The sequence below is a fragment of the Hibiscus syriacus genome, unplaced genomic scaffold, assembly GCF_006381635.1.
Source record: "Hibiscus syriacus cultivar Baekdansim isolate YM2019G1 unplaced genomic scaffold, ASM638163v2 tig00111799_pilon, whole genome shotgun sequence".
Taxonomy (NCBI): Eukaryota; Viridiplantae; Streptophyta; class Magnoliopsida; order Malvales; family Malvaceae; genus Hibiscus; species Hibiscus syriacus.
Genome location: NW_024063183.1, coordinates 220,771 through 364,949, shown reverse-complemented (window position 1 = coordinate 364,949; position 144,179 = coordinate 220,771). Strand labels below are relative to the sequence as shown.

Genomic DNA, 144,179 nt, shown 5'->3' with positions numbered 1-144,179 from the left:
TTATTTTTCTCTATCATGCATTAAAGATTTTAGAAAAATTTTTGCAAATAAAGATTAATCCTGATGGACGGGATGAAATCTGAAGATAATCTCTTCTGTTTAGAAATTCATGTATGATTAGAAGGGACTTTTAAGGCACATAATGTAGGCCATGGTTCATGGTTATGAAAGAAAGGATAAGTAGGCTCAAACAAGTGTTTCAGGGTATTGAACCAAGGATCAATTCATTCTGATGCCTTCAATCCCGTCTTGCTTAATTTGAATCTGCTCGTATGTGTTTCTCTCTTGATGCTCTATGATCTTCGAGTGCAGTGATTCTGGAGTAATTATGCTTGATCAATCTCATAGTTTGAAGCTTGATGCGCCATTTGACTTGAGGGAATCTTTATGTGTGTTTCTTGTCTTTATTTTTTTCTTTACTTTTTTTTTGCTTTGTTTTTGTTCCCCTTTTTTGTTCTGATTGGATCTTCGTATTTGGCATTGGTTCACCTTTCAGTATCTCCTTTGGATTGATATCTTCACTCATGTGAATAGATTTTATTCCACCTTGCCCCCAATGTGGGGGTGATCCTTGGTTAGGATTGAATCATAAGAAAAATATTATAGGCTCAAAAGGGGACAACAAAAGATATATATACATATATGGATAAATGAAACAAAGCTGTTCATCATCTCATACACAAAAGTCTTCGCAGAAGAGGTATCTCCAGGGGGATAGATTTTCAGGATTAAGTTTTATTCACATGAAAACAATGTAATTAATGCATGATAGAATCATTTCGAAGTAATTCTCCTTTCTGCTTCTTGGTCCCGGCATGCCTCAATTGCTCAGGCTCGTCCTCAGAAGATTGCTTTGAGATGCCCCACATTGTTTATTCTGGTATGAAGGTTCATGTCAAGTGAACATTCAACGTATGAGGTTTTATTGGTAAAAAATGTTGGTTTTGCGTTTAAGAAGACAATGGTGTGACTTTATTGACTCAAAGGTATCGGTATGTCTCTCCATGGATTATTCTGGGTAAAGAATTGATGGATTTTTGTTTGTTTTTTGTTTGTTTTTTTAACATGATAAGAAATGTTTGATCTTGCCATATGTCAAAAATCTATAATTCTTGAAGAATTAAAATAATCCTTAATTCATTTAGTATTCGAAGAACTAAAGATTAAAATTTGATTAATTATTCAACCTTATAAGGTAGCATAAATTCAGTCATTTAAAAGATTAAGCAAACATGAAAGATCAAAAACATGTTCAAACAAAACAATGCTCTCAGTGCAAATGGTAAATGCAATGCCCCCTTCTTCGATTGTATATGCCCCTGAATCCATCATGTTTTGGATGTTGCACTTCAGTGCCTCACAATTATCAGAGGAACTTCCTATGTGGTAACTATACACCGCTTCAACATCGTAGCCCTTAGGATATAAGGACTCTTTTCTGAGATCCTCCTGGTAGGCTTAACCCTACAATCAGCTTATCAGACTCCCAATGTACTGATTTTAATTTTCTTAATTGTTAAAATCTTTCTTCCATGGGTGTCACGTGATTAAGAACACTGCATCGAATCATCCATGAAGAAATTTCATGTTTATGAAAATGCTTAAAAATGAAATGTAGATGCAAAAATGAAAAAAAGGCATTGATCCGAAAACATGATTGTTATTATAAATAATCCCTATTGGGGACAAAAGTGTTTTATCTTTTAAGAGACAAAAATATCATGACAGCTTCTGACAGGTTGACTAGTCTTCTGCCTTCGTTTGTCACCAGTTGAATAACCTGTCGAACCTCTCCAGCTTCTCTGATTAAACCATGTAAGTGATGAACTACTTTTTGTACTTGTTTCCAGAAGTATCGAATGACTGTATCTCTGGTTTTCACCTTTTTCTTAACCTGATCCCTAATGGAAACATCATTGGAGCCCTCAATTAATGGGAACTATGTGAAGTTCATTTGTTTGTTTCTTGAATTCGTCAGCAGTGGTATTCAATTTCAGCTATCTCTTTGTTATCTTGTTCTTGTTGTCTTTAAAGGGACTCTCCAGATCAGCAACCTTTATCTTGCCCCTGCAACCTCTGCCAGTCAGTTCTTGAAAGGTTGACTTTCGATGTCCTTGATGTAGACCCGATCCATTTTGATTCCCTCGCAATGCATCAATATAGTATTCTCTTCGATTGTAGGCACCATGTCATATTGGTCAAAGTTGAAACAACAATACCTCTGATTCCAGAATTGTACTAGGGCTTTGATTAGGAGAATCACGTCTTCTTTATTGGATGTGACATATAGTCGGCTTATAGACTGTCCTCTGCATTTTCATCTCTTGTATTACAACTCCTTTGTCCATTAATGCAAATTATTTTTGTTTAACGAAAAAATTTTTGTGGATCAACACCTCTTGCATTATGTTATGACAATGCAAATGCAATGCAGAGAATAATGAAAATGACACAAACAAAAGAAGGGAGATAAGTTAGTGTACATAAAAAAAATTAGTTATACAGGTAAGACAAACGGTACATATAAATGTTATTCAAAGATGAATATAACACCTACCCAGTCATGATATCTACCCGAACATGCTTTTATTAGATAGTAGTCCTACCCAAACATGCTTTCTACCCACACATGCTTTCTACCCACAAAGATGTATTTACAAGAAATTAATCCTAACCGCATGGTATCTAGTTCGCATGTTGTTATTCAACAAAATTTAAAGCGAAAAGAAATGTTCATAAACGCACGTCCTTTGTGTACACTTAATTTGGATACCTACTAACGGACTGAGGTTCGGTATGACTATACATATGGTGACCGTTCTACGGTTCACTATATGCATGGTTTCGGCTCTATGAGAAAAAAGGTACTCGAATTTTCCTTGATGTCGGTGCCCCATTGGGCTGCCAAACCCTCAATCCTCACCAATTATAGGCTTAAATGGATAGAGTTCAATTCAAGAGGATACATTCACTTATGCCCGCACGGTGAATAAATTCACACGAAGACATAAGGTATGTGAATCCCGAAGGTTACTTGCTAGGCCCGCACGGAGAATAAATTCTCACGAAGGCGTCCCTTTCGCCCCTACTTAAAAAGGGTTCTGAGCTCGGGTATAGAGCTTATGTTATGCAAATGCCCATGATGTGTGTGAGGAGGAACATTCAACCCTTTGACTCAAAAGGTAAATGAAACCACTCGATAAAAACTTGGACATATCTGAAAGTAAAAAATCAAAATGTTAGTATAACAAAAAATGAAGCAATTACAAACTTCAATAAATGAATCATAAATTAACTAAAAACTTGAACTCATAATTTCCATCACAACAACAACATGGAAGCGACTCTCAGTCTGACTCTCTAAAAAATAGTCCCCAGCAGAGTCGTCAAGCTGTCATAACTGTTTTTAAGTGGGATAATTATTTATTGTTTTAAAAACAGTTACGACTTTTAATTCAGAAAATTTGAGTGATTTTGAATTAAATTGGATAGAGTCACCATCGACCTTTGGGTTAGGTAGGTCGAATACCTAAAAATGTCTTTTAAAAAACAATTTTAAGAAAAATCATTTTTTAAAGACAAAAGTTAGTCTGCGTTTACCAAAGATTCGATTAAAACGGGTTCGGGAGTCGATTACACTTGGGGAAGGATTACCACCCCCACAGCGTCCAAAATTGGTACTGTTTCGCTTACACGTTGTCGTAATGGTGGAAATCCTGAGTCAAATATCAAGTTAAAATATGATCCATTTATTAAATATTAATACCTTGCTTTAAATTAATTAATTAATTAAAGAAACTATTTATTTGAATAATAGATCTAGCAAAAACATGAACTTAAAGGATTAAATGGTAAAAACATAAACTCAAAAGGCTAAGATAGCTAAAACAGAAATTTAAATGACATAAATAGCAAAAACAAAAACTTAAATGACTAAAATAAAATAACAGAAACTAAAGTGTCAAAATCAAGAAAACATATATATTCATATGCTGGAATGAAAAACACACATAAAAGTTTAGGGATTAAACATAAATTATACCAAAAATACATAATATGTGTCATAAATGATTCACCAACCATCGTGTTGTTGCGCTGCCGTGCCACCGTCCGATCGTCCTGAAATTTCAGTATGTTGTTCGTGTTGACCTTACGCAACTTTTGACCGTTCGGAATATTGATCGGAGGTCTCGATCGCCAGCGAGAGGCCAAAAACCGTCCGAATTTATTTTCTCCGATATGTTGTCGTCCACCGTCCGATCGTCCTGAATTTTTAGTATGTTGTTTGTGATGGTCTTGTGCAACTTTTGACTATTCGGAATATTGATCGGAGATTCCGATCACCGATGAGAATCCGGCAGAATCACTAAAGCTTTTTTTTCCTTTTCTCTCTCCCGTATCTCATTTTCTCCCGTTTTTTCTTCCTTCTTCTATATAGCCTATTACCTATATGAGTGGAGAAATAAAATATGGAATAGTGGAGGTTAATGGAATAAGTGGGGACTTTATTTAATGTTTGGTGGGTTTTAGTGGTGGGGTAGTGAACATATGATGGTGGAGGTTTTTGTGGAATAATGAAGATTGTGGGGGGACAAAAATTGGTGTTGACACCCATCATGAACTAGCTTTATTTAGTGGGAGTTCACTATAGATGTTTAAGTTATTTTCTTTAATGGATGGTTGTTCTTTTTCTATGTTTTTATTTATTTTGTTTATGGTGCTTAATGACTTAAGGTTGTATGAGCAACTAGAGTAGTCATTCCTTAGGAAAATACTTAGTGTTCGAGAGAAACTAAGTAGCTCATCTTTAGTGTTCGAGAGAAACTAAGGAGGATCATTATAAACAAAGGGAATTAGATAGTAACTAGACCTAATCCACCCTTAGACATAAGTCTAAGATTTCAATTGACTAAAAGGAGTAGTGCTCGATCGAGAGGTTAGATGTTAGTGTTGACGCTGAGTGGTATTGCCATGACATATTCTGTTGATCTGAACCAATAGGATCCCTGCACCTGCTAATGCCGAGAGATATTGTTGTGGCATTCTCAACCTGTTGAGTCCATCTACTTGAGATAGCATAATGAATTTTTGTGAACTCTTTTGGACAAGTAAGACATAGAATAAAAATCATCTTGAGAATATAGACTTAAGTTTCCTAAGTGACTCCTATCTTTCATTCCCATAGCATCTTGTTGTGTGAGGATTTTCAAGTCATTCTATTCAAATCCAGTGTTTACATTTTGTTTTGCCTTTATATTCTCATTTGATTACACTACACACAATCTATTTTGCCACGACATCTCCATTTACGTCCATATCACACTATCATTCTATCCCCACCAACATACATTTCATTTTGCTTCAACATTCTCATTAGTACATATCATCACACTAACTATACTTAGATTAAGTAGTTATTTTCTTTGATTGAACTTATAAATTTCCTCTAATCCCTTTGGATACGACACCCACTCATCATTGTATTACTTATTCGATTGTGTATACTTGCTGATAAGTGCTTAATTTAGTTAATATTTTACTTTTAAATTACTCTTTAATCATTTATTTTTGTGGCTTATTTGTTCATTTTAATTCATTTTCTGTACAGGACGTAAGATTATGGAAATTGCACAAAAAAGACACAATTCTGCAGATTTTTTATTTTCGAAATCAAAGCTGGCTGGAATTCGGATTTGGATTAAACTCAAATTTAGGATAATATTTTAAACATTATATTTTATCTTTGTATTTTAGTTTAAATAGGTTTTTAGTATTTTAATTAAGTTTTAGGATATTATTTTTATATTTTATCTTTATCTTCAGTTTAAATAGGTTTTAGTATTTTAATTAGGATTTAGAATATTATATTATTTTTTTAGGTATTTTAGTTTAGATAGTTTTAAGTGTTTTAATTAGGATTTAAGATGTTTTAGCTTGCGTTTAGGATTTTGAAGGCTATAAATACCCTTTAAGGGTGAGCCTAGAAACATATATCTCTCATTTGAAAATAAAATCTTCTTTTTCTCTCTAGCTTTCTCTCTATTTTTTGCGTACTTTTCTATTATGCTAAGTATGACTTTGGTTATGCTTAGCTAATTTTCTTTCAAGCCGAAGACTAAAGCGAAGGCTCAATTCCAAACGTGAGAATTGTAAGGTACTTAAATCGCTTCGGATTTCTCTCTGTTTTCTGAAGGTTACTTTTCAAAATCAAAACTATTTCGACATTGGTCCGGATATTGTTATGGTTAATGTTTGAAGAAGGATTTGCTTATTGAAGCATATTCAACTTCCCGAGAACACAGTTAGCAAAATTGTTTGCTAAGAGGAAACTGAGATCGGAATCAGTTGTTGTTGAAACGACACAATCCGAGTTGACAACGAAGAATTGTTCTTGTAAGCTTACGTGAATCTTGAAGTAAAAATTTGTTTCGATGATCCGAGGAATTTGAGACTAAGCTGAAGTCTGAGGCTGCTTTCACAATAAGTTTCTCTTTATCTTAATCTCTTTAATTTGTTTATTTAATTATTTTTTTATTTAATTCTTATTTTTTATTTTAACCACAACTTTTAAAAAAAATCCTCCTTTTATATTTATTACAATTAATATTTATTATTATATTATTTTTCTTTTTTATTTATTTTATTTTAATATATCTTTTCAACTTTATCTGGAATTCTATCTTTTTCTAAAATCAAGAAAGAGTTTTATTAAATCAGAAACACTACAGTCCCTGTGGATCGACCATGCTTCTCTATACTATATTTTCATTTTTATTTATTAAGAAGCCAGAAATTATTTTGATAGCAAAACGACGGTTATCAAATTGGTGTCGTTGCCGGGGACTAACGGCAAGTACTGATTTATTTTTCTAGTTTTTGATTTATGACTAGAAGTAACCCAGGTGAATTAGTAGATCTAGATCCAGAGATCGAAGCACGAGCACGAAGAATCCACGCACAAATGCTTCGAGAAAAGAGAAAAAGACAAGAAGAACAAGAGCAAAGTTCAGAAGCAGAATCAATTCTAGAGATAGACTCTAAAGCAGACGCATACGACATCCCAATGGCAAAAAAAGAACAAACGATCCGAGAGCTAGCCACAACTTCTGTCACTCAGACGCCATTATGCATTAATTTTCCTAGTGGCGGGACTCCGTTTCAATTAAAGACAGGACTCATCCATCTTCTTCCCACTTTCCACGACTTTCCCACTGAAGATCCGTACAAACACTTGTTGGAATTCCACATGGTTTGCACTAGCATGAAACCACAGGGAGTTACTGAGGATCAAATTAAATTGAGAGCTTTCCCTTTCTCTTTATCTGACTTGGCTAAAGATTGGTTATTTTATTTACCTCCAAATTTTGTTAATTTGTGGGCTGACATGAATCAAATTTTTCTTGACAGGTTCTTTCCAGCAGCTAAAGCAAGCGAGTTGCGAAGGAGCATTATTTCCATTCAGCAAAAGAGCGAAGAAAGTCTTTATGACTATTGGGAGCGATTTAAAAAGGTTTGCGCAAGTTGTCCGCAACACGGATTAAGTGAGCAAACATTACTTCAATACTTTTATGAAGGTCTTTTACCAATGGAGATGAAAATGTTGGATGCCACCAGTGGAGGTGCATTAGTTAACATGACCCCAATAACAGCAAGGGAATTTATTTCAACCATGTCAGCCAACTCTCAACAGTTTTCGAGTGAACCCAGCCGATAGGTTCACGAGATAAGTATATTTTCCCTTGAAAATAAGTTAGATAAATTAACTGAAGTAGTTAATTCACTTGTTGCAGAAATATCTGGAGCAACAAGAGCATGTGGGATATGCACAAAGCTAGACCTTCCGAAGGATTGCTGCCCGCTGATACAAGAAAGAGACAATGCAGAAATCAATGCAGTAGGGAACTTTTCAGGTCCTCCACAAAGACAATACAACCCATACATCAATACTTACAATCCAGGATGGCGAGACCACCCAAACTTCAGCTATGCGGCAAATCATAGATCAACTTATCAACAAAGGCCTCCTCCTCAACAACAAACGCAAAACTCATCATTGGAGGAACTCATAGGAAAGTTAGCAATTTCACAAGAAAAGTTCATTGCATCCCAAGAAAAATTCCAAAATCGAACCGAAACACATCTTCAAGAGTTAGATAATCAAATAAGCCGACTAGCTCAAACTATGGGAAAATTAGAATCACAAGGAAAACTAGCTTCTCAAACGGAGTTAAATCCGAGAGATAATGTTAGTGCCATCACACTCAGAAGTGGAAAAGTTATCTCACCTGAAGTTCCAGCAGAAAAAGACGCACATTAGGAAGAACAAGAGGAAAACCACCTCCATAAATACAAGGTACGTCTGACTTACATCCTTCTTTTTCTTCTCATGAAATCACGCCACCACCCTTCCCATCAAGGTTGATGAAGCGTGATAAAAGAGCTGAAGAAAGGGAGATCTTAGAGGTTTTCCAAAAAGTTCAAGTCAACATACCTCTTCTTGAAGTAATTCGACAAGTACCAAGGTATGCTCGATTTTTAAAAGAACTTTGCATTATAAAGAGGAAATTAATGGGACACGAAAAGGTAAATTTTGAAGAACATGTTTCTGCAATTTTTCAATGAAAACTCCCACCAAAGATGAATGATCAAGGTATGTTCGCTATACCTTGCAAAATAGGTAATTTCAAAATTAAACGTGCAATGTGTGACATAGGAGCTTAAATTAATGTTATGCCATTTTCTATATATAAAATGATTACTAACAAGCCTTTGAAGGAAACAGGAATAACCATACAGTTGGCTGATCGATCTGTGATCTATCCAGTGGGAGTAATAGAAAACGTCTTGGTAAAGGTCGATGTATTATTTTTCCTGCATATTTCTATGTCATTGACATGGAACATGATAGGTCAGATTCTTATTCCGAGGTACTCTTAGGCCGACCCTTCCTAAGCACAGCACATACAAAGATCGATGTTAGAAGTGATATACTAACAATGGAATTTCTTTTGGTGCATAATTCTTCATGTTCGCCTTCTCCAAAAGCTCCAAAATGAATTTCTTTTGGCTGAGCAACAATGAGCCATTAAATCGTTTTACTTCAATCCCTAAGAAGTAACTGAGAGATCCCAAATACTTAAGGGAAAACATCTCACATAACATGTGCACAACACCAGCAATTGCATGAGATGATGAACCTGTAATAACAATATCATCGATTTATGCCATGAGATAAACATGCTCGGCACTGACATTGGTGAAAACAGAGAGACATCAACTCGAGAAACTTTAAACCCCATTTAAATCAAAGTATCTTTGAATTTGGCATGCCAATTACATGGAGATTGCTTGAACCCGTACAACACTTTCTGCAGCTTACACACAAGAGATGTATCATTAGCTGCCATCTGTTCAAAACCTAGAGGTTGCTACATAAAAATTGCTTCATTCAAATCTCCATTAAGGAAATCCTTGTTGATATTAACATGCCTTAATTCCCAGTTATTAGACACGGAAAGAGAAAGAACAACATTAAGGGTTGAAAACTTCACAAAAGGGCTAAAAATGTCAAGATAATCATGTCTAAGAACCTGAAAGAAACCCTTTACAACTAGTTATGCCTTATATCGATGAATTAAGTCATCTGGATTACATTTCAACTTGAACAACCACTTACAACCCATTACAGCTCGTCCTGGTGGCAACTTAACAAGCGTCTAAGTTCCATTATTCTTCAGAGCATTAAATTCGTCCTGAACTGCAGTAGCCCAGTTTGGAGACTGTAACACTTCACTGACTGTTGAAGGAAATTCTTTATCAAAAGAACTCGAGTAAGCTTTTGGCTTAAAAATACCACATTTGCTCATTGTGAGCATCAGGTGACAGTTTGTGCGAGATGCACCAACCTCGGGTAAAACTTCAGTAAAGCACTAGATTTAGCAACAACGTTGGTATGAACGGGTAAACTAGAATGCCCAATACAACTTCCTTGAATGAACTCACATCATCATTTATTATAGGTGTAATAGTGTTATCAGTAGCCATACAAGGAACAACAGTATGAGTAGACTGCGCCAATGAACCTGACACAGGAATCGGGATACCGGTTGCACCACACGATAAACGTGCCCTATGACTACATTGTACACTAAGATCAGGCAGTTGTTGAATATTGATCACAATATCAATTACTTGTGACCGCTAGTACTTAATTACAGATTTCTTAACTGAAGCAGATTTCCCTACAAAAGGAAATATAGCTTCATTAAAAATAATGTGTCTAGAAATATACTCTCTTATCAGCTGCTAAACATTGAAAACCCTTGTGTTGGGGACTAACATCCAGATATATGCATGGCTGAGATCGAAATGCAAGTTTGTGAGTTTGAAAAGGTCGCAATTGAGGAAAACACTGGCAACCAAAGACCTTTAGTTCACTATAATCCAATTTTTCCCAATAATTTCTCAACCGGAGAGACCCCCTGCAGCACCTTGTGGGCATCTTATTAATCAACTGAACTACAACAACAATGGAATAGGACCATAACTCAATTGGTAGAGATGCATTTGCCAACAATAGAAGGGTCAATTCAACTAAGTGTCGATATTTCCGCTCAACAATATCGTTCTGCTCGGAAGTGTGAGGGCACGACACCATGTGAATAATATCTGCCTTAGCTAATATTGTGATGAGAGGCTACGAAATTCACCACCCCAGTCACTTTAAACTGCTTTAACCATAGCACTAAACTGATTAGCCATAATTTTCTGAAACAACTCAAATGTTGCAGTGGCTTGAGACTTATTTTCTAAGAGATAGATCCATATATGTCGAGTACACACATCAACAAAAGAAACATAAAATCAAAACCCATTAGAGGAGATATGTCGAGGTCCTTAAAAATTAGTATAAATAAACTAGAAAGGAGTATCATAAACTATATTTGATTGCACAAAAGGTAATTTGGACTTTTTGCCCATATGACAAGCAGTACAAGTTATATTAACATCTGTAGTAATCTTTACATCAAGTTCTCTAGCAATCTGAACTAAAGTATCACTAGAGGGATGACCAAGCCGTCGATGCCATAGTTCATCCATTTCACTAGGTAAAGAGTTGGAGGTAATGTTAACATCAACACGCTAACCTTCATTGCTAGCTTTATTTTTCACAAAGGAGTAAAGTTCACCAGCTTTCTCACCTGTCAACAACACTTGTCCAATAATCTCATCACGAACATATTAGTTATTGGAATGGAACTCAAAGAATATATTGTTGTCCCTAGAAAGCTTAGAGACCGAAAGCAAGTTCTTCGTTATGTGAGGAACATACAATAAATCATGTAACAACAAAACTCTAGAGCAAGCAGGTAGAATCGAATCACCAAACATTCTAATATCAAGAGAAACACTATTACCAATCATAAGTTTACATGGACCATGATAATCAGAAAGATTCACTAGGTTTGTTCTATCTAGAGTTACGTGATGAGTAGCACTCGAGTCCACCACCCAACGCTCAGGAAATGCAGCAACAACATTCACTTGAGACTGTGTGGTCCCTTGAGAGTCCAACCTCCCACTAGAGAAACACTCGTAACCTTGACTGCCACCAATAGAGGCAGAGTCAGACAAGGAGTAATACATACTGGTTGAATTATCCTTGGAAGCAGTACAATTGTTGGCCTAAACACAAGAGAAATCTTCATCAAATCGATGCCAACAAAAATCAACCAAGTGGCCAAACTTCTCACAAAGGTGTCACTGCACACGCGTCTGTCCTCGCCCTCTACTAGAATTTCTTGCACCAGATCCGAAAGATGCACGTCCAGATCTGTGATCTTGACATGTTAGATGAACCACGACCAACATCACTCAGAGCAAGATTAGCGACCATGGGTAAAGTCTCATGTTGTTCATCAAATTCGACCAACTACATCTCAGCATCCATTAACATAGTATAGATGTTATCTAACGAGAAAGCCTCTTTTATGGTAGAGATAACAGCCATGAATGGCTGATATTCATGAGGAAGACCCTTCAAAAATGCTCACAATCTGTTCGACTGGATGGACAACGCTTTCACACGTCTGTTCAACTGGATGGACAACGCTTTCACACGAAGTGAGAACATCACATACCTCCTTAATACGCGTAAGATAAACGTGCACACTATAAGAAAATATACCTTTAATGACACACAAACGATGACACACACTAATTTATGACTTGCAAAATATGCGTGTCATTAAAAAATGTCATGTTTTTTTAAAATCTGAACGATTTATGACTTACAATAATGTGTCATATTTAATAGTCATAATCCAAAATATTTACTAAAACACAGAGTATAGTTTTAATTGTGTGTCATCTTTAGGAGTCGTATTTTAGTTTCCCCCCCATTATTTTCATCCTTCCTGTTTTTCCCCCCCTCGATAATCAGTTTGAACCTTGAAATTGTTTTAGGTTCTAAAAATGACTCAATATGTGGAGATAAAAGAACAACCAGCTCCTTCCAATTCCATTACTTCCGCTTCTCCATCCACTTTGCACCGTATGCTTACTTCATTTATGTATATATAACACCCATATTCCCCCTCTCGTACGCATATTTTTTACGCTTGGTGGTAGAACTTTGATTTTCTACTTTCTAATGTTTCTGAATTGGGAACTTATGGGATTTCTTGGATTTGCCAATCAAGATGGTTTCAATCCTGGAGCCATTTAAGGCTATAAGTTTCCTTTTGTTTTTTAAGTTAATCTGTTTAGGGTTTTTGATTTTCTAGGGAATCTGATCGGATCCTGGTATATTTGAAAATTGATTCATTCGTATTCTTTACAGAGTTTTTTCCCGGCAATGACCAAGATAGTGGAAACTTTAGGTCCAAGGTCTCGATCTGTTGATGTTATTTCTGGTTGTCTTAAAGCTGGAATGTCTGGTACTGTATTTTCAGACTCACTTCTTTTTAGTTACTATTGTGTTATTAGAAGCAATATTTATTTATTCGTTTGTTTTTGTTTTTCTTCAGTGGCTAGGTTCGATTTCTCGTGGCATGATCCGAAGTGTCATTAGAAAACTTTAGAAAATTTAAAGGTAGCCGTTAAGCTAACTAAAAAGCTTTGTGTCGTAGGTTATTTATATCTTGATTGATTTTTGTTCGTTTTTGAACTTATGTTTGTTTCCTTGAAAATTTGATCTGTCTGAATGTTTCCTTGAACCAATGTCCCCTGCCCCTACCTCTCTTTGTTCTGAACCTTTAACGGTTCGATCCCCCGGTCCATTTTCTGGTCTGGTTATTTGCGTCACTGGCTTATCTAATGGTTGGTTATTTCTGGTTTGATTATTTTGTGGTACTTCTTACAGTGTACTGATGTCTGAGTTTGATAAAAACTTGTATGATTTCGAGTCTGGGTACTTTGAATTTTGATTGAACTCATCATGTTTTGCCATTACATGTTGATGTTTCTCTTTTGCTTGCAGAAGCAAGGAGACAAGTCGTGGAGGCAACAGAGAGATTAGGTGGTCAATACAATACTAGTTTACATCCTCAATGCACCTATTTGGTGGTCCATATATCCTTTCTCGTATTTTTTGGTTTTAAATCACTTAGATTTTAGCTTAACGTGAGACTTGGTTGGCTTGGGATAAAGAGAATGCAAATGGATATTATGTGTATTGTGATGATAATAAGGTTTCCTATTGTCTTGTCTTTATATTATCTCTGCTGTTGCAAGTGCAACTGTTATGATGAGCCTTAATATTAGTTATAGCGTTAGTGGACACCCCAACAAAATCACGAATGCAGTGGACACCAGAACTTCATGAAGCCTTTGTTGAAGCTGTCAACCAATTGGGAGGTAGTGAAAGTGCGTTCTTTCATTTCTCATGAAACTTTTCCAAAATATGTTATGTTTTAATTTGTTTGGTATTTTCAACTTACATGAGCTACTCCAAAGGGCGTGTTGAAGCTTATGAAAGTTGAAGGCTTGACAATTTATCATGTTAAAAGTCATTTGCAGGTGCATAGACTTTTCTATTAGTTATATATATATATATATATATATATATTAAATGTGTGCACAAAGGCTTGGATTTGATTACCTTTAACCGATCTCTTCACTGCAGAAATACATAATAGCTAGATACAGACCAGAGCCATCCGAAGTTATATGTTAATCTCCCTTTAAGTTTCTTCCTTTTCCTTAGTTGTGTTACTTCTCTGCAAGCATGCATCTATTGCCTTTGTTTCTTTATTGGAACATATATATTTTTAAAAGGGTGTTCATTCCTTGATATTTGTTCAATGTTTTCTCTTTGTGACTTATATTGGGGTTGAGATGGATAGTTTGGAGCTACATAGTCCAACTTGGCCTCATCAATGAAGTGGATATCAAATTTAAAAAATAGTTAATTGGTTCCAGAATCTTTAGCTGTCCAGTGAAGATTTATGATGCATGTCTAGCTTGCACTCAACAATCTCCCATCCCATACTGATATAATGAAAGTTATTGCAGTCTATGTGAATGTTGATATTTAAAAAAAGTTGATTTTTGGATTTTTGCTGGATCGTACATGGATGCTTAAGTTATCAAGATATGTGCATTATTTGTTAGAGATGGGATTTATCTAAATTCACTTAGACCAGGAAAGTTTAGTTGAATGCCCTCCTTTGTTTGATTGATTAAAGATGTTCAGAGTTCAGACCCAATATGTTACTCCTTATAATCATTGGAATCTATAACTAATTTTGGTAAATGGATATCAATCACCTTTTCCTCTGAGCGAAATAGAATTTAGTAGCACGTTTATTGCAAGTTTGAATGAAAATCATCATTATAACTGAGAAGGATGGGTGAATTACCCATATGTAAATAAAAGTATCCCCTTAAATAACAGTGTAACTGTTAGAAATGAAAAGTAAAGCTTTTAAAGGTTAAGATACCTTTACCTCAAATTTACTTGATTTTTCATTCTTTTCATTTTACTTAGTGATGAGTGATGACTTGATAACCATAAATGAAAATGTTTGTTGTAACACCCATAACCTGTATAATTATACATAAACAGATTATAGATGTTATCCGAATTTCTAAAAACCATTTCTCAATTTATGCGCGATTTAAAATTTATTTTCTTAAAATGGTAAATGATATTATAAAAATATCATATCATATAAATCATGTTTCGTTGTAACCAATTTAATTCGAAAGATTTTTTATGAATAGTGAACATTGGGGGAATCGGTACCCCATTTACATACTGGAAAATTTTGCTTAAAATGGGTTACTGTTCATGCTACATTACTGCTACAGTAACTTTCGAAAATTTCATAAAAATTAACCTTTCATCACAATAACAATTTCCAAAATTTATTCAACAAAATAAATTTAACATTATCAAATTACATGTCACTATCTAAATCAAATTCCATTATAGGATGTCTTACTGATGTTGAAATATACCTCTCGATGCTTGATGTCGTTCTAAACTCTTTATTCTTATTCTTTGCTTTATACCTACGCGTGAAAATCATCACACGCTAAGTATATACTTAGTGAGGCAATTAAAACATTTAACAGTGCAATACAATTAATGCATGATTTTCAATGTCAAAAATCAATTTCCATAAAATCATTTACTAACATATCCAATATTTTACAATGATCAAAATAATATAAAATCTCTTACCATTTATCCCATAAGCTTGTAAGCTTATTTTACCAAAATACTTACCATTTAAATTTCATAAGCTCGTAAGCTTATTTATCAATATACTTGCCATTATTCATAAGCTCGTAAGCTTATTTCATACTTACCATTTATTAACCATTAAATCATAACTCATAGCCCATAATATAACTGTATGAGGAACCCGATATAGGAGTCAAATATTGCACCGAAGTGCTGAGGTAGAGCTTTGCTCACCTAATAATGCACCGTAGTGCTTATACCGTGTCTTCGCTAGACACTTTGAGGCCTGCACTATGTGTCTTCTCTAGACACTCTAGTACTACCTAATATTGCAGCTGCTAGACTCTATGGCATGACATTAATACCACTGATCCTCAATAACATACTTGGGCATATAGTCAATTTTATTTGATCATCCATGGCAATGTATATTATCAAAATTTAACAATGGGGCAGTTCATACCCAAAAACATTCATGGTAAAATATCACATTTTCCATAATCAATGCATTATAATTTCATACAGTAACATCTCAATGTCATGTCAATTTATAAAAATGACATAATATCATGTTGATATAAACAAGGTCGACTTATCGCAAGTCTTCCTTATGATGTATAAAACATCTATGTATAATTTCATGCATGTATTGCACTCACCTTGACACTTTATATCTTACAAAATATTTGTGCCACACTATTGTCCACAATATACCCTTTTTATACTTGACTTGCTTCAATTGCAAATCAACCATGATCTGTATAAATCAAAAATTTATAACAATACATATGTTAGTATTGTGCTAACATAAACATATCTCAAAATAATTCCATAGTATATTTGATACTCATTAACTATCAAAATACTTAATACTTAATAATTTCCTTTTAACATTGGAACCAACTTTTCCAACTTACACAAAATGGTCCTTCACCATTTTATCACTTAGAATTTCAATACAAAAATTCCAGTATTAAAATTATTATCAACCAAGTACACAAAGGCATAATTACAATAACATTCCCAACAATTCGAAATTTGTATTACAATCACCAACCTTTCTAAAATTTTCATATTCTGACAACTTGCACTACCTTTAAAGAATTAGTATTCTGTACTGATATACACACTTTAATTCAATTCCGTTTATTTCGTTGAAAACTAGACTCAAATATGAATCTATCCATATAAATAAATCCTTCTAATTCATTCTGTACAATTTATGATGGATTTTGAAAGTTGACCAACAGAATCTGTTTTGCAGAATCTGCTGTCCGATTTTTCTGACCTTGCCTTGGTTAAAAATTCATATCTTTTTATATTCACCTTGAAATTGATCACCGTTTATTTTAAACAAAACTAGATCGATATATAAACACAAATATATAAAAATAATCTCCAAATTATTTTTATATACTTTCTGGTGAATTTTCGAACCTACTGCCAAATTCAGAATCTAACTGTTTCTTTCAACTCCATCCCTAGGTTCTTCATCAATTTTCCAAAATTTACATATTTATCCCCAACTTTTCAAAACTTAAGAAATGATCCCAAAATTTTTCTGAGGCCTATAGAATACTTCCTTCATCATTTCCAACCCATCTATAATTTTTCCATAATTTTCCTCACTCAAACCATTCATGGTCGAAATTTAAAGAACAAGTTCTAGAAAGATTAAACATGTTCTAATCATCATACATGCTTGAATATGAATCTACTACCTCACAAACATCAAAATCCATCTTCAATTTCAAGATCTCTTTATATGAACACAAACCCTTAAATTTGGAATCTTTGAACACCAACAAGATTACCATGCAATATTGGTACCAAAAGATAGAGTTTTTCACGTATAACAATTTTCTATTTACAACTTACTCAATATCCTAAGTAAATTGCTTAGAAATTAAGTTGAAATTTTTCTCTTACCTTGAGAGAGAACCCATGGCTGATTTGGAGAAGAAGATAGCAAATTTGGGTGCATTCATCTTATTTTACTCTGTATTCCACTATAAATGAATATTATATTCGTTTAATTGGGATATGACCAAATTACTCTTAATGAATCTTCTTATTTACCATAAAACCATGACAACTCATCCTTATCATATTTGAAAGTCAAAGCTAAATTATTTTGACTTTTAATTCCGAAATTCCCCTTGAATTTTCAAAAATTACGTTTTAGTAACTAAATTTTACTGTTTCGGTTAAATCTGGAAATTTGCACAATTCCAAACCAAATTTCTCTGATCCAAAATATTAAAATAACATTTCCAACCATTTTATAACATCCTTAAATTTTTGTAAAAATCCAATTCGATCTGAAATACCGATTTCCTTACCGACTTTAACCATTTCTAGTTTTTCTTTACTAAAATTCCAAATCCAAAAAAAATATGATTTCTATAACTCCACTATCAAGAGAAAACCATCTATTTATGGAATACAAATTCTTTTTAGGAAATTATCACTTAATTCCCTAAAATTTTTCCCAAATTTCTACTTTGACCATCAAACTTTCAAAATTTGCATTTTGGTCATTATATAAATTTTTGGGGTATTACATTTTCTCTTTACAAATGTTTGGACTACTTTATGTTCTCACCTGAATATAGTTGATGCTTGATTAATATATGCAAAGTATTAATTCCTATATGTCATCAGCAGTTGGTTCAAATAAGGAGTGGAAACCAAAGGTGATCAGCTCTAATTTTGGGAAGGGTTCGGGAACAACTGGTACATCTGATGTTCCTACTAGTTCAGTTGAAGCCAATGCTCATTCGCAGCCTGTTTCAAGAGTTCTCGACTCTGAAGAAGCAACTTCAAAATTGCAGAAGAAGCTAGAGGAGTTGCATCTCCCACAACGTCGACATGTTTGATATTCACAAAGAATGGGTATCTTATGTGGAAAACTTTATTATTCCGTGATATTTTGTATCGACATATGATTACAATATTTTTGATAAATTAATGTTAATATATTGTATGCAAATGGATTGCTTATATATAATATGATATATATATTTAGTATTATGAGGCATTAAATGTGATTTAGTTTGATTATTTGTCAATCTACAATATATATATATATATATATATATATATGATTTATGACATACAATCACGACACACGAATATGTGTCATCTTTTCTAATGACGTGTGCTTCAATGACATGCAATGTAAGTTACAAATGCGTGTCATAAATTTATGAAATTTATGACGCACAGTTGCATCATCTTAAATTCATGTCGGTGGCTTCAACGACAGGCAAATGTGTGTTATCCACACCCATAGATGACGCGCAATGCGCGTCATTAAAGGGATTTTTTCTACTAGTGGCATGTTTTCATTTCTCTTCCTCATGGACTGCAACTTTTAGTGAAAACTCATAACGGCCATAGTAGAGTGGTTTGCAAAAAACTTAAACATCGTCTCCTAAACTGCATCAGCGGTTTCGACTCTAACAAACTGAGACCGAAGATGTGGACTAACCATAGATAGTAATCATGACACACGCACACTATCTTGTGCAATGAAGTCTTCATGTGCCTCATTTGTTTGGATCTCACTATTTGCATCAAGAACAATCATCGGTGGAGGAGAAACAACACTGGTCAGCAGCTGCTCCAGACGATGACTCCGAATCATGAGAAAGATACGTTGTTTCCAAAGCAAGAAGTTAAATTCATCAAGAATCACATTTACTTTCTTGTTGGCCAAACCCTCGAGAAGCACCAGAAGAGAAATTCATGAGCAAAGAGCCAAACTGAAAAATTGTTTTTAAGCGAGAACAAAGAACCCCAAGACCAATAGTGAAAGATACCATGTTAAACTACCATAAATAAGAAGAATATAGCAATGTTAATTAAGGAAAATTATGCATGTGTTGTGTACACAGTGCTAGCTCTTTATATACAACTCATAGAGATTGTTATAACCCTAACAGACTGCCTAATCACTCTAACAACCTCAATCATCATTAACAACCTCAACCGTCATACACTAACATGTGTACCTACTAATATTGATAATACAGTGCTATCATTTGTAACCAAAAAAAGCAACAAGCAATGGTGATAATACCTTGACCGCATGAAAGGGAGACCATTGTATCTTGTATTTGTGAACTTTCCAAGTGTTTATTGCATCTCAAGAATCTTGATAAGTTTCTATTTTTTTTTTACTTGATTTTAGAAAAAGTGATAAGAACAGGTAGAATTGAAAAAAAATATTAAATTTGAAGTAAAATATAACATTTTGAAAGGAGAATAAAATCAAATTGAAAAAACCCAAAGTATGTGATGTAGGGGGAAATGAATTTTAAAGTTTGGACAGTTTTGTCTATGCATTTAAGGAAGTATTTGATGTATAGTTTTATCTATCATTAATGAATTAAATATGAATATATCTTTCTAAAAATTTAATTTTTTTAATACTAATATATAATCATTAAAAGAGGACGTGTTGTTTTGGTTAAATCATGTAAGTAACGATAAATTTCGATTAAATATTAGTCAAACGCGAAGTATGGAGGTTTATCCATTTTTTTGGTGCTACTCTACAACCGTCAGAATATTTTGATTGATGAGGGTGGTCGCCTTCCCGGATGGCACATTATCTGGGATAGCACCGCGTTGCAGACAGCTTTGGGCACTCATTATTCTGTTGTATGAATCTCCTACGCGATGGACAAAGCCACTGATTCAGACTTTGAAAATCAACGTATACTGCTTCTGCGTAGCCTAGTGGTTGCTGGACATGCCATTCCCGTCGTTGGCATTGGCCACCACTTCCGTTGAACTGCATGCTGAAAATGTTATTGTGGAGATTGATGCACCTCAACTGTTGACCTCTCCGTGCCTGCTGGGTTTCATTTGGTTGGATCGTCATGCCCACATTCGCCTGCATGCCCGTGTGGCCATTATCTGCTACCCTGCCTTTCTATTCCTATGTATACATTCGAACCAAGTGTTTGTAGATGCCCTTTCGGGTTGATATTATAAATGCATGCTATTGCTTTTTAGAAGGAAAAAAACACATTGCATTCTCATTAGGGTTTCATTTCACTTCAGCGGTCCAGACCTCTCTTTCTCCTTACTTCAACAAGTCTTTAGAATTGATTTCTTGCTTATTTGAAATAATTGTTTTAAGCACACAAAACAACACATCATCTTCATCATTTGTTCCACTTGTAAAAAACACACAAACGAAAAGAAAAAAGAAATGAAGTAGTCGACTAGTTCATGGCCTTTTATAAGTTAAAAGAGGCCTTTGTTCAAGAACACTGGCGTTGGCTCTTTGTCTCTTAACACTACCTGAAGAAAACTCATCCCCACAAGTCTTCTCCATCACCGACTTCAATGCTTCTTGTATTGAACTAATACAATATCGCTGCTGCTGAACACCACTGTCTTCCTCTCCGGTAACGAAGAGTACATTTTTGACACGCCCACCCAACGTTGTGATCTCAGCTTGTAGTGTTTTTAGACGTAAATCTTTCAATGTCTTTATTAGGTCAGGCAAAAGATCCGACCTATCTTCACAGCAGAATGAAACTTTTATCATAATCTTACCGTCTTGGTCCGATGTATCCACTGTTAGTTCATCCGTTTCGGTCGGGACGGCACTCGTTTCTGCTATCAAACAAGTTTTCCGTTTTTGCTCCTTCAGATGTTGGATTACTTCTGCAAGCAGTGAAGCCTTGTCCGTCTATGTTACAAAGTGTTAACCAAAACAACACACAATTAATTAAGGGAGCAGCATTTATGTAACTTCGTACCAAAGTACTCTACAAAAACATCCACGGCATCATAGTTTGTCTATCTTAATTTGATTGATGATCCGACCAAGAATATTCCGTGCATGGAAGCTTTTCAAGTTCTCTTTGGTTTCTCTTTATCGTAACAACACTCAGCCCTTTTCGTTATTTACCTCTCTTTGGAATAAACCAAAAGCAAAGTATCTCTTTCTTTCTTTTAAGGAAAAGATGGAAAACAGAAGGGAAAAGATGGGCCAAAAAGAAAATTTGACATCTTTCGCTTCTAAATGTGTAGGTTTTGATCAGACCAACCATCTAAATAGAATCTTAGGAAGATGTACAGATATCTTTGAAGTGGAAAAAAACTCGTTATAAGACAAAACAAAAAGGGTGCCCAAAAGGTGCATGACACGCCCATTTCTATATAATATTCTAGGGTACGCGTGATGATTTATAATGGTTTCTTTTTGACAATTTTATAAGGGTTTTTTCTGTGACTTGTTTTTCATGACTATACACGTTAATGAATAATGACTACAACTTACTTTGGTGGTGCTTGGGAGTAAGCTGCGTAGCTTTGCGAGATGGTTGTTGATTCGTTCTCTTCTTCTCCTTTCAGCTTCACTGTGATTTTTAGAAGCAGCGAGAGCCTTAGCATCCATGATTTCTTGAGCGGTCATCTTACCCAATTCAGCTTGTAGCCCCAAAGGCGCTGAGCCAACAGCTCCAAAACTGTCGGTTAAGATCCTAGCTCTTGTGTTGAATAAACCCCCGTATGATGATAGCGGCGGAGGGAGTAGAAAAGGGTCGAGGGCATTGTCCAGAACCGAGTTTCCATTGAAGTGGACTGGTACTGGATTGTGAGCCTGAATAGGAGGGAGTGACCATGGTAGGGTGGACGATACCAAGCCCCTCGTACTTACTCCCAATGGATGTCCATTGTTGTGTAGTTGGGAAGCTTGTATGCCATGGATAGGTTGATATTCCTCTTTCTTTGCACACATAATGATAATCTCAGCTTGCCCTTGCTTAACTCTTTTGCTTCTCTGATGGAGCCTAGAGGGAAAAAAAGTTATGAAGACGAAGACTAAGAGAGAGAGAGACCTTCCTCTGATAGATGGAGTTTTCAAACTTCTCCATGATTTCTGAGTGGTGGTGGTGGTAAAAGGAATAAGGTAGAAAAGGATAGGACGACTTTGCATAAATGATGACTCAATCACTTTCACTGGGTTGGGTAGCTTAATTTTATGCCACGCCTTGGTGGGTAGATCTGACCTAATCTGAACTCAGGGACCCTTTGCAAATTTAAAACAAGCTTTCTTTTTCATATATGTGCTTGGATGGAAGGAATGTTGTGTTTTGGGTTCCTTTTGAATTTTTGTTTTGCTGCCTGCACTATTCTAAATTTATAGTCTGCTCTGCAAGTACTGCTACTCTCCTACTTCCGTTCTTCTTACGGCATTCTCCACCCATGTTCCTGTACCTATCTGCTTGGGGTAGGATAGTTAATTTCCTTTAATTTTTTATTTTATACACTTTAGTGGTATACACAAAAGAATTAAAATAACAATAGTGTGGATAGAGTGAGGATGGGAAACACAAAAGCAGCACCATGCCGACCAAATTCCGAATAGGCTAAGGTCAACTTCTGAAAACATCTTCTGGAAAAAAAATTTAGAAAATATTTTATGGTATTTGGAAGATGTTGTGTAAACCATTTTCATTAATTTAAATTTTTTAGAAATTATTTATTACAAATATAAAATATAATAAATAATAATATTTATTATAAAAACTTAATATTATTATTTTTAAAATATTAGAATAATTTATTTAATACTATTTATACCAATATTATTATTAAAATATTATTTCTATTATTTTATAAATAAAAATATTAACTCTAGTATATTCTATTAAAATAAAATTATGATAAGTTATACTGAATATCTATAAAAAAAAAAAAAATTATATTAAATTAAATTTTAAAATTATTAATAAATATATTTTAAGGAATTTTTATAATATTATTAGACTATTATATTAATATTAAATACATAAATAAAAGTATTCACTATTAATAATTTAATAATATTATTTTTAAGAAATTAATAAATAATATAAATTTTATTATATATTATTAAAATAATAATATAATAGTATCATATATTTTTATAATATAATTGAGTATATTATAGAAATATTATTATTATTATTATTATATTATTAAAAATATTAATAAATATATTTTAAATATGTTAATAATTAATATTTTTATTAAAATGATTCTAAAATATTATATTAAATTTAAATTTATAAAATAATATTATTTATGGTTTGAAGAGAAAAGTTTGAAAAATGACTTACGTAAAATTAAACCGTAAGTCATTTTCTATAAAATGCAAAAGAAATTCTATTGACCAGTGAAATATTTTTACATTGATCAATTTGTTTTTCTCCAACCAAACACTAAAAAGTGAGAAAAACATTTTTCGGAAAATATTTTACGTGAAACAAACGGACCCTTAGCTAATTTTTTTTTTCATTTCTTTCTTTCTTTAATTTTATTATAGAATCCCCCACATTCTTCTTACCCAACACCATACAATCATTGTGTCTTGGAACACACACTCCACTTGTCTTCCTTGTCCTATGATGTTATAGGAATTTCCCTATGGTTAAACTCAAAATAACTTGTATGGTTAATTGGATACCAATGTATCGGCATGCATGAGGTTGGAGGGATAATTCCTTCATTGTAAAATGTATGTTATCGGGACAAGACAAAGATTTTAAGCTAATTGGAGCGACTGTTTGTGCTTTTGGGATTGTTGGTTTGTATTTTGTGAGGACCTTTTTTGTGGTCACACGCATGGCTGCCCTACCTACATTGGTCCTCCTTTTTTATATATTTTTCTTATGATAGCGGCAGCGCCACTACCCAAAATTGTCGCAAGGGTCTATGATGACATCAGTCCACTCTGTAATGACGTTAAGTTAATTTGTTCCCTCTGGCTATTATAAAGTGGTCATTAACCCCCAACTTTTGCTTAATTTCGTCTAAGAAATAGCAACTTGGTTATGGATGAATACCTTTTTTGTAGCAAAACAGATTGCTTTGAAGCCAGGGGGAGGGGAATTACATGGTTAAGAAGCTTGCAGTAGTGTATTACTGTATTATTTACATAAACGCTAGGAGATATTACGTCTCAATTAATAAAACTCAATCATCTCTCTTCCTTTGGAATTGTTTCTAATTTTCCTCTTCTTTTGACCCTGATAGTGTTAAAGCAGTGAGTAAAACCTGGAAGCAACTCTGTAACTATATGTATTCAACTGAATTAATCTGTGAAAATGGATCCCCAAGCTTGCCTCTTTCTTTCTGAAGATCAACAAATTTAACTGTTAAAACCCATAAAATAGCAACCCTGAGTAAGCAGGTCTACAGAATTATGATCAAATTGAAATTCGCCTAACCAAGCCTTTTAACTGTAACTTGTATAAGTATTCACGCTTTGTGAAATAGCCTAGTCCCCGGCGACTGCTGCAAATTGTTCCATATGGTACAAGTAGTTACCATATAAGAATTCATGTCACATACCTTCATCAGCAGGGAGTTGTAATGTTTCTGCATCCTCAACATGTTTTTATCTGAGCCCACTAATGATCACACGCTTACAATCATATCTCATGTTTGCGGCATGCAAACTTTATATCTGAAGGGGGGAGGGGTATTTGTTGGGAAAACTATATGAGTGATTAGATTAATTAAATACATATCTAAAAGCAATTATAGAGAGAAGCATATGCAATCAGTAAGAAGAAAATACCTTTGTAGAATAACAATTAGGCTAAATGCTCAAACAAGCCTAACCTTTTATAGGTTATTCATATAAGGGTCTAACCTCTCAGTTTATTTTTTTTTTTTAATTTTTCAAATAAAAATTTAACTTTTCAAAATAGTTGGATGAGGTCTATCGTTTTCAGATCTGCTAAAATGTTAAACCCTTATTCTATCGTTCTAAAAGGTTATACCTTTATTTGAACATATTCAAAAACGTTTAGCTCTAATTTGATAATTTGAAAATGTTAGACCCTTATGTGAACAATCCTAAAAGATTTGATCCTCTCTGTTCCCCTGTGGTTTTCTTCCATGCACGCTTCCCCTTGTAACCCTGATCGATTCTCCATTTGCTCGTCTTCGCCATTCTTTGGCTCTCTCTTCTCTTATTATTGCTTCATGAATTCCACCTTCTCAACTTCAATATCAATGGCAAACAAGCCAGTGATCATAATTTGAACGGTAGAAAAGCTGTTGCTACCAAATTTGACAAGCATCATGGTCATCAAGAACAAGACCAGATGAGGAAACAATCCAAGTCTGCTGATAACGAGGTAGATCCACGTTATGGTGTCGAAAAGCGTCTTGTACCAACTCATTGCATCATTGATGAATGCTGATGATTATACATCATCAACAAATAACCCCAACAACAGGTTGATATAAGGATTTTCTTTTCTTTTCTTTTTCTTGTGATTATATTCGGTAATCCTTTAGTTCAATATTATTTAGAGAAAATAACCTCACTGACCAAAAATGTCTTATAATATACGAATTTAACCAACTTTTTTTGGATTTGCCAAAATGACCAACAAATTCGCAACGCGATCTCAAATTCGCAACGCGAATTCCAATTTCGTAACCCAGTTTCCAATTTCGCAACGCGAATATGTAATTCGCGTTGCGCTTTTCCAAATTCGCAATGCGAAAGTCAAATTCGTAACGCGAATTTGTAAATCGCAACACAGAAGTCAAATTCGCAAAGCGATAGTCAAATTCGCAACGCGAATTTGTAAATCGTAACACAGAAGTCAAATTCGCAACGCGACAGTCAAATGTTTTTACACGAAACACAATATTAATTTCGCAACACAAATGTAAACAGTATTATCGTAAATCATCTCTAACCTAAAACCCTAAAGCACAACTCAGTCCCATCTCCATCTCTCACTCTCTACGGCTACATCCGTCCCCATCTCCGACGAAATTCGTCCCCATTTCCGACGAAATCCGTCTATCTCCATCTCTCAGATCAACCCTCACAACCATTCACGGTCAGAAATGAAAAATCAACCACCGAGGGTTAGTTTTTTTAATCTCTTATTTTTATTTTAAAATTTTTGTATTATTATTAGATTAACCATTTCACTGAGATTGCTAAATTCATTCGGTTGCTGTCAATACTGCTAAATTGTTTAGTCTTTAACCCTGTGAAGTTAGTATTTGTCTTTGTTTGTCTTTTTGTTTTGTTTTATTTTTGTTGAAGAAACCCTAAATCACAACACCAAATTCGCAACGCGAAAATGAAAATCGCAAAGCGATTTTAGTTTCGCGTTGCGATTTTTATTTTCGCGTTGTGAATTTAAGTTTCAGAAACTTCTTTTATTCTGCAAATTGAAACTTGAATGAATTGCATTACTTCAACCAAAAAACAAAGACAAATACCAACTTCACAGTGTTGCTATTTTAAGTTTCAAGAATAAACTACTATTCTTTATGTTGTCCTTGAACCTGCACTAAACCTATATGTTTTCGTTTTAAATGTTTATATAAGTGCTTACTTCTGGAATGTTATCTGATACATTTCGTGAACTATGATGGAATAATAACTTGGGTGAATACCGTGCTAGTTTGAAACATATTTGGCTTTGTTTTCACTGTTTAATATCATGTCTGTTTGTAGTGTATAATTTGTAGTTTTTGGTATATCTAACTTGGTATGTTTATTGTTTTTGTAGAAATTTTTTCCGGCTCAATTGACCTTAAGGAATAAATTAAGCATAGCCACTAAAATTGCGTCGACGCTTACATCTCTACAAAGAAAATTATTTGAGGATACTTACTTCGGGCCATGGCTGAAAGTACAACATCCGGGTGGAGATGCTATGTTGACACATTTGTTTCTTCAGACCATGACTAACGATCTACCCGAGGGGGTACAACGTGGTGATGAGGAGATATGGTTTCATTTTCCTCCGGCACCGGTGAATACTTGTTTTGGGCGGGAGGAGTTTTGCTTAATCACCGGTCTACGCTTTGGACACAATGATGTAGGTCGGTACACTAGTCATATCGCCCGCCCATCATGGTTATATCGGGTTTTTCCTGAGCTGGCAAAGTCGAAGCCGAGTATACACGTCGACGACTTGAAGAGATTATTTGATAAATATGGTTTTACTCGGATGGATGACCTTGATGTTGTCCGAGTATGCCATTTACTACTTTTGCATGCCCGTTTTTAGGCAAAGAGGGCAGACAACCAATCTTCGATGACCTAATATTATTGGTAGAGGACATAAATGCATGGAACTTGTTTCCGTGGGGTTCATATATATGGAAAGCTACCTGGAAGAAGTTGTCGTCTGCCTTCGAGGATCGAAAAAGTTTGCGGGGCGATGGTTCTAAATACACTTTGACAGGCTTTACTTGGGCCTTTAAGGTAAGAATTTCTATATAATGTTTCAAAAATTATAATTAATTATTTAACAATTACTAATGTTTGTGTATTATATTGTTTGTATATTTGGATATTTGAGGCTTTCCCCAGCATGTGAACATATGCGATAAAAAGATCAAATGAAATATCTATGGCTATTACCTGGAAGAGGAAACGCATGTTGGATTGGGAAGACTTACTCCCATATACGACGATTAATGATGTAAGTTAACACACAAATACTACCATATATAAACAAGTTATTACAAGTACACGTTTAACTTTGTTTGAGCTTTTATATTGTTAGGAGGCCAACTACCTATTACAGAGGCTGACACCCTCAGATGCTGAGCTTGCCACTGATTGAGCACCCCCCACTTCGAGAGCCATTACCCATCGGGCCGATTTATAGCTCGACACCCGGAGCCATCACCTGGTCGAGCCTCTTCTCTACCTCCACCATCACCTATTCCATCACATCATCGAGCCTCTTCTCCACCATCACCTCATGATAGGCGACCGGCAAAGAGGCTCCATCTATCTCCATCTCCCTGTTCTCCACCTCCACGGGATAAGTTAGGGGAGTTACATGATGAGGTCGGTGCTTTGCGTCATGAGGTCGATACTTTACGTGAAGACAATAGTGCATGGCATGACGAGGTTCGTTCTTTACGTGGTGAGGTGGATTTTTTACACGATGACAATGGTGCGCTTCGTGGTGAGGTATCTACTTTACGTGACGAGGTGACCGCTCTACGCGAGATTGTTTCATCGTTGCAGAATGAGGTTCATACTCTATGCAATGAGGTAAATTTGTTTAATACAATGCAAATAACCTTTTTTGACATTATTTATTTATTTATTTATTTATTTACTGATTTATGTATTAATTTATTTTTAGCGGCCCGATAAGGTAGATGTTTTACGTCGAGTTTATCTTGCACGACAGGGTTCACGCATCAGACGTCGTGCACGTGCCATTACGTCTCCGTTCACCCCACTTGTGCCAAGACTCTGTAAGAATAATCCTGATGCACCTATCATCATTCAAGAGGCCCCTCCTATCGTTCAAAAGGCCCCTCTCATCATCGAAGAAGCCCCTCTCACCATTCAAGAGGCCCCTGTCATCGTTCAAGTGGTCCCGCCCGCAGTTCAAGAGCCCGATTCATTTGGCGTCATATGTTGACATATTGATAAACCCCCTCCCGTACCTGATATGATGGATACGTGTTATCTTTCGTATGAGTTACCGGCCAGTACTATTCCTCAGCAGGAGATGGAAACACTATCGGACACAATTACGGATAATACCCTTTGGGCTAAGACCGCAGTTGATTTTTATCTACATGAGCGGAGCAAGGGGTGTTATTCTGACCTATGCCAAATCAATGATGCTATTCATTTATTTCTTGATCGGTCTTGGTGGGGTACATTATTAGGGGTTGAAGATAATGGCTACCTCGAAGGGGGGTAAGTATTATATTCTTCTTATATTGTATTTTGATTAATTTTTTTTAAAATTATTAATAAATTCACTAATATATTTATTTTTTTATACAGCAGCACATTGATGCATGGGTGTCACGTCTTCTAATAATAAGAAAATTGAAGAAAAGATGTACTCGATGGACTATTATGCTGATGTCTTTTCACGCAGCTCACTTGAAGGATCAGAGAGATGCTTCATATAAGTTGGCTAATGAAAAAGCTAAACTTTATCATACGTGGTGGGAGGTCGATAAAGTTAATATTTATTTTTTGAATATTTTAAAGGTTTTCATAAATTTTATTTGATGTGTGCAATTATTTATGATTGTAGGTGTTTATCCCTGTTTTGGAAAAGCGTCATTGGATTATCGTCGAGCATCAGCTCCCATCCATGAAGACAATGGTATATGACAGCATGTTGAATTACATACCATTGTCTGATTTGAGAGATATTATTACAAAGAGATGGAGAGATCATTTGGCTAAATACTTGAATGCGATTAATTATTGGACAAAATCTGGAAACAAGAAGCCAAAGAAGTTCAAAATTACAATGATCAGAGACGAGACTGCGCCACAACAAACGGAGGGAGCCAGTGGGGATTGTGGTCCTCTCGTATGCTTGTGCTTGGAACGTTTGACGATAAGAAGTATACAATATCTACCTCCCACAGATAGAGATAGAGCTGCAGTAGGCTTGTGGTTTCGGCATTATATGGCCAGATCGATATATACGAGACGCTGCCTACCTGCATCCGCGTGCTGAAAGTTGTACATAAACAATTGGTAAGTTTGAGCAAGTGTTGTTAACATATATACTCTTTAATTGGTTTGAAAATATTTGGTTAAGTACCTAGAATTCAGTAATTTGCTGTTTGTGGGTTTTAGATGTGTAGAAAGTGTTGTTTGAGCAAATGTTTGGTTTCTGCAGGTTAATCCTGAAGTGAGCTGCGTGAAATGTATTTGTGCATAAACAACAGTCTGGGGTACACTTTTTTTTCTTTGTTTAATTGAATTTTACATTGAAAGTTGATCTGTTTAATTGATGAGGAAATTAGATTGATTTGTAAAAGTTGATTTGTTTAATTTGATTTGTAAATAAGAATTATTTTTTTGCTTGTTTAATTGATTTGTAAAAGTTGATTTGTTGTTTCTAAAAAATTCAATATGCATTATGTTTGAAGGCAAAAAAGACCTGTTGAAGGTACAAATTCGCAACGCGATTTTTGGTTTGTGAATTTGACTTTCGCGTTGATCGCAACATACAACATCAAGGTTAAATTGATATTGAAATTCAAACTCAAATTGAAATTTAAATTCAAACTCCAATTACATATGAAATGAATTTGAAATGCAGTGTTAAATTAAACATGGAAATTGCATCATTGATTCATAGTGTTCAAGTAACATGCTTTATGAACCATCAAGCTAAAAGAAAATATTATTGAGTTCAAACTTGAGTTGTGAGTTGATGGGGTTGTCACACTTGTCACATGGTTGGAATAAAGTACTCACATGGAAGAGATAGATTATTTTGTTATACACAGCCCATCTCATCTGAATGAAAATATACATACAATATAATCAACCCAAAACATACATACACAACAAATTTATACATAACAATGTTCAAATAATGTACCCACAAAAATGAAATTAATCTGATGAAAAAGGGTTATTTCTAACGAAGTCTGGAACATTATTTTTCCAAATAATGTACCCATAACAATGTTCAAATAATGTACCCACAATAATGTTTAATTGATTTGTTGTTTAATTTTCAATCTGCATTATGTTGAAGGTAAAAAAGACCTGTTGAAGGTAAATTTGCAACGCGAAAGTCAAATTCGCAACGCTTTCACGTTGCGAATTTGACTTTTGCGTTGCAAATTTGACTTTCGCGTTGATCGTAACATACAACATCAAGGTATATACAACATCAAACACATTCCAAGCTATAAATACAAGCTAAGGACACTTGAAGAAGCAAGAGAACAACTATCCAAGCAATCAAACACAAGAGAAAATCCCAACATGATAAAAACTGAACAGATCATAGCAATGTTCAAACTCAAGTTACTAATTAATGTCTAACTGAAAATATATGCATTCACACATAAAATACACATAATACAACGTTTGCATTTAAAAATCACCTAAGTTAATAAGACCAAAAGGTGAAGCCGGTTGTGATTGGGATTTTGATTTTGATTGCGATTTTGATTTCCTTTTGCTTGGCACCATATGAGCTTTGGATTTTGATGATGATCCATTTTTTGGTAGAGGAAAAGATGATTGTGATGGCACTCGTGATCCACAGGTCAACCTTGTATGACCACTTTCCTTGCATCGACTAAATGTCGATATCTCTTCTTTTCACCCTTAGACGGTATACGATCGTGATTTTTTGGTCGGCCAGGTAGCATGTTGTCCATGACTGGTGGCAAAACTGTTTGTAAGTCATCTGGTATGTCCCACTCAGAAGGATGTGGACATGGGTAGACAATCTCGGCATAAGTCTATTGATATACTTCTGTAGCGTAGCAATCCATAGCGTATGCGCTTGAATCATCTTAGTTTAGATGAAGAGCAACTTTTATAACATGGCCACACGGATAACCATATCTTTGCCATTTCTTACAACTACACATCTTTGCATTTAGATCGACAAGCCCATTTAAGTTATTATCAAATACTTCAAATAAAGTGTTTGAACATGGCTCAACTCTCCAGGACGTTGACTTCACAACATGTTTCGTTATCTTTTTTTCAGTCCATGGTGTAACACAACGTTCCAATGTTCCTGTAAATTTAAATAAATAAATAATACTTAGTAAAATATATGATAAGTTACGAATTTAAAGAAATAATACCTGCATGGTTTCTTTTCTTGTAGTACCACTGTTGAATAGAGGCTCGAAAAAACTCCATTAACATAGTAATGGGTAATTTTCGGGAATGACGACTTAGAGCGTTGATTGATTCTGCACTATTAGACGTCATAAAACCATATCTTGCTCCAAGTTGATGTACTCTTGCCCATCTTTCAAACCCGACATCTTCTAGTGTTTGAGCACATTGAGGCAAAACACGTCTTAAACAATTTATATGCTTATTAAAATCCACTTCCCGATAAGCTTTTACAGCCTTCCAGTATGTCAATTTGTGATTTTTTATACCAGCAAACCTTGATTTTAGATTTTTGTATAAATAAACACCACAAAGTCCGTGACAAGCATCTGGGAAACACCTTCTAACAGCATTATCAATTGAGTTTGCCTTATCGGATATGATTGTCAGATTGCTAATAGGACCTATGCAATCCCTAAGATGCCCCATAAACCATGTCCATGAATCAGAGGTTTCAGATTTGCCAACCCCGTAAGTTATTGGCAGTATCACATTGTTAGCATTCATGGCTACTGCTAATAAGTTTACTCCAAGGTATCGACCTTTCAAATGGGCTCCATCAACTATAATAACTGGGTACATGCAAGTAATAAACGAATGAATCTACAAAATCATATACACAAGAAATATAATCATTTAAATGTGAAATGCTTGCAACTAACAAGAATGAGTCAACAAAATTATAATTATTTACTAACCGCAGCACCAATGGCGATAAACAGCAACTCCAAGCGTCCATCTCCATCTGTTTTGATATGAGTTACCGACCCAGTATTTTTCAGCTTTAAATTGTGAAAATAAGCCGGCAGTTGGACAAACGATGCTTCTGGCGACCCCCTCAACACCTTTTTGTTTGCCTGTCTATGGTGAGAAAAAGCTTGGGTTCTTGAACATGTATGTTTATCAATAAAAGTCCTAACTTGAAACATTTCGCAATCTTTTATCCTCTTTGCAATCATACGCCACGTACAGTTTTTGTCAATCATACACCTTGTTTCGAAACGATCTTTGCTTGATTTGTTAACTCTTAGTTGATAGTCATCTTCCACACATTTCATATACAAAGCTATCTTCAAGTCTTCCTTTGTATCAAAACAATCATCTTTCTTGATACGAATAACTTTTGTGTAACAATCAACTGATATCTTTACCAACTATTCTTCCGGTATCTGAAGTAATTATGGCATATTCCAGTTATACTCCCGTGGCATTTTCTTCTTTTTTCTTTCTTCGGGGACTTCTTCTTTTTCTTCTTCAGGGTTATATGAATTACATAATGGATGTTCAACATGTTCATTCACAGTCGTAACTTCCTCCTCATTATCATCAACAACATCTTCCTCGGCAACGGCTGTTTCATCATCAAAATTCGGGTATTGACCAATATCAAAATCATTACATGCAGGGTTTGTTTCTTCTTCCATCACATCATCAAAATCCGAGTATTGACCAAGATCAAAGTTCGGGTATTGACCAAGATCAAATTTCGAATACTGACTAGTACTCACAATTTTTTCTGTTGGCTCATAATCGTCTAACTGGTCAATACGAAAACCGAAATTTGGTGCTGAAAGTTGATTGGGATTTGGATTAGGAAAAGGTTGTGGGTTTTGAGATTGTGTTTGATATTGTGTTTGGTATTGGAAATGTGGTGAAACAAAATTTGCTTGGTGATGAAATTGTGGTGGAACCATTAAATTTTGGGTTGAAAAACTTAGTTGATTACTACCCGCTACTGACCTAACTTCACTACTTCTAGGTTAAACAACATACAATGTAACAGCATCTTCTTGCGAAACACTAATGTAAGCAATGAATCGTTCAACATCTTCATTGTCAGTTAACAAATAAACTTTATCTTTTCTCTGATAAGATAGCCTAAATCCACTTAGAGGCTCTAAATTCAATTTCTTTGCAACACGTAACATTAGAGTTTCATAAGTTAACTTTTTTAATGACAGTTTTAGTTGAAGATTCATGGGTAAAAGCACATATTGTAAAACACCATGAACATTCTCCAATGACCCTCCAAAACACAAATCTATCCAAACATGATCAACATTAGATGATTTCATTCTACAAATTGTAAATTAATTTACTAAACAAACGAGCTATAAACTAGATATCATCACTAACTTAGAGAAAAACATACCTTTGTTAAGTTGATAGTTGATAATTTGGGAGAGAAATCATTGAAAAATTATATAGAAATAAAATTATGTAAAAAAAATAGAGATGGGAAAGGATGTCATTGGATATAGGAACGGATGTCGCCGGAGAGAGTGATAGATGAAGATGAAATGAGTTGCGATTTAGGGATTTAGGTTATGAGTTGTTGTTGTTGCGTTATTATATACCCAAAACATTTGTGTTGTGAAACTAAAACCTGTTGCGAAATTAAATTCGCGTTGCAAATTTGAAATTCAGTTGCGATTTACAAAGTCGCGTTGCGAATTTGACTTCTGTGTTGCGATTTACATATTCACGTTGCGAAATTGGAAACTGGGTTGCGAAATTGGAAACTGGGTTGCGAAATTGGAATTCGCATTGCGAATTTGAGATAGCGTTGTGAATTTGTTGGTCATTTTGGCAAATCCAAAAAAAAGTTGGTTAAATTCGTATATTATAAGGCATTTTTTGTTACTGAGGTTATTTTCTCTATTATTTATTAGCACTCCTTTTCATACGTAGCAAGAGCGAGCAATGCAAAGAAGCTAGCAACCAATATTTATCTATTTTACTTGTTCATCTTGAATTGGTCTTATTCATATCTCTTTCTATTAATTTTTCAATTTAATAGTTACACAAATGAAATAATATTCTCTGTTATGCCACAGAAATTCAAACAAAATGTATGACAAGCAATTGCAAAGTAATGATATCCACCCCTCATTTTATAAATTCCTAGAAACCATAGCATGTAACAGCGATCAAAATGGCAATGGTCAATCCTGTCCTTGCCCACCAAAACATTGCTCATGCCACAACCAACGAATCTCCTCCATTCGGTATTTCAGAGAATAATAATAATAAAATTAGTGTCATGCGTTGTAAGACATTCTCAACTCATCTATTAATTTTATTTATAGATAGAATCAGTTACCAAATTGAGACTTGGTGAAGGTGCTGGTGTTGTGTCATGTGTAGTTGGCACTGTATGAGGTGCTGGAGGGCTTGGAACCATTGGTGCAGGGTGCTTCCTGTGTCTGCGCCTGTGCCTGTGCTTGTGCTTGTAGGGAGCCGGTGCAGGAGCCGGTGGCAAAATAAATGCAGGTACTGGTGCTGAGGGCAGCTTTGCCGGGGCAGGTGCTGGTGGTTTTTGGGCTGGTGCAGGAGATGATATTGGTTGGGGTGGGATTTCTGGTGGTTGAGTTGGATCTGTGGTTGGAGGATTTTGTGGCGGTTGTGGGGGTGGTGTTTGAGGAGGTGGGACGGTTGGGCTTGTAGCTGGTGCAACTTGGGGAAGGGGGTTGGTTACAGGTGGTTGTGCTGGTGCGGTTGGTGTGGTGGTAGGCGGAGGCGTTGCTGTTGAAGGGGGTGGTGAAGTTGAGGGTGGAGGTGCTGCTGTTGAAGTAGGTGGTGAAGTTGAGGGAGGAGGTGCTGCCGTTGGCGGGGGTGGTGAAGTTGAGGGAGGAGGGGTTGCTGTTGAGGGTGGAGGAGCAGTGGTGGTTGGAGTAGTGGAAGGTGAGGCAACCGGTGATTGTGATTTTGTAATGGCTAGTTGAAAGGTGAGACTAGTTACAATGAGAGCCCAAAACATAGAAGCCATTTTTGTTTGATATGGGAATTGCATTTGCAGGGGAGAATATATACAAACAATAAACAGAGGAATAGTTGTAGTGTTTTGGAAGTAATAGGGAAAACTGATTGGTAAAAGGTCGGAGGGAGAGAAGTTCATTTGAAACTAACGTCCCTTCTACCAATGATTCGGGTTTGGCTGCATAATCCATCTCAGCAAAGCAATGGAGCGCAATGAAAGCCGAAGGACGCAAAGGCCAATCTCAACAAACTTGAGCACCGCTAAGCAGTCCCCAATTAAGTTTTAAAGCCCTGCCCCTTTCAAACTAAATATACTAACCCCTTTTAGCGTCGGTACAAAAGCGCGGTTCATAAATCCCCTCCTTCCTATAACTGCAAAAACCATTTTTTAAAACTATTTTGAATGGAGAAAACTTTATTCTGCATTGTATTTTTTATTATTCAAATGGAAATGGACCATCTCACACACATGATATGCAAATGAATAATTAGCATTATTATTCAAATCAACCATTTGGTCAGAATATCTCAAAATGACTTTTGCAGCTGACATTGTACTTCCTCTATTTCCAAACATGCTAATGAAATCACTTTGCATTTTTACAACAAATTAAAAGCTCTCTGATAAACTTAACACAAGCACATATTACCAGCCAAGTTATGCTTGCCTTTCCACCTCCAGGTTCCCAAGCCTTGGTTAGCATGCTGTGTATCCTGATGAAGCAAGTTTGGGCTATGGATACTATATTCTATACTAATCCATTTTGTCAATTTGAACGTTTTGTCTTGTCTGTCAATAGTGATTTTCTCCTTGAATTTATCTCTTTGGCCCAACTTTTGCCAATCTCTGAATTTTCCTGAAAAAATCACAGGGAAGCATAAGTGCGTGCATAAGAACTGAAAGTAAGATCAAAAAACATATCCATGGTTTCCCTTATTATATCCTACTTCTACCTTCTGTTGAAAGGAAAATTTCATCCAGCACCTTTCCAAGCTCTGCAATAGTATCATAATATCAAATAATAAATTTAGATAATTATATAGAAAATTTTCTCAAGACCTTTCACATTTTTAACCATAAATAAACAAAACCCCTTACCCATTTCATATTCCAGTGCTTGCAGAATCAATTCAACCTGGTTGTGAACACATAAATTCAATAAAATAGAGGAAAGGGTAATAGTTATATATTTATATATGCGGGTGAGGGATAGACAACACATAAATAAGCACAGTTCCACATCATTAACACAATCACAATCAGTGATCATGTTGCGTTTGCATCAGAGAAAAAATACAAGGTAATAATCTATGAGAATTTCTAGGTTCATGTATTGACTATTTTGCCCCCAACCTCCATTTGCTTTCTTCTACCACCCTCATCCAGAAGAAGGTTGTTAAAAACCAAACTTGTGAACATATAGTCAGCCGGACTTTACAGCCCGAAGAATGATCATCCCAAATGCATCTTATAAATATAGCATATAGCATTATCAAAAATCAAGTTCCAAGAGAGAGAGATTCATAGAAATGTCATATCCAATTAACACTTAAAACAATTAATAACTAGCAAACTACGAAATTGATAAAACAATTAACAACTAGCAAACTACGAAATTGAACTTTCAACAAAAATTATCACTGCAATTGTGTGAGAGCATGCACAAACAAATGAATTCCATCACATAACACCTTGTCGAAATCTTTCACAAGGTTAGCTTCCAGAGAAGCATTATTTTCATATTCTGCCCACAGTTCTTGGATCTCCTCAGCTGCAGATAAAAAAATACCAAATTAACATGAACAGATGCAACAAATAAACAGTTTAGCAACTCAAAATTCCCAAATATAATATTGGCTACGAAGTACCTCCCATTCCTCCACCCAGAATTTTGCACATTTCAGTTATCGCTGCTTCTGCTTTTTTCTTCTTTAGGCACACCACAAGATGGTGTTATATCTCCAACAATAGCTGTCAAAAGTGAAAATCTGAACTCAAAACTCAAACTGTAAGTTGCATAGTGTGTGTATGAGCAGGCAACATGTGCATCGAAATATGGCATCAGATATGTGGTTGCTCAACATGCGCTCCAATCCACCCATATAAAAAAAAACATTGACTTAAGAAAATTAACAAGATGGTTCTAAAAGTTCAACATTGTCAACTATCTAGATTATCAAAGTAAAAACTTCTATGGTACCTATTACCTAACTCATAGACTTCCATTCCTTTGAGGTAAACAACTTCTGTACCATTGCTGATTTTAAATCATAAATATTTGTATAGAACGGCTATTCCAAATTTCATGTACACTAATGATTATGATGAAAGATACAGACATAGGAGAGTACCTTCTGCAATATCATGAACAATTGCTATCTTGATACACCTGCAAAAGTCACAAGGAAAAAGACAGAGCTTACCTAAACAACATTCGACAAAAACAGAAAGCAAATAAAAGTTCCAAAAAAGAAATAAGTAAGGATAGAAAATCACATATGATATGATATGATATGATATGAGAGTGAACCTTTCTCTATTCACACCAGGAAGGTCACTGGCGATCAAAGCCATCAACGCCATGCGAAACATATGGTCAGCAACTGATTCAGGACCCTTTATCCCATGATTGATCCAGCCCTTCCTTTTCGTGGTCTATGGGATAAAAAGTAATCAGTAACTATAATCTTTTATTCCCTGCACGATTAAACTGGAAAGTGGAAACTACGGGATAGAAAGGTGGGTTTAAGCAAAGATAACACAGTTATTAGAAGATTTTTCTAATTTTTGGCTCATCAGCCATATTTGTTCACTCTTAGTTGGTATCTAAACAGCTAATAGTGCAATTAAATTATTGAGTAGCTTTAAATCTTTACTCAAAACGCCTTTAATTACACTAGTAAAGTTGATGGAAATTAGAGACTACAAGGAAATAGAAAGGAACGGTACAAATTTCCGTTATCATTTATACCTTGAGCCTGTGGCACAAAGTGAGAAAATCAATGGATGAAGTCGTCGGCGAATCGGTCTCAGTCGTAATGACGGATTTGCCAGAACAAGGTTTGTTAGAATGGACAGAGACGATCCTCAGTGTCGGAGGTCTGGAAGAGTAAAGGGGTCGAAAGGAGTATGCGCGGGACATGAAAACGACAGGCGAGCGGTGGTGTGCGACGCTAAATAACGGAGGCGCGCAGTGCGTACAAGTATTAGAAGCCATTGCGTAAGTTGGGGGGGGGGGCGCAGGGCAGGTCGTGCGCCGGAAATTTAAAGCTTTGGACTTAGTTGGGTTTGCGGGTATTGATGGGGACCGATAAACGAGGTCCGATTTGGTTGGGCTACCGATCAACTTTGGTCTTAATGCGAAAACTCAGGCTTTCTTCACACTTTCTCACTTTACTACGTTTAACGGATCCCATCTATTGACCCTTCTAGAAGGAAAAAATTAATAAAGGCCGTAGAAACCGAGACCTTTAATATTATATATATTTTTATTCTGAATCATTTTAATATGGATAAATTACACCATTCCCCACTAAACTTTACTCTCTTCTATTGTACTCATCATATTTTCAATTTTTCTAATCTGCTCACCAAACTTTACATATTGAATCATTTTGCTCACTCTATCGTTAACTTTTTAACGGTGTTATGATATGGTACAAGCATAAAAAAGAGTCATTTTGAAAAACTCAAATATACACCAAAACAACATCGTTTAAAATCCTCTTCTTTCCCTCATTTTCACTCTACTTTGCAAATAAGGTGACCAGTTATCGTGGCTAGTCACCACATCATTTTTCATTCCAGCCACCGTCTATCATCATTGATGATGGTCGTTCGATCTCAAAATTCATAGGTCAATTCGTCTCGACCCCCTAAGTCTGAATCTGGTATTTGTTTAACAAAAAATGTCCCAAAATTCATGATTATCGAATGAAACGTTTCGATTTCCTCAATTTCAATCTCCAATTCATGGACTTCAGAGCAAGTTTCGACAAAATGGAGGTCGCATTTGGACTCAAGGTGTCCAGGCGAAGCGACCCATGAAATTTGGGACCAAACGGCCACCCTCTACAGCGGTCGACGATGGCATCCGATCACCTTTTATTTTATAGTTGGATGAGTAAAATAGGAAAGAGAGTAAACTTTACTGAGAAACGATGTAATTTACCTTTTATATTTTTAATTATTTTATATTTAATAAAAAAATTGCACGTTATCACAACGTTAGAGAGATAATATATGAGTGAGCAAAATGATCCATTCTGTAAAGTTTAGTGAGCAAATTAGGAAAAAATGAAAGTACGGTGAGTAAAATAGGGGAGAAAGAGAGAGTAAAGTTGAGTGAGGAACGATATAATTTACCCTTTTAATATTTAAATTTAAATTATTATTCTCGAATCAAGATGATTTGAAATTCATATTTCGGGACAAGTTTATGGTGGATGAAAAATCACAATTTTTTAGTTGAGAGTCAAATAAATCTTTATTTTTCAAGTAGGGATCCAAGCAACCAAAAATCAAACTCATCCCATTTTACTTTGCTGTCATCCCTAAACCATATTCTAATGAATAATATAGATAGAGAAGATCAGGGAGGTACGCATGATTTTATATTTGAAGATGAATTTGAACTTATAAAATTTCAGGGGACGAACTTGAACTTATAAAATTTTATGGCGCAAAAACATATTTTCTATAAAAAATACATAATTTTTAAAAAAAAAATATATGATAATTTTGAATTTTCAAAGAGTTGCGATCATCCCACCTAGGTCCGAGAAGATCAAGCATGGGTTTCACTCCATTGTCTTTGGCCTCTCCTTATCCTATATGTATTCATAAAAGTTGGCACCAAAAATAAAATATTCCAACATGGATCATTAGTAGAGGGTGTTAGCCAAATTGGTAGTAGTCATACATATACCAAAACCAAAATCTGGCCAAACAATTGAGTTGCAATTCTTTAGGTTTAGGGTGAATGCATGCACAGATGTTTAAATTACACTCAAACCAATCACGTTGAATTCAAAAGCATACTTAGTTTGTATGCGCGGCTGAAATGAAGATTTCCTAACACACATACACACTTCACATCGGATGAAAGCTTGAAGAAATTAAGACATATTCATGATAACAAAATGTTGTGTCTTAATCCAGCTAACCTTATATATCACTGTCCAAAACAACAAAGCTTATCTCATTTGGGTAAACGCCTTTGTTGTTGGGAAAGCTTATACCATAAGAATTTCAAACTTGTGCAAGATATGGATTCTTTTAATCTGTTTCAAAACAATATTAATACGTGTGCATGTGAAAAGTACAAAGAGGAACCAGACTTAAAACCTACCCTCCTACATTTTATCGGAAGGAAAGAGTATGTATTAAGTTAAGGACTCGATAAGATTCAGTCATATTTGGCTGCTCTTTTTTGTCTAACATAGATCTCAACTTGTGTACTGCACAGTTTGATTCTTTCAAGAAAAACTCCGTTCCTGTTGCAATGTTCATAGTTCCCTACATATTATTTACCAAGATTTTAAATTTCAAATAATTATTTAATGCACTAATAATAATAACGAAGCTTTCTAATTACATATAAAATTAAAAAAAAAATCGTAATATGTTTCTTATTAAAAATACTACAATTTTAACCAGTCTCTAGAGTTAACAAACTCTTACCCCTTTAATATATTCTGTATTATCCTAGAAAGAGAAAAACAATCTATCCTGATTCACAACATCTTCAAAGATTTTGTTAATAGACAAAAGAGTCAAAAATAGCAGGCTTGTTTAAATTCACGTGACTTAAGTGATTACAATGGTCATTAGACTTTAAAACTTGGAATTATTTTCTTTCGTTTTCTTTTGAAAAAAATGAAGTTTTAAAATGTTATCAATTTAGTTACCATCACATCCAAATAAAACATATTAGTATATCATTACAAATAAACATTCTTTTAAGTTAAATGAGTACTGAAATTAATTATATTAATTATAAATAAATTATAATTGATATATTAGTATCATATTCTAAATTTAAACATATTTATAATATTAATTAAATAAATTGATAAGTAATTAGATCATGATCAATTAATTAATTTTTTAACCCATCTTTTAAGAATGGATGGACTCATCAAGTGACTTCAGTGGTCAAAGGGAGTATTATTCTCTCTAAATGTCTTGAGTTCGAACAGCTGCATCTACAAGGTACATGTGTTGTTAATAGTCAACTTAATAATAACTTGAACATTAAGTGACTCAATTACATATTTTTTATTTAATTGATTAAATTGATAACACCCCCAAAAATTAAGTGACCATTTGGGTAGTTTACCCAAGAAGCAAATGGAACCCTGTTTCAAGGCCCCCAAGATACCTTCATACCATCTTATTGGTGGAGAAAAAGAGAATAATATCATGGCCATGGAATATAGTAGATAATAATAATATTGTATATTTTCATTGCTTTTACATTTTTTCCACGAATAAACTCAAGAATTTAAGAACTTAAAATATAGGTACCAGATCCAGTAACTGAAGAATTTGAAGTTCTCCTTTTTCATCCATTACTTGTGGCATTATTGCAGTTATTAGGCATAGGGACACTGCAAATCAACAAAACTGAAAAAGTACACGAGGAATCATAGAAAACAAGGTCGAAGTAAATAAGTGGACTTAATATGTTTATTATTTTTTTTCAATTATATTTTCGTTAGTTTAAAGATGAAAATAATATTTTTAAAAGTAAACTATAAAAGAATACATTAATGAACTTTAGTGATTAAAAAAATATTATTTTCTTTGGAGCTCTCGAGACGTCTACAGGATACTTACATTGTTAATAACCAATAAAAATTATAAACAAATACTACTTTATAATAATTCTAAACTATTAGAAAAATTAATAATAAAAATATCATAAACATCAGAGTATTGTTAATTTTTTTGGAGTGTTGAAAATTATGCTGCGAAAATAATGGGCCACTTTTTTCACTTAAATTTCAATGTCAGATTATTAGTAAGCAAATTGAGTACGAAGTAAACAGTAGTAATCTTAATAGATATATATATTTAAGTCAATGTTTGGACCGTTGCTTACGTAGACACTCGTTTTTTACCCAAGTTTTAATTTATTATTAATTTATTATTAACTTATTATTATTATTGTAACCCCTAGACCCGGCCTATGCGTTTCGACTAAGTCTAGTGGATCACATTATGATTATTAAAGACATTTTCCGAAACCGTTATTCCATCAATATAAAATCACATTATAAATAACATGAAATTATAAACAAATTATACTATCAAAATCCAACTCGTAAATATAGTACCAATAAATAATAATTTAATTTAAAACATGTCATCAAATTCAAAATCACAATAAACCGAGCAATAATAACGAAAGAGTCATCATTATAAAATCTGATATTTTAAAATAAGGTCCATGTCACCAAAATAAAGTCAATTTGCAAGATAAAAACATTACAATCTGATTTACTTCAAGATATATGTTGATCCTCCAAGTGCTCGAACCGAGGTATCTAACCAACAGTATCTGAAAGGGGAAAACATTTTCAAAAGGTGAGCTAGGCTCAGTGTGTTCCAACATTTCCATAAAATCACAATAGGTACAAATCATAGTCCAGTAATCTCACAAATTCGTAAAAGAGTTTAACTTTTGAAAATCATAGTTTAAACCCTTTTCTGGTACACCATCAATAGTTCCCAAAATTATTTTCCATATAGCTTACTTTATGCACATAGCAAAAAGAAAGCCGACTTAAGGATAGGCTCTGAAGCTTGTATCCTTAAGCCCTAGTCAATAAGCCCATATAGCTTACCCTAAGCACACAGCTAAGGAAAGCCGACCTAATGAAACATCTTGGGGCCCTCAAGAGTCACATTAGGCCCAGTTAGCTTGATCAGAGCTATTCCATCGTAATTCAATTCCAAAATTCAATTGCACCATGACATAAATTCCATAAATCCAAAAACATGGTAATCATATACCATTTCAAAACAAAAATTAGATAGCAGCCATATTCCATAAATTGTCACATTAAATTGGTGCATCCATAAAACAATAACCAATGAATTCGGTTTACCACATATTAAAACCAATAAAACAGTTCAATAATAAGTAGGGAACACACCTCGACAATAGGTTCAAATAGCAAATCTACTGATTGCTGGTTTCACCACGCTCTGCTACAGTTTTTGAACGGGTGAATACTGGCACACGTGGTTTAACTGATCTAGAAGAGCTGGGTCGAGCTGTCGAATAATCCGGAGAGTCTCTTGTACCTTCAAACAATAATATTTATCAGTCTCAAATCCTATTTAATTGTTCAAAGCTAAACTTCTTAAGTACATAAGCATTTTTCGGGTTTGACTATTAATTTGGGATATTTTGAGTCTGAATTTGGCCAAACGGATTGCGGAATCGGAATCAGGGCGTCGAAAAACATAAAGTATGACTTTCCAAAAATTCAAATTCTTGGTCAAAGTCAAAGTCAACCATTTTGACCATCGATTTGGAGACCTTCGGGTTTGAATTTGATGAAACAGACCACGGAAACGGATTCGGCACGTCGAAAACTATCAGGATAGGTATACTCGGAAAAGATTAATGATCGTTTAATAGCCGGTCAAAGTAGGTCAAAGTTATGGTCAAATGAAGTCAACAAACTGTTGAACATTTTACACAAATAGCACCCTTTTTAAAATAATCACCAAAATAGCACCCATTTCGAATTAATTACCAGAATAACACCAAAATTGAATTATTTACCAGAAGAGCACCGGTCAACGGTCAACGATCGGGTCGGGTCAACGGGTCCGGTCGTGACCGGTCAAACCCTTAAGAAAACCGGTTGAACCGGTCACTCACTCGCCCAACGGCGGCGCGTGTGGCGCGTGAGGTGTCCTCCGGGGCTCTAAAAATTACGAAAAAATTTCTAAAAATTATTTTGAGCGTTTTCGAGATACTTACAAAGCTCGGTTCAAATTTTTGAACGTCGGAGAGCTCGTATTCATCAAATCGGGAAGTTTGACCGGTTCACCTCCCCACGTGCCGCCTCCGCCGAAGAAAAAGGGGAACACCGGTGGACTCGGAACCGCACAAGGAACACGATGGTGCGGGAGGTGTCGTAAATGGAGCAACGATCAGCGGTGAATTTAAGATTTTCTCGGCGATAGAGCTAACAAAAACGTCGCTACTTTGATTGGAAATTCCTGACGTTTGGCCGCGTTTCGCTTCAATTAATTTGAAGGGTTTTTTCCTCGCTCGATGATGAGCACAACGGTGGTTTCAAAACAACGATCGGAATTCGGACGGCGTCGAAATCGGAGTTGGAAACTGCGTATGGGAAAGGAAAATTGGGAGCATTTTGGTTCTGAAAATCAGAACCAAATGCACGCTTATAATCAAAGCTGCCGACAGTTTTAGGGTAAATTCAAGGCTTGGTCCTTGGATTTCCTTCACTTCTAAAATGGCCTATAAACTCTCAAAAATTTTGATATAGTCACCAACAATTTACCAATTTTCACAATTAACCTCCAATTTCAATTAATTATTATTTTATAAATATTCGGGTTGTTACAATTCTCCCCCTCTACAAGAAATTTCGTCCTCGAAATTTACCTTATGAGAACAATTGAGGAAACTGAGCCTCCATTGACTCCAATATCTCCCAAGTAGCTTCTGAGGGGCCTCGATTACTCCATTGAACTTTGACCATTGGAATGCGCCTATTCCGAAGAACTCTCTCATATCTGTCTAAGATATGAATGGGCTCTTCCTCATATGAAAAATCAGGTCTGAGCTCTATTTCCTCAACCTGAATGATGTGACTTGGATCTGGACGGTATTGCCTTAACATAGACACATGAAAAACATCATGAATACGACTAAGATGGGAAGGCAACTCGATCTGATAAGCAACAGGTCCAACTTTCTTTAAAATACGATACGACCCAATAAATCGCGGACTCAGTTTACCCTTACGTCCAAATCTCAATACTTTCTTCCAGGGTGAAACTTTTAAAAAGACCTGATCTCCAACCTCAAACTGTATATCCTTCCTCCTTTGATCTGCATAAGATTTCTGCCTATCAAATGCCTCTTTCAGATGGTCACGGATTAATCTGACTGTGTCCTCCGTCTCACGCACTAACTCAGGTCACAACGTTTTCCTATCATGTAACTCAGTCCAACAGATCGGAGTGCGACATTTACACCCATAGAGTGCTTCATAAGGTGCCATACGAATGCTGGTCTGATAACTGTTATTGTAAGCAAATTCAGCCAACGGCAAAAAGTTCTCCCAACTACCATGAAAATCGATTACGCAACCCCGCAACATATCCTCCAGAATCTGAATCACTCTCTCAGATTAACCATCAGTTTGTGGATGAAAGGATGTACTATAATCCAATCTTGTTCCCAAAGCCGTATGTAGCGCCTTCCAAAATCTCGAAGTAAATCTTGGATCTCGATCAGAAATAATAGACAATGGAACACCATGTAATCGTACAATCTCTGAAATATACAATCTCGCCAGCTTGTCCAAAGTATAATTTACCCGCACAGGAATGAAGTGAGCTGACTTTGTAAGTCTGTCAACAATCACCCAAACTGAATCTTTTTTCGAATGAGTCATAGGTAAGCCGGTAACAAAATCCATAGTAATACGCTCTCATTTCCATTCCGAAATCTTGATAGGTTGTAACAAACCTGATGGATGTTGATGTTCTGCCTTAACTTGTTGACAAGTCAAACACCTAGCCACAAAATTCGAAATGTCCTTCTTTATACCGACCCAATGATACCTCTCTCTCAAATTCCGGTACATCTTATCTCCACCGGGGTGTATAGCATATGGACTACTATGAGCCTCAGTAAGGATAGTCTGCCTCAACTTAGCATCATTAGGCACACAATACCGACCTTTGAAGCATAAAACTTCATCCTGATCAAGGGTGTAATCTGAGTTTGTCCCTTGCTCTACTTGCTCTAAAATGGAAAGCAAGGAGCTATCAAGGGGCTGCTTAGCCTTGATCTCATCAACCAAGGTCTGCTTAACTTGCAATTCTGCTAACAAGGTGCCATCGTCATATAAATTCATCTTGGCCATTAAAGACCTCAACTCTGATACCGTCTTTCGACTCAAAGCATTCGCTACAATGTTAGCTTTACCAGGGTGATAATCAATCACGCAATCATAATCCTTTAGAAGCTCTAACCAGCGATGCTATCTCAAATTAAGCTCCTTCTGGGTCAGAAGATACTTTAAGCTCTTATGATCCGTGAAAATGTAACACTTCTCTCCATAAAGATAGTGTCTCCAAATCTTCAAGGCAAAAATTATTGCTGCCAACTCTGGTTGAATCAACACCGGTGCTTGAGTCAAAACCGCCTTTAATTTCTCAAAGCTCTCATGTTATGCCTTGCCCCAGTCAAACGACACATTCTTCCTTAACAACTTTGTCAAAGGAGAAGCAATGATCGAGAAGCCCTCAACAAAACGTCGATAATAACCAGCCAAGCCCAAGAAACTGCGGATCTCAAATACGTTCTTAGATCGTTTCCAATTCATAATAGCCTCTATCTTGCTGGGATCGACCTGAACACCTCGCGCAGAAATAATATGCCCCAGAAACGACACTTCTTGAAGCCAAAACTCACACTTGCTTAGTTTGGCATATAGACGATGCTCTCTCAAAGTCCGCAGAACGATCTTCAAATGCTCGTCATGCTCTGCCTCAGTACGAGAATAGATCAGAATATTGTCAATGAAGACCACCACAAATTGATCCAAATATGGACGGAGCACCCGATTCATCAAATCCATGAAAGCTGCAGGAGCGTTCGTCAAACCAAAAGGCATCACTAAAAATTCATAATGACCATATCTAGTGCGAATGGCCGTTTTTGCAACATCAGATCCTTTAACTTTCAATTGATGATACCCCGAACGAAGATCAATCTTAGAGAATACAGTAGCTCCTTGTAATTGATCAAATAAGTCATCAATCCTGGGTAGTGGGTATTTATTCTTGACTGTCATCTTGTTCAATTTCCGATAGTCAATACATAATCTTAGCGACCCATCCTTCTTTTTCACGAACAGAACTGGAGCTCCCCATGGTGAAGTACTATGTCGGATAAATCCTCGATCGAATAATTCTTGCAATTGGATTTTCAACTCCTTAAGTTCCTTTGGAGCCATACGATAAGGTGCCATAGAAATAGGTGAAGATCCCGGATAAGTCTCAATCTCGAACTCTACATCTCTATCAGGAGGTAACCCATGCAAATCCTCCGGAAAAACATCAGGAAACTCGCTAACTGTACGAATCTCCTCGATCGTGGACAATGCACCTTTTGTGTTCAAAATACAAGCAATGAATGTCTCATATCCCTTCCGGATCATACGATCAATTTCCATCGCTGAAACTATATTGGAGAGATAACCACGCCGTTCACCAATTAACACAACAGTCCGACCATCTGAAGTCTTCAGAGTAGCCCGCTTGTATTCGCAATCTAGATTTACCTTGTGTTTATTCAACCAATCCATCCCAAGAATTAGATCGAACTCCTCTAAATGAAGCTCCATAAGATTAGCGAGAAAAATTTCTCCCTGAACCTCAAGAGGACAACGCCGAAATACTTTATTCACTAATACCGCTTGTCCTACTGGACTCGTAACTGTAACAGTATTTTCAGTGTTCTCAATCGAAATCTGAAGGTTTCGAGATACCGAGCTCGATATATAGGAGTGAGTGGAGCTATTGTCTAATAATGCAAAGTATGGGGTATAATAAATAGTAAATGTACCTGCAATAACCTCAGGCTCATCTCTGTCATCACGACGTCTAGTTGCATAAACCAAAGTTGGTTGTCTAGCCTCAGAAGCTGTTGGCCCTCTATTTTGCTGAGGTCGGGCTCTACTGTCTGTCCTGGACGCTGATCCTCGAGTCTTTCCTTAACTACGATCTCTAATTGGGATATGTACTGTAATCTACGAACGCACAGGAGTTTGGGTAGTGGTCTGCTCAAACGAAACTAGCTGAGGATAATCCCTCCGATAATGACCACTAGATCCACAATGATAGCAAATACCCATCTTCTTACGACACTCTCCTGAGTGCTGTTTACCACAATACTCACAAAGGGCCCCATTATAATACGACGAGGAACCGCCTCGACTGCCAACTAACGGTGAGGATGATGCAGGCCTGAAACATGTATTACTTCTCTGAGGGGCTGAAGTACGAGTCCTCTTCCCGGACTGTGCTGATGACTCCATCGGGCCTGAAAATTTTTTAGATTGTTCCTGATCAACACGCTCTCTACCAGAATCTAAAACCTCCACCTCTTCAGCATCTTTGGCTCTGCCCACCAGAACATCAAATATTTCATCCTAATGGGTTACAACTTACCTACGCAGCTCGTATCTGAGTCCAAGGGCAAATTTACGACATCGATCTCTCTCAGTAGGTACCATACTGAATCCATACTTCAGCAACTTCAAGAACTCGATCTCATACTCAGAAACAGTCATGTCTCCCTGAACCAAGTCTTGAAACTGTTATCGTCTCTGAGCTAAGTAGCGCACTCCCAGAAAACGACTCCGAAAGCGATCCTTAAAGAAATTCCAGGTCAAACGATCGGTAGGAACACTACAGGTCACTGAATCCCACCAAGTGTAGGCATTACCATCTAACATTGCTACAGCACCCAGATATCTCTTAGTTGAGTCCAAACCCAACTGATCCATGCGTCTCTCTGTATCCTGGAGCCAATCCTCAGCTTCAGTAGGAGCTCCACCAATCTGTCCCCTAAAAGTTCTAACTCCATTGGCAATCAACGTCTGTGAAATAGGAACCTCAGATACAACACCAGTAGCTCTGACTGCTCCCTGTATTAACTGCAGAAATTGTCTACCAAAATTCTAATCCAAAGCAACTCCGGTAGACTCTGACTCAATATCGGTCGCTCCTATGATCGGTGTAGTCATGCCAATACCAGCGGTTGGAGGCAGATTCATTGGGGTCATAGGAGCAGGATCACCTATCGGAGGTGGGGGATCTACTCGTATCTCATCAATCGGATCTGCAAATCTAGCCACTCGACCTCGTCCACGGCTAGTTCGACGACCACGTCTAGCACTCATTTTGGTGGATCTCGAGATTACTACAGAAGATAAACTTAAGGTTAGATAAGCACTTGGAGTCTCGAACATAGTTAAAATCTTAATATCTTTGTGACATGGCCTTAGTAACTCGTTTTGTAAAATATTTCAAAACCGTATTTTCAATGTGGACTCATACACAGTCCGAGGGTTAAAAATCAAAAGCTCTGATACCAAAAAATGTAACCCCCTAGACCCGGCCTATGCGTTTCGACTAAGTCTAGTGGATCACATTATGATTATTAAAGACATTTTCCGAAACCGTTATTCCATCAATATAAAATCACATTATAAATAACATGAAATTATAAACAAATTATACTATCAAAATCCAACTCGTAAATATAGTACCAATAAATAATAATTTAATTTAAAACATGTCTTCAAATTCAAAATCACAATAAACCGAGCAATAATAGCAAAAGAGTCATCATTATAAAATCCGATATTTTAAAATAAGGTCCATGTCACCAAAATAAAGTCAATTTGCAAGATAAAAACATTACAATCTGATTTACTTCAAGAGATATGTTGATCCTCCAAGTGCTCGAACCGAGGTATCTAACCAACAGTATCTGAAAGGGGGAAAACATTTTCAAAAGGTGAGCTAGGCTCAGTGTGTCCCAACATTTCCATAAAATCACAATAGGTACAAATCATAGTCCAGTAATCTCACAAATTCGTAAATGTAACACCCTCAACCCATATCCGACCCGGATACAAGTCTGAGGTGTCACATTGACTTTTCAAACTTTAGTCTTTTAACGAAAACCAATGAAATTTAAAACTTTGATTGAAATAACATTGTCACTGCACACGAGTTAACCAAAATAAGACAAAACTAATCAGAGCATTTGAACTAACACTGTTCTTACATGCCAACACACTACATACAACAAAATACCTACTGTGACTTTACTTCTGATCTGATCGCTGAGTAGAGATAGGTTGATCTGCAAATTCCTATTCTTGATTCTCCTGCTCTTCGAAACCTACGTGTAAAAACACTTACACGCTAAGTCATAGACTTAGTGAGGCATAATTACATAATAAAGAATTATTAAAATATAAACATGCCGTCTACTATCCAAACACAATTATACTATCATACCATCATTTATTATACCACATATGAGCCAATATAAATCGTAATAATACCATATTAAGATACAACTATATACATCCTCGTTATGTCTTATTTAAGCCCATATACACTATTGAGAACCCAAGGTATACGAGTATTATGAGATTGTGCACACGTATGTTGTCCCCACAGCTCCATGAATTTTCCGAAGGACCTATCCAGAGGTCATAAAGATCCTCGTTAACTGTCCAGAGGTCATAAAGATCCTCGGTAACTATCCAGAGGTCATAAAGATCCTCGGTAACTATCCAGAGGTCATAAAGATCCTCGGTAACTATCCAGAGGTCATAAAGATCCTCGGTAACTATCCAGAGGTCATAAAGATCCTCGGTAACTATCCAGAGGTCATAAAGATCCTCGGTAACTATCCAGAGGTCATAAAGATCCTCGGTAACTGTCCATAGGTCCCGAAGAACCTAGGTAAACTATCCATATGTTCCTTAGAACATAGGTATACTGTCCATATGTCTCGAAAGACATAGGTAGTTCTTTGACTCTTGACATACCAACTATACTTACAGTTCTCATAACTCATATCATGGCATTGTCTTTTACCTTATTACATATTCATACATCATATCACATTTTTCTTTTTCTATAGCTCTTTATCACATGTTCATATGATCATCTTATTACCTATACCTTTTCATATAACCATTACATACATACATGCATACATACATGTCATCCCTCATATGATTTTATATTCATATTCTGTATATTTCATATTCTTTCTTATGTCCTTTTCATACTTCTTATTTCATATTCTTATGAAATCATATTGATCATTTTAACTATTTCACATATTTAACACATTTATCTACATATTTACACAACTCATATAATATATATATATAATATATATATATATATATTGTAACATGTCAATACACATGCTCATTCATACATATAAACCATAACAAACACAGCACACACACTTCATATACCTAATATAGATATCTCGTAACTCATTCATATATAAGCTCTAATCTGGAACATAGACTTACCACAATCTGCATAGTATATCCCATAATGTATATGGTATAAATTCATATCATATTTAATAATATTGAATGAATCATGTATCAAGATATTAAATCTAGACTTATCGCAGTTCTAAAACTGAATATACTAACATAATCATGTTATGCACATGCACTCACCTTAGCCTTGTTTGAATTGAATCAATTCTAATCCTTCGTTTACTTTGAAGCAAAGTCACGTTCAATATCTACATAAGCATAATTTTCAAGATGATTATCAGATGCCCAAGTCTTGAAATTAACCTCTAATATCCTACCAATTTAAGGGATTAATAGTATAGTCTCTCTTCTTTCTTCTTATTTTTTTCATTATGGGGGAATCGGTTCCCCCCCTTGGGGTATCGATTCCCCTCTAGCATTCTGGAATTCATACTCGTTTGAGGGGGAATCGATTCCCCTTGAATGGGTACCGATTCCTCTAGCCCAGAAATCTCATTTTGAGCTCGAAAATCACCTTATTTCAGCTCAAACCTTCCTATTTCACTTCCTTTAATACTCCTAACTTTAATACACATACTTAAACTTATTCCTATTCCCTAATCACTTCTTTAACTTCAAATCTAGTCATTCCTATGTAATTGCAAAAATTATACTAGTTTTGCAACATGTTCAAATTCCTATTCTAACACTTCCTATCCCTTAATTGACTTGATGACAAGTCAAATTCAACTTCCAATTCTCAATATAAACTTTATTTCGATATTTCATTCAAAAACTTCAAATCTTTAAATCCTCATAAACTCTTCATTTTGTTGTTTTAAAGCAAATTAATCTTTCCTTAATCTTACTTAGCATCTAATAATCAAAACTAAACTTAAATTTCAGCACATAATCAGCTCAAGAGAAAACTCACCTTTGCTTGGCTTCACACGTGAAGAAGAAGAAGAAAAAGAAGGGAACTCTGGAAACCTCTCAACTTTCTTTCCTTCCTTCCACGTGCATCTATATATACCATATATTATTATTATATTTTTTTTTATTTTCTTTACAAATGACCATACTATCCTTTCATTCCTCATTCTTTTCAATTTGATCTTACCCCTCATTTCTCATATAAGTCTTTAAACCACTCAATTATTCTAATTTAAATCACCAAATTTTGAAACCTTACAATTTAGTCACTAACCCGGTATTAAGGATGTTACAGTAAAAGAGTTTAACTTCTGAAAATCATAGTTTAAACCCTTTTCTGGTACACCATCAGTAGTTCCCAAAATTATTTTCCATATAGCTTACTTTATGCACATAGCAAAAAGAAAGCCGACTTAAGGATAGGCTCTGAAGCTTGTATCCTTAAGCCCTAGTCAATAAGTCCATATAGCTTACCCTAAGCACACAGCAAAGGAAAGCCGACCTAATGAAACATCTTGGGGCCCTTAAGAGTCACATTAGGCCCAGTTAGCTTGATCAGAGCTATTCCATCGTAATTCAATTCCAAAATTCAATTGCACCTTGACATAAATTCCATAAATCCAAAAAACATGGTAATCATATACCATTTCAAAACAAAAATTAGATAGCAGCCATATTCCATAAATTGTCACATTAAATTGGTGCATCCATAAAATAATAACCAATGAATTCGGTGTACCACATATTAAAACCAATAAAATTGTTCAATAATAAGTAGGGAACACACCTCGACAATAGGTTCAAATAGCAAATCTACTGATTGCTGGTTTCACCACGCTCTGCTACAGTTTTCGAACGGGTGAATACTGGCACACGTGGTTTAACTGATCTAGAAGAGCTGGGTCAAGCTGTCGAACGATCCGGAGAGTCTCTTGTACCTTCAAACAATAATATTTATCAGTCCCAAATCCTATTTAATTGTTCAAAGCTAAACTTCTTAAGTATATAAGCATTTTTCGGGTTTGGCTATCAATTTGGGGTATTTCGAGTCTGAATTTGGCCAAACGGATTGCGGAATCGGAATCAGGGCGTCAAAAAACATAAAGTATGACTTTCCGAAAATTCAAATTCTTGGTCAAAGTCAAATTCAACCACTTTGACCGTCGATTTGGAGACCTTCGGGTTTGAATTTGATGAAACGGACCACGAAAACGGATTCGGCACGTCGAAAACTATCAGATAGGTATACTCGGAAAAGATTAACGATCGTTTAATAGCCGGTCAAAGTTATGGTCAAAGGAGGTCAACAAACTGTTGAACATTTTACACAAATAGCACCCTTTTTAAAATAATCACCAAAATAGCACCCATTTCGAACTAATTACCAGAATAGCACCAAAATCGAATTATTTACCAGAATAGCACCGGTCAACGGTCAACGATCGGGTCGGGTCAACGGGTCGGGTCGTGACCGGTCAAATTTTTGAACGACAGAGAGCTCGAATTCATCAAATCGGGAAGTTTGACCAGTTCACCTCCCCACGCGCCGCTGCCGCCGGAGAAAAAGGGGAACACCGGTGGACTCGGAACGGCACAAGGAACACGATGGTGCGGGAGGTGTCGTAAACGGAGCAACGATCAGTGGTGAATTTAAGATTTTCTCGGCGATAGAGCTAACAAAAACGTCGCTACTTTGACTGGAAATTCCCGACGTTTGGCCGCGTTTCGCTTCAATTAATTTGAAGGGTTTGTTCCTCGCTCGATGATGAACACAACGGTGGTTTCAAAACAACGATCGGAATTCGGACGGCGTCAGAATCGGAGTTGGAAACTGCATATGGGAAAGAAAAATTGGGAGCATTTTGGTTCTAAAAATCAGAACCAAATGCACGCTTATAATCAAAGCTGCCGATAGTTTTAGGGTAAATTCAAGGCTTGGTCCTTGGATTTCCTTCACTTCTAAAATGGCCTATAAACTCTCATAAATTTTGATTTAGTCACCAACAATTTACCAATTTTCACAATTAACCTCCAATTTCAATTAATTATTATTTTGTAAATATTCGGGTTGTTACAATTATATTTTATTAATAATATTCTAATTTACATTTTGTAGACCCAAAATCAAGGCCCAAATTTCACATCCTAAAACGTCCAGCCCTGACCGGTTACAACCAACCCGACCGACCCGTTCAACTAGGGTTTCAAAACCCTAGCTCCTAACTTGTTACCAGCTGCCGCCAAGGAAAAGAAGAGTTGCGCCGTCGGAGCACGCCACTGTTTGAAGCTCCACACCGCCACCGTCATCATGCTAGATTCAAGCCGATCCTATTCTAGAAAATCCACCAAAATCCAAAATTATTTTAAATCCAAACATACCCCAAAAAATTCGAAAACCATACCCGGAAAATCCATGATCCCTACAGTGAACCCATCACCTACCATCATCACCTCTATGCCATAGCTTCACCAAACACATAATCATGGTTTAAAAAAACAACATGCAACAACCATTTTTGGGGGAGATTTCGGGAGAGAGAAAAAGGAGTTCGAAGAGAGAGTGAGATATGGCAACAGTGGAGAATCGAACGAAGGGAGGGAAAATTAGAGAAAAAAACAAAAACAAAAAAAGAAAAAAAGAAAAAACTCAAGTGAAAAAAGGGAAATGACTCGTCTTTTCTTCGGTAGTCACCACGCACTATCACCTGAATAGAAAGAGTCACCCTGCAGGAGGTAAATTCCTCTCTTCTTCAAGTTGTGGCAAAAAGGGGGTTAAAAAGAAGTCATTTTTGGGCTTCGGGGTCAAAGGAAGGGATTTTAATTTTGTTTCCCTCGTCAGAGCCACCGATTTACGGTGGCATGAGGGTGGTTGTTCATCTCCCTCGGTGGGTAGAAAAGAGTGTTGAGAGAGTATTCGCTCTCTCTAAAAAAAAAAAACAATGAATGAGATAAATGAGTGAGATGGTCGGTTTTTGGCTTAGGTCTTAGCCATATATACCATGCATGAAACGATGTCGTTTTGGGGAGGAGGTAGGCGTGCATGGAGCGCTTGGGTAAATTAGTTGAATAGTCCTTTAGGTTTTGTAATATTTATTTTCGGTCATTGAATGAAATGTTGAATTTTCTAACTTTTGGCATCAAATTTTATTTATTTTAATTTTAGTCATTAATTGTGCTCTGATATATGCATGGTTTAATATCAGTTTTTTACTAATAGTGTAAGGTGATATCATTTTGGTCCTTCAATTCATGTAACTGCTAATTTTATAGATTTATACCTATGAAATGAAGTTTAAGCAATGCTCATCTTAGTCCTTACTCTGTCTTGGTATGTACAGGAGATAAATCTTTGATTTTGGGCTAATGATTCTTACCTCTGTTCATTTTGATCCTTATATTATCGATGTATGTTAATATGTGTCTTATTTCTTGTTTGGACCCATTAGTCTTTTAGGAATTTATTTTTGTCACTGTTTTTGTTTCTAAATATAAAGTTTCATAGAATTATCATATTATTTTTGTCTCTTTTCTGATACAATCCTTTGTCATATTACTAATCGATTAAACAATTTAACTAATGCGTACTTTTAGCTTTGGTTGCTTTTCATTTGTTACGATGTATGTAAATATTAAATGTTTTATTATGTATATTTATTTAACATTCCTTAACCTGTGTATGTTATATATTGCTCACTTATGTTATTTTATTTTATAATATTAATGTATTTTGATTTATGGAATATTCTTTATCAATAATATGCACGTCCCTTATATTTAATATTAACTTTTTAGTGAATTACTCGAACACTTTCAAAAACTCATGTCGTAGAATATGTGTGAAAAGCACCATCTTATAGAGATAGTGTGATTCAATACAGTATTCAAACGAAATGTGAATTTGGAATAAATCGAGTTTATTTTTATAAATAATGATTAATTTGTTTTTATTTTAATTCATGTGATGCAATGCGTGTTTCTTTAAATATTAATTTATTTTATGCAATTTCCAATAGTCAATTTATATTCGATTTGTTCTTTTTGATAACGTTGGGGAGGGGGACATTTCTCGTATAAAAGATAAATAAATGGGATAGCCTTCTCATTGGAGGATGTGCAAATCTCGTGATTTCTTTTCAAATTAAGGAATGTTCCCTAATAATTAATTCAAAACAAATTATTCAACGTTAAATAAAAAGATCATACTTTAAATGTTGATTCAAATTTACAATTTCCACCATTTACGACAATGTGTAAGCGATTAGGTACCAGATTTGGGCCAGTGGGGTGTTAATCATTCCTCACGCGTAATCGACTCTCGAATCCAAAAAAATGAAACTTTGATAACGCAGATAATTTTTTGTCTAAAAACAATTTTAAAAATTGTTTTAAAAGATATTTTTAGACATTCGACCTACCTAATTCAAAAGTCTTTGGTGATTCTTATTCAATTTAATTCAAATTAATTCAAATTAATTCAAAATCCAATTTTTTTCTCAAATAAAGTTATAATTATTTTTTAGAAATAAAAATGGTTATGACAGGTTACATTATCAAAGTTTCTGGCAATCACTGTAAAATAACCCTTGCACGTCTATATTATTTATACAATTCCCAAAAGAACCATATCATGTATAATAAAATTCTACTCTCTTCAAACTTAATCCAACAAAATTTTACTAATTAATAGAGTTTACTTCTTGCACAACGATGCCTTTGAATTAATTAACATTAATTATTGAGATTGGAATCCTTTTCTTCTTCCATTAAAATAATATCCGAATTTAAATTGAAATAAATTATTCCTTGAAAAAACTCTTACTATTTAAAAATAAATAAAATATAGCTTTAAATTAATATTTTTTTTATTAATCTAGAATAATTACAAGTGTTAATATCTGTTTTAAAAGTCGTTCGAACTTAAGACCACTAAAAATAATAATAATTTATTTAACTAAGAATTAGATACGAATATATGGTTGGTGTGAAATAAATAAAGGAATTGACGTGAGTTGTGTTGTGTACAATGTAACGTGCATTATGGGGAAATTAGTCACGAGCCTGGACCTGTTTTTCGTGGTTTTGGTCGTCGTTTTCTTCGATGTTCAAAGCACACCGTTCCATTTGTTTTCTGTGCAGATTTGAAGAGAAGAAACCCTAATATAATTACACCTCTAGTCACTTGTGTAGTTTTGAAGCTTATCATGGGTCCCCCTCGTAGCTTTTGTCTATTTGTGACGAAATATCTTACGCATACCATTAATGAAAATTTATGGAAAACGAGGGTAACCATAATATTTGTCAACGAACAAGTTCCTGCTCGTGTTACAAATAGCAGCCTATAGAACAGCTTTAACGAAAGCATCTTGCTATGATTCTAGCTGCTAAGTGCTATTGTATGAGTATTCACTTTGAGAAAAAGAACTCCAATCGGAAGATTGGAATGCTATATGAGATTTTATCTCATCTCGTCTACGACCCTATTGCTAACAAAGGGTTCCTCCAAGGGATCAAAGTCATTTTCTAAAGTGTATAGACCATTATCTCCCTCCAAGTTGACTAAAATGCCCCTTCCTTTCGCCCACTCTTTAATACCCCCTCGGTGCTTTTATCATCAAGGTTCACTTTTCTCACCTGATATACAGCTTACCCAACTTGTAATAAAGTGTTGGGAAACAGCAATGGTGGGTTCCCTTTTTTCTCTTTTATTTTCCCCCCTTCTTCCTTTGCTTTTTGTTTCATTCAAACAGACAGGAAAGAAGAAACATGTATTTTATTTGGTACTAACTCCTTATTTGTTGATGAGTTTTTCCTATAGGAAGGAGGGTATCCAGATACCAGATGGGAAGGCTATGTGGATTGGAGAAATAGACCTGCTTTAAGGGGCAAACATGGTGGCATGCTTGCTGCTTCCTTTGCCTTGGGTTAGTAACTTTACCCAAATGCTATTTATTTGTATTTTATAAGTCTATTATATGGTTTAATGATGGTATCTTTTGGTCTTTATGTGTGTAGTTGCGGAAGTGTTGGAGAACTTGGCGTACTTGGCAAATGCCAGCAACCTGGTGTTGTATCTGTCAAAGTACATGGACTTTTCTCCATCCAAAGCCGCAAACAATGTCACCAATTTCATGGGAACCGCCTTCCTTTTGGCTCTCCTCGGAGGCTTCTTATCCGACGTTTTCTTCACTACTTATCACATCTACCTCGTAAGCGCGCTCATCCAGTTTCTGGTAAACATTTTCTCAACCCATCCAACTAATTTTTACATAGTTGCATGTCATCCTGCACTATGATTTTGCTTGAAAAGAAAAAGTATACCGAGTGTTGAAGCATTAAAGGCTGATTCGGCCACAGGTGCAAGCTCTTTGGTGTATATATCCAAGGAACACCGTTTGTTTAGGGCATAAATAACGAGGTCTTGTGAATTGTGATAAATGTCCATAAATATCTCTCAGATCCACAAACAAAACAACAAGAGATAAAAGGGCATCTATCATCATATGATCAAACTTACAAGCCTTGAAAGAGCATCAAATTTTATTTGTTGACCAATTAGATTTTGTAAGCAACATAAAAGTCGTACATGATAAGTATAAATTCTGGCGTGGGGAGAGGTAGACCAGTGTTGTGTTGGGCCCCCCTGGGGAAGAAATATGTCATGGAACGTGGCCAATAGAAGCCAACGCCTTGGGATTTAGGGGGAGTTTAAATATTAGTGTCTCGTGTGCAACAGAAAAAATTGTCCTTTCACAGTTCCAGCACAGATGGTAACATCAATCTTGTCTTGTTGATTTCGAGCCTAGTCTATAATAAAGCATACTCGACAGGTGGAAACATTTTTAGCTAGACAGGTGCCATCTGAATGCAAAATCGTCCAAAGCGAAAAAATTAGATGAAGAAATCGAATCCATTTATTGTTTCTTCAAATGGGATCTTGTTCTTATCCCGAAGCTGAAAAATGACAAAAAGATCTGAAGGAATAGTCTGATGTTAGGCAGGTTCATGAACCACGTGCTTAATCTGAGATCCGGTGGAACCACGATGAATTCCTGAAGCTGGACGATATAGAATGATGACCCCAATCTCTCTAGGCTTTTACTGACGTACCAAATTAAAACCTTGTAATATAGAAGTTAACAAACAAAATAATGAATAATTCCGGTCACTAAATTATATATGCCTAACCAATTGGTGCCATTGGAACAGGGCTTGATCATTCTTACCATCCAAGCTCGGACACCATCACTAAAGCCTCCACAATGCAATTCATCTATTCCATGCGAGGAAGTTGATGGCGGGAAAGCAGCTATGCTGTTCATAGGTCTCTATCTGGTGGCACTTGGTGTTGGAGGTATAAAGGGGTCCTTGCCAACTCACGGTGCTGAGCAGTTTGATGAAAACACCCCACGAGGAAGGAAGCAAAGATCCACCTTCTTCAATTACTTTGTCTTTTGTCTCTCCTGTGGTGCGCTTATTGCCGTCACATTTGTTGTGTGGGTTGAAGATAATGAAGGATGGGAGTGGGGTTTTGCCATCTCCACAATTGCAATACTGCTGTCAGTCCCAATCTTCCTCTTTGGCTCAACGTTTTATAGGAACAAAATACCCTCTGGAAGCCCACTTACAACTATTTGCAAGGTAAATTCCGATTTCATTTCATTACTCTGCCCTGATTGTTTTCCTAAGCATGTGTTTTACTTGAACAGGTTTTGATTGCTGCTATGCTCAACAGTTGCATGAGCAGAAATCCAAGCAATGCCATTGCTAACCTTTCCGCAAGCCCTTGTTACCAGACTGAAACCAGCAATGAAGTAGGAGGCAATGCCGAACAAAGCAAGGAGGCAGAGCAAAACCGTCAATTCCTAAACAGAGCAGTGTCCAACTCCAACAAGCCAGCTCACCCAGCACTCGAATGCTCAGTGACACAAGTAGAACAAGTCAAGATTGTGCTAAAAATACTTCCCATATTTGCTTGCACCATTGTTCTCAACTGCTGCCTAGCTCAGCTCTCCACATTTTCAGTCGAACAAGCCGCGACCATGGACACTAAACTTGGTTCTATGAAAATTCCACCAGCTTCACTACCAGTTTTCCCAGTGGTGTTCATCATGATCCTGGCCCCAGTTTACGACCACTTGATTATCCCATTTGCTCGGAGAGTTACTAAAACCGAGATGGGCATCAATCATCTGCAACGAATTGGGATTGGTTTATTTCTCTCCATAATATCCATGGCGGTAGCAGCACTTGTTGAAATTAAGAGAAAAAAAGTGGCAACTGACTCAGGGCTACTTGACTCAACCGCTCCATTACCCATTACATTTTTCTGGATTGCTTTGCAGTATTTGTTCCTGGGGTCAGCTGATCTTTTCACCTTGGCAGGGTTACTAGAATTTTTCTTCACCGAGGCGCCCTCAAGCATGAGATCGTTGGCTACATCACTCTCCTGGGCTTCCTTGGCAATGGGGTATTATTTAAGCTCCGTGATTGTATCGATAGTAAATAATGTGACTGATAACTCAGGCAATTCGCCATGGCTCTCTGGTCATACAATAAACCGCTATCATCTGGACAGATTCTACTGGCTTATGTGCGCGCTTAGCGCATTGAATTTCTTGCACTACCTTTTCTGGGCCATGCGCTACAAATACAGATCAGCAGGAGCTAGCAAGTAGTTGAGTATGATCAAATTAAAATCTCACATTTTGGGAGAGAGAATTCTGACCAATGCAAACAGCCAGACTCAGTGCCTATCGGATACTGGTAATATGGCAGTGAAACTGGGGCTCAAAACCTTGGTTACTGTATCTGTGTATTGTTAGGTTGTGTTAATGTGATGAATGCTAGAGGTTTAATCTCTGTTAAAAAAAACCTATGGAACATGGTTTTCCTCTTATTAGATGGAAAATTATTGGAAAAATACACTGAATTAAAAGGAAATACTGAAGTAGAATTTTTAAATGGATTTTTTTTTAACTTTTATGAGAAAAAGGTTCAAGCTTGAGTTGGCCTATAATAGCCCGGGGGTGCCAGGTTGGCATTGGTGGGTCCATACACCAGCAGCTTTGTACTCGAACATCATCAACTGAACAACGCTCGCCGTTTTCAAAACCACCATCCTTTGGTTCATCCCGAACGAGTGAGTCGTAAACGGCCACGAACGCCGCCCCCTGCTTGTAAAGCAACAGTGGAAAGCAATCCCGAATCTCTGCCCGTACACCACTGACACAATGGACGGCCATATCGAGTTGGACTTCGGATCCAAGTAGTAGGGGCTCGATGGGGTATAATCGGCTAAATTCACGAGATAATGTTCTCGAATTTTTTTTTTTCACGATATGGTGCACATCCTAGATTAATTGCTGGAATGGGGTGAATTACAGTGATCGCCATAGGACGCCATGCAATCCAGGCGACCTTGGAGGTCGCCATGCAATCCAGGCGACCTTGGAGGTCGCCATGCAATCCGGGCGACCTCCAAGGTGGATTACATGGCACCCTGTGCGTATTTTGTAAAAATCATGGGCCGTGGGAATGCATGGGGGAGGGGATGCATGCTGTGCATGGTCATGCAGATGCATGCTGTGCATGGGACGTGGGAACTGTGCATGGCCATGCACGTCGAACGGTGTAGGTCACGGCGGCGTGGTCGGTAGGTCGCCATGGAGTCTCGGCGACCAAGGTCTGGTCCGTAGCTGCTGCATGCATGCGTTGCATCATAGCTGAGATTCCTGCACCCGTAGCTGTATGTGTTGTTGCGTTATTGCAGCGTTAATTTAGCTGTCAGCCTTTCAATGCTCAATAGTTAGACGACAATGCTAATATTATTTGCTTCAACAATCAAATTTAATGACTCTGTCCAACGCTCAGTTGCTTTATATATAAAGGATATGGTGTTTAGGGTAGAAGCACAAGCAGAACCGGCAAATATAAACTTTGCCGAGAGAAAGAAAAGGAAGAAGAAAAGAAGATAAAGGCTCAAACATAGTTCGTGAGGTAATTTTTTATTGTTTAATTTAGTTTAATATATGAAATTATTAGTTTGTTAGTTTCGGGTTTAGGGTAAAATTAAAATCTAGTTAATTAGTTTGTTAGTATAAATTATTAGTTTGTTAGTTTAAGTTATATTATATTAGTTTATTAGTTTAAGTTATATATATTATATAAAAAATTAGTTAATTAGTTTCTTAGTTTAAGTTATTAAATAAAAAAATATTTATTAATTTGTATGTGTCTTTAAACGTATTAGGTTGTTCGTTGAAGTTGAAGTTATATTATAAAAAATTAATTAGTGCTTAATTAGTTTGTTATTTTAACTAAGTTATATTATAATAAAGAAATAGTTTATTAGTTTAAGGTATATTATAATATATTAGATTATATAAAATTAATTTGTGGGAGCTATTGTTGTTTAAATAAATATTTTGTTTACACATACATGACATTATTTCACAATATTTGCCCACGTACAGATTGATTCGAAGAAAGAAACAAGGCAGGAAAAAAAGTAAAGGAAGAAGGCATAAAGACGTGAGTAATTTATTATTTTTGTTGTCCATTTTTTGTTGTTGTGTATGTGTAAATTAGTTAGTTAGTAAGTTTATATTAGATTATATAAACTAATTTGTGCGAGATAATTTCCGTTTTAAAAAATATTGTGTTTAAAAATATTTAGTGTTGTTTTAAAAATAAATTGTTTAATTTACATTGTATGTGTATATTAGTAAGAAGTAAAATTAATTGAATGAAATAATCCGGACAACGCATTATCTCGCGAAATAATTATTTCGAGAACAGTATATCGACAGTTTTGCCTAACAAATTTGTTTGATATTTTTAAAAATAAAAATATTATCAAACTAATCATTATATTAGTAATAATTACTAAATGATTAGTATCAAATCAAAATCATTAAATATTTATAATAAATAATTATTATTGATTATGACTAAATCATATTATTATTAAATCATTAAATATCAAATCATTAGATTAATAGTAATTATCAAATCATTATTAGGTTTATTAGTAAGCAATCAATCAAGTTAAATAATAAATTTATTTGATCATTAATATAATAGTATATTATATTATATTTAATAATTTATGAAATTATCTTATCTAATTTTTTAATCTAAATTAATTTTTTTTTTTATTTGTAGAGAAAATGAGCAGCAACTTTTTCACGATTGTCCATTATAATGGACAGATTATGGAAAATGAGGTCGGAGTAGTTTTTCAGTCTGAAAAACCAATAAATATGATGTTCAAAAAAGACATCACATTTATAGAAATGAAGCATAAGATAGAAAGAAAAATTCGAGCTGCAGTTGATGGTTTGAGGTATAGGTTTATGATATGCTCTAACCCAGTCAGATGTGCTGCAGTTCCACTTGAAGAAGATGATGATATTGGAACCATGGTTGGATTACATGAGTCAACCAATATAGCAGTTATTGAATTATTTGTTGATGTGCGTAACATATGTGATGTTCCTGGGTCATCAAGAGGTGTGGCTCAAAATCCATCTGAAATGGCTTTATATAGTCAGTTTGAGGAGCCGACATACAGGTTCCCGAACAGTTTTATGGCACTATTGGAAAGTGTAAATGAAGTCGGGGGGACATCTACAGCAGCAGAGTATGAGACGAGAAACATTCCGGAATTGGTTGTTGATAATGACGCTGAAAATCGATGGGGAGAAATTCATGATGATTCAAGCGAAGATGAAGAAACTGAAGAACCCGTTTTAGGCGGCGACGAAAATATTTTTGGTGGAGGTGCAATTGATGAAGTTCCGACACCGTATGAAGCTACTCCTCACATGTACGAGATAGATTATGATGCAATGAGGGCACCTGAATTCCCAGACATGCCACATTTACCTCCGTACCAAATGACTGAATCATTCGATAATTCTGGTGAATTTTCAGTTGGGGTACAATTCAGAGGAAAAAATGAAGCTACGCTGGCGATTAAAGAGTACTGCATCAAATGCCATGTTGATGTCCATGTTGCAGAGTCCAACCAGAAAACCCTATACGCAAAGTGTGTAAAATATGGCCCAGAGTGCAAGTGGAAGATCAGAGTGTCGAAAAATCAAAGGCACGATGTTTGGGTCATCACGAGGTACAATGGTTCGCACACATGTTTGCGAAACTCCATCGAACAAGACCACCGACTATTGGACTCCGATGTAATATGTGAATACGTGAAGGCGATGGTTGAAAATGATCCAAGGATATCTTGTTCAGTGTTAGCTGCATCTATTCGAAGCCAATTTGGATATCAAGTAAAATATGGCAAGGTGTGGAATGCGAAAATGAAGGCAATGAAGTTGACGTATGGAGATTGGGATACATCGTACAATGAGCTACCACATTTGCTACAAGCAATGAAGCGATTTATCCCAGGAACTATAGTGAAGTCTCAAACCATGCCCGCATATGACGAAGAAGGTCAACTTCTGCCAGGGAAGAAAATATTTCATAGACTATTTGGGCATTCAAGGCATGTATTGAAGGATTTACATTTTGCAAACGTATGATCCAAGTAGATGGTACGTGGTTGTATGGTCAATATAGGCATGTACTTTTGATGGCAGTTGCTCAAGATGGTGAGCGAAATATCTTCCCAATTGCATTCGCCATTGTTGAGGGAGAGACAACAGAGGCTTGGGATTTCTTTCTGACCAATCTACGTCAATATGTCGTTCGTGAAGATGGAGTTTGCTTGATATCCGATAGAGGAACGGGTATTTTGGCGGCAATTGAACGACCAGGAAGTCGTTGGATACCTCTGTATGCATATCCGACATTTTGTATCCGTCATATTGGCAAGAATAGTATCGACCAGTTTCATAACGCACATATTCGTAGCGAGATAGTCAGCATGGGTAAGTTTTATTTTCAATATTTGTGTATTTTTTACGTGGTTTTTAAGTGCGGTTTAACACAATATATTATGGAACAGGATACGAACTACGTCGACCAAATTTTGACAAGAGATTGGAGAATTTGAAGGTATTTTACGATGATCAGCGTGTTTGGAAGTGGGCTTCAAAAATACCGCGGGAAAAATGGTCGCAAGCATACGATGAAGGTCGGAGATACGGACATATGACCACAAACCTTGTTGAGGCCATTAATTCGGTACTAAAAGGTACACGCCATCTCCCAATAGCGAGTGTGGTGAAAGAGACGTACTTTAGACTGGGTAAAGTTTGGTCGGACAAAGGCAAGGAAATTGAGAGTCTCATAAATAGAGGTAAAACTTGGGCTCCTACAGTGGTGGAATCAATGGAAGCAAATGAGCGATTGGCAACATCAATGGTTGTTCATAATTTCGACCGAGTTGGTCATACTTTTGTCGTGTCGTGCATACGTCGTAACGTCGGAGGAGAAGACCAAACATTTAGAGTTGATTTACGACACAAATGGTGTGATTGTGGTCGTTTTCAGGCATGGAAATATCCATGTGCTCATGCAGTCGCTGCATGTATGTATGCTGGTGTAAGCGCATACACTTATGTTGATGAATGTTTCCACCTACGTAGGATATTAAATGTCTACAGCTATGTGTTCAGACAGATCCCGAATGAATCATATTGGCCCAAAAGGATCATGATGAATGGCTACCAAATCCAATGCTTCGCAGAAGTCCAAAGGGTCGACCTGAGTCCACTCGAATTCATACCAGTATGGATTTTCATGCTATAGAGAGGTCAAGCAAAGAGATGCGGATTATGTAGGGGTGAAGGCCATTCAAAAAACAATTGTCCTAATTTACCAAAATATAGGCCTCATCATTAGTAATCATATATGTATTTCTATGTATTTATTAATCATTATAAAAATGATTTAATAATTATTTAAATATTTAATGATTTGATGATTTAGTAATGATTTGATAATAATCATTATAGTAATGATTTGATAATAATCATTATAATAATGATTTAGTAATAATCATTATAAAAATGATTTAATAATGATTTAAATATTTAATGATTTGATGATTTAGTAATGATTTGATAATAATCATTATAGTAATGATTTGATAATAATCATTATAATAATAATTTAGTAATAATCATTATAAAAATGATTTAATAATGATTTAAATATTTAATGATTTGATGATTTAGTAATGATTTGATAATAATCATTATAATAATGATTTATAATAATGATTTAATACTAACAAATGAGTGTACAAGTGTGGATTACTGAGTTTAAATTTATACATAGTCGAATTTATTAATGATTTAAAATAGTTGATTTACTAAATATTTAATTATTTGATACTAGTAATGATTTGATACTAAAAATCATTGTTAAGGTTAAAAAAAGTAGTCTAATTTCAATAAATAATTTGTAATAAATAGCAAACGAGTTTACAATTGTTGTCGATGTCGGGGTGTTGTTGAATGATAATGTCGGGGCGGACGTCTGATACGTTGTGGCCGTTGTGGCTCAGGAGTATTGTACCCATCCCCCTCATTCATTGGGGGTATTTGAACTGTCATGTGTTCAAAGTCATACGTCGACGAAAACGTAGGAGAATAGATGGGTGCCTCAGGTTGCACAAACTCTGGTATGTATGCCGGGCCAGTAGAATCATCAACTGCGTGATGCAACGATTGTGGTGCGCTATTATCCACATCGGTCATTTCCGCTTCAGTTTGTAGAGATGAACTCCCACTCCCACTCGGTAGAGATAATTCAGCTTTACCAAATCTTTTCTTAAACCTCAAAAATTGCCGCCTCTCTACTATTGTTGTGAGGAACGGCTTTCCATTATCCAAAAAATAAGCAAGGTAAGCCGAAGTCTCAAAATTAAAGTCGTCGTCTTGAATGGCGTCAAGAGTTGGCATGAATGAAGCCCTATTGTTTCAAGCATTAATGTAGGTTACATGCTTCTCAACCCAATTAACACTTTCTTTACGACGACCATCAAATCTGTGCAGGTCGTCATGCGTCTCAACCCAATTCACTGGACGACGACCATCTAAGTTTTGGAGGAGGTCATGAGCCCATGGACTCCGCGGAATAGGTTGGTGGAAGTGGAATTGCCTCAGCACTCTATCCCCAAATTGGATCTCAACAAAAGCAAAATTGATCAATGGTGTAACAGCACACCAATATTGAAACCCATCTAAAATATCGTGCGGTATCAACGCAAATAATTCTTCATTCATGTATGGTCTCCAATTAAACTGTAAAATTACAAAACAATAAAATTTATTTAAATCAAATAATATAGTTAATTTAAATAATAATTAAAAAAAATACAAATTATGCATACCTCCTTTTTGGCCTTAATGTCGATCTTCAACCTGAACTCTTTAATGTTGTTGTGCACCAACCCTGTGCCTTCAATTTTATGCCTCCATCTGTATATCAATCAAAACAAAAATAGAGACATTTTGTTCAATAATTTTAATCAAAATAAATATTTTTTAATTAATATTTTATATTAAAATAGAGGATTCATATTACCTTCCGGCAAGTGGAAAGTCAACCGCAGTCCGACTAATCGGTGTCAAAAACGGAAGTCTATGCCAAGCCATGATTGTAGCAGCAACAGACATCCACCGATTTCTACTGTATTATTATCATTCACGACTAATGACGCCTTGCACATCTCACGATACAAGAACGCCAATATCGCCGAACCCCAGCTATATTGCCTACAATTCTCAAAATTTGTTAAAAAAGAAGATACTGAGTGTGAACATAACTACCGGATTTATCAGGCATCAAAATTCCCCCAATCAATTGTAATATATGCTCGTGTTGCATATAATTTCGTGCTCCGTACTATTTGATTGAAGTTGAAATTCATTCTTCAACCATGACAACCTCACCCGCCACCCTTTACACTCTGGTGGTACGGGCGCTTTCCCAAGAAACAAGTTGCAAAGTTGTTCCACCTTATTAAACTCATGTGACATTACCACCGGCATCCCATTAGTTTGGACCCCGAGTTGCATTGCTACATCCTCCAAAGTTATCGTGCATTCGCCACACGGCAAATGAAACGTGTGCGTTTCTGGTCTCCAACGTTCAATCAACGCACTGATCAAACCTGGGACCAACTTGTAATCTCGCACAAATGTTATATACCAAAATCCAGCCTCTTGCAAATTTTCTTCTATTAGTGGGTGTGGCTTGGGCACTTTATGTAGTCGAAGACGAAGGACTCGCTGCTCGTCCTCCTACAATTAAATATTTCAAAAAAATTATCACAATCATAAAATAATATTCAAATATTTATTAATTATAATTCATTAAACAAATATTTTATTCACCATTATTCCCAAATGACTTGAAATATGTTCATTGTCAAGCCTCAACAGTGGAATTTGGTCAGCCATTAGAATGAATCTGTAAAAAAAATTAAACAACAATATTTAAAAATCATTTAATATAATCTAATATAAACTAACTAACTAATTTACAACACTAAACTTTAATATAATAACTTATAATATAATAAACTAATAAACTAACAACTAAACTTTTTAAAATATAAGTTAAACGTAAACGCTAAACCCTTAAACAACTAATAAAATATTCTTTTATATAACTAAACTAACTAATAAACTATTTTTCATTATAATATACTATTAATAACTTACTAACTAATTTTTTATATAATATAAATTCAACAAACAAATATAACTTAACTATTTAACTAACACAAACTAATTAAATAATTTTTTTTATATAACTAACTATTAACAATACAAACTAATTAATTATTTTTTAACTATATAACTATCAAACATATACTAATTAAATAATTTTTAATTTATGTATACTATAACTTAAAAACAATCATATAACCCTAAACTAACAAACTAATTAACTGCTTTTTGTTTAACCCTAAACCCTAAACTAACAAATTAAACATTTATAATAATAAACTAATTTAAATATAAAAAAATTTACCTTATCTCCCTTTCTTCTTCTTACTTTCCTTTCTCCCTTTCTTTTTCCTTTCTCCCTTCTTTCTTTCTTTCTCGGCTGCAATCTCTTCTCCCTTTCTTCTGCAATCTCTTCTCCCTTTCTTTCTTTCTTTATAACCGGCTGAGGCCTCAATTATTTCACCAATTGTACAATTGCAGCTATGATATCATCAGCTGATTTCACGCGTTCAATATTGTACCAATAATCAAATGGTTCACATGCCTCAAATGGTTCACATGCATGCATTGGGAGGTGTAGGCATGCAGCGGGGAGCACGTGAATTGGGAGGTGTAGGCAATGCAGCGGGGAGCACGTGAAGGAATCTATGTGGCTATGTGGCTGTGCATGTGCATGGATGATGGGAATGGCGCCGGGACTACATGGCGACCTACAAGGTCGCCGGGACTACATGGCGACCTACAAGGTCGCCGGGACTACATGGCGACCTACAAGGTCACCGGGACTGCATGGCGACCTCTCTATTCCTGCATGGCTCGTATATGGCTCGTTGCATGCTCCCCATTGGCTCTCTATTCCTGCATGCTCCCATTGGCTCGTATATGGCTCGTTGCATGCTCCCCATTGGCTCTCTATTCCTGCATGCTCCCCGTGGGCTCGTATATGGCTCGTTGCATGCTCCCCATGGCTCGTATATGGCTCGTTGCATGCTCCCCATTGGCTCTCTATTCCTGCATGCTCCCCATTGCCTCGTATGGCTCGTTGCATCCTCCCCATTGGCTCGTATGACTCGTATATGGCTCGTATGTCACCCTCGTATGTCACCCCCGTATGTCGCCTGGATTGCATGGCGTCCTCCAAGGTCGCCTGGATTGCATGGCGTCCTATGGCAATCACTGTTGAATTCACCCCATTCCAGCAATTAATCTAGGATGTGCACCATATCGTGAAAAAAAAAATTCGAGAACATTATCTCGTGAATTTACCCGGTATAATCCTGTGAATACTGAATACGTAGCTAGTATGCGGATTGCTACCCCCTTCTAATATCCTCCCTTCTGAGAGAAGCATTGCTGCTGAGTGGTACAATCTTAGTATCTTTGACGGGGATAAAACCTTAAATCTCCGATCAGCCTCCGAGTAAAGAACCGGGCCACATGTCTTTGTTTACTCTCAGCCTGCCACATGTCATCAACATAACTTTGTTGTTTGGTAGGAATTGAACGTGCATGGCAAAGTACCTATGCTCAATAGTGTGGACTTCAGATTTAGAAAGATAGGCTGCTGTTATTCATATATTAGGCTTAATTTAGTAGAATAATTATATTCAGGTCCCCAACACAAAATTATTAAATATTTAAGTATAATGTTTATTTTTTTATACTTTAAAACTTAAAAACAAAAATAACCATAATGTTTAAAATGGAAAACAAAATCTTAATATTATTAGCGATTATCCTTAAATTTTGTTTAACAAAGATTGGGATTAACATGTTAAAAAAAAGATTGAAATTAAGGCAATTGTTTGAGTGGGATGGGCTATAAGGCTAAGTGGAATGGGCAAAATGCTGAGGGCCTATCCGGATACGGATCTAACTCGGGCCGAAGTAACTCAGATTGAACTGCCCGAAAAAAACAATTAGACGGCGTAGAACCAGATCAAACAACCCGATCAGATTAATAATTCCGTTAGCAAATTGGATCTCCCATTTCCCCAGGCACCAGAGACGAAAATTAAAATTAAAAGAAGGGGAGAAACCCTCCACAGCCTTTGATCTCGGATCAGGTAAAGCTATTTTGTCATTCCTTTCCTATGTCTGATCGAACGCAAAATTTTCGTTCACATTTTTGTTTGTGGTTTCATCTGCGTTTTTTTATTGAAAATTTTGTCTTGCTCTGGAATTGCCTGCTTATAAATTTTCGTGATTGGTTTATTAGTAAATAAGGATTTTTAGATTGTTCACTGCTTAATCCAGTATAACCGATTCATTTTAGTGATTTTACTTTGTCAGAATTATTTATTTTCTTTTCGTTTACTTCAACTTTATTGTAAACAAAAGTTAATTCATAGACTTAAGGGCAACATTCTCTTAGAGAAAACAATGTTGTAGTTAAAGGTTATTGTTGGAAAGGGGAATGTTTGCCGAGTGTTTTGTTCCTGCAGCTTTCTTACATTTACCCTTCAGTTTTGTTTGAGAGAAATCGAGCTGAGTTTGAAAATTCAGAATAAGAAACCAGCCTGAGAAGTACATGTTTTTGTAATGATCTCATTCTCTGTTACAATTTATACTTCCAGTATTCGAGTTGTAAAGTATCTTTCGAATTTGATTTTGCAGAAGCTGATTTTGGTGGAAACTGAAAACAATGAACTTTCTGCTGTCGCGATCTAATCAACAGGCAACGCCAGAACTGCCTCCTCCAGTACCAGAAGAGGTGGCGGAGCCTAGTTCTGTTTCTAATTCCGTGACATCATTGGAAGGGCTTATAGCTGAAGATCAATTTCCAAAGTACCCTACAGTTGCAAACCATGATGCACAAGCCATTGGATATTTAGGTGAGAATGCTGGTGTTGGGAATGATAAGAAATCTTCTGTCCCTGGGGATCACATATGTTTCTGAAGAAGATGGATGGATCACTATTCCATATAGTAAGTGCATTCTAATCACTAAAGCTAGTTAATCTAAATAATACTAGTTACTCAAATATAGAAGTTAAATGACCAGTTTTGCTGGAATTATGTTAGACATACTTCAACTTGATTAGAATTTCCTGACATGGCTTGTTTACAAATTATATTTTCCTGTAGTTTGTATTTTGGTTTTGTTGCCTACTTATTGAATTAATACACAGTTTATCTGATATTTCTTTCTTGCATGCCTAATCTTGATACGCATTTGTAGAGGATCTCCCTGATGATTGGAATTGTGCACCGGACATACGTTCATTACGTTCCCTGGATCGTTCTTTTGTTTTTCCTGGTATCTTTGTCTCTTCTATCGTCTTGCTTCTTTCAGATTAAGCATACTGTTGATTTGTATTCATTACCAGATATGTGCTTGTAAATTTAAACTTAAACCTATTTTCTTCTTCAGGTGAGCAAGTTCATGTTCTAGCATGCTTATCAGCATGTAATCAGGAAACAGAAATTATCACCCCATTTAAAGTTGCTGCAGTGATGAGTAAAAATGGCAGGAGAAAGGGTGCTCGGAAACAAAATGGAAACATGGAGGGTGTGACAAATCCAGTGCCTCAAGGAGGGGATGTGAGTCCTCATGGTGCAGTTATGGATCAGAATGGTGACAATTTGGGGAAAGATAAGATTGATCCTGCCAAGGATGTCTCTGCTAGTGAATCATTTCTTAGGATGGAAGATTACAGAAGACAGAATGAAACAAAGTTGAAAAGGTTTAAGAACTCCCATTTCTTTGTCAGGATTGCAGAGTCTGGTGAGCCTCTCTGGTCAAAAAAAGGTTCTTCTGGGACAGCTTCTGAGATCTGAGATGGATAGCCAACAATCTATTGCAAATGAAACCAAAAACAATGCCGAGAAAATATCCACACAAAATGCAGTAATTGACAGAGGGGATTTTGATGCCAGTGTTTCTGGAGGAGTGGCTAGAGATGCTATTAAGTGTTTCTCTCTTTCCAATGGAGACATGGTGGTAAGCATCACATAAATGATGGAGACATTTTTTGCTTAATTTTTTTAGCTGACGAGGTGGGGGCACCATTTCTTAGTATCTTGAGTTCATGTAGAACTCTTTGCCTTCTTCCATGGATTAACTTGTTAAGGCAGGATAAAGAACTTCTATGACATAACTGATGGGAGTTTAAGATTGACATTTGTTAGTTCAGTTTAGGACTATATTTTTCAACATTCAAAATCTGGTTAGAGATTTGGGGCATTCAACGAGTAAATACCTATTGTTTCATTTTGATGCTTGCATATAAGGGTCCTGCTGGCCAACCTAAAAGACACTGCCACTCTTGTAGACTAAATGTGATGAGATTGTGTTTTCATTAGGCTATATATTGCAACCTGGGCATTGTCTTGTTCATGTTTGTAGGATTTTTCAAAAAGCCAATCCAAATTTTAAACAGCTTTCAGCAAACTCATATTCTGCAATGGCTTGCAGAAGCTCTATATGCCCCCTCCCCGCCCCCCCTTTTCCTTTGTAATTTTCAATTCATTTGTTTTAATTGGCATATTAGCTTGCTACTTACTGATTCTCATTCTATTTCTCTGTTTGGAAGGATGCAGGTACTTTTAAAAGTGAATGTTGGTGTTGATTTTCTTAGAGATCCTGTCATTGAAATTCTTCAGTTTGAGAAATATCAAGACAGAAACCCTTCTTCTGAGAACCGGCACAACTTAGTGTACGCAAATCAGGACCCGTGCAGAGAACTGTTGAAATGGTTGCTTCCTCTGGATAACGCTCTTCCCACACCTCCCATTTTATCCCCCCCGCCTTTAGGATCTGCTTCCGGAATCAGTAGCACTTCTCACAGGTCCTCTCAGCTCTTTCTTTTAGTAATTTGAGAAGTTACTCCATGTCAGCACTTCCTCAAAGTGTTACACCTCCTCCCGGACCTGTTAAAGCCCAAAGTTCTAAACCATCATTTGACCTTAATGAGCTGGATCATTCCTCTCATCAGAATAATTTAAGAGGTAAAAACTCAGGGATTGAAGAGCTTTTATCTTTTCGGGGTTTGTCACTAGAGCGAGAAAGATATTCTGTCCATTGTGGATTAGAAGGGATCCATATCCCAGGAAGAAGATGGAGAAGGAAACTTCAAATAATTCAACCCATTGAGATCCTTTCTTATGCTACTGACTGCAATACAGATGACCTTCTTTGTGTTCAGATAAAGGTAAGCTTTAGTGTTCACTATTCTTGATATAAGTTGTAAACACTTCATCTCCACTCTTATGGACTTGGTCACAGGGTTCATTTATTCACTATTGAATTTATTTTGCAGAATGTCTCTCCAGAAAATATACCAGATATTGTAATATACATAGATGCTATATCAGTTGTTTTGGAAGAGACTTCTAAAGGTGGACCACCTCCTTCCCTACCGATTTCATGTATTGAAGCTGGAGATGACCATAGTTTGCCAAATCTAGCTCTGAGGTTGTTTTCACTCTTGGTCCCTTAATGATATTCTTCTGATGGCTCTTTGATGTTTAGCATTTTAGCATGATGGTTAAGATATCTACCCCAGAAAAGAAAAATATAATCATTGTTTGCTGCTATCCAGAGTTCCAGACATGCTTTGTTAGTTCTCTCTTATTTTCTTTCTACTCTGAATAATAAAGAAGAGAGGTAATTCATTCATAAGACACAATACAACTTATAAAGCATAAAAGCCCACACACTAGCTGCCAGCTGTAAAGTAGCTGAATAACAAATTGTAAAACAAACTCCTAGCAAATTGCACACGTCATATCACGCAGGTAACATGCACTTAACATCCATGCAAGCAGCCGATGCATTCAACATGCATAAATCATCATATGATAACATGCTTACTTAGAATATGTGTCACAATGTCGCTAGTACTTTTTTGATGAGCTAGAAAGCCTAATTGTTATGGAATATTGAACTGTAAATTAACAATGAACCTTTGCTTAATGAGGACAACCATTGGTGTATCCATATGTTTATCTTATATCTTGAATTGTGTTTGGAATTATTGTTTAGTGTGTTGTATCTGCCATCTCATGGTGCTGGGGAATGGGAAGGGTTGTCTATCCTCATGTCTTTATTGATGGTTTTGTTGCAGGAGGGGTGAAGAGCACTCTTTTATTTTAAAACCAGTGTCTTCCATCTGGAAGGATGTCAAAACTTATGGAGAAACATATAAATCGTCTGGTTTGCAACCCCCTTCCCAGACTTCCAATAGGAAGTGGAATGTTTCAATTGTTAACCACTATGCAGTTATGGTATCTTGTCGTTGCAACTACACAGGTATGTACATTTCTCTTGGTTTACAGTGTGATTTCGTAAATTGTGTTCACTACATGTACTATCTATTAAGATAAATTTTTTGATTTTACATGTAGAATCAAGATTGTTTTCAAGCAGCCAACAAGTTGGAGACCACGTATTCCTAGGGATTATGATCTCAGTTGCATCAGAGATGCCAGGACAACATTCTGGACCCGATGAAGGAGTCACTGAACTTCCAGTTCAGGTTTTATACAATTTGATTCTCCCTCTCCCTCTCTTCTTGCTTGCACACTCTATTCATCTAACTATGACTGTACTCATTCAACTGGTATGATTGTCAGGTTTTAACTCTTCAGGCTTCAAATTTGTCTCCTGAAGATCTAACTATGACAGTTCTTGCTCCAACGTCATTTACCTCACCTCCATCTGTGGTATCCTTGAATTCTCCGACAACTGCAGTACAAAAACCTGACTTAATGGCCACTATATCTGATAATCAGAAAGGGAATGGTGATGCTGGGGCTAGGTTTACTTCTTCCTATGATCAGTTGACTCCGATTGCTGATTTCATTCCAACTTCTGGTTTGGGATGTAGTCATCTCTGGCTGCAGAGTCGAGTACCACTAGGGTAATTTATCAACTTCTGTAATGTTGTTTCGAATTCTGATTATACAAATGGTAACACTGACATCAATTGCTTCAGACGTGTTCCTGCGCAATCTACAGCAACCATTAAGCTTGAGCTACTTCCCTTGACTGATGGCATAATCACTCTCGACACTTTACAGATCTACGTTATGGAGAAAGGTATCCATTTGTTCAATTTTCTTGTTCTCTTATTTGCTTTGCCCATATAATTGGATTATGTTAGAAGAAGTTCAGGCTAATGCTTCTTTTATGGGATCTATTTATGATCGGATTGCCAGTCATGTATCAACATCATTTCATGTATCTGTGTTTGACATTGAAAGGAAACCTCTGCTGAGAGGGACAAAAATGCATGCCTTTTATGTATCTGGTTCTTTATTTGGTAGAGCATGAGACTTATCTTCCGGATATGTAATGCCTAAGGCCTATCCAAATACTGAGATTTTGTTGATGAATCCATTTTTTGTGCAACAGGTCTTGCATACATACCTGAGCAGTCATTGATGATAAACACGACTTCTAGTGTCTCCACAGGGATTATCTAGGGATGGGTTGCAACCTGTATTTCTTTCTTCATCTTGTTATTTATAGCCGTCACCGTCAACAAGGGTTTCAAAGCGGTCATTCCAATTTTGCAGAATCTTTGGTACACAGGCATGTGAGCATAGTAGTGAAAAGGTTTTCTCGTAAACTTCAATCTTGAGAATGACATCACCCATTGATGGTGGGGAAACAAATGTTGTTTGTAATGTAGATGAAGCTAAAGGTGTGAAAACTGTATTTATTGCAAAGAAATGTGATCAGGCCACAGGGAAGTCGTTAGACAACCACGTTGTTACACTTCGAAAATTGTGAATTTGTAATCCTCTTGAGTGCTATAACTTCTCCAGTTTCGTGATGCTGCTGCTATTTATATTTATCTACGCCTACACTTTTGCCAAAGCTTTGCGGATAAATGTCATAATCATTCAACAACCCTCGAATTCGTATTAGCAGCTCTATATTTTTTTAAAATAATAGAATTCATATTTCTGAAGATAAAAATACCTGGATTGCTACCACTTTTTTTAAAAAAAAAAATATTATAATCGGAAAATGATCAGTGAAATTTAATAGTGGCCTTGGTCTTGATTTAGTTTTTTTTTTCTTTTTCTTCAAGAGAAGCAAGAATTTTCAATGTACGCCTGAGGTAGGCGGACAGGTCACCATCGGCGTAGGACCCATTCTTTTCCTTTTCTATGACCTCACCGCACTGCTCACGTTATTTAGCCCTTCCCGCTGCCCGGGCAACCCCACCCCTTGCTTATCCCCCAAAATAAACAAGTTAGTTTATGTATACCTTTAAATTGAAATTAATAATTTAAAAAAATTGGTTGTCCTCTAGTTTTTGAGTTTCTGATTAATTTGGATCGATCTATTTTATATATTTGATTTTATTAAATGAATCTGGAGATTTTTTTATATACATAAGGATTTGAACTTAAGATATAATTAATGATTTAAATTATTTACCATTTAAATTAAATTTCGTTAGTGAAATTAAAAAATATTAGTATAATTATATAAAATAAAAAATTATATATTAAACTATCATTAAAACAAAACTAATATATACATTTAATATTCTTTTCTTAAAACAATGACATAGAAAATTAATTAATTATAAGTTAATTTATATCCAAATCACCATTTTCAATCATTAATAAATGACATAATATCTTAATTAGAAATTGAAAATAAAAGTTGAGGTGAATGATATTTTTTTATCGAGGCAGCTCCCATTTTGCTTTTTCTAGTCTTCGATTCGATTTAAAATAGTAAAGGGAAAATAATAAATAAAATTGAAAACTGTGGAGGAATATATCTAGAAATGGAACTAACTACAAGAAAGGAGATTGAAGTGAGATTTATTAATTTCATCTCCTAAAATAAGGAAGCAAAAATGGAAAAATAAAGTAACAAGCTTCGGCATTTCCAGATTCCATGAACATTCCACTTTTTCCTGCTTAAGAGTTAACTCTGGTTAATCTTGTTTTAGCTTTTTAAAGTGGGGGCTTTTGGGTATTAATCTTTAACATTGTTAAATTTGGGTTCCTTCAGCTTTGCTGAGTTCTTTTTTTTATTATGGTATGACAAATTGTTAGGGTTAGAAGAAATTATTGGTAAAGGACAAATACATACTAGAGACAGGATATGCAACCATTGATGATTTTCTTTTCTCCAGGTGTTCTCGTTATCAGTTACAGAAATTGGAACTCTGATTAGCCTCGGCACAAAGGAATCATGTGAATTTTTCCATGATCCTTTTAAAGGGAAAAGGTACTATCCTCCCACCCCCACCCCCATATGCAAACACTCCTCTCTATATCGAATGCTAAAGTTGGTAATTGAACTATTCCTCGCAACTGCTTAAATATTTTGTATCCCCAGTCCCATATTGGCTTTGTGGTTTCTCATATGTTCATGTGCTACATGAAAAGTAGATGCTTATTGAGGATCAATGATTCCATAAGACAAGCCATAGATTTATTTTTTCATAAGAAAATTTTTCTTCAGTAGGGGAAGGAATGTTTTCTATATGAAGGATACCATGTTTGTCTGTGGAACATTGCCTTAAGTAAGTTGAAGCCGAGAAATGCTTCTGATTCGTTATTGGTGGAGGAAGCTACAACCATACTTATTGGTAACTGTTAATATTATGCTTGTAGAGATTGAGTTACTTCCTGTACTTATCGACGGCAAGTTTAGTTTGCAGTGGGCTTTCATGTGTAAATGTTGCAGAAAAGGCACGTTTGCTCGTAGTTAAGATGTATTCTAATAACATTGTCTTTTTTTCAGTGATGAAGGGAAGGTTAGGAAGGTCTTGAAGGTGGAGCCACTCCCTGATGGGTCTGGTCAATTTTTTATCCTTGGTAATGCTCATTTCCCTTGAATCCTTTCCAAGAACTAAAGTTCATTAATACATCACTGGTAGATCCTTTTCAGTAGTAGGTTTGATGCGTTTATCACTCTAGCCTTAGGATATGTCTCATTGTTTGGTATAGAGTTTTCTCATTGTCAAATGTCAATAATGTGCTAGAGGAATCTGTGCCCATGCTGCTGTTGGTAGATCAAACCTCGTTTGATATATCTTCTAATCAGAACTAATGGAATGGGAAAGATTAACTTATATTTGTGCACCCCAACACCCATTTTTCTCTTTTTTCATGTCATGCTCTTTGTGATTATAATCTATTTGTGACAGATTGAGGCCTAACATTTCTAATGGCTTTTGTTGAAGGTGTTCAAAACAAACTTGTAAACATGGACGAAAGCATTTATATTCCTATCACCTGAGCAGAGTTCACCGTCCTCAAATCAGCATTCAGCGTATGATACATCTCTCTCTATTTTCACCTTTATAGACTTTTTATCTGTGGTGTTAGGATGTATCATGACATACTTTCAAGTCATAAGATGTATAGCTGAGTGTCAATGTCAACTTGGATCAAATCTTATTTATCTTGAGCAAATTTGTTCAACAAATACTACTTGCATGGCAGCATACATAAATTCCAAAGTTTGGATTGTTTGAATGAGAAGCGTTTGGAAATGGCATCGCACACCCCAAACTTGGCTTTCCCTTAATATTTCTTTTACAAGTGAAAGACCTTTGGACACGAGTCCATATGTTGTTATTGTCATGACTGTTTTCTAACTTGCTTTGAACAACCTTTTTCTTTTATCTGCAGTTTATTTTGCCGTATCTTTTAGGATTGCATGCCTTTGCGAATTCAACCAAACCGGATGAGGCAACCCATGTGAATAATTCCAACCCTAGATATGGGGGAGATTACGAATGGAGCAGATAGTTTGAAATTTTGTCATAGGATGACCTTTCTAGTTTACCTAGTGTTTTCTAAATATGTTAGAAAATTGTTGTTGGATTGTGCTTTAGACTGTTGCTAGCCATTCAAGTTAGTTTCGCTTAAATTTCGTTGCATTGCAAGGTTAAAGTTCATGGTGATGGTTGGATATCACCCGCATATCACAATCAAAGGAATGAATATCGGATATGTTCATCCCAAACAAGTATTTATGATGGTGACGAACAATTTGAAGAAGAAATAGTCGCTGCTAATTACATTTTATATTCTAAAGATCATCAAGCTAGCTACAGAAATCAATAAAAAATACTGAGTAGCCGCAAACTGAAATGTAGGCTTTCCCCCACCAAAATTAATATTCTCATATAAGTTATTTGCCCATAGCAGACTACCAATTTTTCACAGCCTGCAGAAAGAAGTTGATTATAGGCATATGTAATTTCCCTCAATTGCCACCACGCTGCAAAATGATGACTATGAACAGGATGCCATCAACTCCAAGCCGAAATGCTTCTGGAAAATATCAAATCACAATAATCAGAACACATCAAATGTCCATAGGTTCTTGAGATCATGTATCACTTTCCTTATTGAAGCTTATACATAGAAAACAAACGAAAAGTGCCGTAATGACAGGATCGGATTTACATAAAAACAGTCCCACAAACAAGTTCTGGACTTGGCACGCCAAGTTAAACTTAGATGAGCTGATTATGCAAAACTTAACACTATGTTCGAATAAACAATTATAACAAAGACCAGGGAAAAGATATATTTGTATTTTGTTTCGATAATTGAATTAGTTTTCCCAATTATTTTCTTTTTATAAAATAATTATATTAAAATATATATTTTACATCTGAAATTTTCTTTTTTCTTTTACTAGTTTTCCTCCAAACCGGGGTAAATAAGAAATAGTGTGTTTCAAGGGAAAACAAGGGATATTGAACTCCTTTGGCCTTCCCTTGCTTAAATAATAAAAATGTTATTCAAACAAGGGGAAGATGCTCACTTCTCCTTTCCCATATTTATTCGAGCATAGGGTAAAGGATTCAAAAGATTATGAATCAAACCTCTGCAGGCTTCTCGGCTCTTCATCCAAATTATCAATACCATCTCTTCCTGAATACTTCTTACTTACGGATAAAATATCTGCAACGTCTTTCAAACCTTGAAATAAACAAGTCAAGATTAAGATTAGGCATTACAATCAATAAAAAAAGGAAAAAAAGGAAAATTTACAGCTCAATGAACACATGATTTGTGGACCCTTGGAACTTTAGGCTGCCACGTACAAATAATATTGATACCTCGGTCAATGCACACTTTATTTTACCAAAACAGATCTTTTTTAAGCCTTTTACCAAAACAGATTGAAGTACAATGCCCCGATGCATGTATTTTGGCCTGGAGAAACCACAATTTTAAACTCTATAAATACAGAAAGATACCTTTGGAGTTGGAGTTCCTGATGTAAGCAAAGCACGAGATCTACCGGAAAGTTTAAGTTGCTCCTACAAGAAAATGTAAAATCAGCAATAAGATTATACTCATAAAATTATCGTTCCCTTCTAGTGCAGAAATACAGATTGCACTATAAGAAAATATTTGACTCGAGGTACCCAAAACTTTAGTAATTCTTCATATAATACTATAAGTGAGAATGTTAATGTTATTTTCAAACGTAGAAACAAGTTAAAGTTAGGAAAAATAAAACTAGCCTTGTTTGAATGCTAAAGAAAACGAACAAGACACTCTAGTTCCTTAAGAAAAGCTAGCAAAGTCGACAGTATAGATTTAATCCGAATATCCTTAGGTATGACTGAGGCCCTTCTGACTAACTATGTTTGCCGAGGTCTTAACACTCTTTAGAAAAAAGGATGAGTTAGTTAGTGGTATGGTTTTCGATATAGAGAATTTCGGGGACCATATCCAGTGTAGACTAGAGAGATGTGTGAGCTCCGAGATGCAAAACTCTCAGTCGCACCATGATGTCTACCATAGCTTAGAGAGTGAGTATTTGAGAATACTCACTAAAACATTTTTAAAACAAACTAATTTGGGCGCAAGGTCCAACACTCAAAGAGTGGGCTAGTAGAACACAACAAATAGTAGAACAGATAACAGTAGACCTGATAGCTTGAGATTTTCAATGATGTTTTTAGTATGTTTTAGTTGTTAGTATGTAGCTCAACCTTCGAATGTTTCCGTGGACAGATTAGTAGATCCAACAGTTGAGAAATTTTAGAGAGATCGAGATCCAGATTCAGTGCAGAGCATGTCACACGTTTCTTAAAACGACATGTATATTCATGTATTCAGTTATATTTGTAAAGTCAATTAAGAGTCAATATATAGGTATCTATATATATTGAGGGCTCTCACAGGTAAAGAGTCGTTTTAAAGTATAAGAAAATAAGAATAAGTTGATTAGCCACTTCGGCAGGTTCCGATTGACTGTGTGTAGTATCAGTGTAGAGTGTTACACCAATTCCCCAGTGTAGCAGCTGGTATAACAAAAGGGGTTAGCTTACCTGCCGAATCAACAAAAAGCAAAAAACCAAACCGCATCCACTTAGAAAATGCTTCATCTAAGATCGTTAATACAACTATAAACTGGTTACACATTTATGGCTCTAAGAGAGCAACTACTTAGACAAATATAAATAAGAAATCACCGCCAGAATCCCCATTCAGAACAGTTATCTGCCGTGCCGAGGCCAATTGCCTAATCTCCGTTGACAGACGACGCACCTATAAATTAATACAAAAAAATCAATATTACAACAAAGATATTTAAACTTTAAGCTCTATTTTATCATATACCTGAGCCGGAAGGGCATCTGAATCATCAGCTTGCTCCCCAGAGCTTTCCAACACCCTCAACAGTGACCACAAAACCACCACCAAAATAAAATTTAAAAGTCAGAATTTAAAAAAAGAAAAAAAAATGGAAACGTAGTCGATCAAAACAAATCACAAAGGACCCAAACATCAATGACGGGTCATCGGGAGCAGCAAAAGATCTTCGCTTTAGCCGCTATCGCCTTATATGAGGTCGAGGAGAAACGGCGTCGTTTGAACTAGATAATGCAGAGTTAGGCCTTATTGTCTGGGCTTTTTAAAGCTTAGACTAAAACAAATCCAACAAACTATCCATGACCATGAGCTCCAAATAATATTATTATATTTTAGACTCATTCCAATAGATCAAAACCTATATACTCATAAAGTCTGATCTATTAACTACGAGATGATTTAAAAGGACGAATCGTTAATCTCTTAGAAAATAACGTTTAATATTTAAATTTGGGTGTTAGAAACGAAATAGACTGGGTTGATTATAAAACAGTAATCCGTCATTGTCCACCATACTTTTGAACAAGACATGCGTGGCCTAAAAAGTAAACACCAACACTTTGATTATTCTAAAATTCCATTCAAATTTGCCTTCTTTCGACCAAGTGCTCGCTGTGGCCCTACTACACATGTGACACTTGAACAATGACCCGAGCTTTAGATTTTTTATGCCAAAAGTGACATCGACGTTAATTATTGGATTTATATAACAATTGTTTATCCATCCTATAAGCTGTACTCTCATTTCAATTCTGTACCGCACTTCTCTTAACCTCAGAGAAAATGCAATCCTTGACTGTTATTTCTTGCTTGTTTCTGGTTTCCAGGGTTTATGCGGAGCTGATAACAAGACTGCCGGCTCAACCTGCCAATGTTTCTTTCAAGCAATACTCTGGTTACATTGTTACTGATGCCAAGCATGGTCGAGCTTTGTTCTACTACTTTGTGGAAGTGGATGCTGCAGACCCACTGTTGCATCCCTTAACTTTATGGTTCAATGGAGGTCTGGATTGAAGTATCTTTTATAAGTTTCATCATCACCGCTGTTTTAGACATAAATTGCAGTTTTTTTGTTTAATATGTTTCTTGGGGTAGGGCCTGGATGTTCATCTCTTGGCTTTGGTGCATTTATGGAACATGGTCCTTTCCAGCCAGGAGAAGATGGAAACTTGGTCAAGAATCAATATTCATGGAATTTGGGTAAAAGCTTTTAGTATACTCTTAAGTTTTGGAGTACTTGAAATTACTGTCAAGGCTTTGGTTTTCATTTTCCTTTTCAACAGAATCAAATATCTTGTATGTTGAGAGTCCAATCGGAGTTGGATTTTCCTACTCCAATACTAGCTTGGATTATATCGGCGTCAATGATACTTTTACAGGTAAATTCACCAGGAATTGAGGCATGTTGGTTAATAGTTTAACTCAGACCACTGATTTTGAGCCCTTTTCAGCTGAGGAGAATCTGAAATTTCTTGTTAACTGGTTCAAAGAATTCCCGCAATATAGGAACTCTGATTTGTTCCTGACTGGGGAAAGCTATGCAGGTAAACTTTTTTTTCTCTGTTTTGGTTAATTTTTGTAAAGCATGATAGTTTTCTGTTAAATGCAAATAAAATTGCAGGCCACTATGTACCACAGCTTGCTGCTTTAGTGCTGGACTACAATAAACGTTCCAATTGCAGACCAATCAAGCTCAAAGCTCTTGCAGTTAATCTCGAATTGCTTACAAAATGTTCTCAGCTTCATGTTACTTTGATATCCAACATTTTTTTGCTTTTTCCCCTATTGCTGCAGTTGGGAAATCCTCTTTTGGACTGGGAAATCAGTATTGACAACACTGAGTTCCTTTGGTCACATGGAATCATTTCGGATGAACTACTCATGCTGAGAAAGACAGTATGTAGTCGCCCTAGGTACGCAAAAGAGATGATTCATCAGAACATATCCAAAGAATGCAATGATGTGATACACAAAGAAGCTGAAGAAATAAGCGAGTATACCGACTCTGGGGATCTGATTTTGCCCCTTTGCACATCAACAAGCTCATTAGGGCAGTCTCTTTATCTAAGGAAATTCGATACACAACATGCAGAGGTAAGTGTTGCATTTATCTCCAAGGAATCTGAATTAATTTCAGTAAAACTATATGTTGCAAATGTTGATCTTTGACAGTTCTCGGCTCTGGCAGCTTGGGATGAAATCAGTCATCCCTGGTGATCCATGTATCGGAGATAGGATACATCGATACCTTAACAAGCCCCCAGTTCAAGAAGCACTCCATGCAAACACAACTCGTCTTCCGGACGCTTGGGAATTTTGTGGAGGGTCTCTCTTTACTTTCCTTAACAAATTCATATTTGCTCTAATGTGTGAATATTGGTAACATATACGGTTACTGCTGCAGGCCTGATTATCAAAGAGATAACTTAGGAATCAATATCATACCTATTCTATTGAAACTTCTGAGAAGCCGTGTTCCAATTCTGTTATTCAAGTAAGTCAAATCTTTGATGATCACATTCAAGTTCCATTAGCCTAATACTGTGCACCTCTTTAGATTTAACCCATAGCACAACACGTATGAGTGCACCTGAGGGGCATGTAGGTGTTTAAAAAAGAAGGATTATAGACTGAAAAGTTGAGGTATTTCAATGCAGTGGGGATCAAGATTCAAAAATCCCATTAACACAAACAAGGATAATTGGCAACATGCTAGCCAAAGAAATGAAATTTGTGGCATTGGGAAACTATGCTCCCTGGTTTGACACCATCCAGGTATGCAAAATATGCATAGTGGACTTCAGTTATGCTATCTTCATAGTATTTCTAATTGTTTATTGCCGCAGAATCAGATTGGTGGGAGGAGTCAATCATTTGGCCAAGCAAGGAATGGAAAGAAGGTGACGCTTTTGACGTTTGCTACGGTTAGAGGGGCAGCACATGAAGTTCCCTACACTTCTCCTTCACAAGCTCTCACTCTATTCCGGGCATTCATTAAGGGATCCCCTTTACCTACAACAATCAAAATCCCAAGTTGATTTTCACTCTCATGTTTTGCTGCTTCAGTTTGTGCAATAAAATACTTTTGTTATTTTATATAAAGAAAAAGTAAACTTTTGGAAAGTATGTGCATCAAGAATTAGCTAAAGTGTTGTATTATATGAAAATATAGCTATTGATGACAGCGAAAATGTTCCAATATGTTTATCAACTTGGTGTGTGTTTATATATATTAAGACCAGTAATTAATTTATATAATTAAGGTAGGGAAGAAAAAGTCATTATTAATTTCCAACCACTTAAATCAGCATGCATTGACTTCATTCTTATGATAATAACAACTTAGTTTAGATTATTAAGAATCAAGTCCAAAAGCAAAGTCTTGTGACTTGTGAGAGATAGCTCGAGTTTCTCTTTTTACAAGGGAGTGAGAATCTTCTTACGTGTTCTATATTTTTTGGCGTCACATGATGATCTTTTTGCTCTTTTGATAAAAAAAATATCAAAATCATCATAGATATATCTTAATAATTTATCAATTGTTTAGTGATGAAATGATTAAACTTGTTTGTTGGTGGTTGGAGATGAGTTAAATGGCCCATTTCAAAATAATTAGATGATAGAATATGATTTTTGAACGGATGTGAATATGTGATGTATATCATACAACATGTATGACTATGACTTGACGTGAAAAAAATATTTATATTTAATCAAGCCAACGGCTGCTATAATATAAAAGATTGTGAGATCAAAATTTTCATCAATTTGCTAGCAGAGTTAAATCAATTAAGGGGGGTTTTCATTAAGGGAAAGTACTGCTTAAGTCCTCATTGACTAAAACAAGCCAATGTTATCCTCTTTGAAAGAATCAAAAGAACAACAATAATTTTCAACTTATTTGATTTTACAAATTTGTCTATTTCGATACTTAATCCAATTAGTCGTATCAATAACAATGTATTTAATAAATGGTCCAAAGGGTTCCACGTGAAACAAAAACGAAACGGTCCATCTTGCCATGCAAAATTAACTATTTTTTTAAAATAATTTAAGTCAACGTTTTGCTGATTCTAATATTGAAATTAAATATTACATACCCATACATATGGTTTTAATTATTAATGCTTCGCCTTATATAAATGCCATGTTCCTTACATATTTTAAGGTTGAAAATTAGAGAAAACCATCAGTTCAACAATGGAGAACTATTCAGAGAAGTTGGTTCTTGGAGATGAAGAGATGACAATCAAACCTAGTAGCAGCGCTAGAGAAGAGAATCATGATTTTATAGTAATCAATAAGGTGAGCTTGCATTTATATATATGTTCATGATTTTATAGTGATCACAAGGTGATTAGGCGAGCTTGTGTTTAGCTTATCTTGTACTTGTAGTGCTTTGAAGGTGTTTACAGTACAAATCTAACATGTTTTGACTGAACCAAGGAGAATTCATTTATGGGGATATTAATTCAATTTCGTTTCTTGTTTTTATCTCTCTTATTTTTGGTTTGAACCTAATCACAAACACAAATGAATGATAAACTAAGAGTTGAAACTCAGATTTTCCTCTGGATTTTCGTTTTTGCTTGCTCGATGTGTAAGATGATTTGTTTGTAAATATGTAGGGAGGAGGAGAAGATAACAAAAAGGATACCTCAACCGCCATCAAAAAGGTAAAAAGAAGCTACGCTAACTTCAAGATGATAACAAATCTTTCTTCCTTGAATATATAATTACAATATCTTGTAGTATTTAGTGATGAGATAATATTTATATGAATAATAAGAAAACAAGTATAATTATCAATTTCATCTCTTTATTTTAGATTTTTGCTAAAAAAAATTTATCCTCATAAAGTGGTGCCCAAATGAGCTATTGATATGTAAGTTTTGAGAAAGGATTTAAAAAAAAAAAAACTCGATAGATTTTTTAATTATGGAAGATGAAATCAATTGAATTAATTTAATTTATGAACAAATTAATTGGATATGTAGATGAAACAAGTTATTATACAAATTTGTTTATCTATCACGTTAATAATTCTATTTGATTGAAATAGAATTAAAAAGATAATGACTTGATTAATAAAAAGATTATTCAGTGATCAAAATAAAATTAATCTGGTTTTTATTTGGGTAAAGATCCTAAAAGAAATCTAACTAAATCCCGTGTGTTTAACAGACTGCTTAATCTTTGGTTAAACAAAGTCCAAAGGCTTAAAACTCATGTATCAGTAGATGCTTAACCTTTGCTAAAACAAAGCCAAAAGGGAAAAGTTGCTTAAAAGAGTTGGGGATCCCTTTTGAAAGACTTGATAAAGCTCAAAACCAAAACCAAAGCAGTTCCATGGTCAGAACTCTGTCGAAATTGACCTGCTGCTGCCACGATATTTGCTCATCTTCTAGTCACTTACCCATCGTGCTCTCCCATTTAATCGGATCATACCGCCTTTTTTCCCTTTATTCAGGCGTTAAACATCACTTCATATTCAATATTAAAACCCATTATGAATGTATAGTAACTAAATGAAATTCTTTGAGTAAGTAATGAAGGACGAAAAACTTAAGCTTAATCCATCTACTATGAACAAGTATTTTATTGATTATATTTAAACAAGACTGTATTTATAGTTTAGAAATAAGTTATTGAATTCAAGATTGTATTTATCTTTTAGAAACAAGTAAATAAACGTGGTTTTAATTTTATAAGCTGGCTTTTTAAGATTTGAAGTAATAATAATTTATTTCCGACTTTATTCCTATAATATAAATATGTCAAGTTTTCAATTAAAAGTTATCTATTAACATTTAGATGTAGGAGTGTAAAATTAACCAAAAAATATAAGATAATTTTTAGGATAAACTATGTAGATAGTCACTTATGTTTTAGGTGTGACCGACTTTGGCACCAATTTAAAAATTAAGGAGAAACAGTCCCTAACATTATTCATATAATTTTTATGCTAATTGTCACGGACTTAATCGCTCAATAAGCCTCGTGCGGCCTTAGCTCCTTTTCGCCCCTCGCGATAGCTAAGACTTGTACATATTCTAGAAGCATTCTAGAGTCTTCCATGTTAGGTAGGAAATAATGGAGAATTCTAGAGAATCTCTCCCTACCGTAGGATCAAATCAATCTCCACCGTCCATTGAGGAGGTGGGATGCTATAAATAGGTGTAGAATCCTCATTTGTAAATCATCCAAGAGTTGTAAGCATTCAAGCATTCAACAAGCTTTCTCTCTAAGTTCTTTCCTCCCTTCTTTGTTTCCTTGCCAATCCTTTCTCTAGCACGAGTTCGAGTGAGGCTGACTTAGCTATCGCGAGGGGCGAAAAGGAGCTAAGGCCGCACGAGGCTTATTGAGCGATTAAGTCCGTGACATAATGCCCCCATAAAAAGCTTTGACGGTTGAGAAGGCTATTCAGAATTGAATCCAATACGAGAGTAATGTGTTTAGGTTTCCTGGTGGAGGAACGTAGTTTCCACAAGGGGATGACAAGTATATTGATCAGCTTGCTTCGGTCATACCGATTACTAATGGGACAGTCAGGACTGCACTTGATACTGATTGTGGGGTATGTCATGCTCGTGAAAGTTTTTTCACTTAATCTGTTTACTTGTACTCTTGGAGTGTGTTACTTTGTGATATGTGTAGGTGTTGAACCTAATAATTGGTCCGCTTTTGTAGGTTGCAAGATGGGGTGCATACCTTTGGAGTAGAAATGTTATTGCCATGTCGTTTCCTCTAAGAGATTCACATGAAGCACAGGTTCAATTTGCTCTTGAGAGAGGTGTACCTGTTTTTATTGGCGTCCTTGGAATCATAAAGTTGCCATGTCCATCTAGAGCTTTTGATATGGCTCATTGTTCTCGTTGTATGATTCTGTGGGGAGTAAATGGTGAGTAGATTTTGCTTTAGTGAGAACTTTGTATAGCAGAAGTTGACTGGTGGATCCTTATGGTTTTACTTATTTGTAGATGGAATGTACATGAAAGAGGTTGATCGTGTTCTTAGACCTGGTGGTTACTGGGTACCAACAAATCCACCAATCAATTGGAGGAACAATTACAAAGCTTGACAGCGTCCCAAGAAGGAACTTCAGGAGGAACAACAAAAGATTAAGGACATTGCCAAACTTCTTTGCTGGGAGAAGAAACATGACAAGGGTGAAATTGCCATTTGGCAAAAGAGGGTCAATGATGAAGCTTGCCATGGTAGGCGAGATGATTCCAGTTTCTACAAGGCTGGAGAAGCTAATGATGTATGGTATGAATTGTGCTTGAAACTTTTAAAATCATACAATTTGTAATAGAAACAATATTTGATCTCCTTGTTTAAGCTACAATCAGGAAAATAATTGTGAGTTGGTAAAATTGCAGTGAGGTAGATTGCTTGCTTCTGTTCATATTAGATTCACACCTGTTTACTTATATCATGGTTCATCTTGTCAATTGTAATAGAAGTTGCCTCATCCTTGCAAGCAATAGAAGTTGCCTCATCCTTGCAAGCAATAGAAGTTGAAACCTGCAATGCATATCTGATGTGTTGGGAAATAAAACGAGTACGAGTAATTTCTCTATAACCAGATTAGTGAGAATGCGAAATAAAAGCGAAAAAATAATACCCGAAATTGATAACGGAGTTCAGCCAATTTTGCCTACGTCTCCGGACTGCTGCAGATCTTTTACTAAGAGAGAAAATTTGCAGGTATTTACAAAACACTCACTACTCACAAGAAAGCTCTCTAGTATTGGGAGAAAGAAAGTATTTGGGATGATTTTGAAGCTAAATGGGCTAGGATATTTATAGTTGAAGCTTAAGGACTAATCTTGTAAATACCCTAAAGTGTGTAGTGGCTAAAATATAATTAACCCTATTACAAAAAATAAAAAAATTAACAGAATTAATTGCACCGAATTCGGTGCCCCCCATGCGCCTCCATTGTTGACTTTTATGTGCCCCCTTTTGTTGATATTTTCCAACAATCTCCCACTTGAAGATAGATTTTAATCTGCTTCACACCTCGATCAATGCAGCAGCATTTTTAGTCTTGTTATTCTAGCATGCCAACTGAAGCGGAACACAACTTCAGTTTGTCCATGGTCACCGTCTTTGTCAACATGTTTGCCGGATTTTGAGTTCCACTAATCTTTTCAAGTTTCAAAATCTCATCTTCCAGAAGAGACCGGATAAAATGATACCGTAATTGTATATGCTTCGTCCTGGAATGAAAAGACAGATTCTTTGCTAGATGTATTGCACTTTGACTGTCGCAATACAATACATTGTTTTCTTGTTTCTTGCCTAACTATTCCAAGAAACTTTAGAGCCAAACCATCTCCTTGCTGGCTTCCGTAACAGCGACATATTCTACTTCAGTTGTGGAGAGAGAAACTATCTTCTGTAGTTGAGAAACTCAACTCACTGCGGTTCCTCCTAGAGTATAAACATACCCTGTAGTGCTCCTTCTGATATCAATATTTCTGGCTAAGTTAGCATCTACATAGCCTGTCAGTATTGTATCTCCACCTTTGAAACAAAGTGTTTTGTTTGTAGTACCCCGCAGATATCTGAGGATCCATTTGACAGCTTCCCAGTATACTTTGCCTGGATTATTCATGTACATGCTAACAGCTCTCATTGTATGAGCAATATCTGGTCTAGTACAAACCATGGCATACATCAGACTTCCAATTGCTAAGGCATACGACACCTTCACCATGTGTGCACGTTCTTCCTCCGTCTTTGGTGACTGTTCTTTAGAGAGTCTAAAGTAAACACCTAAAGGTGTACTTACTAGTTTAGCATCTTGCATGTTGAACCTGGAAAGTATTTTGTTGATGTACTCAGCCTGTGATAACATCAAAGTCCCCGACTTTGTGTCTCTCTTAATCCTCATTTTAAGAATCTGCTTTGCAGCGCCCAGATTATTCATAGAAAACTGCTTCGACAATTCTTGCTTCAAGTGTATAATCTCTTGCATGTTTGAGCCTGCAATGAGCATGTCATCAACGTACAATAATAAAATAATGAAGTTGTTTTCAAACCTCTTGATGTAGCAACAATGATCTGCTTGGCATCTGGTAAAACCACTGCTACTCATGAAGCTATCAAACTTCTTATACCACTGTCTAGGAGCTTGTTTTAAACCATACAAGCTCTTCTTCAACCTGCATACCAGGTTTTTGTTTCCTGCCTCTATGAAGCCTTTTGGCTGTCTCATATAGATTTCTTCCTCCAAATCACCATGAAGGAAAGTTGTCTTTACATATAACTGCTCAAGATGTAAATTCTCTGCAACTACAATTTTCAACACCAGTCTGATTGTAGACAGTTTTACGACTGGAGAGAAAATTTCATTGTAGTCAATACATTCTTTTTGCTGAAAACCTTTGATAACCAATCTTGCTTTGTAGCGTTTACTCCCATCGTACTCTTCTTTGATCCTGTAAATCCACTTGTTATGAAGCGCTTTCTTGCCTGGTGATAATTCAGCTAATTCTCACGTCTGATTTGACATAAGTGAGTTCATCTCATCTTCCATGGAAGACTCCCACTTGATTGAATCATCCACCTGCATTGCTTCATCATAACACTCTGGTTCACCATTGTCAGTCAGCAACAAGTAGTGCAAAGAAGGCGAGTAACGCTGGGTTGGTTTAGGAATTCTGGAGGAGCGTCTTAGTTCTGGTGTGCCTGGTTCTTCTTGAACTGCTTCAGGATTGATCTGAACATCATTTCCAGAAATCTCCTCAAACTCAGCAAATTCCTTTGTTTCAGCTTCGGTATTGGAGCTACTTGATTTTATGGTTGACCTGCCTTTGTACATCACATTCTCATTGAAAATGACATCTCTGCTTCTGATGATCTTTCGATTTTTGTAGTCCCAAAATCGGTAACCGGATTCATCACCACCATAACCAACAAAGACACGTTTGTTGGACTTGGTATCAAGTTTACTTCTTTCAGAAGAGTTTATGTGTACATAAGAAATATAATCAAACACTCATAAGTGTGAAAGATTTATTTCTTTCTTGCTCCAAAATTCCTCTGGTATTCCACCATCCAAGGGAACTGAAGGCCCACGGTTGATCAGATAAGCTGCAATGTTAATAGCTTCAGCCCATAGTAATTTGGGCAATCCAGCATGTATCCTCATGCTTCTGGCACGTTCATTCAGAGTTCTGTTCATGCGCTCTGCTACGCCATTCTGTTGCGGTGTCATGAGAACTGTTGTCTCCATCTTAATCCTATTGTTTGCGCAAATATCTTGAATCTTCTATTTCTGTACTCTCCTCCATTATCAGACCTCAACCACTTGACTTTCAAACCAGTCTCATTTTCACCATGGCCTTCCATTTTCTGAAGGTATCAAAGACTTCTGATTTCTTCTTCAGAAAATAAACTCACACCTTCCTTGTAGAATCATCGATGAAGGTGACATAATATAGTGAGCCTACAAAGGATGGAACTGGAGATGGTCCCCATACATCAGTATGAACCAACTCTAACTTTTCTACCTTGGGTGTCTTGTCAATCTTTGCAAAACTGACTTTCTTTTGTTTGCCAAAGATACAATCCTCGCATAGTCCGACATCTACACTCTTTAGATCCGACAGCTTCCCTTTTGACAAAAGTGTTTTATCCCTTTCTCGCTCATATGACCAAGCCTTTGGTGCCATATTTGATTTTCCATCAGCATCTGCTGCAGCACTGATATTCTCTAAATTTGATGTTACATAGAGAGTATCAGTCTTCTTACCACGAGCAATGACAAGTGATCCTTTGGTAATCTTCCATTCACAACCTGAAAAGGTTGTGCTATATCATTCTCCATCAAGCTGTCCTACAGAAATCAAATTTCTTTTGAGGCCAGGAATATATCTCTCCCTTCAGCGTCCAGGTGGTCTGGTTTGGCAACTTTAAACGAATGTCTCCTTTTCCGACGATCTTCAAGGTTTCATCATCAGCTAGATGAACCCTCCCAAAATCACCACTGACATAGTTCTCCATGATTTCTTGGCATGAGATGGAGTGGAAAGATGCCCCTGAATCCAAGATCCATGATTCAATGGGACTGTTGACGCTTAGAATCATGGCATCACCTGTCTCCTCTACCATATTGGCAGATTCTTGTGCATTTGTATCTTTCTTCAGTGCTCAACAATCTCTTTTAAAGTGACCCTTCTTGTCACAATTATAACAGGTAAAATCTTTCTTTCCCATTCTTGATTTTCCCTTTCTGGATTTGGATCTGCCACGATTTGAATTTCTTTATTAAGTTCTCCCTCTAGATTCTGTGTGCAAGGCTGAGGAGGTTGATACTTCACCCGATTCTCTCTGTCGAATTTCTTCACTCAATACCAGATCCCGAACATCGTCGAATTTTAATTTGTTTTTTCCCGACGAGCTACTGACTGTTGTAACAGTAGAATTCTAACTGTCTGGTAGAGATGATAATAGAATTAAAGCTTGAACTTCATCATCGAATTCAATTTTCACTGAACTCAACTGGGTTATGATTGTGTTGAGTTCATTTAGGTGTTGAGTCACTGATGCCCCTTCTGCCATCCGCAAATTGAATAATCGCCTCGTCAAATGAACTTTGTTTGAGGCCGATGGCTTCTCATACATACTAGAGAGAGCCGCCATAAGACCCGCCGTGGTCTTTTCCTTTGCTATGTTGAAAGCAACATTGCGATATAACGTCAGTCGGATAACTCTGAGGGCTTGTTTGTCGAGAAGAGCCCAGTCTTCATTTTTAATGCCATCTGGTTGCTTTCCTGAGAGAGGTTGATATAGATTTTTCTGGTACAGAAAATCTTCAATCTGCATCTTCCAAAAGCCAAAGTTCGCACCATCAAACTTTTCAATTTTCACCTTCCCTTAGTCTGCAGCCATCGCTCCCACTCGAATCTGGCTTCGTTTGGATCGTTTATGATAATTCTTGCGAACCACCATGTATTAGAACACCTCTGTCGACAAATTCGTATCGCCGACAATTTTTTTTACTATTCACGTTAATAGTAATGAATAGTAATCTCACAAAAAAATTGACAAAATTCTCAACCAAAATCTCTGATTATCAGTTGTTGGGAAATAAAACGAGTACGAGTAATTTCCCTATAACCATATTAGTGAGAATGCGAAATAAAAGCGGGAAAATAATACCCGAAATTTATAACGGAGTTCAGCCAATTTTGCCTACGTCTCCGGACTGCTGCAAATCTTTTACTAAGACAGAAAATTTACAGGTGTTTACAAAACACTCAATACTCACAAGAAAGCTCTCTAATATTGGGAGAAAGAAATGATTTGGGATGATTTTAAAGTTAAATGGGCTAGGGTATTTATAGTTAAAGCTTAAGGATTAATCTTGTAAATACCATAAAGTGTGCAGTGGCTAAAATATAATTAACCCTATTACAAAAAAAAAATAGGAAAAATATTGACAGAATTAATTGCACCGAATTCGGTGGAATTCTGTGCCCCATGCATCTCCATTGTTGACTTTTTTTTTGATAATGTAAGACCTCCCAAGGCCAGGCTGAAGAACCCGACCCTATAAGACAACCTCCGGATGGGCTCAAAGAACCCACCACTCTATCCTCCCGCTTTTTTCTAGGATTCCCACCAGCGCGGTTCGAACCTAGGACATGAGACCAACTCATAATCCCAAGAGTCATTGCTTTGCCAACCGGATCCGTGCCCCCTTTTATTGATATTTTCCAACATGATTGCTTGGAACACTTATCTCAGGCCTAGAAGTTTAGCAATTTCATTAAGCCCGTGGATCCGTATGTGGGATCTGAAACATATTGGTTTCAGGGTTTGTGTCTTTGAATCCTTTCGGGATTCTAAAACCAACTGATATAATTTTTATACTTGATGTTGCACGACCGTTGCATTGGGTCCCAGTAAGCTAATTCCTTTTTGTTCTTAAATTTCATTTTAATCAACTTCTCTTGTGACGGTTGCTAGATACAAGAAAATGGATGCATGCATTACTCCTTATCCAGATGTTAGTAGCCCAGAAGAAGTCGCAGGTGGGAAACTGAAGCCATTCCCAGAGAGGCTACATGCAGTCCCTCCTAGAATTGCTAGTGGAAGTGTTCCTGGAGTTTCTGTAGAGACATACCAAGAGGACAACCAGAAGTGGACGAAGCATGTTGATGCTTATAGGAAAATCAATAGGCTTATAGATTCTGGGCGGTATCGTAATATTTTGGACATGAATGCTGGGTTGGGAGGGTTTGCTGTTGCCCTTGATTCTTCCAAATTGTGGGTTATGAATGTCATTCCCACCATAGCAGAGAAAAATACCCTGGGTGTCATATACGAGCGTGGATTAATTGGCATCTACCATGACTGGTAAGGCTTACTAAACTTAGGGAATAAATAATTTTGTTCATACTGTCTTTTACTGTTAAAAATGGTATGCTATATTCTTGTCTGTGGAGAAGTTTTCAGGTGATAAGAAAGAGGTAAAAAGAAGTTACGTTCCATTAATCTATTTTGAAACAGGAGAGAGATCATCAGGCAACGTAAATTTAAGCTATATAGGAAACTAGACCAGGATTTTTGTACCTTAAACCGCTCTGGTTCACTTGCTATGGTGGGGCATAACTTGAACTTGGTTTTGTTGTCCTCTGGTTCAGGTGTGAGGCTTTCTCGACATACCCGAGGACATATGATCTCATTCATGCCAATGGTCTTTTCAGTTTGTACCAGGACAAGTAAGTATCCCTAGTTAATATGCTTTCCATTACTTTCGAGCATTCTAATATATATGGATTCCTTTTTCTTTTTCTTTTTTACCTAGTGTTGAGATCGAATGAGTTCAAAATACCTGTTAAGAGCTCGCTATTGTTAGAGCTATTGACATCCCATGTCTTATCATTAGAAAGAAGTTCACATATTCGATCTGATGTTTGCAGATGTAGTCTGGAGGACGTTCAATTGGAGATGGACCGAATTTTGAGTCCAGAAGGTGCGGTTATATTCCGGGACGAGGTAGATGTTCTCATTAAAGTGAAGAAGATAACAGCAGGAATGAGGTGGGACACTAAGATGGTTGATCATGAAGATGGCCCTTTGATTCCTGAGAAGGAATTGGTTGCCGTCAAACAATATTGGGTTGAAGGTGGAAACTCAACAGCTGCATAGTGATCGGCAGGATAGAGCAGATTTTGAAACTTGTGTTCTCTGTTACAACATGAATTCCTGCCTGAAAATTTTTGCTGCACGGTTTTAGGGAGGCGATTTCGGTAACAAACTATGGATCGATATCGATCACTGTGGGTTCATTTGTATTAAATTATGAATAGACTGCTTTAAAAGCGTAAATGCATCCAAAGTTTCATCATATTTTTAGTTTTGGTCATAATTGCAAAATGTTAGCTCGAGAAGTTAATGCACGATTCCTTGCCTGTCAATGAGTTGTCAAGTTCTTTTCTTCTTTAGTCGGTTATCCATTTAGGAAAACTTCTTTCAACCCAAACTCTAAATTTTATCAAATTTGATCTAACAATTAATTAATTGCAAAAGAAGAGAAGGCAAAGTTCTCAACACAGCAGAGCTCCAAATTTGTGGTAAAATGGTGATAATAACCAAGTTTTGGTCAAGCCACTAGCAAGCATGTGGTCCTCCGTGATTAAACATAGCTTTACGGATGTTGTACAGCGGCGCCTACATATAGTTTTTAAGCCAAGCAGCCAGGAAGAACCCTCTGAACTCAGAAACTCTCCTCTTCCTCAGATTCAGCCTTCGGGTTTCACAAAAATCTTGTCGCTTTAGTGTTTGTTTCGGCCTTGGGTTGTCTTAAGAGGGAAATTTTACTTTTGTTTTGTATGGTTCATCATCACTTCCCCTACTCCCAGGTTTTTCTTTCTGTCAGCTGAATTTCGACAACTTCATGGCTATGGTTACATTTACAACAGCCTTGTTGAAAAACAACGGCGAAGATGGAGAAATTGGAGTATTCGGAGCTGAAAAATACTTCAATGGAGCAATAGATGGTCCAAATCCAATACCAACCAAAAAAGATTCAGACAAGTCGGAATGCACGAAACATCAAGTGATCAATCATGAGGCGATGAAGCCATTGGCACGTCCGGCAGCTCCATGTATACGTTCAGAATCAAGCTGGAACAGCCAAAATCCATTACTTAATATCCAAAAACCTCGGCCGAAACCCAGTAAGCCCGTAAATGCGAAGAGTTTCTTTACTTCTCTTGCCCTCTGTAAATGCTACTGTTTCGACAGAAACTCCATTGATATGGAAGTGGGTGAAATAAGTTTCAAAAGACCCAAGAAAGAGGCACTAGTTCAAGGCAAACGAAATAAAACAAGAGCCGCTACAAAGGAAGACGTTTTCACATTCCCCACCATGGATTCAACCCTCTGTGTTGGGCCTATTAAACAAGGAGACGTTGATGAAATCGGAAGGAAATCGTTGGAGATATTCGGCTCTCCGGTACTCGGGACTGGGAGACAAAACAAGTCTTTGAATGTGGAGAGGAGGCGTAAAATGCTATCATGGGATCATGCAGTTCCCAAAGTAGAAGAAATTGATACGGGAAGTGATGGGAGTTCGGATTTGTTCGAGATCGAGAGCTTAACGGGAAAACCCAATCATTGTTACGCACCCAGCGAAGGCAGTATAGAGTGGAGCGTGGTCACTGCAAGTGCGGCTGACTACGATGAACCAAAGCCGTCCACTAGAAGTTTATCCAGTCCCATTAAAACGTTTCCCGCCAAAATCAACGTCCAGAGGCCGCCTTCTAGCGGTCTGTTGGGGTGTAATACCTCCAAAGCGGTAAAGGCAGCTGGTGATGCCCATAAAACTACAAATCACAAGGCAGGTTTAGACCCAAGAATGAGGCGTGTCTCGGACTCGTACATCCCCCTCACCACACTTCCACCCGACAATAAACTCGTTGCTTTTGAACCTCCGCCGATACTCACCACACGCTCTCTTCCTCCTTCACATGCACCACCACAAGCTTCTCCTCTCTTGCATATTCAGTAGCCTTCAATTACGTACTTGGACCTTGAGCTCATCTTACTTTATGTAAATTCTTGTTCTACTAAGTTGTCATGAGAGAATCAAGTGATTTCGGTGGCAAAGGGATTGTTGTTATTCCTTGAGATTCTGAGTTTGAGCATCAAGAAAGTCAATGTTCAATATCAAATGATTGAGATTTATCTTTGAACAAATACTATCTTGTACTTATCCCAGATTAATAAAAAAAATAAAAATTCGATTTATCTCTCTAAACTTAAATTTATTATAAAAATAACAATTCAAACTAATTCAACTTAAACTCAAAATGATTGGAATCAAAGAGTGAGACTGAGATGATAGGAATATACAGGGACGATCATAAGATTCTATGTTACAGGGCGAATTTGAATTTATAAAATTTTAGGGGCGAAACTGAACTTATAAAATTTTAGGGGGTAAAATTTTTAATAAAAAATACATTAAAAAATTTAAAAATATATGATAATTTTAGAATTTTAAGAGGGGCGACCGTTCCACCACCCCGCCTAAGTCTATCCCTGATAGTAGATAACCAAATTTGGCAGCTGAATTAATAAGAACATTACTTGAGGGATACCCTGTTTGGAATTAAGAGGATACGAAGGAAGTAAAGAAAGTTTCACCGGACTGTGCCCCTGGGGACCGGCGGGAAATAACAGCCATGTGCGTAAGAAGATGGAGAAATGAATTGGAAGGGCAGAGGTAGATCCATAACATAAATGCAACAGATCAATGAATACGACCATGGAACAACATTATGATGAAAACAACATATTTTGTGGTCACATAATTCCGTTAGACTTTTGGGATTTGTGGGAATGTAAATGATGTTCTATTTGCACAATATAGGGATAAAAGTTGTAGTTTTCATTTGGACCATTCTAAAATAGACGTCTTTGTAGATCGAATTAAAATATCATGTGATTTTTTTTTAAAAATTATTCTGAATTGATTCACTTAAATTGTTTATTTTAATATTTGATATATTTTAAAAAATTATATAAATTTAATCAAATCAATTTAATTGGATGAAAAACTTGATTGATAAATACATTTTATTTCAATGAAAGAAATGGACCAAATGACTGCACCATCATTTTTATCTTTTTTTTTATATGAAAAGCACATATAGGGATGTTGGTTGGTTATTTAATGAAAAAGACGAAAACGTCACAATGGTCCCTCGTTTTTGCCTCACATTATGGACCGACGGTGGCCAAAAGAACACTTTTGGAATATATATATATAATAGAGTTTGAGTTATTTGAAATTTTATAGTATTCTCTTTATTTTTTTTCATTTTTACAATCTTCTAATCTCCATTACCCTTAATAATTATCTCCAAATAAATACTTCATACATCACAATTTTAGAGCACCCAAAATCAAGCAATGGATATTTTAAAATTGTGCTGCCCATATCAATTATTATAATTACTTTTTTATATTTTTAAAATTTCAATATTCAATAATTATTTAAAATCAAACTAAATATGATTCCTCGATGAAGGACAAGCTAAGCCAACATTATTTTCTTCTTCCATAAAACATGATTTTAAAAACATTGTCTAAAATTAATATTTCAATTTCATACAAAATTGGCATTAGCTAATATGTAACGTGTGGCACTTAAACCCATTTCTAGATATCATTTCTATTATGAACATCAACCGGATGAGCTCAGACAACAAAAGAAGGCCAATGCATAAGCCTCCTATACAGCCTTTAACTCCTTAGTCTCAGAAACTTCCTTGAGAAAGCTTAGACTGGTTTGAGTGGTCCGCTTGCAAGGTGCTGAAGATAACACACACAAAGACATGTATGCATAAAAAGATCAGTTATGCTGGTTCTCCTTGAGTTTCTATGGGGATTTTTTTTTTTTCATTACCTTTTGTGCTCTTCTTGTTAGACGATAGAACAGTTGATTTCCACTCTTCATAAGCAACTTTCTCCGCTTTCTTTTTCCTCTTGTAACTTGAAGTCTGCAAGAGGCTGCTAATGTTAGTTCTACAGTACTTGATGTTCAAGAAAATAAGTGAATATGCATAGAAATACGGCACTTAAGATAATTGTTTTCGAGAACAATATCACAACTCTTCTAGTTTTTTTACAATATCACAACTCTACAAGTTTTTCTATAAAACATCAGACTTGCTAGACCACAGATGAACAATCCACGCAAAGCTTAGATATTAGAGACTTTAATCTCCTGAGTTCATCAACAGAACCCCCAGAATTGATTATGAAACAATAACACATCACTTGTTCAACACAACCAATTAAATAGTCGGATAATGTTACAGCGATTAAGAAACAATAACTTCATAGAATCAATCACAACACTTGTTCAACACAACCAATTAAACAGTCGGGTGATGTTACAGAACCACCAAAATGGATTATGAAACAATAACTTCATAGAATCGATCAGAGCATTTGCTCAACACAACCAATTAAACAGTCAGGTAATGTTTACACAATCAAATCACTAGGATTCATATCTATATAGAAAACAATGAATCCAACTTTCATCTAACACTCAATAAACTAATTTTATAGATGACACAGTATTATCTCAGGTTCGTCATCTGATAAATACCCACAATCATCGAATTTTCTTTTCTCAGGCAACACGTCTAGCAGCTCTGCGGACAGATAAAAGCAAGTTATTCCCCAATGTGTTGAAAATCAGCATATGGTATTAAAATTGTATTTTAAATGGTAACGACAAACGCATAAGGCAAGTCAAAATGAACTACCTCGGTTTCCTTTCACTTCCTTGGGATCCTTTTTCTCATTTGAGATTCCAAAAACATCATGGCACAGATCTTTCATGGAGGTAGAAACCTGCACTGAAAATTCCAAATAAATGCTCAGGGCACTAAACATTTACAAATTAACAATTGATACATGATATTGGGGGGGAACCATGTTACTGACACAAGAAAACCCAGATTCAGAGGTTCCACAAACCTCAATCAACCTATCATTGTCAATCTTCAGCTGGAAAGTAGGGTGTTTAAATCAAAAACAAGTAGAATAGAGGAATAAAAGCATTTTATACAATGATTACATGTGCATTACCTTATGTTTTTTTTGCACATAAGTAAAATGCCACAGCAGTGAACACTGGTCTGGTGAAGTCTGCACTCGCCTGCCTGGAAGAAGGCAGTGATTCCATAAACCGATCCTTATAGCTGACATAAACATTAAGTCACTCAAACAATTCAAAGAGTGGTAAAAGAGCATAAGAATTCATCTGGTGATCAAACCAAAAATGTCATGGATTTGTAAACCTAGCAATTATGAGAACATAGATCATCTAATTTTGGGATTAACTCATTCAGGCATTATTTCAAGCACATGAGTGATCAGGAAACATAATCTTATAAACTAAAGATCAAAGAATATATGAAATGGAAAAGGATCTTACAGAGATAAAGCCTTCTTCATAAAAGGAATTAGCCTAACACATCCAAATTGAATCCCCAATTCTCTAATATCCAGTGTTGTTCTGAAACACCATATTAGTCAAAACCCGAGCACAATAATAACTCAATTTTACAATGAAAGGGGAAAGTAGGAGAAACCAACTTGATATTTAGACCGTTCAGCAAGGAATTGAAATATCTATTGTAAGCCTTTTCTGGCATTTAACTTAACTTGACAGCTTTCTGCCGATCAAATAGAACCTCCCCAAACCTACAAATTTCATAACAACTACACATTAAGAAAAAAATCCCTAATCCAGAAAATTAGAATATATTCAAAAACAAAGTTAATGCATCCTACCTTGTGGCAGCAATTTCTAAGCAAATTACTGCTTTACAAACCTCTCCCTACAAAGAACGAAAAAAAGCAGGGACAATAAAGGATTACCACTTAAGATTTGAACTTCAATGGGATTAAAGTAATGAATGATTAGAGGATGAAGCTCTTACGACGCCGATAATGGAGGAATCTTGTGTTGTGAGAGATCAAGCTTTCTCGCTATATCTGACAGATCCATAATGACCCCAAAACCGTTACTGGATTTTCTCTGATTCTTTTATGAATCTATGGCAAAACAAAGAACTAAGCCTTTTGTAATTTTTTTTATGAAAAAATAGAAATTCTGGAAGAAATATAAGTCCATTTTCTGCAATGGAAAACATGAGTGAGTCTTATATCACGCATTCAGGATGAGTGAAATTTGAATCGGATTCGGAGTTATACCGATCACTTTTGCGAACCCGAGTCCAGATCCTATGGAAGAGTAAGAAAAGGACATGATTGCAGCAACCACTGAAAGCCATTTCATGTTATGGAAATCTGGTATCTGTGACATTACAGCCTGAAAAGCACCAAATAGGAACACGTAGGAAGTATCTTCATATGAACATGGAGCATTGTGGCCTTCTGTGTGGTAGCAGTTCAATTTATGAATTGCCCTGTATTAGATGTTAGTACGTGGGGTTAAAAAACTTCAGCAGTAATTTACCTATCGTTATATCCGATAGCCATGTCCGGCATATATCTGGATACGGAGTTCGGAATTATGAGTTTCTTAGGACTCTTCATACATGGAAAGAAAGAAAAAACTGAAAATACCCATATCACATACATATATGTATCTGATATTCATACCTGAATCCAACATAGTATATGTATATATATATATATATATATACACTGTATCCAACTCCAAGTTACACATATGCAACGTAAAGAAATTAGTTAAAGAAGGGAAGCAAGTAAAGAGTAAGAATTGAATCATACTTGATGCTGCAAGTGGAAGTTATGACATAGGCAAGTGCGGTCCCATACAAGCTCCCCATTAGAATTACTCCACAGAGTCTGTGTGTCTTCTCTCCTGCATTTGCATATACATTTTCCATGTTTTTTTTCACATGTAATTCTTTCATCCCCAAAGCTTAAATTAAGTAACATCCGTAAAAAATTACCAAAGGCTTAGTTCTTTGTTTTGCCATATATTCATAAAAGAATCAGAGAAAATCCAGTAACGGTTTCAATGTGGGATATATAATTGCATCCGGATTTTGTACATTTGAAAGCAAAATCTAAACAGGGCTCACCACAGTAACTGCAGTCCGGATAGTAATAGGTCTTTTTAACAAAAGCCGCAGGATGCTTGTGTTTTTCTTCAAAGATACTCCAATAAGCATGTTTTTCTTCAAAGATACTCCCGAGTGTGATAAATGGATATTCTCCGAGAACACATCCGACATGAGCAGAAGTATCACACCTTGCACAGTGATAAAACCAAAGATTTGGTTCTCGACTTTCTTCGCATATATCAAAAAAATGACTTTCTCAATAACTGTTATCATCGTGATCAGTGAGTGAAAGAAGATGCTCATCGTATTTGTGCTGGACTGTAATAGGAAGTGAAAAACACTTTATGTCTAAAGAAATATTGCAATCCCTGCAACGGAACATCCCTTTCCAGTTAATACCACAAGCACCGCACTGCCCTTCATAGTCAATATAGAAACGAAGGGGGTGGTTATGTCCTTGACATGTTCGAGCACCAGGAGTAAGGTTAAATCAATATCACTTGAATTAAAAACATGATTTTAAAAACATTGTCTAAAATTAATATTTCAATGTCATACAAAATTGGCATTAGCTAATATGTAAGGTGTGGCACTTAAACCCATATCTAGATATCAATTCTATTATGAACATCAACCGGACAAGCTCAGGCAACAAAAGAAGGCCAATGTATATGCCTCCTATACAGCCTTTAACTCCTCAGTCTCAGAAACTTCCTTGATAAAGTTTAGACTGGTTTGAGTGGTCCGCTTGCAAGGTGCTGAAGATAACACACACAAAGACATGTATGCATAAAAAGATCAGTTATGCTGGGTTTCTTTGAGTTTGCATGGGGATTCTTTTTCATTACCTTTTGTGCTCTTCTTGTTAGACGATAGAACAGTTGATTTCCACTCTTCATAAGCAACTTTCTCCGCTTTCTTTTTCATCTTGTAACTTGAAATCTGCAAGAGGCTGCTCATGTTAGTTCTACAGTACTTGATGTACAAGAAAATAAGTGAATATGCATAGAAAAAACAGCACTTATGATAATTGTTTTCGAGAACAATATCACAACTCTCTACTAGTTTTTTCAGTAATACATAAGACTGCTAGACCACAGATGAACAATCCAAGCAAAGCTTAGATATTTGAGACTTTGATGCCCTGAATGCTACAACAGAATCCCCATAATTGATTATGAAACAATAACACACCACTTACTCAACATAACCAATTAAATAGTCGGATAATGTTACAGAACCCCCTTAGTAACTCTTGCTCAGTACAACCAATTAAATAGTCAGGTAATGTCACAGAAACCCCAAAATCAATTATGAAACAATAACTTCATAGAATCAATCAGAGCATTTGTTCAACACAACCAATTAAACAGTTGGGTAATGTTTACACAATCAAATCACAAGGCTTCATATCTATCTAGAAAACAATGAATCCAACTTTCCTCCAACACTTAGTAAACTAATTTTATAGATGACACAGTATTACCTTTGGTTCGTCATCAGATAAATAACCACCATCATCGAATTTTCTTTTCTCAGGCAACACATCTAGCAGTTCTGCAGACAGATCAAAGCAAGTTATTCCCTATGTGTTGAAAATCAACATATGGTATTAAAATTGTATTGTAAATGGTAATGTCAAATACATAAGCAAGTCAAAATGAACAACTACCTCGGTTTCCTTTCACTTCCTTGGGATCTTTTTTCTCATTTGAGATTCCAAAAACATCATGGCACAGATCTTTCATGGAGGTAGAAACCTGTATTGAAAATTCCAAATAAATGCTCTGGGCACTAAACATTTACAAATAAATAATTGATACATGATATGTAGGGGGGGGGACCATGTTACTTACACAAGAAAACTCAGATTCAGAGGTTCCACAAACCTCAATCAACATATCCTTGTCAATCTTCAGCTGGAAAGTAGGGAGTTTATGTCAAAAACAAGTAGAATAGAGGAATAAAATAATTTTATACAATGATTACATGTGCATTACCTTATACTTTTTTGCACATAAGTAAAATGCCACAGCAGTGAACACTGGTCTGGTGAAGTCTGCACTCGCCTGCCTGGAAGAAGGCAGTGATGCCATAAACCGGTCCTTATAGCTGACATAAACATTAAGTCACTCAAACAACTCAAAGAGTGGTAAAAGAACATAAGAATTCATCTGATGATCAAACGAAAAATGTCATGGATTTGTAAAACTAGCAATTATGAGAATCATCTAATTTTGGGATTAACTCATTCAGGCATTATTTCAAGCACGTGAGTGATCAGGAAACATAATCTTATGAACTAAAGATCAAAGAATATATGAAATGGAAAAGGATTTTACAGAGATAAACCCTTCTTCACAAAAGGAATCAGCCTAACACATCCAAATTGAATCCCCAATTCTCTAATATCCAGTGTTGTTCTGAAACACCAAATTCCCCCCAGATTAGTTAAAATCTGAGTACAATAATAACTCAATTTTACAATGCAAGGGGAAAGTAGGAGAAACCCACTTGATATTTAGACCATTCTGCAAGGAATTGAAAGATCTATTGTAAGCCTTTTCTGACATTCCACTTAACTTGACAGCTTTCTGCCGATCAAATAGAACTTCCCCAAGCCTACAAATTTCATAACTACACATTAAGAAAAAAAACCCTAATCCAGAAAATTCAGAATACATTCAAAAACAAAGTTAATGCATCCTACCTTGTAGCAGCAATTTCTAAGCAAATAACAGCTTTACAAACCTCTCCCTACAAAGAACGAAAAGGGGGGGGGGGATAAAGGATTACCACTTCAGATTTGAACATCAATGGGATTAAATTAATAAATGATTAGAGGATGAAGCTCTTACGACGCCAATAATGGAGGAATCAAACTGGACATCGCAGAGGCGCCGGAGTTCCGCCGCTTTTCGGACTAGCATCTTGTGTTGTGAGAGATCAAGCTTTCTCGCTATATCTGAGAGATCCATAATGACCCCGAAACTTTTATTGGATTTTCTTTGATTCTTTTATGATTCTATGGCAAAACAGAGAACTAAGTCTTAGGTAAATATTTATGGAAATGCTGAAAGAAATATAAGGTGGCGGAGAGAGTTGGCGGGAGAAGCTAAATTCAGGCGGCTTTTTTTTTTCAAAATTTGAGCGCACCGGGCAGTCAGCGCCAATATATAAATTTAATGGGTAAAGTAAATCAAAGTTCACAGAAGACTTGAGTATAAAATAAGTGAGTAAATTGTATATGTTTTTACGACCTAACATGTTTTTAACACATTTAGGTATTTTACGTTATCAACATTTTAAGTGTTTAAACCGTAATGATTATTAAATGAAAATCGGTATTATGGTGATAGTGACCGGAAGAGGGAGCTGTGAGGGTGACGGTGGTGGAGAGTTTGGCCGAGGGGTCCCTTTCTCTCCTCCTTTTCTTTCTCTTTTTGGGTTATATATCCCTCCTATTACATGAAAAACCATCCCTTTACAATGCTTGTTTACTCATAGAAGAGCTGGCTGGCTGTACTAAAGATACGGGGCCTGTCCTTGGGGGTTAAGCAGTGCAATAAAATTGGAAAAGCATAAAACAACAGATACATATCCATTCATAGTTCAAACAAATGGAGCTTGCTCAGTATGTAAAACAAATTTCAACTTTGCCAACTGGGGTACAATTTCATATCTATTGAGGCCTTGTCTTTAGGCTAAATACCGATACAATTTCCTATCATTGCCGTCCCTTTCCAAGAATTCCCGCTCGATAAGAGACTCAATTCGTTTCTTTATCTCCGTTGGATTCGCCAGGAACCGTGACTGCAACTGCTTTGTAACCTCAGCTATGACATTGTTATGATCCAGCACCCTCCTTGATTTCATAATCCTAACTATTGCAGCTTCGATCTGCGGCTTCCTGTCCTCCTCCACTCTCTGTCGCGTCTCGAGCTTTTCGGGTTCTGATTCCTTTTGTGCAACCACAGTTCCTATCTTCACTTTGTAGAATTTGCTTGTGAACTTATCATTGACGAAAAATGCATCATCTGTACCAATATCTTTACTCATGGGTACTTTCCTAAGAACATTCTTCCCCTTCACGCACGCCATCGATTGCAAACACCTTTTCAAGTCTGAAGCAGGGATCTCAGTGGCTTGTTCGATCTCCTTGTAGCTAAGCCTATCAGCGTTGTTGAAAAGCATCAATACACACATTTGGTACGTTGAAACATTCAACTCATGCTTTTGACCCTTCCCAAAAGTGGCTTTTATATCTGCTGTCCCCATGTTAGTTTGCCAAGACAGCCTCCTACCAGTATGGGTTCCAAGATAATATGACCGAAACTTCTCACACAGTGCCACCATTTCACTGGGCAGGTTGCAGGTAATAGTAGGCTGAGTGGGCCAAGACCCCGTCGTTAGAACCTGAACAACTAGGGTAGGGCCTTCTGCTAGCTCGGGATGGCTGGCATAAAACCCTTGCATTGTGTCCTGGGAGGTCTTCATGTCTGTAAACATGCCTTCTAATTTTGAAGTAAACTGATATCCACATTCTGTCTTAAGCTTGACTATCAGGCTTCTCTCTGCATCATCAGATACAGTTTTTCCTGACAAAAGCCGCTTAGCTAAGTGCTGTTTGTAGTACTTTTCAAACACATCCTTCTCCTGCAGGTAGCGGAACAGCATCATAACTTTGTCAAGAATGATCTCCGCATCCTCCTCACTGACTCCTTTCAATCCTTTGCGCAGCTTGTCATCCACAAACAAGGAAATGAACTCAGGAGAACGAGAATTCAAGTTAATGAAATACTCAAAAGAGGAGTTCAGGGCATTCTGGAATGTCTTGACATTGCTAAATGCTTGACAAATGATTTTATCATATTTGTCCCTTTCATCCAAGAGCCGCTGGACAAATTCCACAGGATCTTTCGAGCTTTCTGCATCAGTAACCAGTTGTTTACCATTTTCTCTGAGGTGAGAAGTCATCACATCTCGTATCATTGAGAGACCGTTAGGAACTCGTTTAAATAAATTGTACATTCTACCCAACTCTTCATACTTGTCATCAACAAGCATATTTACTAAGCCAGAGTTCTCCATGTGGACCAATCTAGTCATGTGGTTAGCAATCATCTCCTTCTCCACCACATTAGTTATCTTCGCTTCACTCTTGATATCCAAATAGTGGGCAACTCTCTCAATTTCTTCATTTAGACGTATCTCTGCCTTTTTCAGATAATCCCCACAATCACAGCACTCAATAAATTTCTGAGATTCAACCTTATAAAACTCTGCAGAAACCTCAAGAAATGGCTTCTCAAAATCCTCCTGGTAAACATAAGAACCCAAATCCATAAGCATTTTGATTATATTCCTCATCAAACCCCGGTCAATAACTTCACCAGTTCGTTCTCTTTGCACTAGTGAAAGAAGCATGCTCAGAAGCCTTGACTGTATTTTGCCGGAATGTATGATATTATCCCTCCACAAGTTGAGCCCCAGCTCATGAACAGGGGTTTTACGAGAATTTGGAATATAAGTCCGGTCCATGTACATCAAAATGTCTCGAATCATTTGCAGTGCCTTGTTGTGGTCATTCCATTTCCGGTTCAGCTCTTCAAGAAACAAATCACCTTGAGCAGCCTCTATAGATTTCGATATTTCTTTGAGGTGTGCAGTCATAGTTGTAACAAGTCCAGAGTAAAGCTTCTCACCAAATTTGTGCAAAACCATGTTGTACGCATTCCTGAATTCATATTAAAAAAGCCAACATCATAAAGAAAAGATCCAAAATTCAATCAGCTTATGTGAAAGTCACTTAAGATAGGTTCCAGAGAGAGATCTCACTCTTGCAAGCAAATAACATTAGTTTAGCAATGATGCAAAATTCTTCTGTGAACAACTATGGGAAATTAAGGTGCAAATGTCCGAACTGACCCTCAACTAGAGTTGAATTACAGCTTGGCAAAACATTTTAGCATGAAACATGTTAAAAGTTGAATGTAATTGTTCTAAAGCAAACAACAAAAGACCAAAACGTTCAAATATCATTTGTTTGCAATCAAATGCAAGGGAAACAAACAAAGAGTAATAATCATTTGCTACTTGCCACTTGAAGTATAATAACAAAGAAAGCTAGTTGCTACTCGCCAATTGAAACTCCATATCAATAGTCATTTGCTTACAAACAAAGGCGGGGGATTACAAAAACAAAAAAAGAAGAGTCCGTTGCTACTCAAAGCTCCATATCAATAGTTGCTTGCTAGCAAAGACAAGGGAACAAAGAAGAAGCATAAATCAACAATGAAAGCCAGTTACTACTCAAAATTCAATATCAATAGTGAATTTATAGTTAAAAAAACAGTTCATGCTTTCACCACAAGCAATATAAGAATCTTTCTTCAGCTTCTCCCATCTAATTAAATCTCTATTGAAAAAAAAAATCATGCTTTCACTACTCAAAACTCTGTGTTCTTTTCTTATCATTATTTTCGGGGTGGAGTTCCAGAGAAAATATCATCCAAGAACGGGCAAACCAATTGTTCCAAAAATGGCAGCAACTAAAACAACACTTAGAACAGTTTAATTAAATCCCTAGACGCCTATTACTTCATCGGCATCTCTATGCCAACAACTTCGTAACCTTAATACAATATACAACATAATCTACCAGATGAGGGACTCTTCACAGTTTCAATAAATCAATGAAATGTTTTTCGACTTAAACGCAAAATTACATCTATATTTCTGCACCAAATTATAACAGACGAAATAAAAACATTAAATCACATAATTTAAACAAAAAGAAACAGAAACCTGTAAAGCTCTTCAAAACTGAGGCCACTGGCGTTATGATTGTAAATCTCATGGATTGCGTGTTCGAGAATTTTCCAGGTCTTTTCAGCATATTTCGGATCCACCACGACCCGGTGCTTGAACGCTTCTATCTGGAAATTCCTTTTCTTTTGGTTACTCATTTCCTTCCTACCTTCCTTTTTCACTTCAAATCCCAAACCTGATCCGAAGGAAAACCCGTCCGAAATAAACCGATTTAACCCCCAATAAAACCAGAAGGCGAATAAAAAGAAAGGATCTACAAAACGTCCGATTAGAAAAAAAGAAGCTATTGAATGATAAATTTCGCGTCGGGACGGTAGCGAGAGATTAGCCGACTAGTGTTTGAAAATGAAGAGATTATTTTCACTTATAATTGACATAAATATAATATATGTAAAGATACATATTTGAACAGTATGCCCTAAAATAAATGAAACTAACATGCTTTCCTAACAACGAAAACAGATAATTATAGTTATAATTGGAAACTATTTAGTATTTGTTTGCGATGCAAAGGTGAAAATACAGATATTGAGAGAGATTGAGGGAAAGGTAAAGAATACTTCGCTCTCTTCAGTTGGGTTTTTGATACTGTTCGTGAAGAGATGATGATGAAACAGATGAAGTCCTCACGACACGTCATAATAAAATAAGTGTTCTTATTTATATAATTATAACGTTTGAATAAATATTTTATCTATAAAAAACAAAAATTATTAGAAATTTCCTTTAATGATTCTTTTAAATATTCTGACTGATTATCAGGTATTAAATTGTTTAAAAGTTTATTAATTTATTGACAACGCACGAACATCTTGAGAGTTGTCTTAGAAATTTTTAAGATTTCTAACGAAACTAAAAAACAAGTCAATGTAGAACAAAAGTATAATACATTATTTTGAACAATTAATTTAAATATTATATTAATAAATCTTAGAAAATTGACTAAATTAGGGGCCTATCTGATAAAAATATAAAGTGAAATTGAAAAAAAGGTTAAGATATTAATTATAAAGATAAAAAAGTAAGATTGTAAAAATTAGGGGTCTCAACTATAAAAAATAAAAAAATAAGATTAAAAAATTAGGAACCTCAATTATAAAACTAAAAAGTGAGATTACTAAAATTAAGGCATCAATTACAAAGAGAAAAATTAAGACCCTCAATTACTAGTCTTGATACTCTGCCTAATGAAGTCAGATTCTATACTGTGTTTGTTGTTATTTCATGGGTAAATTACAAAAATATCATTGAACTTTACTCTCTCTTTTATTTTATTCATTGAACTTTAAAATCTTTAATTTCTCCATCGAACTTAATACATTTGATTTTTTTGTCATTGAACTTAATTTCTCTTTCTTCCGTTAAATAGTTAACAATGTTCAAAACGACACCGTTTTTTAAAAAAAATCACCAAAACGACATCATTTTGTATCTATATAACTGCTCATTTTAACGTCGTTAACTATTTAACGACCTAGTGACCAAAGAAACCCAATGTATTAAGTTCAATGAGGAAATTGAAAATATGTAAAGTACAATGAGTGAAATAGGGGAGAGAGTGACCAAATATGTAATTTACCCTTAATTTCATCTAGAATAACTTATTCAAAATGCCAATTTATGTCTTTTCTAATGAAAAACAATTTTTAGTATGATTGGCATGTTTGATAATGTGTTCCTCCTTTGTATGTGCTAGTATGTGAATGCTTGTGCTGGGGTAAAAGCTAAAGTCTAGGTTGATTTCTTCAAGTTAGGCAATTCTAGGTTAAAACGGAGTAAAAGCATATCTGATACTTGGTAACAATATGTTGTCTTTATGGCATGTGCTGATTATTGTCTATAATGTAAATGAAATGGCATGATATCTGGTCTGAGATCGTAGGATAAGATAATATTTGTTGGGTTGAGTAAATTTGAAATGAGGACTCTGATATTTTGGACGGAGTGTTCAGTTGCCCTTGTCCTTTATCTTCATTGTCATGAGCTTTTCGGTCTGACTGGCCTGCGTCTACATCAGACTTGATATCTCTTAAGAGGCATAGCCAGAAGTTAGATTTGATACTAGTTCCCGTGTTTCTCTGTTTCTTCCTTCTCTCTAAGGCAGAGATGGCGACTCTGCTAACATTTGGCTGTGCTTATATGTAGAAAAATAAATGTCTGAAGGTGTAAAGTCGTGCTGTTAATCCATTTATTAGTAGGACTGACCATGGTTTTTTACATAAATGGTCAAACGGCATATTGAATGTTGTTCCATATAAATGTTTTGTAGCCAACCCATCTTCTTTCACTGTCCCTGTCTGACCCTCGTATATTTTAATACCTTGTATGGCTAATTTATGCATAGGCTGTTTAGTTTCTAAGGAAGAGAAGCGCAGAATATTGTCAAGGTAACAACTTTTATTGTGTTTTCAGTTTTTGTTCACTTCAAATTGATAACTTATTTCTTAATGAATATCCATGAAGGTCTATCTTGCAATGCAAACATACGTCTCAAGGAAGTAGGAACAGATGTTCTTATCACTGCTTATTCAAAAAAAAATGTCTTATCACTGCATATGAACCTATCTTAATAAAGTAAGTGTCAAAGATTCACTACTGCACCTGTTCCTTGTCAATACGATATTAAAAATGTCTCAATATTCATTTCTTTCCTCGACTACGGAATTATGCCGTCGATTTTATATTACACCCTTGTTATTGTTTTCCGAAATTAAATTGGAACCTGAGAAAAAGTAAAAAAAAAACAAATTCTTTAAAAATAAAATAGAATTAAAAGTAAATAAAATACTCTTTATATTTGATCATGCAATTGAAATCAATTGAAACATGTCGCTACACAGTTTGCTTGAAAAGATTTTCAGCCACTCTTTGGTACTCGAGATTCTTTGATCGTCTGTCTCATATGATACAACAACTAGATGATTAACTACAGTAACACAACATAGAAATTTTCCTTGCATTCGACTATCACCAAAAAAAAACTAAGTGAAAAATAATATTTTCTTAGAATGAGATAAAATACTTTCAAGAGAATAAAACTTCTTAAATTTTGAGTTGTGAGAAAACTTAAGAGATTTGCTCAGAATTTATAAGTGAATTTTGAGAGAGTTTTACTCCAATTAAATCTCAATTAATATTTAAATTTAAACAGATAATAATATCTTTTAAATTTAAAATATTAAAAGTGAGAGTTTTACTCCAACTAAACATATTTTAATATCTAAATTTAAACAGATAATAATATATTTTACATTAAAAATATCAAAACTAAAAGTTTTACTCTAACTAAACATATTTTAATATCTAAATTTAAATAGATAATAATATCTTTTAAATTTAAATTATTAAATAGATATATGATCCTTTTAATATTTAAATTTAAAAAGATAACAAATACATTTTTAAATTGACATATTCAAAGAGTAATTATCTTACTATTATTCAAATTAAATAATATCTTTTAATTTATAATATTTAAAAGATTCTAAATTTAATATAAAAATTAAATTCATCAAAGTAATTCACATTTTGTTTCCAACAGTTATTCGTTGCATGTCCCTTGAGCGAAAGCGCTAGTGCGGTTGGTGCAGGATTACCTACTCCTGCTGCACAATCTGGATTCATGCCGACGGTCCAAGTCTTTAAGGTAGCCGTTACAAAGTAAGTGACTGCGGCCTTTTCGGCCCTATTGTTTGAGATGTGCTAAAGGCCACTCAATGAAACAATATTTGATATTTATATGCCTAGCTGTTCTTTGATAGCCATGTTTTGTGATATCTTTTTAGAACCTTTATTCATGTTTGTCATGTATTGATGTGTGTTCATCTTTGTGCGCTGGTTGAAAGATCTCAAATGAAGCATTTCGTATAGGGATGGGTATGGTCGAGTCGGTTTTCTGGTTGGCCCGATTTCGACTTGCAAATTAAAGGCTTCCGCGTGTCCTGTCCCTCTCGATTTTTTGTGATGTTCACCTTCCTCGAATCTTAGAGCATAAACTTGTACTGAACATGAGCAATTTTTAATTTTTATTTGATAAGATAGAGATGTAATTAAATATATATATATATATATATATATATATGAAAGCATTATAGCGGATATCATAAAATATATAGAGAGGGCGAAAATATAATCTTCCTTCGATCGAATTTTTTTATCTTATATCCACCTTTTCTTAGACTTAAGCTTTTTTTTTATAAAATCCATTTTGAATTTAGACTTGAAAAATGATTTTATAGAATTGGATCAAAACAAGTTGAGTTTAGTTTTCTCACTATCCATAATTCCGTGGAAACTTCCAAAAATGGTTCATGTATAGAAAGAGATGTAATTATGTCAAATCCCTCATTTCATTCTATGCTAAGAAATAATAAATTCGTCCTCTTATGGAAACAACGCTTTTGCCCCAAACTCTTTCTTAAAATTTGATCGGCACTGGTCGGATTTCGATTAACTTGGCATGTCCTGAAAATTTTACATATTTTATTTAACTTGACTCTACACAAAAATTTACACTCGATATAATTTTTTAAGATAAAATTTGAATCCATCTCGAAATAATATATGTATTTTTTTATTCAATAAAAATATGGATGTAATTGAAAAAAATATATATATAAAGAGAGATAATTGTAATTATTTTTAAATATAAAAGGTAAAAAAATTTGAATCGAACATTTTTCACCTTAAATCTGAACTGACCCGATCGGATCAAGTACGGATCCATGCCCATCCCTCTATGCATTTATGACAATATTTCCCTAGAATCACCGGCGGCTTCCATAGTTAGTTATCCGTCTATACTTTCCTTTCTCTAGTCTTTTCATTATGGATAGCCTTTATTTAAATTTGGAATGTATAACTCAAGACCTCCAGTTGCAAGATCATCCTTATTTTGGTCCTACATTTTCATGGAGCAACAACGAGCACAAGGTTCTTAACCTTGAGATCGTGGGATCGAGTCCCACGGAGAGCATTTCATAATTCAGATGTCTTCTACGGTAGCTGCTCTCAACCTGATGTTGGGGGCAGCCTACTATCTTACCTCCCCCTTACCCCGTTACATATGGGAACAAGGGACAGCTATTTTTATTTTCATGGAGCAACAATCAAAGAGATAATTTCTTGGCTCGGAAATTAGGCAGAGTTTTAATCAATCCTTTGTGGTTTGAATCTTTTCCCCTTTTTTATGTGGAATTCATGGCTCCGGGTCCTTCTGATCACTGCATGGCTTTGGTGAATTTAAGCAAAGAGATCCATGCTAATATACCCAAACATTTTAAATTTTTTAATTGTTGGACGCTCCACCCAAAATTTCTTGATACTATGAGTCAATCATGGAATTTGGAGACCGAAGGCAACCCAATGAAGATCTTATTTACAAAGCTTAAACGTTTAAAAACTAGTCTTAAAAATCTCAACAATGACTGTTTTAGTGACATTATTGCCAGAGTCATTCAAAAGAGAGCTGAACTTGAATTGCAACAACTACATACCTTAAAAGGTTATGAGCCCTTGGAGAAAGAACTTGAATTGCAGAGAGAACTCATCTCGTTAGAAGAATCTGAATCGATGTTTTTGAAACAAAAAGCTAAGGTGCATTGGATTAAAGAAGGTGACAGATGTACAAAAAAAATTCATTCCGTCATTGCTTCCAAGAACAAAAGATAAATTATAAGAGTCTTGGTCAATCATCAGGAGATAGACTGTATTCTTTTAAAGATATGTCAGAGGAACTTATTGATTATTTCAAAAAATTATTGGGTTCTCAAGATCCTAATACTAAAGTTTGCCCTCCTTCTATTCTTAAAGATTTGGTGCACCCTATTTCTTCTTTGGAAGATAAAGAAATGCTTGCTAAAGAAATTACCAATGAAGAGATTAAAGAAGTCATCTTCAGTCAAGGCAATGACAAGACTCCAGGCCCCGACGGATATTCAGCCTTATTCAGGCTCCATGATGAAAGGTCATAATCATGATTTGTTAACAGTAAGTTACAAAGAATTTAGAGATTTTCTGTTTAAGATTGACTTGTTAGGGTGCAGCTTAACAATTACATTCACTCATACCACAACGGAATTCCCAAAAGCAACGGTGGTTGAAAAGTCATGTGACCCAACTTTTATAATCTTTTGTCGAGGGTGTTGTCGACATCAACCCTATGATTTTGGAGGGAAGAAGGTGCCACGTGGTGAGGCTTTGGTGTGGATGATGTCATCCATTAAGTTTAAAGAGGATCATAGCGTCGAGAGTGACGTGGCGTTGTCAGCCCACCCACTAACTTTGCCAGAGGGACTGGAGAAGGACATTTCATTATGTGAGCTGGAATGTGGGTCCCCCTCCTATAGATATAGTAACGCTCAGAAGAAAAAAACACATTTTTTCCGACTTTTTTATTGTTTCGATTTTGATTTAAATATGCAATTTTCTTTATCTGAAATATCTTTATCACCCTAATTTCGACTTTTTCTTTCACATTTGTTTTACAATTTATATTGGCTTAAACGTAAAAAATATGTCCAACGTATGTTTTAGTTTTAATTTAGTGTTTAATATTTTTTTATTTTAATTTAATGTCTAACATTTTATTATGTAATTCAATTTGAATCAAATTGTGAAGGACCGTTAATTTCGACAGTTAAATTTTACCTTAAATTTTTTAATATTTTAAAATGTTTTTGAAAATAAAAAATTAATTAAAATAAAAAAATATTTATTTCCTCTTTCTCTTCCCATTTCTTTCCCTCACACTCATCTAACTCTATATCAGTCGGCTGACATATTGGTTTCGGTGGCAGAATAGCCTCGAGTGCCTTAAGCTGATCGGCGCTAAAGAGGTTACCCACGACGGAAGACAGAAACGACGAAGACGAAGTGACCCACCGATTGGGTTTTGATCGTGAGGCTCCGGCGAGTCAACTAGTGGTGGTCGTGCGACAAACGGACGCCGGAAATAGCCCATAACGACAAAAACCAGCGGCCGACGACTTGGGTTTCACCGAAACTTCAAACATTTCTTCACGAAGATCTAAACGTTGGGCTACGATCGGATTGAAGTGGCACTTCTAACGATAGGGAGATCCAGGGAATTCGACAGTGAAGTGAATGTACATCTTGCCCTTTGAAGACACTAAATTCCGTTATTTAAACGTTATCATATTATATAATATATTATATAATATATTCATATATATATAATATTTACATATTTATTCTTTTTATCTCAGGCTCAATTGGTGCTCAAACACAAACAAGCCCACATATGTGGTCCAACACGCCGGACCCAAATGACCCAAACAGGACCAGTCCAGCTAGGGTTTTGGGAACCCTAGCTTCACACACTCCATCAGCGCCGTTCTCCCCCTTTGAAGACCCAGCGCCGCGCAGCAGTCCCAACTCCCGAGTTTCACGGCCGCACGCCTCTTTTCACAGTCATTTCTCGCATGTTCAACAAGCACAACGACGTGAGTTACAAGGATACATCCACAACCAACCAAGCAGTGATTTAGTCCAAATAAAATGCTAGAAAATCGGGACTAGGACTAGTATTCTTAGACTATAAATACATGTAAATTGAACATGATTTGGGGGAGGGAATATTAGGCACAGTGAAATACTCGAAAGATCCAAACTTTTGTACTGATTTTCGAAGCTAAATAAAAAGGTAAAAATGTTACCTCGTTCGTTTCTTTGTTTCGCTTGCATGTTGTTTCTCTTTGGGTTTTGAGCGTGAGGAGAGCCGAGATCTTCTTCTATAGATCTATGGCTCCTCGAGGCTCGGTTTTAAAAAGTATTTTGATTTTTAAAACATTGAGACATAGGGCTTTCAGAAAAACCAATTTTTCTTTTAGGTTTTGCCGCCGATGAACGGTGGTCGTCGCCGTTCAACGGCGGCGGCGAGGCGGTGTATGGTTACCGGATTCTGGAAACCCGCCGTGTTCTTCATATATGAAGAACAGGCGAGAGAGAAATGAAAATGGGAGGGGAGGGCTTCGGCTTTCTGAAGAGTAAATGAAAGTTTTCTTAAAAAATTTTAACATATATATCAGACCCGTGGAACCATCGACCCGACCCAATAACACGTGTGACCCGCGTGTTTCTGAAGGAAATGGGGTAAACTACGTTTTTGATCCCTCTGCGTTTCTTAAAGGTCGATTTTGACTCTCGATCGATTTACATCATTTTTTTTGTTTCGACATTTGGTCATCAATTTTATTTTCATCTCAATTTAGCCCGTATCATTATATATATATATTTAATTACATTTTTCTTATTATTTATTATTTTTATTATTTTTTTCGTTTTCATTATTATCGTTTTTAGTATTCTATTATATATATATATATACATGTATACATTTTGTATTTTATCTTATTATTTCTTTACTTTTTTATTATTATATTTATTTTCATTATTTAGTTTTTCTATTATTATTATATATATTTTTTCCTCCCTCTCATATTTAGCTATTATATATATATATGGTATTAATATTATTATATGTTTTTATTAACTTTATTTATTTTACTTTATACGCTATTATTTTACATTTTTTTTAGTTTTTCTATTATTATTATACATATTTTTCCTCCCTCTCATATTTAGCTATTATATATATATGGTATTGATATTATTATATGTTCTTATTAATTTTATTTATTTTACTTTGTACGCTATTATTTTACATTTTTTTATATATACATATGTATATTTTATTTAACTCTTATTATTTTACATTTGTATATATTATTTTATTTCACTTTTATTATGCTTTCCTTATTTATTTATTCTTTTCTTTTTCCGTTTTAGTGTGTCTTATTTTCTTATTTCTTCATTCTTTCATTTTTTTTACCTTATCATATGTTGTCATACTTGTCTTCATTCTTATTTCCTTCATGTTCTATATCTCCATATCGATTATGTTACTTTTAGTGTATCATTTATTGTTATTTTGTTCTTCATTTCGTTTTCTTTATTTTTCAATTTTAATCACCTTTTCCAATACACATTTTGACTCTTAAAAGGTTCGCTTTCAAATTAATCAATTTTAAGTAGTCGAGATCGTTATTTTACCTCTTAATTTAAATTTACATTTTTCTTAATTAAAGACAACTGGAAATTACGTAATACCGAAAGGATAGTTCAAGGGTGCTAACCCTTCCTTGACTATAACCGACTCCCGAATCCGACACATCTTTGGTAAGACGCAGATCAAGTAAATTATAAGGTATCCGGTCAACCCATTTATTTTTAAATAAATGATCGGTGGCGACTCTAACCCAAATAATTCAAGTCGAAGCTTAATTTCGGGGCCCAACCGAAAGACGGTTCCGACACCCTTCATGAATGGCCTCTGGTATAATGGCATTCCCTCATCATTGATTGCCTTGAAGGAATCTGGAACAGCAAGTTTCACAAGTTACTAATCAAACAAAATAGGTAAGAAGAAAGAGTTAACGATGAATAACGATGAATTTACAAATTCAATAGCACTTACCAGGCTTCACAACCTCCCCAGTGTTTGACTTGATTAGAAGCTGTCGCCCATCAGGACGGGTGAGTACAAATTGGAAGCCACACAAAGCCTCACTAAGAGACAATGTGTGCTCCACGAAAAGGTCTTCGCCCTTTCTCTTAAACTTTGGATGGTCCTTCTGCTGAAGAGCAAAGACCATATCGCAAGTAACGGTATCAGGCTGCAAAACACACCGAACACAAACAAATTAAACGAGAAACCGAGGGCAAACACTAAACTATACTTCTATTTACATTCATCACTTCAACTGGTTTCAGGAAGAGAGGGAAATGAGATTTGCTGCCTTCGGTGAAGAGAGGGAAAGAAATATATTTTTTTATTTTAATTTATTTTTTATTTTTATAAATCATTTTTAAATATTAAAACAATATCAGTTGATGTTTAAAACCAAAAGTAACGATCCATGACCTAACCTAAACTAAATTATAAAATAAAACATTAGTCAACAAAAGGCATGCGTTTAAGCCATTTACTAAATTTGAGTATTGTACTTTATCTCCGATATTTAAACTTTGACAACTATACATGATATGCTTCTGATCTGAATGGACACTTGAGATCATAATTGGTAACTAAGCCGTCGACATGGAAAACGGAAGACAAAATTGATTTACTAAATGCGATGTGCAATTCCTAGAAACCTCAACTTAACACTGCCTTTTATTGTTCGGTCCCCACCATGAATTTGTTTAACCCACTCTTGTTTATTAATTAATTACGCTATACTACACTGATTTCTACTATACTTTCTAGACGTTTTCACTTTGATTGCTAAACTTTTAAAATTTATATTACAGTTGTTGAATTTTTGACTCGTTTTCGTTGTGATCATTGTAGTTATTTGCTATTAAGAATTGTAGATGTGACACATCAAAGTCTTCTTCCCAATAAACCTTGAAGTTTCAAAATTTATAGTCGTAATCAAGGCCCAATTTTTGATGAACTTCCAATAGTGAGAAGGATTCGTTTGACCAGAAGATTGACGTATTTTGGTTATAAAGCTAATCTAATGGTTGGTTTACAATGCAATATATGGAAATTTTAACTTTTAATTTTGATTATGATTTATTTGAGATTCGAGGAGAATGGAATGGTTTCTGACGAGTTTGAAATAAAGAGAAAAAAATAGGACTAATTTGTTGATCTTTTAAGTTGATAAAAAACACCAAACAACGTCAAAAACAACAACGAAATGAGATGACAGTCTAATAAAATTAAAAGCTAATTTTTTATCTACTACCATTAATTGTCAGATCAATATGAAAACAAATTATAATAATCTTATGATCAAATGGAACCTTCATACCTTTAGAATTTACTGATAACATCTTCTTTCGTCGAAAATTCAACTTTTACAATGACTGACAATTTGAATTTTTTTTAAGAAGATACCACTTCATCATTTTATAGCAACATCTAATAACAATCATAGTAATGAAAGCAAATTAATAGTTTGGTGATTGTAATATAAGTTTCAAAAGTATAATGACCAAATCCTAAAAGTTCAGTAACTACCATTGTTGTTTACCCTATTAATTATAAATAATTTCACCTAAAGTTTTTCTTTATGCATGAGATTTTTCAATAGTGTAAACTATATTAGTAGTCTTTAAAATTTTAGGATACTCACATTTTGGTTACTTAACTTTAAAAAACTTACGGTAAAGTCACTAAACTTTTAATTCGTTTTTATTTCAATCAGTGTAGTTAGCTGCCATTGAATCCCAAGTGCCATTTTTCTTGATAAATTAATATATTTAAATAAAGTAAATGTTCAATGATTAATAGAAATTTTAAAATCGGGGTGGTAAAATTGTATTCTAAAGATTTAAGAGACTACGAGTGTAGTTTTCCCTTTTTATTAAATTGATTGAAATGTTGGGGTGATGATTTGGATAGATGTCATGGTCAACAGCCAGGGGAATAAAGGTAAAAGAAAATCACCCGGGATGTCTAATACATCCTAAAATAAATGTTAAAGGAAAGGTATTGAAAATGTTAATATATTTTTTTGATATTTCTGATAAAGTATTATTTAAAATATTATTTTTTTATTAAAAATATTAATATTGGACGTTACATAAAATATTACTTTTTCTATCTAAAATTAGATAATAAAATTAACCTTTTCGATAAAAAAATATTTTAAATAATTTTTTTACGAAAATGTTAAAAAATATTAATAGTTTCGATAAATCATTTTCTTAATCGTATATTTTTCAAATTGTGTACAATGAAATTCAGTATCACATTTATTAACATCCTTTCAATTCCTCCCGTTTCACCGACTCAAATCATAACAATTTCATTATATACAAATTAAATTATAATTTTGATTCCTTTATTAGGTTTAATTTTAAAATTTAATCATTGCGTATTCTGTATAATAATAATAATAATAGTGCGTTAGAAAGAAGAAATCAAGTGGGAAAGACAGGGAAGAAAAGTCCAAAACGAAAACGACCCACTCAGCTTAGCCGTGGATAGGATTCTCTTTTTCATTGGCTTCCTCTCTTCATTTTTCTTATCTAAATTTTTATCGAGAGAGAGCAAAAGTAGGAAGAACATTCCGACAAATTTTGGTTGAATAATTGAGACACAAATGGAGGGTAAGCATCAAGATGGCAAGGCACGTGATATCCTCCATTTCAACCACACCTGCTTCCATTTTCATGCTACCGTTGGGGCCATATGCTTACAACTTAAATTTTAACCATCCGATTGTTCAATAAGTATTGAATACACTATAATTTCTTTGACCATGCAACTACCATATACTATAAAATAGTACCTGGCTCTGGTGGTCCAAATCCCATTATTATTAGTTGGAGAGATGATGACATACTTGCTAAGTTCCAAATTACTTCCTTAAATGAAAGTTCAATAGCATTTTATGATTTAAATTTTATTTTAGAACATTTTACAGTACACAATATTTAATAGGAAAAAGAAAGATTTGTAATGGATGTGCACATGCTATTTTTTTTGTTAGTTTTTTCTCATTTGCATGTGATTTTTCCTTTCTAAAATTGTTCGTATAAAAATTGTATCTCTTCTATTATGTGATCCCTTATATTTATGGATTTCCGTTATAGTCTTGAACATAATAACTTTCTCTATGCATTTACTGTGATAATAGAAAATGACTTTTAGAAGACAAACGGTGAATTGGGTGCTAAAGTTTGTAGAATGTAATAGTAATTAAGTTGGATATTGTAACACCCTCACACCGATGTAGATGATCCGATCCGAGGTGTCGCATTAGGGCCACCGAAGCGATCCACAATAAAAATCCGGGAAAAATTAATTTTTTGTTAAAACGTGTAAAACCATAAAATAATTTATAAATAAATACAAGTTCCAGACTCCGTATAAAAATAAGTCAAATGTAACCTACATGCCCCCTAATTACACTTATGTCGTACTCTTCAACCCAAGCCAAATAAACTCCCTTTACGGACGTCGATAGCTGCACTGGATCAATTCTTTTAACAAAATAGATCCTTTAAAAATGTTAATAGTTTAAAACATTTTTAAAACCACAATAATACCCTCCAACTGTACACATTTATGCAATTTGCCCATAACTGCATCCATAAGGACTTACCCTAAGCACACAATAAATAAGCCACCTTAAGGGAGTACCTTAGGGCCTATAGGCCTACCCAAGGGTCTCTTTAGGGCCATAAGGAATTACCAGTTTGACCGAGCTGAACCTTCATACTTCAACCTACCCATATAGTACCAGTAGAAATTAGATTGAGCAGTAACTTTAAAAACAAAAATCATGATCGAGTAGTATATTGTAAAAATGATCATGTAGTTATTTAAATCACATAAATGCCCTCTACCCATACACCATATGCAATCCCATGATTTATCCAAGGGAGTGCCTTGGGGCTTGAGAGCCTACCAAAGAAAGCTTCTCGGGGCCTCATAGCTTGCCCAAAGGTCACCTTAGGTCCGTAAGGAATTACCAGATCGATCAAGCTGAACCTATATAAGGAATTACCAGTTTGACCGAGCTGAACCTCCATACTCCAGCCTACCCAAATAATGTCCCAATAAAACAATTCAAGTAGTAAGCAGTATATCCCCTGATCCATAAATCAGAAACGTTTATATTTTCCAATGAAAACAGGTAATCAGAGGACACATATCATGCAACCATGGTTCATTTAAAAGTATATCAAAACATCAGTAAATCTGAAATTTTGGAAAATTATGTTTTAAAACAGGTGAAACATTTACATGTCACATAAGGAACACACTAGAGGATCCAAATATTATTCGGAGGCACTTGGTATTTATTAGGTAGGGGACCATGAAAGTTTTGTAATTTAACAGGATTTCAGAATCAAGATCCCTATAAAAGGGGTTTGATAGCTAACAGAGTCATCAATCATTCAGTAAGTGATTTATCAAGATCATATAGTATTTGGGTATTTTTCGGAGACACTAAGTAATCAGGAAGGTACTCAGAATCTTTTGCATCAGTGTTTCTTGAGATTTCAAATATGACTGGAGTGATTCCATTATAGAGGAAATCAGGGGCATTTTGAACATTTGATTCTTAGAGAATTCTTAGTAATTTAATCTAATAAGACTAGAGCGATGGTTTGTGGTATTCAAGATTATATATTGAATTGCCAGGATTTCGAGTCCAATTGAACTACAGATCCTAACAATGTGATACTTGTCAATTATTCGGACAGTGGTACTTCACTATTATTCACTTCTTAAGAGTGATTACACTAGCTGAACTGATCAATATCAGGATCATCATCGAATGGATCTTAGGGAGACAAACATGTATTCCAATGGCATTTATTTCATTTCTGTGTTGCAACAGTATCAAGAAATGTCGATGTACTGGATTCGTGGTTCAAAAGCCTTATGGACGGTACAACATATAATTTCATTAGCGTTTCCAGACTTATCCAAGTCATTCGCTTAATTATATGTCATTGAGGGTACTTAGGTCATTTAGTAGTCAAGTTTATCCCGATCATTTCAGAGTTTCCAGAGTAATTCAATTGTTTCCACAATTCGGATACATACTTCCATTCAGTTTAACATGGTCATATAATATAGTCATTTAGAGTAATTTAGAAGTGTAAAGTACCTTCGGTAATTTAGTCTTCGGGTGTTCAGTCAGGAAATAGAAACTCTAGGTCATTTTGGTATTCGAGGTTGATTTATTTATTTCAGAGCTTGAGGGTATTTAATCATTCGAGGGTTTGGAACTACTTTAGGTCATTTTACACTTCAAGGGTATTTTGGTCAATTTACACTTCAGGGGCAATTCCATAATTTGATAATTAGGTAGTTTTTGTATTAAAGTTTTTAACGAGGATAAATAGAATTTAGAGATTATGAGGTTATTTGCTTTTATAGATAATCACTGAACTTGAAATCATTTTTATCAGTCTTCTTGTGCCTATACATGTAGTTTGAGCCTTATTCAGTTTAATTTATTTTATTTCACAATCGAATCGAGTTTAGAAATTTCAACTACACACATGTAACCATATTCAACCATGCATTTACCAATACCAACATGTTTCATACATCATGCATAAGGTAGTAATGTATTACCTCGATTTTTGTGCCCCACTGATCAAACATTTAAACCCTATTTGATCACTCTCAAACTGAAATCCAACTTCCCACAATATCTTGGATACGTATAAACAAAAATTACGTTAGAAACGAGGCTTAATTGCATAAAACAGATCGAATCAGAAGGTAAAATGCTGGAAAACAACTTACCGAGATTGAATTTGGGGAAATAGACTTCGAATTCGGACTCATGATATCAAAATACCATAAAATATGACTTTTCAAAAATATTGTTTTTTTTTCAAAGTCAACGGATCATGTCAGGTTGACTAGGTTCAGGTCTTGTTGACTCGGGAGTCAAAGAGACCCGGTTTAGATCGGGTTAAGCCGATTGGATGTGTTTTGAGTGTTTTTATATCATAAAATTTAATGACTCGAGCTTTGTTGTGTTTTGAGTGTTTTTATAAAAAAAAGCCTCGAATCATTACAATAATATAAAAACACTCAAAACACAACGAAGCTCGAGTCATGAAATCAACATTTACTGAGTTACAACAAAAAGGACAAAACAATTACAATCATGGCATTATATCATTCATATAAGGATACATAAAAGCAAATTCTGCTCCAGCCCTGCATTATCCTTAAGTATATACAATTCAAATGAGAACAACATATGCAAAAAAGAACTCAATGATCGACAAAATATCGGCTTCAGTCATGTAAATTCTACAATTAATCAAAATAAATCATTTAGTATTCTCCACAGTTGTCATAGATCCGCCCATGGCCCAGAACCAAAAGAATTCAATCAAAAGTACAGAAAAAAGAAAGAAAGAAATAAAATCAGTCAAATATTAGTACCACAAACAAACGCATCTCTGTTCTAGCAAACTTAGAAATGGAAAAATAGATATGAAAATTCTTTTTTTCTTTCTCTCTGCTAAGTAACTTAGAAAGTGAAGTATAAAATTGATGGTGCCAACTTAGTTGATTTAATTTATTATTTTATAAATATGCATACTAATTTAAAAATTTAAAAATCGTCGGGGCCCTTGGCTCCCTCAGACACATCTGTCTCTGTTTGCAGCCTTTAAGGTTTTTAATATAATTTTTTTTTGTTCGCACCCCTAACATAAATTTCTGCACCCGTACTTGGTTGTTGAGTTTATAATAAGAATAGTTGATTAGGACAAGCTTTACATGATATTAAGAATGATTGGCATGGTGAAATGACAAGGTAGTAGTGTGTTGGATAATAAAAAATGAAATAAAAGGTTAGATGGGTGGTTTAAGGAAGGGCGATTGGGGTGAGAGTACTTGGGTTGGGGGAATGGATTGTTATGATAAGAGCTAGGTATGTTGGTTGTTGAAATAGATACTGAAAGTTGCTATGTTTTTGGCAATGTGCTTTGTTTTTTGTTCCCTTTTGAGCTACACTTTGGCCTCTTACCCACATGGGTTAGACTTGCTATCGTTTCTTCTTCTTCGAATCATGCTTGATGGATGGTGGGTGCATGTTTCTCATAATAAAACCATAATATGAAAAAAAGGGTTATATTCTTTCACCTTATTCAGCAACATATTCATCATGGACAACCCACTCGGTCCTAAGATTTAGACCATTGATCTTATGAAATGCTTCTCCTACTCCTACTCAAAATGGGGGGAAAAGGCAAATTTTGGGTATATGAGGACCACATATATCTATTGCAGACTGTATGACTCACATGTTCAAAGATGGAGATCTGAAAAGTGTTGGGTATTGACTCAGAAATCAACTTTCTTTTATAACTCAGAAAATCAACTTTATTCGCTGCAATTTAACCAATGCTATGGTAAGCTTTGTGATGCAATTCATTGGGAGAAGAAGACAAATCTGATACCATGGCACGGTTGGAGTTTTAACTCCACAAACCATTTCTTTTCACATGCAACACAGTAGATTTTTCACTCACAATATTAATCATTTTTCTCTACATAATTAATGGAAATTAGCTTTGAAAAACAATTTTTTTTAAATGAGAAAAAATTAAGAGCAAAGGTAGAAGGCAATGATTACTGGAATTGGATGGATGGGAACCACTTGATTACATTATGAAATTTAAGAATGGAGAGAGAGAGTGTGAGTTAAGGGGATGGGGCATGGCCTGAGGCTCACGCTACCATTGTCTTTATAGATTGAATGATAAAGAGCGCCGCACGTGGAGTCTGTATCAAGACATTGTTCAACCACAATAAAAGTATATTTATTTATACACTTATATATGTTAAGATTAGGGTTTTATTTATTTATTGTTATCATGATGAAAACAAAACACATACATTCATACATCTATAGATGGATATCGTATAAAATTACAAACAGGTCCCCAAAGAAACAAAATATTTCCCAATCCCCAAAAGAAAAAAAAGAAAGAAAGAAAATCATTGGCTTTTCCTTCATAGCCCTACCTTATAATTCTCACTCATTGCATTTGTTGCTTAAAGCTTGCTCTCTTCCCTTATCCTCTCTCTGTCTCTATCTCTCTCTTTGGTCGTTGCAGAGATAAGAAAAACAACTCAGCTGCAATCTTCTCCCATCTAAAGGGAATTGAAAACATCATATTTGAAAAGAAAGAGGGAAATGACCCACTAGACCACCAAAGTGAATGAATTGAGGGTCACCTACAGATCATGTACCAGGAGAGCCAAAAAAAAATATAATCCCACTTTCACACACATGATCATGGATGAAAATGGGATCCTCAGGCCAAACTTCCCTCTTCAGCTCCTAGAAACCAAGGAACAACAACAAGAACAACTCAGTCAGGCCGAGACGAGCTCCAAAACGACCCCGGAACCGCCCAAGAAACCTCCCCCTAAGAGGACTTCAACCAAAGACAGGCACACCAAGGTCGAAGGCCGAGGCCGCCGAATCCGTATGCCCGCGACGTGTGCCGCTAGGGTTTTCCAGTTAACGAGAGAGCTCGGTCACAAATCCGATGGTGAAACCATCGAGTGGTTGCTTCAACAGGCCGAGCCTGCGGTTATTGCTGCTACGGGGACAGGTATTATCCCTGCTAATTTTACGTCCCTTAATATTTCTCTGAGAAGTTCAGGCTCTAGCATGTCGGCTTCCCACTTGAGGAACACGTATTTCAATCCAAATTTTACGACACAACAATTGAGGATGAGAAGTGAATGGGATCAAAAGAATGTCCTTGACGACTCGTCTCAGCAACAAAGGAGAGTCTTATTTCCGGGTGTTGCTTTATCGTCTGAAGATTCATTGAACTTTCCTGGTAGTAGTAACACTAGTTTGAACGCTTTCTTGCAAGCTAAGCAAGAGATCCGGGAAGCCAGCGTCAACGTTGCGGAGACAGCAGATGCTAGTATAGCCAAAAGGAGGAGGCCGGAGCAGGAAGAATCGCCACAAAATCAGATGGGGAGCTACTTGATACAATCTAATGCCGGTTCAATCCCGGCAAGTCATAATCCGATTCCGACAACATTTTGGATGGTGACTAACCCCGGAAACCAAGTCATCGGCGGGAGCAGCGCCGGTGATCCCGTGTGGACATTTCCGTCATCTACTAATACTAATATGTATAGGGGTACTATGTCTAGTGGGGTACATTTCATGAATTTCGCTACTCCAATGGCTCTCCTACCTGGTCAACAATTTGGTTCTATTACCGACACTCATTTAGGAATCCTCACGTCACTAAATGCCTATAGACCGAATCCGGGTACCAACGTTTCCGAGTCTCCGGCCAGCGGGTCATATCAACACCACGGCGAGGAAAACAGGCATGACCCAACTAGCTAGTGTTCGGTCATGGCATTAGAGCAAATCACAAAGTGTATGGCTTGATCATGCTTTATTCTAGTTTTTTTTTAGCAGTACATATACGTGCAATTTGCAACACAGGCTCGACTTTGAATGCTATGAACAGTGTGGTATTCGATTTTGGTTTGAGTATAAATTACATTTTCAACATCACCCAACATTGTTAAATGTTGACCTTTGGGCTCAAGGGAAAAAGAGACTAGATTTCATTAGGTTAGGTCTAACAAACTCATCATTAGTTCATTATAACCAATACCTCTCTCTCTCTCTGATTAATACTTACTAAAATGGTGAGGTTTTGAGTGCATTAATCACAGTTTAACAGCTTTGAGGTTTGCATAAAGAGAAGGGCACACGTGAAGGAGAGATATTTCTCAGGTGGAGTGGTGAGCCCTCTTTGGTGAGTAAAAGCAGTAAGCAATCACCAACTAACAACAGGATCATTCCTCCTCTTCTTCATATAAGGAAGTAATTTGCTGGTTGGTTTATTATTAATGCCCCCACCACACACACACTCAACTCAACTGGTATCGCTGTATATTTATATACTCGGTCATCTTTGAACCGTTCATCATGCTCCGTGGGTCAACTCTATTTTTTGATGGAAAACCTTTTAACTGCAACCCCTACGCGGACCATGATAGTGTCCGAGAAATAGTGATAGTGTTGTCTTCCGATATACTTGCAACAGCGCCCGTTACGGCCGTAATCGCGGTAAATGAAACATGATTGAAAACGCAACCGCGACATTGATTTGAATCTTTACCCTACATAAAAGGAAAATCCCAACAACTGGGTTTTCTTCTTCGTGTTGTTAGAATTGCTGCAGGCTATAACAATGGTGATTTCCTTTAGGTTTCTTAAACTGGGAAATCTTTTTTCTGGGCATCATATCTATGAAGATTCTCATTCTCAAAAAGAGTGCCTCCTCTAGCTATATAAGTAGGGTTTCTTCTTGGGGGACTTGCCCGGCCTGATGGTTACTTCTTAGGATATCGGTACATAGTCAAATAATAAACATTTTGGTTCTTGCATATTTATTTATATAGAGCTGTCAGATTGCTTTGTTTTGCAGCATTAATTAATAATTAAGACCTGAGTTGCATATAGGTCAGTGTAAGGCAGTCATGATTGATTTAATTATGTAATCAGGGCTCAGATACCTTCTTTGTAGTTCGTACTGTGTATAAAGAACTCTTAAGTTTTACTTTCACGTACTTACAGTATTATATTATTTTTTAAAGATAATATTTTACTAATTTAACGGGACATGTATTCGTGCTATTCTGGGTTCAGCAATGCTCAACTATATAGTACTGTAGAGTCTAAACTGAGAGATGATGAAAACACGTAGAGTCTAAACTTAGGAATTTAAACAGTGGAGAATCTAAAATTTTAAGAATGAGTTCAAAATTTTAAATTGTTTTTAAAATAATGAGTACGCAAAAATTTTAATTGCGGTTGTAGCAGTGTTACGTTTATCACGGTTGCGGATATAACAGATGTTATTGCGATCGTTGCAGATATAACATATATCGTTGCGGATATAACGAATGTTATTGCGGTCAATAGCGGTCCGCTATTGCCGCAATTGGCCGCTATTTGCTAAATTACGGCCATGATCAACCATTATTTGTGTGATTCTGTTTTCACACCGCTATTTTCAACGATAGCGGTATCGGACGCCACCACGACCGCGATACCACTATCTGACCGCTATTTGAATCCTTGCACCCTGCATTTTTCATCGAGCATGCATTGTATGCAGCTCATAGCGTTATAAATAAAACTAAACACTTCGTAATCTACTCGAGTTCGATTCAATCAAAGTTTGGCTAATACTTGGTCAATACTCAATTTGAATGGATTCGATTTGAACTCGAACTTGACTAAAATTATGACGAGCCAAAGCGAGTTACTTAACACCCGACTCGAAAAGCTCACAAACAACTCAATATATATATATATATATTACCTTTTCTCAATTAAATTATTAATAATATTAACACTTACATGTTGTTATTTTTTCAAAAAAATGTCATATAAGGTTTTCATGTACTTAAGATTTATATTTGAGTTTGAGTTTCAATTAAGTTAAGTTTGAAAATATTTTGAGTTCAAGTTTTTTGAACTTGAATCAAGCTTGACAATTTTAAACTCGTAAGCTTTCGAGTCGAGTTGAGCTCAGCTTTAAATTTTTCAAATCAAATACTCGAACTTTAACTGGATTCGTTTACAACCACAGGCACTAATGCGTTTCACACTTATCCAACTCCACACTTGCTCTTTAGTTTTATTTGTTATTTTAATTGTAAAATCAGAAAAATTGATGATTAATTAGTTCAAGTTGTTTAAAGTTTTAATATAATTACTAATATTTAATTTATATAAAATATTATAATGAGTCTTTATATTTTTCATGATTTAGATATTATACGTACATGATATTCTCATTAAACAACTCAATAATTGGAGTCGCTCAGAAGGAAGGCCATAATTCATAACTCAACTACACAGACATTTTGTTGTCATTGTTTTGTATTGGGTCCTTTAGTTTGGAACTCACATTGGCCAAAGTCGTTGAACGGTAAGTAAGCTACTTGTTTATATGTTACGGTACTGTAAGAACTCGACATGTTCCCGAAGCTGCTTGGTGCTGCCTTACTTGAACGGACAAATAATTAATACATGGATCCGATTTGAAAAAATAATAATACTTATTAGTAGACTATACTTTAATCAACTTTAACACATTTTCAAGGTAAATATTTATAAAGTGAGTATTTTTTGTTTATTGAGGATGAAAAAAGTATGATTACACTCACAACAAATGCCGGTTATTGTCAACACACTCAGGCAAGCTTATTATTATTATTATTATTTAATTTATTAAATAATTTTAAACTTACTATAAACCATTATTTTTTTTTAATAAGTATATGTTTAAAGATAAATCTCAGCCTTTCGACATTGATCATTCACACCCATAATATATATAATACTCGAACCCAGATCCCCAATGAATAACAATGTTTCCTCTAAACGGAGGCCATTTTTTTATAAAAAAAAAAAACTTAAAAGAAGCATGAAAATTCTGGATATTAACTGTATTTTCTTTCTCAAAATCAAACATTAACGAGAGTAAGTTGAGAAAGGGAGTTCTCAATGCTGGCGATGGCATAACGAACCAAAGTCGCATTGGGTCGGAAACAAACAAACGACGAAGAATCCTTGAAAACGAATCAACCATAATAAAACAAACAATTCTCGTATCGAGTATTCATTCAGTTTCCGACACTCAAAAACCCAAACTTTTCATAGGCAAACAGAAAAAACTGTTCTAAAACAACTACAGAAAAAAGAAAATCCGGTCTTTGTGTTCTTTACATTCTCTATTTAGAGAAAAGAAATTCGAAAAAAGGTAATTTTTTTGTTTCCCTTATTTCTGGAATTGCAACTAAAATCACATTGGCATTGTGGTGATTGAAGCTACCTTTCGGATGAAGAAATGAGGAGAATGTTGCTATGTTTGAGGAACAACTTTCTGGAGCTGGAATCATCAAATTCAGCGTTTGTATAAACAAAAGGGAAATTGGAACCTCTTTTGGTTTGTGAAAAAAATACATAGATGGTAGCTTTGTCATGGTGAAGTGGTGGTGTATTCATGGAGCAAAAATGGAAAACACTAAGGCTGAATTACTAACCTCGAATGGCTGATTTACAGAGAAATGGTGTCGTCGACAGGGATATCAACCAGGTTTCTTTCTTTTTCTTCTCATCTTTTAATCGTTTTCTTTTAAATATTAACAACCCTGTTTCAATGGGGTAAAATTTGCAGGCCATTACAACGTTAAAGAAAGGAACGTACTTGCTCAAATATGGACGTCGAGGGAAGCCCAAGTTCTGCCCTTTTAAGCTCTCCAATGTATGTTTTTTCCGATTGTTGATCCAAACTTTTTGCAATAAATCAATCTAAAACCTCATTTTGAGTGGTAAATTGAGTTCTTTTTTCCAGGATGAATCTAAATTGATATGGTACTCTCGGAGAAAAGAGAAATATATCAGGCTTAGTCATGTTTCCAGGATCATTCCTGGACAGCGTACAGTGAGTATTGTATTGTTTCTTAATCATCATTCTTTGATTCCAATTTTTTTTCACATTTTATGTTTGGGTTGCAGGCAGTATTTCAACGATATCCTCAACCTGAAAAAGAGTATCAATCGTTTTCATTAATACTCAATGATAGGTCCTTGGACTTGGTGGGTGAATGTTGTCATGGGATTGCGAGATGTTTTATGCTTCGTCTATGTTTAATTTGTTACCATCCTTGGCCATTTACAGATATGTAAAGATAAAGAAGAAGCCGAAGTTTGGTTCGTTGGTCTTAAGGCATTAGTTTCTCATGGTATCAATCGCAAGTGGAGGGTCGAAGCAGGGACTGATACTACTGCATCAGGAGACAGTCCTGAATTAAACAAAAAAAGCCCACCCAATCCGCATTTTGTACGTATTATTACTTTTCTATTTTAGTTTTATGTAAAAATATGATAGCCTTTAGGTGATTTATTTTTCGTATTTTGTTTCGCATTATTACAGGATAAAGGAGATGCACAAGGAATTCAAGCACCCTCCGAGCCGCGCAATAGATTAGGGAAGACATTTGCTGACATGGTTACACATGCTGATTCAATTAAGGTCACAAGTAAACCAGATATAGTTGAGTTTGGGTTAATAGCTGCCAGTTGTGTAGAAAACATAAACAATCCAAGTTCTGAGGCTGATGTAGTAAGAGCCAGTTTATCAAGTGCTGTAAGTTCATCGAGCCATGGTTCTTGTAAAGAAGACGTCGATGCCTTGGTTGATATATTCATATGGGGACAAGGTGTTGGTGAGGGAATACTGGGAGGTGGTGAGGATAAAGTTGAGAGTTTGTTCAATACAAAGATCGATGCACTTATGCCCAAGGCATTGGAACCAACAACGGTTCTTGATGTGCATGGTATTGCTTGTGGAAGTAGCCATGCGGTAATAATGACAAAGCAGGGTGAGATTTTTAGTTGGGGGGAAGAATCAGGGGGAAGGCTCGGGCACGGTGCGGATGCAGATGTTCCCCAACCTAAACTCATAGATACTCTTAGAGGCATGAATTTTCAATCTGTAGCATGCGGAGAATATCACACTTGCGCTGTTACGGTATCGGGGGATCTCTATACATGGGGTGATGGAGCACACAATTCTGGTTTGCTTGGGCATGGAAGTGATGTTAGTCATTGGATACCTAGAAGGGTAAGTGACATGGAAGGTATGCACGTCTCCTATGTATCATGTGGACCTTGGCATACAGCTCTGTTGACATCTAGAGGTGAGTTGTTCACATTTGGAGATGGATCTTTTGGTGCATTAGGCCATGGAGATCGTAGTAGCACGACTGTTCCACGGAAAGTGGAGACTTTGAGTAGATTGCGGACAACAAGGGTTGCATGTGGTTCTTGGCACACAGCTGCAGTTGTGACTGAATCATCTGATGATGGATTTCCTGATAGCTCTTCTTCAGCAAAGTTGTTTACATGGGGGGATGGAGATAAAGGTGAACTCGGCCATGGCAATCGAGAACCTAGACTTTTACCCCATAGTGTGGATGCTCTATTTGATGTCAATATCAGCCAGGTTGCCTGTGGTCAAAATCTCACAGTTACTCTTACAACCTCAGGACAAGTATATACAATGGGAAGTTCGGCTTATGGTCAATTGGGAAGTCGTACAGCTGATGGCAAGGTTCCAACTCGGGTTGGAGGTAAAATTGCAGGTAGATTTGTTGAAGATATTGCATGTGGATCGCATCATGTTGCTGTTGTGACTTCAAAAAAAGAGGTTTATACTTGGGGAAAGGGCACAAATGGGCAATTAGGACATGGAAACACTGATGATAGAGATACTCCAACAGTTGTTGAATTTCTAAAAGATAAGCAAGTTAAGAGTGTAGTTTGTGGTAACAACTTTACTGCAGTTCTAAGTCTTCATAAATGGGTACCGAGTGCTGATCAATCGATGTGCTCCGGTTGTCGAAATCCATTTGGTTTCATAAGAAAGCGCCACAGCTGTTATAATTGTGGACTAATCTTCTGCAAATCATGCACAGTGAGGAAATCTCTAAAGGCATCACTGGCTCCAATTATGAACAAACCATATAGAGTTTGTGATGATTGTTTTGCTAAATTGAAAAAATCTGGAGAATCCGTTTCTTCTCCCTTGCCTCCTAAGGCACGAAATGGAAATATTCCTCGTAAATTCGATGAGAATATGGACAAAGAAGTTTTAGCTCTAAGGTCACATGCACAACTCTCCAGACTATCTAGTCTTGGCTCCAGTAGTCAGGCTGAAAGCCGACTTTCTAGGAGTGAACTGAAATTAGACTTTGAAAATCGGACCATATTCCCAGCTCAAATTGGAAATTTTCATCCTGGAGGATTTAATACACCAAGGCTACCAATTGATCCAGTTGGAGATTCTAGAAAAAGTTTACCACCAATTTCTAGAAGGACATCTCGAGCAACATCTCCTGCTTCAGGAAAGTCGAGCAACCGATCTTCCACTGTAACTATTGATGATTCAAAACAAATGAATGACAATGCCAACCAAGAGATCATAAATTTAAGGGCACAGGTAACCTTTTCTAATCTTATTCATCAGTTACAACTTACAACAATGAAGGCTTCATATGATAATGATGTGGATTTTCATTGAGACTTGTTTCATTTTTTCTCCCAATTAATGTTTAAGTTATCTAAATGTATAAGAAGGATGAGATGATAAGTTTATTGCAGGTTGAAGCTCTTACTTGCAAATCAAGACATCTCGAAGCTGAGCTTGAAAAGACGTCAAGGCGATTAAAAGAAGTGACTGCAAGAGCAGAAACTGAAGCTGGAAAATATAAATCAGCAGAGGAAGTTATCATGTCACTCACTGCTAAGGTTGGAGTTCTTTGCTCTCGTGCTCTTACAGTTTAAATTGTTTGATGAGGTGAGCAGAGGATTGCTTTTTCTTCTGGTGCAGCGCACACCCCTAACTTTCCTCTTATCTGATATTGATTTGCAGTTGGAGCAAGTGACGGACACGCTTCCACCGGGACAGAAGGGCCTCCTCTATAATGCCTGTTCTGTTGCTAAACGTACCACAGACATCGAGCACGTGTTCGCCAATGCAACCGGCACGATGTGTGTACCAAGTGAAGTAAATTTCAACGCAAACAACGTATCGACATCCAATGGAACCAAAGGGCAAACTAAAAGGGCGGAGATTATGATACAAGATGAGGCAGGAGTGTACTTAACTTTGTCACCTTTGCCCAATGGAAGTAATGTTCTCAGTCGTGTTCGCTTTAGGTATGTACTCTAGCGTAACGTGACTTTAATAAGTATGCTTTAGGCTCTACCTTCAATAATTTTGTGCGTTTTTTCTACAGTCGGAAACATTTCTCAGAAGAAAATGCAGAGAAGTGGTGGGCTGCAAATGGGGCAAAATTATTTGAAAGGCATGATATCATTCGTGGACACTAGTTTGAGCTTTTGAAGGAGATTGGTATTGCCATTTTAATGACCTCTTTCTATCAGCTAAACCCAAGCCAACAGAACTGTTCTTCAAAATATACAAACGAAAGGAGCTTTTATCAAGGATACAATCGCAGGTATCAAGAATGTAGGAAAGAAAGTGAAACGAGAGCAATCCTTATTAACGTTCGTTGCCCCCACCTTGTTTTTCTAGGATCCTAAGATTATTTTAATAGACGTTTTCTTTCTTTAGAGCATTTTGTTAGCTTTGTTGTACACCTGGTAGAAGAATATGGTGAAACATGCAAGGACTATGGTTTATTTCTTTTCATATGTACGGAGAATAGTGACCTAAGCAGTTTGTTAACCAAGTTTTCATTCGCTTGGATCACACTACGTTTACGATCATTGTGAATAGGGATCATCATTTCATGCGCCGTATATTATCATAAAAGAAAGGGTAAAGTATAGTAATGGTCACTGAACATTTCTGAAGCTTGCACATAGGTCCCCTAACTTTTAAAACTTGCAATACAGTCCCCTAACATTTATTCCGTTTGCAATATGGTCCCCCAACTTAAATCACTGTTAGAAAATTAGGGTAAATTATATAAACGGTCATTGAACTTTTCAGGCACTTGAATTTAGGTCCCCAACTTTTAAAACTTACAAAACAGTCCCCCAATAATTTTATTTTCTTATTAAATATAGATGTATAGAAAATATAAATGATTCAATTTATATTTAAATGTATGAATCATTTATATTTTTGATATATTTTATTTTTCTTGTATAAACTAGTATTTAAAATATGTTTATATTTTAATCAAAATATTTCAATATACGAATAAAAATATATTTATATAAATGTATATTTATATTTAGATGTATAAATAAAAAAATATATTCATATATTAATGTATGAATCATTATATTTTTTGAATATTTTATTTTTAATAAGAAATTAAAATTATTAATTATATTAGAAATACTCAACTTAAGATCATATATATAATCATGAATTATAAATATGAAAAATATAATTATTAAATTTAGTTTAAAAATATATAAATCTTAAATTTATTCTTTTAAAATATTGTATCAACTAATATTTAAAAAATATATTAAATCTATCAAACAATTTATCAAATATAATATTTTTTTGTAAAAAATATAATATTTTCCCATCATTTATTGCTTTCAAATTTTTTGCCGAAGTTCAAATCTCATTATTTCCATTTTCCATTATATTCTTTTTTTCTGGCATTGGTCATACTATTAGTATATGTATTATTGTATATCTCTTAACACAAACGATGGTGTTAGCTTAGTGGCTCCACCCTGTATCTTTCATTTGCGTGACTCAGGTTTGAGTTTGCCCAAGACCCAAATTTTACTTCTTTGTAACTTAATTTTCTTCTAATTAGGTGGTGACATGTGTCACCAATAACATATATCATGATCATGTGTTAACACATGTCAGATCCTGGTTAAATGATTAATTTATTAAATTTTATTTAATTTAGGACCAAATTGATAGCATATATAAATAATTAGGTGGTGACATGTGTCACCAATGACACGTGTCATGATCATGTGCTAACACATGTCAGATCCTAATTAAATGATTAATTTATTAAATTCTATTTAATTTAGGACCAAATTGATTATATAAATAATAAAGACTAAATGTATAATAATGTCAATTCCTTTTAACTGCCACTTCATCATTTGTATCAATTGGTAACGACTAGTGGCTTAGTTGAAACAGTTAAATAATTATGTTGTATGATTGATAAATTTAAAAGATCGATGACAAAAGAAAAAATGGCTAGATAGTTAAGTTGTCAACCTAGTAGTTTACACTTTTATTTATACGTCAAAATAACATTTTATAAATTTAAAATTCGAATTATTTTCAACCTCTTCTATATCCTAATTACTTTTTTTAATTAAAAAATTTCTTCAACAGATAAGAATTATACTATTATATTTATATAAAAAATACGTATCACATGAAATAAGATGAAATTAAATAATAATAAATCTGACATAATTGAATTTAATTGAATTATTTTGGAATTTAGGGTTTAGAATGAAATTGAATTACTTTGGAAATTGGGGTTTAGAATGAAATTGAGGACTATTTTGCAAGTTTTAAAAGTTGGGGGATCTAAATTCAAGTGTCTAAAAAGTTCAATAACCTTTTATATAATTTACCCTAATTTCTAATAGTGGTTTAAATTGGGGGACCATATTGTAAACGGAATAAATGTTAGGGGACTGTATTGCAAGTTTTAAAAGTTGGAGAACCTAAATGCAAGCTTCAAAAATGTTCAGTGACCAGTACTATACTTTACCCTAAAAGAAAAGATGAGCATCTCATACGAATACGACATTCATCATGAATTTTTATTCGAACCCCATCACTGCCCAAACAGCGACATCAACGGTTGCTTCTTCCTTTTCTTTTCTTTTTATTTACCATCATCGGTCCCACTCTGTCCCTGAAGTCGCCTTGGCATTTACTCTCTCTCCCCATTAAAATTATTCCTTTTATATTTTAAAATTATTTCATTTAAATTGCTCTTTTAAAAAAATTAACTTTTATCAGACACATTTTCTTTTTTATATTTTCTTAGTTTTCTAATAAAATAAATTTAACTTTTTAAATAAAATTATCATTTTAATTTTTTTACAATATATCTCTTACATAACTTTTTTTAAAACTACATGAAAAATCGACCATAAATGACACCGAGGAAGAACTATTTTTCTCTTTATTTTTGGCTAATTTTGTGATTGGATCTGAGAACCGCTTACCAATGACCATGGAGCGTGCTCCCACGTTCTAGCTTAGCGTATAAGATATGGTGGACCATTTACGAACAAAAACTTACCCCGAAATAAAGTAAAAAAAAACCAAAGTATCCAATGACTACATGAATCAATGTCAATGTTCCACGATCAAAGCGCTTTGAAGTTTACATATAAATAAAAAAAATTATTCAAAATGTGTATTTAAATCAATTTGAGTGTCAAAAGTAAAAATTATTATCATGATAATAAATAAATGTCATCTTAATTAATCATGTCGAAATTAAATTTAATTATGAGAAAAAATATAAATGAAAATAATATTAAAAAATCGTAAACTACCAAAAGACAAAGATAAACGTGCCATAAAAACAGAAAACATGTCATAAAGACATAATTATTCTTATTAAAAAATTAAAAAAAATAATCGACTTGGCGGCAACCAACATTAAAATTGGTGCCGCCGTCGGTTAAACAAAATTAAAGAGAAAAAAAAGTTAAATTGATCAATAAAATTGACATAAATTATAAAGAAAAAAAATAAAGATGAAAGATGATAAAGTTTAGAAGTAGAGTAATTAATAATAAGAAAAAAAGATTTTGTTTAACCTAAAATTCGATCAAATTATTAATATCAAATAGTCAAATACTTTAAAATGGTCGATATGTAATATTATATTTTGTTCTTGTTCTTGCAAGATAACATATAAGAGAGCGGAAAGCTGCATTACTTTCACTTTCTGAAAATAAGATAAGGGCCTAAAGTTGACTTGGTAAAACTATTGATGAAATGAATATTGGGACGTTTTATTTTATATAAATAACTAATATTTATTTACTTTTCAACAAATTGGGCGGTGCTAATAACTTTTCTAAGCACTATACAATCATATGGAACACGTACGCAGCTAAATGTCGGCAATATTTGTCGTACGAATTTTGTTTGGAATCAAATTCATATTTGATATTTTATCAGACCAGATCCGTAGTACATTTCTTTCTTTTCTTTTCGACCGATATTATTCTCAGCAAAATTTACTTTGGTTTACCCGAAACAAATAATGAGAAAACATGATAATGGTAGCCCTAAGTCCTCGAGGCCAATGGTTTCATCATGATGAGGCAATCAAAGATTTGAGCCCACATGGTCCAGGGTTAGCTCTAGCTCAAATTTGTCGGCACAATCCTAGGGATTTGTCTAATTTAAATACAGACCATGTGCATATAATCCATGCTCTCACTAGAGCCATAGAACTACTTTTTTGTGGCTTGGTACTCAATAACATTGCATGAATCTGGAAACTAAAAACATCACTGAAACTCCAAACATGGCCGGCACGATAGAACAAGGCAAGGCAAACCACTTTACTCTTTACTTCGAGGATATCAAATCAAAGAAACTTCTCAGATACTGAACGGCTAGTTTAGATTCTATAGAGGGCGAAGAGAGTTAAATGCTGAAGCATAGACACACACACACACTGTTTTCACAATAAACGGGCTCACCATATTCATTGTTAAATGGAAGGATTCAAAAATCAACGCAGTACCTCCTTCCATGCCTATAAGAAAAATCCCTTCCGTTGCATCTTTTTCTAAGCTGCCTGGTTTTGAAAACAAATCTAAACACAGTACACAAGTCATACAAGAAGAATGAAACTCGGAGCAATTGACCTAGTATCAACCACACCAAAGCCAAGAGTTAGATACCACGAGTGTCTCTACTAAAGAAAGGACTTGGTTTCCACAACTCCGTCAAATCGACACATACTGCATTCAATATATTTATATTTACTGTCTGCGGTAAGCCTAGCTTCTAAAAGTAATGTTCCTTTGCACCCCCACCCCCTCAGAGAAACATCTACCTAGCTTCTACTGTGATATCTATTTCTAATGAAATGAGATATATAAACAGAACTGCATGGTTGATTTGCAGAACAAGTTCTCGGTTAGGTTAGGAATCATACTACGGTATGTGCTAATTCAATGAATATAATTATATTTATCAAGATTATCAAATTGGGAAAAAATCTATAGCTATAGCTAAATTTAAAAATTACATGTTTCTGACATAATTAAAAGTAAAAAAGAGTCATCGTCACCAATATTTCAGACTAACAAAGGGAAAGAATGGGGAAAATAGAATATTGTATGAATTGGCGAGTCAAGCAAGCGGAGAAACTGGCACCATCCAGCTGAATGAAAGAAACTAAAAACAATAAAGGATTCCAAAGTTTGTAAATAAGAAAAATTCTGGGAGTATATAGTTCATCAATTGTAATGATCGATGTAATCAGTACATCAGCCAACATCAAAGATAACCACCTCCTGAACTTATTTCCTCCCACAAGACAATTCCAAGAAAATTAAGGAAGAAGAAACTCATATGACTGGTTTTGTGTTCTTAAAAAAACTTCAGCAAGCTCTAATGGAAACCTACCAATGTGTTGGTACTTCAAATTATTAAACCTATTCCTGTGCTACATGAAGCCAGCCTTTGCAAGTTCTCGTGTCACTGAAAACGGGGGAAGACACAAATTTAATGGAAGAAAGTTTGAATGAGGTGAAGCAAAGGAAATATGAACTCAAGACATCCTATCAATAAAACGTTCAGTTGAATCTTGAGTTATCTGAAACTCTTCCCCATCATCTCCCATCCGAAAGGGAAAAGATGTAAAAACGAAAGAAGGGGAAATTACCACTAGTAAAATTTGAAGTTTTGTGTTGAAGGAAAAAACAACCATGCAAACCCTGGTGGCAGTGCAACATAGTTCAACTGCACAAGATGCCACCAAAATCCATCTCTCAGCATCCCATCACAGCACAATTATACACAAAGTTACCCAACTGTTTTCTGGCAAGCAAATACCATTGTGGAGGGCCTTCGCTCGGAACCCAAGAATTGAGTTCAATAAAACCTTCACCCAAAGCCCTAGGTCCACCAATCACTATAAGGCGATCTCCACATGCTCTGAAAGCAAGACCCCAACCATTCATTGAAACTGCCCTTTCAGGCAATCTTCCAATAGTCAACCATGAGTTTGCTTCCTTATCATACTTCCTTACCTCCATGTCGGCATGATCAGCAGCATACAGTTCATTATTAACTACTGCAACCAGAGGGGGTGCCACAGGTGCTGCAGGCATCTCAGCCGCATCTCCGTTCCTTCCAGGAGACATGTTAGGAATTTCAGTCCACTTTTTTGTCTCTAAATCATACTCCTCACCACAAGTGAGAACCCGTAGATCATTCCCAACTCCACCGATTCCTCCGATCACATAAAATTTCTTATCCATAAATACCCCACTACACATCTTCCTTGGCTTATACATGCTTGG

The 144,179-nt window shown here is 35.6% G+C and overlaps 12 protein-coding genes and 3 pseudogenes across 17 annotated transcripts in view; 8 read left to right on the top strand and 7 right to left on the bottom strand.

Annotated features, from left to right (window-relative positions):
* Nucleotides 1–20,805: 20,805 nt before the first annotated feature.
* LOC120170944 (transcription factor bHLH30-like) lies at nucleotides 20,806–22,684 on the bottom strand. Its single transcript, XM_039178775.1, has 2 exons — nucleotides 21,996–22,684; nucleotides 20,806–21,401 (listed from the first exon to the last, which is right to left on the bottom strand). The coding sequence occupies exons 1-2, from the start codon at nucleotides 22,650–22,652 to the stop codon at nucleotides 20,934–20,936; spliced, it is 1,125 nt and encodes a 374-aa protein (XP_039034706.1). The 5' UTR covers nucleotides 22,653–22,684; the 3' UTR covers nucleotides 20,806–20,933.
* A 12,367-nt stretch (nucleotides 22,685–35,051) lies between these two features.
* On the bottom strand, nucleotides 35,052–36,158 carry LOC120170947 (lysine-rich arabinogalactan protein 19-like). The gene is made up of 2 exons (XM_039178778.1): nucleotides 35,450–36,158; nucleotides 35,052–35,352 (listed from the first exon to the last, which is right to left on the bottom strand). Exons 1-2 carry the CDS (start codon nucleotides 36,136–36,138, stop codon nucleotides 35,322–35,324), a joined length of 720 nt encoding a protein of 239 aa, XP_039034709.1. The 5' UTR covers nucleotides 36,139–36,158; the 3' UTR covers nucleotides 35,052–35,321.
* Nucleotides 36,159–36,675: 517 nt separating this feature from the next.
* On the bottom strand, nucleotides 36,676–39,481 carry LOC120170946 (annotated as a pseudogene).
* A 19,254-nt stretch (nucleotides 39,482–58,735) lies between these two features.
* LOC120170952 (protein NRT1/ PTR FAMILY 4.6-like) lies at nucleotides 58,736–62,307 on the top strand. Its single transcript, XM_039178781.1, has 5 exons — nucleotides 58,736–59,032; nucleotides 59,167–59,272; nucleotides 59,364–59,581; nucleotides 60,558–60,989; nucleotides 61,058–62,307. The coding sequence occupies exons 1-5, from the start codon at nucleotides 58,799–58,801 to the stop codon at nucleotides 62,024–62,026; spliced, it is 1,959 nt and encodes a 652-aa protein (XP_039034712.1). The 5' UTR covers nucleotides 58,736–58,798; the 3' UTR covers nucleotides 62,027–62,307.
* Nucleotides 62,308–71,936: 9,629 nt separating this feature from the next.
* LOC120170935 lies at nucleotides 71,937–77,784 on the top strand (annotated as a pseudogene).
* Nucleotides 77,785–79,104: 1,320 nt separating this feature from the next.
* LOC120170960 lies at nucleotides 79,105–80,737 on the top strand (annotated as a pseudogene).
* Nucleotides 80,738–84,356: 3,619 nt separating this feature from the next.
* Nucleotides 84,357–86,710, top strand: LOC120170976 (serine carboxypeptidase-like 45). Of its 2 annotated transcripts, none has more exons than XM_039178805.1 (10): nucleotides 84,357–84,614; nucleotides 84,707–84,811; nucleotides 84,895–84,990; nucleotides 85,063–85,155; nucleotides 85,233–85,318; nucleotides 85,406–85,705; nucleotides 85,800–85,936; nucleotides 86,016–86,105; nucleotides 86,269–86,386; nucleotides 86,464–86,710. In XM_039178805.1, exons 1-10 carry the CDS (start codon nucleotides 84,395–84,397, stop codon nucleotides 86,647–86,649), a joined length of 1,431 nt encoding a protein of 476 aa, XP_039034736.1. In that variant the 5' UTR covers nucleotides 84,357–84,394; the 3' UTR covers nucleotides 86,650–86,710. The 2 variants fall into 2 exon arrangements, with proteins under 2 accessions (XP_039034736.1, XP_039034735.1); XM_039178804.1 differs by having other exon boundaries at nucleotides 86,458–86,710.
* A 4,020-nt stretch (nucleotides 86,711–90,730) lies between these two features.
* On the top strand, nucleotides 90,731–97,780 carry LOC120170979 (probable methyltransferase PMT2). Its single transcript, XM_039178811.1, has 4 exons — nucleotides 90,731–90,880; nucleotides 96,596–96,985; nucleotides 97,273–97,350; nucleotides 97,552–97,780. Exons 2-4 carry the CDS (start codon nucleotides 96,606–96,608, stop codon nucleotides 97,778–97,780), a joined length of 687 nt encoding a protein of 228 aa, XP_039034742.1. The 5' UTR covers nucleotides 90,731–90,880; nucleotides 96,596–96,605.
* A 578-nt stretch (nucleotides 97,781–98,358) lies between these two features.
* Nucleotides 98,359–99,815, top strand: LOC120170977 (protein PHYTOCHROME KINASE SUBSTRATE 1-like). The gene has a single exon (XM_039178806.1). The coding sequence runs from the start codon at nucleotides 98,529–98,531 to the stop codon at nucleotides 99,642–99,644; it is 1,116 nt and encodes a 371-aa protein (XP_039034737.1). The 5' UTR covers nucleotides 98,359–98,528; the 3' UTR covers nucleotides 99,645–99,815.
* Nucleotides 99,816–101,349: 1,534 nt separating this feature from the next.
* Nucleotides 101,350–124,245, bottom strand: LOC120170978 (origin of replication complex subunit 6-like). 5 transcript variants are annotated; one of them, XR_005520831.1, is made up of 13 exons: nucleotides 124,240–124,245; nucleotides 108,334–108,341; nucleotides 107,574–107,729; nucleotides 107,426–107,472; nucleotides 107,230–107,337; nucleotides 107,058–107,138; nucleotides 106,716–106,827; nucleotides 106,572–106,634; nucleotides 106,388–106,475; nucleotides 106,198–106,272; nucleotides 101,980–102,022; nucleotides 101,547–101,640; nucleotides 101,424–101,452 (listed from the first exon to the last, which is right to left on the bottom strand). XR_005520831.1 is itself a non-coding variant. In XM_039178807.1 (12 exons), exons 3-12 carry the CDS (start codon nucleotides 107,691–107,693, stop codon nucleotides 101,373–101,375), a joined length of 864 nt encoding a protein of 287 aa, XP_039034738.1. In that variant the 5' UTR covers nucleotides 107,694–107,729; nucleotides 108,334–108,341; nucleotides 124,240–124,245; the 3' UTR covers nucleotides 101,350–101,372. The 5 variants fall into 5 exon arrangements, 4 of the variants coding, with proteins under 4 accessions (XP_039034738.1, XP_039034740.1, XP_039034739.1 ...); XM_039178807.1 differs by lacking the exon at nucleotides 101,980–102,022 and having other exon boundaries at nucleotides 101,350–101,452; nucleotides 106,202–106,272; XM_039178809.1 differs by lacking the exons at nucleotides 101,424–101,452; nucleotides 101,547–101,640; nucleotides 101,980–102,022 and adding exons at nucleotides 105,306–105,473; nucleotides 105,564–105,659 and having other exon boundaries at nucleotides 106,213–106,272.
* Nucleotides 108,262–111,853, bottom strand: LOC120170975 (cullin-3A). Its single transcript, XM_039178802.1, has 2 exons — nucleotides 111,523–111,853; nucleotides 108,262–110,452 (listed from the first exon to the last, which is right to left on the bottom strand). The coding sequence occupies exons 1-2, from the start codon at nucleotides 111,681–111,683 to the stop codon at nucleotides 108,415–108,417; spliced, it is 2,199 nt and encodes a 732-aa protein (XP_039034733.1). The 5' UTR covers nucleotides 111,684–111,853; the 3' UTR covers nucleotides 108,262–108,414.
* LOC120170959 (dnaJ protein homolog ANJ1-like) lies at nucleotides 117,773–121,320 on the bottom strand. Its single transcript, XM_039178786.1, has 6 exons — nucleotides 121,315–121,320; nucleotides 121,043–121,241; nucleotides 120,881–120,942; nucleotides 118,622–118,664; nucleotides 118,295–118,378; nucleotides 117,773–117,840 (listed from the first exon to the last, which is right to left on the bottom strand). The coding sequence occupies exons 1-6, from the start codon at nucleotides 121,318–121,320 to the stop codon at nucleotides 117,773–117,775; spliced, it is 462 nt and encodes a 153-aa protein (XP_039034717.1).
* Nucleotides 124,246–129,087: 4,842 nt separating the features above from the next.
* LOC120170942 (transcription factor TCP15-like) lies at nucleotides 129,088–130,595 on the top strand. Its single transcript, XM_039178774.1, has one exon. The coding sequence runs from the start codon at nucleotides 129,366–129,368 to the stop codon at nucleotides 130,452–130,454; it is 1,089 nt and encodes a 362-aa protein (XP_039034705.1). The 5' UTR covers nucleotides 129,088–129,365; the 3' UTR covers nucleotides 130,455–130,595.
* A 3,487-nt stretch (nucleotides 130,596–134,082) lies between these two features.
* On the top strand, nucleotides 134,083–138,041 carry LOC120170962 (PH, RCC1 and FYVE domains-containing protein 1-like). The gene is made up of 9 exons (XM_039178788.1): nucleotides 134,083–134,232; nucleotides 134,314–134,400; nucleotides 134,491–134,580; nucleotides 134,655–134,735; nucleotides 134,818–134,979; nucleotides 135,073–137,139; nucleotides 137,301–137,447; nucleotides 137,572–137,858; nucleotides 137,939–138,041. Exons 1-9 carry the CDS (start codon nucleotides 134,185–134,187, stop codon nucleotides 138,030–138,032), a joined length of 3,063 nt encoding a protein of 1,020 aa, XP_039034719.1. The 5' UTR covers nucleotides 134,083–134,184; the 3' UTR covers nucleotides 138,033–138,041.
* Nucleotides 138,042–143,081: 5,040 nt separating this feature from the next.
* The window catches only part of LOC120170963 (F-box/kelch-repeat protein At1g26930-like), a 3,214-nt gene continuing 2,116 nt past the window's right edge, over nucleotides 143,082–144,179 (bottom strand). The window contains exon 2 of the mRNA XM_039178789.1: nucleotides 143,082–144,179. This exon is cut by the window's right edge and continues 1,261 nt beyond it. Coding sequence (XP_039034720.1) covers nucleotides 143,646–144,179 — 534 coding nt within the window. The 3' untranslated portion in view covers nucleotides 143,082–143,645.

Coding starts and splice junctions, on each gene's coding strand:
- LOC120170944 (XM_039178775.1), bottom strand. CDS start 22,652: ATGCAAAGTCGTCCTATCCTTTTCTACCTTATTCCTTTTACCACCACC. Junction 21,402..21,995: donor TACTCCCAAGCACCACCAAA/GTAAGTTGTAGT, acceptor TTTGTAACATAG/ACGGACAAGGCTTCACTGCT.
- LOC120170947 (XM_039178778.1), bottom strand. CDS start 36,138: ATGCAATTCCCATATCAAACAAAAATGGCTTCTATGTTTTGGGCTCTC. Junction 35,353..35,449: donor CCTTCACCAAGTCTCAATTT/GGTAACTGATTC, acceptor CTCTGAAATACC/GAATGGAGGAGATTCGTTGG.
- LOC120170952 (XM_039178781.1), top strand. CDS start 58,799: ATGAGATTTTATCTCATCTCGTCTACGACCCTATTGCTAACAAAGGGT. Junction 59,273..59,363: donor TGCTGCTTCCTTTGCCTTGG/GTTAGTAACTTT, acceptor TTATGTGTGTAG/TTGCGGAAGTGTTGGAGAAC. Junction 60,990..61,057: donor CACTTACAACTATTTGCAAG/GTAAATTCCGAT, acceptor TTACTTGAACAG/GTTTTGATTGCTGCTATGCT.
- LOC120170976 (XM_039178804.1), top strand. CDS start 84,395: ATGCAATCCTTGACTGTTATTTCTTGCTTGTTTCTGGTTTCCAGGGTT. Junction 84,991..85,062: donor CGTCAATGATACTTTTACAG/GTAAATTCACCA, acceptor AGCCCTTTTCAG/CTGAGGAGAATCTGAAATTT. Junction 85,937..86,015: donor GCTTGGGAATTTTGTGGAGG/GTCTCTCTTTAC, acceptor TTACTGCTGCAG/GCCTGATTATCAAAGAGATA.
- LOC120170979 (XM_039178811.1), top strand. CDS start 96,606: ATGGATGCATGCATTACTCCTTATCCAGATGTTAGTAGCCCAGAAGAA. Junction 96,986..97,272: donor ATTGGCATCTACCATGACTG/GTAAGGCTTACT, acceptor CCTCTGGTTCAG/GTGTGAGGCTTTCTCGACAT. Junction 97,351..97,551: donor TTCAGTTTGTACCAGGACAA/GTAAGTATCCCT, acceptor TGATGTTTGCAG/ATGTAGTCTGGAGGACGTTC.
- LOC120170977 (XM_039178806.1), top strand. CDS start 98,529: ATGGCTATGGTTACATTTACAACAGCCTTGTTGAAAAACAACGGCGAA.
- LOC120170978 (XM_039178807.1), bottom strand. CDS start 107,693: ATGGATCTCTCAGATATAGCGAGAAAGCTTGATCTCTCACAACACAAG. Junction 106,476..106,571: donor CTGAATCTGAGTTTTCTTGT/GTAAGTAACATG, acceptor TTTTCAATACAG/GTTTCTACCTCCATGAAAGA. Junction 106,273..106,387: donor GGAAGTGAAAGGAAACCGAG/GTAGTTGTTCAT, acceptor ATCTGTCTGCAG/AACTGCTAGATGTGTTGCCT.
- LOC120170975 (XM_039178802.1), bottom strand. CDS start 111,683: ATGAGTAACCAAAAGAAAAGGAATTTCCAGATAGAAGCGTTCAAGCAC. Junction 110,453..111,522: donor AGTTTTGAAGAGCTTTACAG/GTTTCTGTTTCT, acceptor ATATGAATTCAG/GAATGCGTACAACATGGTTT.
- LOC120170959 (XM_039178786.1), bottom strand. Junction 118,379..118,621: donor TGTCGAATTCCCTGGATCTC/CCTATCGTTAGA, acceptor TGGGTAACCTCT/TTAGCGCCGATCAGCTTAAG. Junction 117,841..118,294: donor TGATATAGAGTTAGATGAGT/GTGAGGGAAAGA, acceptor GTCCTTCTCCAG/TCCCTCTGGCAAAGTTAGTG.
- LOC120170942 (XM_039178774.1), top strand. CDS start 129,366: ATGATCATGGATGAAAATGGGATCCTCAGGCCAAACTTCCCTCTTCAG.
- LOC120170962 (XM_039178788.1), top strand. CDS start 134,185: ATGGCTGATTTACAGAGAAATGGTGTCGTCGACAGGGATATCAACCAG. Junction 137,140..137,300: donor TCATAAATTTAAGGGCACAG/GTAACCTTTTCT, acceptor AGTTTATTGCAG/GTTGAAGCTCTTACTTGCAA. Junction 137,859..137,938: donor CTCAGTCGTGTTCGCTTTAG/GTATGTACTCTA, acceptor TTTTTTCTACAG/TCGGAAACATTTCTCAGAAG.